The sequence below is a fragment of the Lissotriton vulgaris genome, chromosome 12, assembly GCF_964263255.1.
Source record: "Lissotriton vulgaris chromosome 12, aLisVul1.2, whole genome shotgun sequence".
Taxonomy (NCBI): domain Eukaryota; kingdom Metazoa; phylum Chordata; class Amphibia; order Caudata; family Salamandridae; genus Lissotriton; species Lissotriton vulgaris.
The window spans coordinates 570,839,975-570,972,459 of NC_141700.1; the positions used below are offsets into that span (position 1 = coordinate 570,839,975).

The window sequence follows — 132,485 nt, forward strand, 5'->3', positions numbered from 1 at the left end:
ACTTTGAACCAAAGCAAAAGAACAAAAGGTAGAAAAGGGAAAAAAGAGGAACACAGTGACAAAGGAGAAAAACAGGGATGAAAAAGAACCTGGAAACGTGGAAACGAGAATAGGCAGCTTCCGTATTCGCAACCCTGGCATTGGCAGTGTCAGAAGATGCTCCTATGGAAGGTTTTGCCACCTTGCACTGACTTCTTTCATAAATTAAGCCATACCTACTCTTCAGGAATGATCTGAAAACTTGGCTTTTTGACATGTCTTTGGTGTTTAGGCAGCCACAGCTGAACCCCTTGTCTCCACCAACTGAACAGGTTTAACCCGGTCACCCAACAGTGAGGGGTTTCACCCATAACAACAACGCTGACACAAGCAGGATTTCTCCAACCTTGCATGGAACGGTCCACTGGAACTCATACATTTATATTGCGTCTCGTGGGTTGAAGGCTGTCCAGCTCTGCAGTCCCAAGGTCTTTTATGATGTCTTCAAGCATCCAACCCAATTCATCCCAAAGGAGAAACACACCCCTGTCCAAACACAGTCTGGAGAACAGCTCAGAGCCCTGATCCCTACCTAAACATGCCCTAGAGATCTCCATGTTACTGGAGGACACAGACATTGAGGTTCTTTTCCTCACAGAGACGTGGACTAATGATGGGTCCGACCCTGATGTTGTTCGGGCCCTCCCCTCTACTTATGTCATGGTGAGGCAAGATCGGATGGATGGAAGAGGAGGAGGGATTGCCATTGCGCACAAAAAATCTATAAGTTGTAGAACAGAGAAAGTTTGTATCCCTGGGGCAGAGTGTATGATGTTCTCTGTCACCCTTTCCCCTACATGTACGCTTTCAGGCCTATTGGTGTACAGACCTCCAGGGGCGACAGGACAGTTCTGCGAAGATCTGTTAAGCTCAGTCATCAACCTATCCTGCAACTCCCCCAATTTTACGGTTTTGGGAGATTTCAACATCTAGTTAGATAAATCAGATACCCCTATCTGTCAGAATCTGCTGGCAGCATTAAACACAGTCCAACTTAGACAAATTATCCATGGCCCTACACACAAGGCAGGACATTTATTGGATCATTGTTACACTAATCTAAGCGCGCTCGAGTTTATAAAATCTACCTCAATTCCCTGGTCTGACCATTCACTCTTGTCCTTCTCCCTTACCCGCCAGGAACAGACAGGCCAGGCTTGTTTTGTAAAAAAAACTAGGCGACCCTGGTCTAAACTAGTCACTGAGAAATGGACACTCAACCTCTTAGAAACTGTACCTGAAATTCACAATGACCCCTCCGACGCTAACGACTGTTATAATCGTTGGCTAGAGGAATCCCTAGACCAGACCCTACCTAAGGTTGAGCTTTCTCATCGTATCGGAGCAAACAAAAAAGCCTGGTACACCCCAGAGCTTAGAACCCTTAAACAACTCTGTAAACAGAAAGAGAGGCTCTGGAGAAAAGACTTCCAAAAAACTAGTAAGGATATCTATAAGATTACTCTTCGCAACTATAAAAAACTGATTAAATCCACTCAATCCAAATATTACCAGGAAAAAATTACTTCTGCCTCCAGCTCCTCTAGGGAAATCTTTAAAATATTCAAGTCTTTAGCAACCCCATCTACTTCCACTGCTGACCCCAGTCTTGCATCTACTCGTTGCAGGGAACTGGCTAATTTCTTTGTATCAAAAATAACAGACATCTATTCTACTTTCCGTGAGACTCCATGTATATCAACCCCGCCCCCGAGTTTTGAGTTGAATCTCCTTGAGACATTTCCCCCTCTTGATTGCCCTAAGGTCCAATCACTTCTGAGTAACCTTTAATCAGGTTCACCGGTTGATGTGGCACCCCCCACCATGCTCAACTTGGTCTCTGATGTTGTGACCCCGGTGATTAAGGAGGTGATCAATACTTCACTCTCAGCGGGGGAAGTCCCCCTTCACTGGAAACATGCTAGAGTAAAGGCACTACTTAAAAAGCCCAACCTCAATCCTAACGACTGGGCTAACTATCGCCCTATCTCTCTGCTGCCCACAATTAGCAAACTTACAGAAAAATATGTCAATTCTCTGATTTCCAACCATCTAGAAACCCAGGATTTACTACATCCTACCCAGACCGGATTCAGGTGCAAACAAGGCACTGAAACGGCTCTGGTGGCAGTTATTGAGGAAGCAAGAAGGATTGTAGATGAAGGCAGTTGCGCAGCCATACTGTTATTAGATCTCAGCGCGGCCTTTGACACCGTTAATCACTCTATTCTGACTCAAATAATGGGTGATGTGGGTGTCACTGGTACCGCGCTGAAATGGCTGCAATCCTTCCTCTCAGACCGGACTTTCTCTGTATTTGAGGATGACATCTCTTCTCCACCTGTGCATCTTCACTGTGGCGTTCCCCAGGGGTCATCCCTCAGCCCGACCTTATTTAATATCTATATGAGGCCTTTGGCTGAGGTGGTGTTACCTTGGGGAGTGCAACTAGTGACGTATGCAGATGATACGCAGCTTATCATCACCCTCTCTGGCCAGATGTCATCCTATGATAAACTCTCTTCCTGCCTTAGTAGGGTTCGTGAGTGGATGGATGCATCCTTCTTGAAACTTAATGGAACAAAGACGGAGATCATGATGTTGGGACATGATGCTCCCTCCGCGGTCGACGGATGGTGGCCTACCACCTTGGGTCTCCCCCCTTCCCCCAAAAAGAAAATCAAAAGTCTAGGGGTTTGGCTAGACCCAGCACTTAATTTTTTGGTGCAAGCTCAGAAGTTTGCAGCGAACTGCTACGCCCTGATGAGGTCCCTTAGAAAAATTATTGAATTGCTTCCTTTTGAAGCAAGGCGGATATTAGTCCAGGCCCTGATTTTAACTCGCCTGGACTATGCTAACGCAATATATTTAGGAGCACCATTAGGGACACTCAGGGTTCTACAGACGGTACAGAATTGCGCAGCTCGGCTGCTTCTAAAGATACCGCGTAGAACTTCTGCCAAACCAGCACTCAGGCAACTCCATTGGCTGCCAATACAACAAAGGGTCGATTTTAAGGCTATGACTATTGTCCATAAAGCCTTGGCCAAGACAGGGCCTGCCCTAACTCAATCTCTGTTTTGTCCTTACCAAACCAATAGGACCCTTAGATCCAGTAGTAAGAACTTCCTGGCAGTCCCACGAATAAGGAGAACCCGCATGGGTGGCAGACGTTTTTCTGTCCAATCAGCTAAACTCTGGAACAACCTGCCGGACCCTATTCGGATGGAAGAGAACCACCTTAGGTTTAGAAAGATGCTAAAAACCTTCCTGTTTCTGTAATCTCTCGGGTGATGAATTGGTACACTGCAGCGCTGGGATGCCTCCGGGTAACCACGCGCTATATAAATGAGTATTCATTCATTCATTCATTCATTAGAAGGTCACAGGATGGTCCTCTCTAGAGTCTTTGGTGCTTTAGGTGAAAATGCTAAGTACACCCATTGGCACTTCCACCTCTGCAGCATGCATTCACACACACACAACATACACACAGGCAAATCTAATGCTATTTTATCTGTAGGCATCTATTTCACACTTATAGGATTAACTGAGTTTGGATTTCAAAAAACGAAAATATTTTCAAAGAAATGGCTAATTACTTTTGTTAGCAGATTAAAGCTGTGCTTTTCAATGGCACCGCTTAAATAACATGTGTTGCTTGTATTTTATTAAAGAGATAAGGACTCTGTGTGTATAAAGAGAGCACAAACCTATAATCTTTTTTTTTTTTAAGTAAAGGGGCTTCATACTTTTTCCTTAATAAACAAACACCCTGAAAATAAAGGAATGAAACTAGGATGAAATGGTTGTGTGGAAGAAGGGGTTTTGCCTTGTTTTCTCTCTTGTCACTCCTGGTACTGCCAGGTTACAGTGCTGATTTCAGTCTCCTGTCTCCTCCTGTGCTCTGTCTGCTTGCTATCTCTAACATTTCAAAGGATGATGCGCTGGATTTATTAAAAAGTGTCACAACGCAGCACAGCAACCACAGTTGCAGTGCTGTTTTGGCAAACAGGAACTCCAGTTGGGAGTCAGGTCTACAAAGATGTGCCCCTGCTGCTGTGATCCCATATTTATGGCAATCAAACAGGCGGCCTAGTGCCAAGCACAAATCTTAGCATCAGAGTAACAAAGTTGTGTGTGATGCCTGGCACAGGTTTTGAGCTGGAAAGGCACCCTTCCAGCTCAAAAGACCATGCTTGGACTAATATTTAGACTCCACTTTAAAACCCTTGCCACCTCGTGTTTGTGCTGTACAACATACAGTATAGAAAAAGTTTGGAGAACTTAAAAGATTTCTCCAACTTAAAACCTGCTTGAGAAGGCGTTATTTTTTTGGGCACAAAGCCTTGTATGCTATTGTTAGTAGACGGGGCTTTCATTAAAAACCATGAGCGGAACACCCACGTTCCACCCAAGGGACACCACCCCCGCCCCTGACGCAAAGTAGCGCAAAGTAGTACAAACCACTATTTGTGTTACTTAAAGGATAGTTTCCAGCACAAATAAAAGTTTGTGTTGGAAAGTAAATACTGTATCAGAGCTTTGCACCCCTTTGCATGACTTTTTGTGACTTTGCACCAGGTAATTCTGCCCAAATTGCTCTTTAAAAAACCCAAAGCGGTCACTATCCCCTCCCCCCTTAGTCAAAGTCATCTTACGCCCATCGCCTTTCAAACCCATGATGGAACCATTGTCTCTTTAAAGCATCCTGCCTCCTACCGGATCTATGACAGAATTTCGACTACAAAAATATCGACCTACAAGAATATCGAGTCAACAATATCGAGGGCAAAAATATCGACATCCTATCTACAACATGGTAAGTACAAAAATATCGAAAAAATAATATCGTTGTAAAAAATATCGATGTTAAAAATATCGATTTTTTTTTAATATATATAAATGTAAAAGTAAGTATATAACACTAATAAATAAAATATACATATTTAAAAGTATCTAATAATGTTTAAAATTAATAAATAAAACATATATATTAATAATACATTAATTAAATATATACAGTAAAGATATAATATATATGTACTGAACAATAAGTATTAATAATTAATTTACTAATTTATAAATTGATGAAATATATTCTAATTTACTAATACATGTACAAACATAAAACAATAACATACATAAAATGTAAGTAATATAAAAAATGAAATAAACATGTGATATTTTAACAATTAATTATATAAAACGTTGGATAGCGTAAGGGTAAAAATTACTATTCCTACTCCAGAGAGTGGAACAGTAGGGAAAGCGTTTGATAGCGTAGGGAAAAAATTACTATTCCCACTCCAGAGAGTGCAACAGTCGAGAAAACTGACCCTGAACCCAAAAACTACCCCTTTACCCACGAACTGAAAACTGACCCTGAACCCTAAAAATACCCCTTTACCCAAAAACTGAAAACTGGCCCTGAACCCTAAAAATACCCCTTTACCCAAGAACTGAAAACTGACCCTGAACCCTAAAAATACCCCTTTACCCAAGAACTGAAAACTGACCCTGAACCCTAAAAATACCCCTTTACCCAAAAACTGAAAACTGACCCTGAACCCTAAAAATACCCCTTTACCCAAGAACTGAAAACTGACCCTGAACACTAAAAATACCCCTTTACCCATGAACTGAAAATTGACCCTGAACCCTAAAAATACCCCTTTACCCAAAAACTGAAAACTGACCCTGAACCCTAAAAATACCCCTTTACCCAAAAACTGAAAACTGACCCTAAACACTCAAAATACCCCTTTACCCAAAAACCCAAAAATGACCCTGAACCCTAAAAATACTCCTTAACCCAAAGTTAAATAATATTATTTAATTAGCAATTAATAATTAATTAACAATAACAATAAAGTAAATATATTAGCACATAAGCTGTAATTAATATAATTTAATAATTAATATCATTTTTCCCCAATTAATTAATTAACAGTAACTAAAAATTATATATATAAATAAATTACTCTAATAATGTAATTAACTAACTAATATTATTTAATTACCAATTAATTACTAATTTAAAATATGTACAAAATTATATTAATTAATTAACTAATTAATATTAATTATTTGCCAATTAATTAGTTATAAATATTTAAAAACATATATTAATTAATTAATTATTATTAAATTACTCCCCACCCTATTCCCCTATAAACCCACATCCCGCTACAGAAAATATATATCAATTAATCAATTAATTATTTCCCAATTAATCAATATTAATTAGCAAATAATTATAATTAATTAATTAATCCTACTAATTATTAATCAACTTACCATAATTAAATTACTTCCCACCCTATTCCCCCATAAACCCACAACCCGCTCCGGTACTAAAACATCAAATTTCCTTATAAATTTCTATATTATTATAGAAAATGTATACACATATAATAGTAATTATTTTAAATACTTAAATTAAACATATAACACATACATAATAAAAAACTATAAAATAATACAAATATCGATATTAGTGTCATCGAAATTATTAACATCGATATATATGCTATCGATATTACTAACTTCGATATTACTTACATCGATATTAAGTATTTCGATATTACTTACCTTGGGTCGATATTCTGTCCTACGATATTCTTGCCTTCGATATTATGCTCCTTCGATATTTCAGACTCGATATTATGGTAGGTCGATATTTCCAACTCGATATTTTGACTGTCTACCCTCCTACCAAACCTTCATCACTGAACATCTAAAACATGGAGAGGATTTTGTTAGTTGTCTCTGTTGCTACTGGGATGTACATTTGCACACATTCCTCTAATACCATATCCGTACTTCAGTACATTTTCCATAAGACAGCAAAGCTGCTGAAGTACACATGTTGCCCTCATGGAGAGACCATTCCCCTAAACCTCAATCAAACGTAGGGGTGCACACGTTTATTTCAACCCTGTAGGCACTTTGCAGGAGTACATTTTCAGAATGGGAAACAACTTGAAAAATGTTGTAAAGACCTCCGAACACATGAGATTGTGATGTGTTCACTAACCCTTGGATTGTTGCCCCTTAAAAATACACCCCGTCCACCCCAGAAGCAATTGGGTTTCAGAAGACCACATGATATACAGTTGGAGAAGTGTGGCTCAATGGTTAGAGTAGGCAGACCATGAAGCAGAGGTCAGACCCGGGACCAGGGTTCAATTCCCGACGCGGCAGGGTCTTGAGCCCAAAAATGTCCACGGACTCGATAATTCTCGCTCCGGTGCCTGCTCGAATCACAGGTTCACACTCTGCAACTCCGGGCAATAGCTTGCTTAATCTCCACTATGTCCCCCTGCGGCGGGATGCCTGGCTTTCACCTTGGGGGTGCCCAGTACGGGTTATCTCACAGGGAAAAACCAGGACGGGTTCCCAAAGCAAGCGCTTAGAGACCGTTGGTGATAATGCGCTATATAAATATAAATTATATTGAAATCTGGACCTACATATTAAGGAATTGTGCATCAGGACGGTCGCAAGACTACTTGGAACCCCTTTGTGGGTAGGAAATATCACCACATATAAAGTAGATGATAATTTTCTCAATCTTGAGATGTTGTTTTTGTGAAAGTCGAGAGTAATAGGTCATTGAACTCGAATGGTCTGATATTTACTCACACGTATACTGGTTCCACCTTAATTGCAGATCCCAGCACCTGGAAAAGTATAGGTATTTATTTGGAATATACTACATGGTGATGGCACAGGGTTGAATTATGATTGGCTTAGACCCACTTGTTACTGGTTCATTTGATCTGATTCTTGAAACTTGCTCTATAATTCTAGACAGGTTTACTTGCAATTTTGGATTTATGGAGTTGCTGACAATTCGCGGCACTTGTTTCCTGACACTTGGGCAATAAGGTGGCGCGTAGAGTGTGTCTTATTCAGTGCACTAAGCCTTTTCTCTCCATTTAGTTTTGGTTATGGTACGCCTTTTTAGAGGCGCGTGTATACAGACATCTAAGAATTGGATGTTTTTGTGATGACACTTTGTGCTAAAATTAACAGTTATTATACGTTTTAAGAAAAGTTATGCTGACATATGTATAATGAATTCTGCAATATTGAATACAGAGGATTTCTGTATGTTTATGTTTGTACAGCCTTGAGGAAGTCACGGGATCACGCCCCAATTGCGACGAAACACGTGTTGGCTGTGGCTGAAATCAAAAGAATAAAACCTGAAAAAGAAAAAAAGAGCCAACAGAAATTGTGTACACTTTGTTTAAAATTACTGTGTCTGTAAACTAAACAGGGAAACCTTTTTCAAACATAACGTGTGCTTGGGAGTGAAATTCACCCCAGAAGCAAAACTACTCTAAAGGACCAGATGGATGCATTGTGCACTGCAGCATGTTTGATCAGGAGGCAAATTTGGTGATTGCCCTCAGATCAGTTGTTTGCACATATAGGCAGCTGCGGTCCGTGCAGGTAATAGCAGTGGCGCCGGGTTGGGTGGGAATTCGACAGATGAACACGAGGAAAAATAAAATAAATAATTCATTTTCCCTTGTGGTCGTCTGTCAAAATCCCCCCCCACCCATCCCCGCCCCCCCAAAACCTGGCCCCACCGCTCTTACCTGCACGGTCCGTGGCTGAATATAGGTAACCACTGGAATACCCCCAAATCTTGAGTTCCGGAGCAGGGTGGTTAACGGCATAATGCTCTTCAACGCCTTGTCATGGATAGCAGGCCCTTAGTTCATGCATTTACAATATAAAACAATAGGTTCCATAGCAACAACCATCACAAATCAGGCCCACAGAAGCTAGTAGTACCTATGATGCGTCTGTTCTTGTAATGCATCTGGGTTGAATGGTTGTTTTTAACCGCAGTACAGCCACACCCCGGTCATTGATCCTACGCAAGGCTTTAGGAAGCTTGCAGGAGAGGGTATCCAGATGTGTAATCCACTTTTGCTGTGGTGATGACTGCACCATCAACTCCACACCCGCGGCAACTGACACTCATGCAGGTTCCAAATGGATCTTTTCCAATTGAGCATGCATCCAGCCAAAAGTGTGTTTCAACTCAGGCAGTACTCATGCCAAGTTTTGTAGTAAGGGTAAGATTTTCACTCACACTGATTTCATGTCACATCCCATATCCCTCGTTGGAAAATACTAAATTTAGAATTATAAACCGAATAGAATGACACAAATTTCCACTTGAAAGTTTTTTATGTTATTTAACTTAAGGCATAGAATACTTTAAGTTATTTTGTTTTTTGAAATGCATGCACACTTTTAAAGTTGGCATCTGGATATCCACAGAAGACAGTTTTCAACACAAATCCGATTAACTGAAATCTGTATTCCAATAGAGGTTTACTCGAAGTAATAATAATAATAATAATAATAACAGAATTTATAAGAGCGTGAACAGCTACCTCAAGCAGAGGTGTCCCGGCGTTAAAAGCAGGACAGAAGTGCGTACAGCAAGACCGCCAAACGCTAGCCTAGCCCTATGGATCGAGACTAAAAAGCCAAGTTTTCAGAGATTTCCTAAAAATTGGTTCAGATTTTATCTGTCGCAAGAAGTTGGGCAAAGCGTTCCAAAGCTTAGTAGCCACAGCCGTGAAGGATCTCCCTCCAATTTGTGCTTTCTTGAAGTATGGTTCGTAATCTGATTATTAAATGCACCAAAGCATCTAAAATATTCAAAGACATTTTTAAAAACTATCTTTGAAGAGATTTTCTCAAAGTAGGTTTCCAAAATATATCGGAGCGAATCAGAAATAAAAATCTGAAGTTGGGAGACGTAAGATCGATAGCATGTTTTGAAGGGAAGACATGCCTTAAAATTCCTTTGTGAATCCCATCATTATGTTCTTTAACCAACCATCCTTAAATCTTCTTAAAGTTATTGTTCTCCTGTGTGCACTAAGGGCCTGAATGTGAAAAATTATTTTGCAGTCTCAAACTTACGATTCACAAAATCACCGGCTTTTTGTCCTCAAAATAGCTTTGGCCAATGTACAAAGGTAATTTGTGAGTAAGAATAGTCTTTGTGGACCACAAAGTACACTTTGTGACCATGCCAAGAAGCAACGGAGGGGACCTTGCAATGGTTGCTGTCTCCTTTGTGATTTGGTACACAATGTATTGATGGTTTGCAGCTGCAATTGTGGTTGTAAACTATTGATGTATTGCTGACACACAATGGGGTGGTAACACTTTTGCAAAAGGGACATCTTTTACCTTGTGACTAATGGCTGCTGTAACGCGTGTTCAATCAATCAATCAGTAGATTTGTAGAGCATTACTTGTCACCAGTTTGGGTATCCAGGCGCTGACAGTCGATTAGACAGTGGTCGATCGAACCACTGATTGCTCCTCCCAATGTCATTCATTGCTTGTCTGTATTTTTCTTTTAAAAGAATCCATTCTGTGAATACGCGAGTTCGGTCACCTACGCAATATAGAGCGCTCGTCATTCTTTTTGTGTTATTCACATATTGGCTGGGTGGAAACGGAGGAAGTATAAGCAATTGTTCACTCCTCCCACTCCTCTTGCTTGTATCTTGGGTGTCAATGACATCGCCAGCAATGTAGAATCAATCAGTTGCGCTTAGCCAACGGGGGGATCATGGTAGCATCTTTGGGTTGCTGTGTGGTCCTTCATTAAACTTATTAATGGATTTTTTTAAAAGAGCTAGTTTCTTAAATGTCTACAAGGCTAACATTTTCCAATCTCTCTTAGCCAACTCTGTTCTCTCCCTGACTCAATCTATACTACTATTATAAAGAGAGAACACAAACCTTTTGGCAAGGTAAACTCGGGAACCACAGCGCCAATCCACACACCCAATACATTGTTGTAATCCTCAGGGTGTGCAGATGGACATAGGCTATAGAAAATAAAAAAAAACGTACATTTAAAAATATAACTTTAAAAAAAAAAAAGTAGTACCCTGAAAGTAGCGCCGGCCGCAACGCTGCCGGCCACAACGTAGCGCTGGCCGCAACATACATGATGACGAGGAGGAGCAGCGGTGAAGTGAGGAGCTCGGGGAGGAGCGGCAGCTCAGGTAAGGCTCTGGGACACTCGACGGGAGGGAGCCGGTGCGAGAGGTTGGCCCGGAACAACTGCGGTAAGGCTCAGGGTCTGGGGGCAGCATTTCAGGCTTGCTTGCACTCCTGCCCCCACCCGCCACGACATTGTCCGGGAGACAGACAATGTTGTGGCGGGCGGGGGCTGGGGCGGGAGTGCACGCAAGCCTGAAATGCTGCCCCCAGCCCCCTTCTGCCCCGGGCAACGCTGGGGCGGGCTGCTAGTTTTCTATAAAGTTACACAACTGAATAATACAGCGACGATTTTTGTGCACTCTAATTATATGCGATAACCCGCAGACACTGCAGTCCAAGGGAGCAGTCTCCACATTGTAAGGGTACTATCAGGATGTGCACTCATCAGATCCAATTCATTGAGAAAGTAGTAAGCCAACACATGCAGATTTACACTCAGATGTGATATTGGATTTCCTAATTTCTAGAATTCACAAACATTCCCAGGAATCTGCACAGATATCTGCACCAGGCACAAATTTGAATGGGTATTGCGGTAGAGGCCATTGAAATTCCCATCTGGATTCTGTGGCTAGGTCTCCGTAGGGGAGAGATCCATGTGGGAACATAGAATCCACTTTGAAAATTCACATTTTTTTTTTTTTCACGAAGATGGAGGAAGAGGAAAGGAAAATCAGAATCAGAATGAAGCCCAAGGGGACACTTTGATCATATACACTATAGGTGACCTTTACACCTGTATGCGTTCATCTTGCATGGGATTTGCACTGCCAGTAATATGATTATCGTGATACTCTAACTGGTTTTAACTTCCATCTGTAAGAAGAGCTTCTTCTGGCCAACAATTACGCTCCCAAATATCCTTCTTGGATAAGTGTGTACTGCACCACTAGCCTTTTCTGCATTCTTCCTGGTACTATTCCTTGCTTCGCCAATAACAAGTAGTCCGGGAAAGAAACAGAGATTACAATGAGAGATTGCAATGGTTGGATTACTTAAAATAATCCGCTTCAGAAAGAGTGACCGAGATTACTATACATAATCCAATCCTTACATCCTCATCCATACTTCTTCTTTCAGTTTCTCTTCCATAAAGGTGAGGCGAGGAATAAATAAATGGATAAAGGGCAACTGGGATTATCATAAGTAATCCAAGCATGCCTAGGTCTTTAACCATTCAATCAAAGGCCCTTGTTCAATTTATTGTCCAATCGAAGAAGTTTAATGAGTGCTACAAAGATGGCGGGTCGTTGTCCTGTCCTTCCTGACACCTATCTGACAAGAGAAAAGCAGCAGTAAGGATCAAGTATAACATAATCACAATTTTTTCTACATCTCAAACAAGGGGAATCGCAAAATTGCAATCGAATAATCTGGGCAGGGTGTTATAACAGCAAGACTTATTACAAAAATGTGGTATTCTGAGAGGAGCAGGCATGATGATGCAAGTTATGATCTAAAGACACACTAGAAAGTAATCTAATTCCATTATAATGCCCATTTACTTTTTGTTATAAACCATTAGATTCCGTAAAGTTGGCACATTGCGGCCAATTGCGAAAAATATATTTTCAGCCTAAAAGGTTATTACTGAAGAAGGGCTCCTTAACATACTCATTAATGTGTTTATGAAGAGACCCTGAAAGGTCTAACTCTTGATAAGTAAAAGTGCAAAGAGGTTACAGTCTTTTCAAGTTGTACTGAGTTTGAGTGTTCCCTGAATATTCCCATGTTTTTGGTTTTAGTGCCAAATTCCTGAAGGCATTTATGAGTAGGTGGAATAATATTCCTGGAGGATTTGTTCACATACTCATAAATGCCTTTGTGTATTGGCCCCTTAGCTGTGTCTAGCAGGTTAGTGACTCAGCAACATTTAAGGGAAGGATATATTAGCTGTGGAAAAAGTATTCTTTAGGTGTTGAGTCAGGCATCTTGCACGTGGAAACTCTGAGTATGATTCACATCACAGCTAAGCTTTCAATACTGTTAAATTTGAGCATGTCACGTATGAAGGTCCAGTGGAAGGAAGGACAACCTTTATTAACTTGAACGTGGAACAAAATGGCTTCTTCGTAGAATTGTACCAGATAACTATTACGGGGCAACCGGGTATCCCTGGGAATCTGAGTGCATACTTGAAAACAACAATGGTTCCCATAGGAGAGGACTTGTACCTAGGTTTCTATGCAAAGCAGATCTACTAAACATCTGTGTGTGGTTAGACAGTGTTTAAATTGCCATATAATCATGCCAGGTAGACAATATATAAAATAGATGATCTAAAGAACTGCACGGAGAAAATTATGGGTGACGAGAGAGAATAAAGGTAGGCTGGTGTTTCCCTTAAAAGAGAAACCTATTAACAATGTTGACTGAGTAGAGTAACAATTTACATGAAAAAGACTCAAAATGTGAGTTCTATTTTGTGACTTCAATATAACTGGCAGGCACGCAAGTTAATAGAGTGATGTTTCGACCCTTTAGATATATCAAGATAGCATTTTCATCAGGACCATGGTGGAAGTAACTTCACCTCGAATGAAAAAGGAAGAAAGGAAAGGTAGAGGAGAGAGGGTTAGAGTGCTAGAGATGCAGACAGATGGAGGGAGAGAGAGGGAAGAGATCCGGGAGAAGAAGTGATGCAAGAGAGTGGAGAAAGGTGCAGAAATTGTTAAAGATAGAGAGAAAGCTTGAAAGCAAAAGAGGAGAAGAGGGAGACAGGAAAGTTGTAGAGGGTGTGGTGTAATGGCCAGAGCTGCCAACTTTGGAACATGGGAACCAGGTTTGAGTCTCAGTGTTGGCTGAACATCCTTTGATTCTAGGCAAATTACGCAATCTCCCTGTGCCTAAAAAAATGATGTGTCTATGCAATGTGCTCCAATACCTTTGGGTAGAGTTTGCTCTATATAAAACTACAAAAAAAGTAAATGACGAACAAAATGGTGGAGAAGAAGGCAGTAGAGGGTGTCAAACATTTCCTGGTCTGTGAGAAAAAAGATAGGATGGTTACTACCGCACGCGCTCCATCCTAATTCTCTCCCTCAGTCTAGGGCTTAGTTTAGAGGTTGTTGGCATTCCAGGTGGTGGTGCTAAATGTAGACTACAATCCACCAGTAGAATTTCCTTCATCAAAGGGATTGAATGGTGAAGGAAATTCTCCTGTGGATTCTCCTTTGGTTTAAAAGCTGCCTCCAGGCACAGGAGGACTTTCCATTATTGTCTGCAGCAAGGCAATAAAGAAGACACACAAGAATATAATATTAGGTGTAGTACAAAGAAAATTCAAGGGGCAGATGGACGTGAAAGAGGCTGACAGGAGAGGACAAGACACGAGAAAAAGGGAAGGTTTGCAAGACAGAGAAATACAATAAAACTTCAAGGAGAGATGCAAAATGACAGGAGGAATAAGGGCTTGCGAGATATACAAATAACTGAAGAAAGATGCCACAGGGGAGACGGGAGCGGGAGTGAGAGGGGGACTTTTAAACAGGGAGGAAGGATGGAAAAGAGATAAGGGAACTGTGAGAAACTGGGTGAAGCACATAGGTGCAATGAGAGACACATAGGAGAGGGAAAGAAGTAGAGTATGAGAGAAAAAGGAAGAACTAAATAGGGGCAAAAAGCGTTAGGGAGAATGAAAGAGGTGCACGCAGCAAGTGAGGAAGGGGTATAGAGACAGAGAGAAAGAAAGGCATTGGGAGCGAATTCCTGGAGCTTTTTCAGATTCAAATCAAGGCTGCATACACAATAAAAAAGACACAATAAAAAAGACATCAAGTACGAAGTTGTGTGTAATCCCCAGAGACATCGCTTGCAGAGAGGCTCCTGAGTGACAACCAAAAGACCCCTGGTTCCCTGAGGGTGAACGGAAGCCTCTAGACACAAGGATGCATATGGTTCCATGACTCATGGCCGGATATAATACAGAAAATTAAGGGAACTTTGGGGTGGCGGGCACAAACAAATGGACCACCGACACACTCAGACACCCAAATTACAGAAATGTATAGGCCTCAAGATCAGGCGGGAAGACCTGTGGGTGAGTTGCAAAGGGATAATGGTGTGTCTAGTGGTGAGTCTAGTCTTGGCCAATGCTACTGACCCACAGGTTAATCTATCGGGGATTTTACCGATACAAGGCAACGTTTCATGAAAGGTCATTATCCACAAATGAGGGCCACTTTTCTTTCAGTGCCCGGGCCTAATTTTGGGGCATATTAACAAGCTGAAGTATCGCCGCTTTCTCGACACAATTCGCCGAGAAAGCGGCAACACTTCCAGCGCCCTATTAACAAGGGCATTGCAACGCCTGCCTCAAGCCCACTTTGCATGTCAGCGAGAAACATCGCTAATGACATGCAAAGTGGGCGTTCCCACGTCCAACCACATGTAAAATGTGGTTGGAGTTAGGAACACCCTATCACCAAGGCAGGCGTTGGGGGGAAAAGACCTGCAATAAACTCGTTTATCGCAGGTCTCCCAACACCTGCTCTGACCAGGCGTTAGGCATTGATAACATGGGGGTGTGGATCATAAAGCTGAATCCACCCCCCATATTATCAAGTCACACATTAGTGCGTGAAAACAACGCTTGTTTTCACGCGCTAATGTTCACTATCGCAGGATTTACAATCGCCTACGTGTTGCGCGTTGATAATAACGCGCTAACACGGCGAAAAAATCCAGCGATAGCCGGCGATAGTGAAATGTGCGATGTGCGTTTTTTAACTTTAACCTACCGCACATCTTGTTAATATGTCCCTTTGTTCCCAGTCCGACCCTGCATACCTTTTGCAGGGCGAGTCTAAAGCCAGAAGGTATCATTGGCGGTTGAGTACCGGTAATTGATGTTAATATGTAACCAGGATCCGTGACACCATATAATAAATTAGTAGTGGTGCTCAATTATGTAAAACAGACACAAACCTGCCATTTTCAGCCTAATAGAAGTGCCCTGGACAGTAAAATACTTGTTGTTTTTTAGCATCCTATTTACTCGGATTGTTCCTGCATGGAACATGAGCAGCACAAATACATTTTGAGAAAGAGGCAGACTCAGAATTTCACCCTCCTTAGGACTAAAATAACTATTTGGCTTGTGGTATACAGCATATAAATTCGACTTATTAATATTTAGAGAGGATATAAGAATGGGTAACTGTTTATTAAGGTACACTAATGCATTTGAGAAGGTCTGATAATGTGGTAAACTACAAAACCAGATTTCATCCTAACCTAAGATGATGTAAGAATACCAGGCATGTTTTTCAGTCACATAATAGGTATCTTAAATGACAGGGTTGTTTGTACATAGCGTCGTACTGATAATTAACGAGTTTTAAAAGCAGTGCCTGAACTAAAAGACGAATACAACCTCAGATTTATATATATATTTTTAGCCTGGAACACTTAGCTCGCACCTTACATGGATCTTGGTAAGGCAAGACTCAGATACAAAGATACCAACAACGCAGCAAGTGCAGTGGCACCAGGTTCCATAAATGGAAAGGGCCCACTGCACCCCAAGCATATGTGTCTTTTCCTCCCCTCGTGGACTTTGGCACCCACTACTGCGACACTGACGCCACTTATTTTTCAGAAAATACTCACTGAACCTTATGTTTCTTTGCTAACCTTATCACCTGGAAGAAGAGACGAGTGAAAAACAAGAGGTGGGAGGGAGGGGAGGTTTTGGGAAGCTGGGAAACGAGACAGCGACCTCGCCGGGTGTAAATAGTGCGCCTTCCACCTTCCAGCCTGACTTGGACATCACATGGCGCGTCATTTAGCGTGAGGCCGGGCCTACGACGCCCCGTCTCGGGTGCCTACGGTGAGTAACAATAGTCTCAGAGCTTGTTTGTGTCTGGCTATGAAAGCACCAGCCTGACTCACGGCCGGTCACCTGTGCAATGCCTGCCAGGGAGCAGGTTTCTCAAAACAACACGTCGTCGCTGGAGCCCTCTGGTGAAAACCTCTGCATCCACATGTCCTGCTGAGACACATTCGGAGAGTGTCAGACTGCTGCGAAGTGCTGAGCAGGCATCCTCGGGGCTCCCTGTCGGGACTCAAAGTTTCTGTAAAAGAGCCAAAATACATTGAAGCTACCCGCATGGACCCGGTTGACCTGGAATAAATGCGATGGCATCGGTTTTGTGGAAAGCGTGACGTTTTTGAAGGTTTATAAATAGGGCTCCCGGTTTTATGGTTTTTATTTTTTAGATATTTCCGTCTGTATTTATCCATATTTATTTTTTGCTAATTTTATCTGTATTTATCCATATTTATGTTGGGGTTTGTGGAAAAATTAAGCTGAAATTAGTATATTTCCACATTTATTTAACCGATAAATATACACTCATGCTTGAATGCCTGCCAGGTTTGAGTGCTGTGAACACCCACACAAGATAAATCAGTGCACATAGATGAAAATATGCACATTTCCTTATCAACCTTGTAGGTATCTACTGCTGTTAAATCCTCTTTACTAAAATTACTTTCTTTTACCCCCTTATCTATCAATCCAGACACCTATTGGCCTGGCAGTCATGGTAGACAGTATTTAGAATTACTCAAAAATCAATCCCAATTTCCGTTTTTATCCACATTTAAAAATAAATACAGACAAGAAAATTAATGTTTTCTGTCTGTATTTATCTGTAAAAATCAGTAAAAACGGAAAACAGGGAGCCTTATTTATAAAACACGTGTGACTTAATTTACTGGCGATCCAGGCCAGTCAGCACTCAGCAAGGAGATAATTTAAGCTGATTGGCGCCATTCATTGATACCATGCAATAGGTATTTTTCTTCTACTGATTTCTTTTCGAGTTTGAACTGCATCTGGCAGGGGCGGACAGGCCATTTATTCCACCTTCATTTCCCCGGTGGCCTGGAGGCCTGCTTCATTTTCCAAAGCTCCCCGATCATGGGAACATTTAACATACAGTCAGGATTTTAAGTGGGATGAAAAAACTAGGGGGTCTCCCAACGGGGCGTGGTCAATGTAATTGAGGGCGTGCCTTAAAAACATGTATGCAAAAAATCTGTGCCTAGCATAGTGTGCCGCCCGACTTGTATTTTGCTGTTTCTGTCATTGCACCAGGTTATACTTTCAACAAGTCGGGACTATTGGCTTTGTCAATGGTTGTTAGTTGCATAAGATAAATAAGCAGCAACTATGGCTTGCATATAATATTAAAAAACCTTTCACTTAAAGCCCTGGTGTGATCAGGACAATGTTGCTGCTCCTGAGTTTCAAAAAGAGAAGGGAAATCCAGAGAGAAAATTACGCTCTTTAAAGGATTTCCCTTCCCCTACAACGCTCACCTGGCATGACGTCATGCCGTAACGTCTCCACTAGTGAGAAGTGAGCAGTGTGAGCAGCCCACATGATGTGCCTGCTGTCACTGCAGTCCAGAAAAAAATGCCAGGCTGTGCCAGGGCACAAAACAGAGCCCGATAGAGACCCGTTTCAAGGCCCCCTTTAAAAAACTGCTGGTGCTCAGCCCCGGTGAGACCCGGCCCACTTAAAGCCCTGCCAGCGAAGCATAGAGAAGGAGGGGGAAGGTAGAGAGGAGCGGATCACAGAGGGAGAAGAGAGCGAGAGAGGGGGGGTGGGTAGAGAGAACAGATTGATGCAGAGAGAGAGATTGTGCAGGAGACAGAGAGAGGGGCTTGTTTGAGCATCTTTACCTGGGTTGCTTTTGGGTCCCCAGTCCGGCCCTGGCACCTGGGCTTGTTACTCGAGTAAATTCACATTTATTTATGCATTTTTATACAGCATAAACTTTTACCAGAGGTGTCTGAGCGCTTTACAATAGAGTGAAGTAAATTTCATAAGGAATTAGAGTAGCATGGAAGTACGTAACACCACTAACAGGTAGAACAGTTACTGGTGGGAGTTACAGATTAACAAATTGCAGATTCCCTCAAGATTACATTATAAGAAAAGGTGGACCAATTAGGATTACACAAGTACAGAATACATATTTACAAAATTGAGCCGGAGGGTGGTAGTAGCAGATAAACAAGAAAGACTACTGATGAAGGGTACAAGGTAGTATTGGTTCCATCTGGAAAGCACAAGACAGACCTAATTTTTGTGGGATTGCTTTTAAGAACGCATTTAAGCCTATCCTGCTCCCCAAGTGGACCAAAAAGCTGGCTGTGGTCTGTCTTTGGAGTCTGCCAGTACCCGCTGAACTCCAACTAGATTGCCCTCGGTAAGGAGGTGGGGAGTCAGGCAGGGAAGGATTTTGCTGGCCCTGAACCAAAAGTATTTTGGGGGCTCCTTTTTGGAACAGCTTTGAGTTTAGGATCCACTTTCAACTCTTCATGCCGCCTTTTACCACGTCACTGACAGTGCATGTACACACTGGGCCACATTCTAAATGTGTTTACATCTCATAATCAGGGACAGTGACGTGTATTTTCAGTATTGTAACAGCAGCAGCTCAGTAATATTACTGCAAATAATCTCTGTGACGCCCACCCGCCCTGATTGGATTAATTGGTTCTGTATATTAGCATTCTGACTGTAACTCTATTTTTGTACCCTTACTGATCTATGTGATAAAATGATGTATATGTGATGTTGAAAGAAAACGCATAATAGACAAAAGATATAAATGAGAATAATTATCAAAAAGATAACAGAAATAGATGTATAATTTAAAAAAAGGAAGAAAATCCATACTAAAAAAGTATTGAATAAAAAGAATATTTTTTTGCATCTTTTTGTCCTATTGTATATATATAAGTGATTAACGTTTAGTTGGTCTATATATGTATGCACAAAACCTGGTGCTGTGTTCCTTTTTTTAAAAAAAACGACCACCCGCCCTCCCATTTCTCATATGTGAGGGCTTTTTTTGAGCTAAAGGAAACTTTTTTATGGCTGTTGCATGAAATATGAACACATTTTTCTGCAAAATATCTGTAAGAGACTCTCACACATCACCCACACTAGAACGCTATTTGCAACAATCAGTTTAACAATTATCCAAGGTCATCAGAGCAAGACTCTTTGCAGAACTGAGCTGGCTCTATCAAAGCCTGGGGCCCTGGGCCAGAGCCCACATTGCCCATACCTTAAAACGTCTCTGGAGTCAGGATGTCTAGTCTTCTGCATGTAACATGGACCCCTTTTATTAGGTCTCGCGACCTATCAATGAGCGCAAGCGCATTGAGCGGAGCGAGAATTCAAGTGCTCAAAATCCTCGTCAAACCAAGGGCTTCTTGCTGCGGTTTTCTTTAAATTCACGTGAATAACGTGACCAAACAAACACGCGCATCAGCCTCCCTCCCTCCTAATTGCATTTTTTAACGGCCTCACAGCACATCAAAGGGCTTCGCCCAGCGTGCGCTCTGCGGCTTCTCCACCCCTGATTAATCATGGCTGGCCGGCCGTACTTTCAGTTTCCCGGCCGCTCATCTTCTCTGCCATGTCTGAATTTTGCCCACTCCCTGTGTTGCTTTCTCCTTCGTGTACTTCTTCCTGTGTTGCTGTCTCCCTCGTGCTTTTCCCCCACCACTCGTGTTGCTCTCTCCCTTGTGAACCCAACCCACCCCCCGCTGCTTGCATTTCCCGTTCTTGTTTTCCTAACCACGTATAATGGGAGGAGTGTGTCATATAAGTGACTCGCGCTTTCAACAGATTTGCAAGTCTCAGATTACAGCGCAGCTCCCTGAACACAAGTGCCTCTGAGCGCTGCCACATCCGCGCTACGAAACAAGGCCAGCACTATGTGCGCTCTCACAAATGCCGGGTTTAAACTGAATCGGAGCTGCTGTTCAATATTCATGAGCTTCACTTCCCAGGAGGCAGAATGGCTTAACGAGCAAAAAAGTGGATGTCATGAAGTCAACAGTGACCTGTTACTTACACGTGCTGTCTCCCTCGTGCTTTTCCCCCACCACTCATGTTGCTCTCTCCCTTGTGAACCCAACCATCCCCCCGCTTCTTGCATTTCCCGAACTTGTTTTCCTAACCACGTATAATGGGGGGAGTGTGTCACATAAGTGACTCGCGCTTTCAACAGATTTGCAAGTCTCAGATTACAGCGCAGCTCCCTGAACACAAGTGCCTCTGAGCGCTGCCACGTCCGCGCTACGAAACACAGCCGGCACTATGTGCGCTCTCACAAATGCCGGGTTTAAACTGAATCGGAGCTGCTGTTCAATATTCATGAGCTTCACTTCCCAGGAGGCAGAATGGCTTAACGAGCAAAAAAGTGGATGTCATGAAGTCAACAGTGACCTAGTACTTACACGTGCTGTTTACCGCCTCCCGAAATACCTGCTCTCAAGGTGCCTCTGCGCCTCTCATATTTAAAGATTATTCCCCACCCAATGGAGCTCGCAACAGCCGTCACTTTCAAAGCAGGACTGCCAGTCTCCGAGTCACACTCCCGCGCAACTTTTAATTTCTCCTCCGTGGGACGCTTCTCTACGCCCCAAAAGTAAATCTGTTGGTCTTACCAAAGTTGAAGGTTCGCTCCCGTATGTTCATCTTACCCTCAAACAAAATGTGGAAAACAGAAACACCAGGAACTAAGTGTGCAAGTAACTATGCACACTTCTGTAAGAACCTCCAGTCCACACGCAAATGTAAAACAACTTCCGGGTCGTAAGGCAGGTCAGCCCCCAGCATGCCCGGTTCTGTAGTCCTAACAGTTTTATGTTACTACTGCACCCCTTTGTAGCATGCAGTTCATGCTGACTCTGTATCTGGTTACAATGGCGGCGCTGGGACGTGCTACTAACACACGAATATCTGTTAATAACTACTGTTAGTAGAATATGGTTCACAGAGCACTGACCAGTTTATGTTGCAAGTTCATTTGGTACAGTAACAGGCAATCCAAGGGCAGGCAGTAAACATTTGACCTCAGCTGGCTGCCTGCCCAGCCCATGATTAGCCAAACGAGGATCAGGCATACACAACATCCAGTAACCTTTTGGGGGTTCGCCGCCTCAATAACTGAGTACGTTAAACATATACTTTTAGTAAAATCAAAAGGTCTCAGCTAAGAGGCAGGGAGGCTCCCTACACTGTACAGCGATTATATAGTGAAAGCATAGAATCCTATTAGAGGCAGAGACACAGGCATGCATGCAAATGATCACGCAGTGAAGTTAGGCAGCTTTATTGTGAATTTTCTTACTCTAAAGGTCAAGTGCAGCTCTTCGGAGATAGGTGGCTGTCTAATCTTTTCCAAAGCCTCTTTCTTGAATATATCCACCATTTCCTGAAGGATTGTCAGGTTTCAAAACCAGAAATAGTGTTTTGTTGACAAAACCAAAAATTCCAGCTTTGTCCCAACAATAAAGCCCAGGAAATTGCATAAAACGGGATTGGGATTAAAACAAGCATTTGCAATGCAATAGGTCTCGCATTCACGAGAGTTTGAGCTATTACAATTGCAAATAACAATGCCTTTTATTTTTGTTTTCATTTTAAAAACATAAAGGGCTTTGTCATTTACAAAACCAATAGCTCCAACTTTCCTACTGCGAGACCTATTGGCAACGCCAGTGCTTGTTAGATGAGGGAAGGCAGCAGATTGCACCTGAAGGCACGAAATGTACGCCTCAAGCAGGAAAGAGGTGAGAGGTTTAAGCAAACATAGCCCAAGAAAGATGTATAGTATTGTAATTACATTTATATAGCGCTTACTACTCCTGACGAGGCATGTGTAAGAAGAAAGTAGAAAGGAAAGGCCTGGGAAAGTAAGAGAGAGACTAAGATTAGTTTTCAGTTAAAGGAATACACCAAGCAGGTGTAAATTTGATAACATTCAATAATTATGAATATATGATTTTACAATGCAAACAATTACAACGCATGCTTTTACAACGCAGTTTTTACATTGCAACAACTATTACATTGCATGATTTTACAACTCATGCCATTACAACACATTTTTTAAAACTACCATTACAACACGTTCTATTACAACGCATAATACTTTTAGGGCAACAGTAGGTTAAGTGTTCGCTAGTGTAGGGGTGAAAATGACTATCCCCACTCCAGTGATTGCAACAGTAAAGTGTTGGATAGTGTAGGGGTAAAAATTACTATTCCCACTCCAGTGAGTGCAACAGTAGGGAAAGTGTTGGATAGTGTAGGGGTAAAAATGACTATTCCCATCTACCCCAAAACCCATACCCACCCTAAAAATCTCCATTACTTACCTTATAATGGCATGCGTTGTAATGGTATGCGTTGTAGTGGCATGCATTGTAGTGACATGCGTTGTAATGGCATGCATTGTAATGGCATGTTTTGTAATGGCATGCCATGTAAAGGCAGTTGCGTTGTAACAGTTGTGTTGTGAAAACAGTATGATGTAATGACTGCGTTGTAATGGATGTTTCTCATTATTTACACACAGCCCTGGTTATGGTCTTTTCAGAAGGGTGAGGGAGAGGGGGGTCATAGGTAAAGTGGGGGTGGGGCACAAAACTAAAATAGGAAGGTGGTAGAAAATTGAATTAACATAGGGAATGGTGGACTCTGAGTAAAATATATCAGAAACGAACCAGAGACTAGAGGAGAGAGATCACACACAAGGACCGCAAACTTCAGATTGGAAAGAAAAAAACTTGGGTAAAGCGAAATCCCAGCCTCGCATTTCACCACCTGCACATGCAAGCGAGCTCAACCCTCTTCAAGATGATGCATTTTTGGGGAAGGGAGATCCCTAGTACAATTTTGGAAAAATACTGGACCAAATTTTGTATTTTTCAGTCTTCCAAATGCATTGCCTTAAAAACAGTACTGTTTTTACTCTACCATTTGTATCGCAAAAGTTCTTTCCTCCGCCATGTGACACTCTCTATTAGCCCTACACATTCTTTACTCCAGCCTTTTGACCTCTATTCCTATTGTGTGTGAGTCCTCTTTAAGCTACTCAACAAGGAAGGAGACTTATCAACCCAACCAACCCCTTCATAGGGGCTTTACCAAACCGTTCCTCTTAAATCCACCACAAGACACTCCCTGCCTCTTTATCTCACTCGTGCAGGTTCAATTTCCTCCATGCGTTCTTCCTCTCACTGTTTTTCTGTCTTTTTCTTTCTTTCCCCACTTTGTTTTGTTCTCACTTGCTTTGGATGAAATTCTTTTCAGGAAAAATAAGTGCTGCCCCCACCTGCAACCACCGGCTTAGATTAAACACTTTAGGATGCCCTGTCCTGTGAGTTGCTCTTCCGCCAATATTAACCCCTTAAGCGCTGCAGTCGGCCAAAGGTCGTAGCGAGCACTACCTTACCAGTGCTGCGCATGACCGTTGGCCGACGGGCCAGCGCTCGTTATTTGAACGTTCAGCACTGGGTGCTGAACGTTCGACGCAGCTAAGAGGTTAAGTGGACGTAAGTGATCATATACCTTAATTGAACTAACTGAATGTAGTTTATCCCCTGTAATGCCAACCAGGGCCGTACTGGTCGTGCTGGGCATCAGGTGTTTCCCCTGGAGGCTGGAAGAGTCAGGCCGGTTTTGCAGTGGTGGGGGCTAGTTTTGTAGTACAGCTGCAATATCTCCCCCGTGTAACAAAAGCAGCAAGTAAGTATTTCTAGCCTTCAGGGCCAGGCAGTGCTTCCCCAGGGACTGGTCCAAGAAAATTGCCAGCTTTGAGGTCCCAGTCTGGTCCTGATGTCAACTACTCTAGAGATGGTAGGTGTCCCCAGTTGCGGCAACGTTCACCATCACACTTCTTCTCCTGAACGCATCCGTATTTCTAGTTAGATGTTCATCATCACCCAACACATGCCAAACCAACCCTTCCCTCATAAGCAGGGCCACTGGTATACTACTTAAGGCGATGACCACATTTTGCATCAGGGTCGAAAAATTTAATGAGGAAAGAAAAGGCAAATTATGATGCGAAATACAGCACATTTTGTAGCGGTACGACTTAACAATGTTCTTCTTGTTTTCACGTTAACTATCTATGAACAAACTTTCACCTCAATAATATCGGTTCAACACCCAAATACAGCAACCAACCACTGAAAGGTGGCCTATCCCAGCGCCACAAAAGTCCATTGTAAACTATGCAAAGATGATGTGGCAAGTGCTGCAAATCCATACTTATGCAAACAACTTTACTGCCACAGAATGACACAATTCCAGTGGCCCTGTCCATTAGTCAAATTGCACTCATGCACTCTCTGTCCATCAATAATAATAATAATAATAATATTAATAATAATATTAATAATAATAATAATAATAATAATAATAATAATAATAATAATAATAATAATAATACCAGCATTTGTAAAACTGCACAGCTACTTTCGGAGAGGTGTCCCAGCACTGGGGACCGTCGGCAAATTAAGCCAGCTATTGCCCGGAGGCACAAGGTGCTGGGCTAACCTGCCGCGGCCAACGAACCGTGAGCCCCCCGTGTTCCGGAGACAGCCGCCCTGGCCGCTGCACCACACCTCTTCCCTGTATCGTGTTCCTGCCTCTTACCCTTTCTCACTTCAAAGCTCACCAAGGATCAGATAGAAAAGCACAATAAAAGCCCCACCGTGGTCCTCCTACTGGGCATCAAAACACATACTACACAGCCACAGATGTGCTATACCTCACCTGGGGTATGGAATACTGCATACATGCACTACAACACAATATCAGGCTTCAGCAGAATGCGAAAAAACATGAATAAAAAGAATGTGTTCAACAATATTTTTACCACAATGGGAAAATGGTTTTGTGGCCGGAAATCACATCTTCCAATGCTCAGCCAAAGTCTGTGCTCAGGGAATTCATCTCTATATGCCTCATATAATTAACTGACACCATTGAGAGCCAAACTAATTATTTCTACAACACGAGGAGCTAAAGCCTTGCTAAGATATGGGTCAGTGGACTAATATTGTTGTTTCATAAAAAAAATAATACTCATTTTTCCAGGGCGTATGACAGCTGAATTGACTTTCTCCTTGCAAGATGATTTTGGGATGTATTATTTAAATACAATTTCAATAATTGTGATTAGATCTTCATCAAGAGAATAAGATAAGCATATACAATTAATCAACCATGTTTCGTAACACTACACTACACAATATGTGGTTTACTATGGGGGTAGAGTGCATGCTCTGTGGTGGGAGTTGATACCCAGGGTGCATGGCGAAAGGGATGCCCGTTGACTTTACATAATGCACATAATGATGAGGCTCTCCACCAATTGGGATAAGTCAAAACCTTTGATTGTCAACACTTCCTCCTGATTGTTTCTCAAATGAGCATATTTGACCACATGTTTATTCTTTTTGTTTATTATGCCTCATTTTCTGTGGGTGGATCAGAATGGAGTTGCTCAAACGAAGACCATTGTTGAGGAGATATTTGTTAGAGGCAATTACTGAAGATAGGTGGGGCATTTATACCCTTAATGCTTGTGTAGGGTCATAGAATTTTGAATCAATTCATTGCTGTCTCCCTGTAATTCTGCTCATAAGTTTGGTAGTAGCTTACTAACGTTTGCGGCAGTCGTGTGAACGAAGTAGAATAAGAGCCTTGATGCGATCTTTGCAAGGATTCAATGGGGGTCGTGTGGGAATCTTCCTTAATTTGTATTCATGGGGCCTCATTTATGAGGCTGTGCGTCACTTTTACGCCGCTGGTGCGTCACTTTTTGTGACGCACCTAGGTAGATGCGTCACTTTGTAAACCCCTGCGCCACATTATACCTGCACCAGGTATAATGTATGCAAGGCGGTGTTTTGACGCAAGAAAGGGTCATGGAAGTGACAGAGTGAAATCTATAAGATTTCACTGCGCCATTTCTTGGCCGCTAATGCGTCAAAATCTTACGCCTGCTTCACGGCAGGCGTAAGACTGACGCAGGCACTAGCAACGCTGGACTTGCCCATGTGAAAGTACGCATTGCTGGAGTTGCGTCACTTTTGTGACACACTCCAACAATGCGTCACTTTTGCGCCTACAAATACGTCAGAAATACTGACGTATCTGTAACTACTTGGGACATGATGCGTCATATTATAAATATGACGCATCAATCATGACGCAAGGAGTGCGCACTGAGAAGTGACGCATCGCTGCTTTCACGCAGCGATGCGTCATTTCTCATAAATGAGGCCCATGGTACTTAGGTTCATTTAGGAGACTGTTACCTAGTATAATGAACCGGTGCTTGAATATGATGTTTCTACCTGCCCCTGTCCACCACCCTTTACAGAGGTTTTACCTTACCCGGTCTAGAGACTTGGCCTGCTGCCCAAGCTGACTTCCTGAACTCCAGATCCCTGTACCCTGAGTTGGCTTGGCATCTGCAGGCATCCCCGTCTCCTGGTGCACGCCCAAGCCAGTTGATGCGACTGACCCTCATCCACAGTACACTGAAACATTTAACTCGACCTGGCCACCCACCAGACTGTTGTTTACCGTGGGCGTTTAAGTGCTGGAGGAAGCTTTTCCTGGCTGGGTAACTCTGCTGCTATTTTCAGAAGATCTACCATACCTGCTCCATGGACCACCCACAGAACTGCAGCAAAGGACATTTGATGCAATCAATTTTCAATGTATGCCCTGCTGTATGATTGAATTTGAATTCAAGACTCCATATTAAGAGTTTCCATAAATGTGTTAATAAATGGCAAGGACTTTAGGGATTGATATATCTTTTGCCAATTATATATCTCCCATTGAGATAAATATGCACCAATAGTGTTATTGCATTTTTCAACAAAAAAAGTTCTTTGCGCTCATAATGTGGATCACATGAAGCGTTAAGTTCAGCATCATCAAATACAAAAAAATAAAAACAAACAGCAATACAGGTTCCTGTAATAAAGACAAATTTAGAATTCCGATACTTAGGGCGGATTGACTGGTCGAATAGTCATTGCATCCTGTGTGATATTTCAGTCAGTAAGTGCCGATGTGACAACAGGTAGGAGCGAAGCGGTTGCCAGACATTTTTGGGGCAGGAAGCAGGTGGAAGTAGGGACGAATATACATCAGTAGTCGTATCACAATACATCATATCCTTGAGCCATGCTCCTACCAAAGGCGATGCAGTTCCTCCCCAATTCAAAGAGACTTCTCTTTTGGCCAGTACTAGCGCAATGACGGTAATGCGCCTAATTCCTCGACTCACCTGGAGCACATATCCCAGTAGGGCAAGCAGGGCTGTGTGTGAGAGCTCGGTCTCAAACATCTGTTCAAGATGGCCAAACACTGCCTCCCAATAGGCCAGCACCCTAGGGCAGCTCCATGCCAGATGAAGCATCTCTGACATTGGTCTGGCTTCGAATGGTCCATCTTTGCAAGCATTACTGGGGTAACATAAACTCTATGTAAGTATTTAAAATGAAGAAGTTTGTGTTTATAGTTATTGGACACCAAACGTGTCTGCTCGTAACAATATGTCCACATCTTGTCAGTCATAGGGTGCACCAGATCCCTCGCCCACGCTGCTCAGGCCCCACCCCCATCATTGGCAATAGCGCTTATGCCTGTTGGTATAGTATGGAAATTAAATGCGTGCCATCTGCCGCCACAAAAATTGTAGTTAATGGGGTGAGGTCTGCAGGTTCCCCAGTCTGTCCCAATACTGAGCGAGAGAAACCTTGTTTATTTAGACCACAGCCTTTTAAACAGTACAAAACGCAAACAAGATCAAATAGTGTAAACAATCTAATTTCTACTACATAATAAATATTTAAAATACAGTACATATTAAAAGAAGGTAACACCCTTAGGACCTACAATTCATTAAACACAGTTTACAGAACACTCTGAGTTTCTAAAACAAGAAAAATTCACATTTTATGGGAGTCCTATAAACAATTAAAAATCATTGCCCCTTCTACAGTTTTTCCCTTACAAGTTATTTTATCGCCTTCTGGAATTTTCCCAATCCTATTGCAATTTCCAACGATGGCATATCTGTAAGTAAGCAAACCGCTTGGGCACGTGAATTTACCTTATGTGATAAAAATATTGGACATAAAAACTTTTTCCGTGTGGCAAGGACAAATGTGCAATCAAGCAATATGTGCAACATGTCAATTCTTAGACCTAGCCCACAGTTACATATACCATCTGGGCCAATCAATACAGACTTTATTTTACCGTCAATCTTCCAAGGATTAATCCCTACTCGGGTCCTTAAGATTTAATTTCTTAACCCTTTATTGGGCAATATATCCAAATGAAGAAACCAGGCTTCATTTTCCCATGAGTTCTTTAACCACTGGACCGATTTTTTCAATAACATATAGTCAAGGTCCTGGGCCCTTGAGGAAGCCTGACCTTGTTCCCTAAGCATTCTCTTTGTAAAATCGGCCACCATGGAGTGCTGGGAGAGTCTCACATTAAGGCTCCCTGCTACTTTCGGGAGGGTTATTCTCACATCATTTGACCAACCAAGACGACTTGATTGGATCTCCTCTCTGCACCATTGTGAGACCTTCTGTGCAGCACCAGGGTCCTGGCGCTTCCAAAACCTTAGCAATGCCATTTGAGCCTGCACTGTCCAGGAAGTTATCCCTAGTTCCATTCTGATTGCTTGAACCATTGTGCAGCTAGGTAGAGACATTAATATTTTTAAATTTTTTCCTTCTTCCTGATCCCACCCCTGCTTACCACTCAAGTATAATACCTCTGCCCCATACAATACATGCCGGGGGATCATCGATTCAAATGTCTGTGTGTCATATCGGTGTATTCTTTATTAAACTTTTTTAATCCACATATTGACGAAAAGGCTTTTGCTTTTTGTGCCTCCAAGTGGGTGCGCCATTTTAGCGCACTATCGAAGAAGAGGCATAAGTATTTATATTCTTTAACTGCCTCCAGTTTGTCGTGGCCTAAGCACCAATTAAAATTCTTTCTACTCTTCCCAAAACATAGAACCTTAGTTTTTTCCATATTTACAGTCAATAATTTCCTATTGCAGTAATGTTTGAAAACATTTAGTTTCCTTTGGAGACCTCCTTCTGTTTGGTCCAGGATCACTAAATCATCTGTGTATACGAGACAAGACACTTTGCGACCGCTCATTCTTGGGCTAGCACTTCTTTCGACTTCTAATGTCGCAGGGAGATCAGCCAAAAAAATTGAGAATAACAGGGGTGCCAAAACGCACCCCTGTCTTAGGCCATACCCGACTGTTATCTTATGAGTTAATGAGCCCTGGGTGTCTCTGATTATCTGGGCCCGGTTCCCACTATGTAAATCTTTTAAGATCATCAATAAGCCATCCGGGATTCTATATCATATCATGTCTTCCCAGAGTCTATTACGGTCCACAGAGTCAAATGCTGCCCGAAAATCGACAAAGCAACAGTGTAACTTCCCATTTTGCTCTATCGATTTCCGAGCTAGGGCCCATAGGGCAAAACAATGATCTATTGTGGAATGGCCTTCTTTAAATCCGCCTTGTTCAACTGGGATAATTGATCCCTCTTCTGCCCAAGTCTTTAACCTACCTAATATTATTTTAGCAAATATCTTTTCACCAATATCAAGTAGCTTAATTAATCTATTATTCCTGGGTGCATATATATCCCCTTTTTATGGATTGGCCTAATTATCGCACCCTTCCAATAGACTGGATCATCCCTGTGTCAAGGATTACTGTGAACATTAGAGAGAAAAATTCAGCCCACCATGATGTCCGTGCCTTTATTATTAAAGCTGGCAAGTTATCTGGTCACCTGACTACGCGGATGTCTGTACCCTGAAGTACGGATTCTTCCTGTTCCCGATCCACGAATAAGGAGTGGTCAAGAGTACATCTATAGAGACAACCCCGTCTTCATTAATTGGGCGAGCGTGTGGACTTTTGGAAGTGAGAGCGGATGCCCTCATTTAACGGAAGGCCCGCTTTGTGTACATTAGACAAGGAATCTTTCCCTGTCTCCAGGAATAGTTATCCTGTGTGGATTATATCATTCTTGCAAGTACCCTTGTGCTGATGAAGCCAAAAGAGACAACTGGTGGAAACGCGACTGCGACTGCGTCGACACCTGTGTGATACGGAGTCCCCATATATTTGGATTTTGTGTTTAATTTCTGGCGCCCTGATAAATATATATTTCTTTGTTAAAAAGAATTTACAACCTAGGTGCTGCAAGGACTTCCTCTGTTGTGATATATCACTCTAAACGTAGGAGTGGGTATTGTAAAAATTTAGTTTTTTTCTTTGTAGGGTACACTGTTGTATATGTAGTGTATATATTGTATATGTAGGCTATATATATAGTGAATTTTTGTAATATTCTGATTGCATTGTTGTTTTGTACCACTTTGTCTTGTGACACGTATACATGTCCTTACAAATTTTCTGTATAAATTTGATTCTGATACAAATAATCGTAGAAAACACAGGATAATTAAATATATCTTGTTGGAAAAATAAATGTTGAATTGATTCCTCAGTACCTTTCTTCTTTACTTCCTCATCCTTGTGATGCTCCTTGCCCAGGTATGGGAGGGTAATTTGGGCAGAACCCCTTCATAATTTTCAAGTAAGTTATCTGGTCCAGCAGCTCTTGTTAAGTTTAGGGTTTTTATCGTAATTAGAACATTTTCTACTTAAAAGTCTGGTTTTAGATCATCTACCAGACCGCTCCAGTCCCCTTATACTTTCTCTTCAATTTCTCTCCCCGGGCAATACAATTCCTTCAGGTAATCCTCTCAGGCACCCTCTTCTACTACACAATTCATGGAAGTGACAGGAAGCTCTGTTGCTGATTGTACTAGCTTCCAGAACAATCAAATGTTCTTTGATTCGATCGCCTCCAACAATTTCCCCCAGCAGGTTTTCTTACGGACTCTTTTTGTACTATAGAGAAGTGTAGTATATTCTTTCTTTAATTTGGCAAGCTTTTCTGACCTAGATTTATCAAATGTTTTATGCAGGCTGCGCTGTTCTCTCCTTAGTTCTCTTTTCTTGTTTAGACAGTCTATATTAAACCAGTCGCCTTGCTTGGCCTGTGTAATTTGTTTACTCTTGCTGGCCTTTTCGTCTATTCTAAGTTCTACCTTGATACTTTGTACCACTTGATTTATTTTTTCACTATACCAAGGCAGGTTTAATCCATCTACACTGCCTAGAATAATGTTTTGTTGCAACCTGGTTAACTTTTCTATATATTTTTCTGTTAACCGTGTTGAAATACGCCTTGGGTAATCCATCTGTTTCACAGGCAGACTGATGGAGGTATACCAGCTCCAACTCTAGAATATTATGGTCACTACCTTCTGTATGATTTACTCTAAAGCCCTTTATTAAGTTAAAATTCCATGGGGCATGAAAACATAATCTATGGGGCAATTTTGTGTCCCTTGTTTAAATGTTTTCTTTGCCGGGCAGTCTTGGGGAAGTCTCCTGTTCAAGCAGAAAAGACTTTTGGTTGCTAGATAATTTCCCAAACTTACATCATGCGTTGAGCAAAGACTTTCAGGAAACTTTGCTTGGTTTATACCATAGGACTCTAAAATTTTAAAAAACATAAGATCTTGCCGCTTTGGGTTTAGTTTATGGTTAAAATCCCCTGCCAACAGAATCAAATCAGAATCATACATTATACACAATAAATCTAAATCATTCTTAAAACATCCCATTTCTACACCATATTCCTCCTGAGTGCCCCATTGCATATATACATTTAGGATCAACACATTTTCTATCATATTACCAGCAGCAATTAGGGTTATTCTACAACAAAGATGCCATTTGCATGATACAGTAAGCTGGGATACCTTTTTCACTAGATTTGTAGATAGTAATATCAGTAAGCCACCTGCAGGGTGGCGGGCCCTAGATTTTACTGCCGGACGATAGACTTGGTGAAACCCATCCACTACTGGGGTCTCCCGGATACAAAGGATCTCGTTATTTTTCGCCAATTCTTTTATCCATTCAAGCTTTATTTGATTTTCTAATCCATTTATATTCCAGGAGGCCATTTTTAAGCCATGTGGCTGCCCATTACCTATTCTACATCACTAAGGGGCCCAAACCTATTGGATTCCTCAAGGTTGCAATGAGAAGGCCCTGGGAACTGGTACTAAGGCTCCAATTCTTCCAGGAATCATCAGGAGCAGAGTTATTTATCACTATATTAAGTTTTCCCAGGCCTGGACTTACATCTCTTTCTAGTAGTCTCACTTGCCTTTTTCCAAACCCTGCATGGTGCTTTAGAAAGGCTTTTTCTTGCTGGTTATTATATTCTACCCTTACTTCTTCAATGGGTACTAGCTGAATCCCTGCTTTTTATATCTCACCCTCTGCTTTCTCTATGGCAATTTTTACCAGATCTGAGTAGACTTGTACCCTTGCTAGCTCTTTTCCATCAAGGGTTGATTGAAAGCCCACCTGTCGGAGATCTTTTGAGACGATTCCTTTTAGGTTAGGGCAATGGGCGAATGAATTTAGGAGAAGTGATCTATTTAGATACGATCTCTTCTTCTTTTTTTTCCCGCCCCTTCCCATTTTCACTTGTTCGAAGTGCAGCTACTGGTCTCCTTTTACCTCCATATCTATTGATTTTGGCCCCCTTTGTGGCTGTTGTGTATTAGATCTGGCCCCATCCTCTGATATATTGCCCAAATGATGCCGCTCTTTAAAGGCAACAGTTGTAGCAGGTTTTCTAATTGTATTGCATGGAGCATATTTTATACATCTAGTCAGTTTCTCCTTGTAATTTTGTTTATTACTACAAGTACCTTTTTTAGCTTGGCACTTTACTAATTTCTCTGTGCTTCCTATATTTATTCTACTCACATTCTCTCTCATAATTTTTGGGGCCTTTAAATTTGGCACTTGTTCCACTGGGGATTTCTCCATCTCTCTCCCTTTGCCTACCCTCTACTTATTCCCTTTCTTTGCGCACCTTTTCTAACATATCTGATATAGCTGCCCCTTCTTTTAATCAACATTGGCCATTTTGAGATGTATACATTGTGGTTGGTTGATGGGAGTTCTGTGGTCCCGATCCCCTCCCCCCGCAGTTGGGGTTGTATGCTCGGGGTCTGGAACAGGTCTTAACATTAAAGGCATTTGACCCCTTATTCCTTGTAGTTCCCCCTGAATTTTAGAAAGGTACGAATTCTGTGTTTTTAAAATATCATGATTTAACATTGTAACTTCCAGGATCCCCTGGAGTCCTTTTTGCAACAATAGCATTAATTCCAACATTGAAGAGGCCGGAGTTGTATAAGATTCTGAGTCAGGCTGCAGTGATTGATTACAGTCATTAGTGCCCTTGGACCCTGTACTATGCTCATCAACCACTTCGTGTCCCTTCACGCTTCCGTCCATGGCAGAACTATCTTCCTCCTCTTGCCATAGGTCTTCACTATTTATTTCCTTAGGGCCATGAGGTAAGGACAGCCTTGGTGACGAGGATAGTCGAGGTGTCATTGCAGGACCATTAGAGGCTGTTAAAGACTGTATGGATTGGTTAATTAAGTTTGCAGAATCCATCATTTGTTCATCAAAAATAAGGGAGGAACCTCCCTTCCATGGTTCTTCCCCGGCTATTTCAGGGTCAGGAGCTGGGGGCTTGACTGGTGAGAAAACCCTTTTGAAGTGCTTTCCCACAAAGTCTTTCAGGGCGTTTGATGCTATACCCCCCTTTTCTCCCACTTGCGGTGGCTCCTTGGGTATTTTCTCTTTTTTCCTCTGTATACGTTTAGATTTTGTTTTTGTCCCTGGGCACACGGGGCTTCCTCCCGATGCATTTTGGTCCATTGGGGGGTCTTTTAATACCTTTGTCTGTCCTAGTGCGCTTTTGTTCTTCCTTGGAGCCATCAGTTACGCTCTTTAAACTTGCGGTTTAACAACTTCTCTATACCCCAACTGGTCCAACCCCTTAATTCCAAAACACAGTCCTCAGGACAGGAGTGGCCAGTTAAAGTATTAAAAATAAAACAAAAGAGATAAAAGAAAAGGGAGGAAAGGAGAAAACTCCCTTATTCCCACTTACCTCTGTTGTGCTTTGTGCGTGTGCATGTACCTGCCCCGTGACCGTGCTCTTCTCTATTTTGCACCTAGAGGAGGCTTCTAAAGGACAGACTTCCTCTTTGCAGCAAATTTTACCATTCAGCACATTTATTAGCAGTACTCCTGTCATATGCACACCCTTAGGCTTTGGGCGTCTCTCCCTGCCTCTCCACTTATAACTGGTGCAGGGAGTCACAGGCCAGGGGGGGACCGGGGGTCACGGTTTCCGGGTGGCGAGTCACTTCTCCCGTCTTTCTCTGCTGTTTACTTGCTGCTGGTGCCGGGTGCCGGCTATCGCGGCCAGGAGGGCCGGGGGCCGCCGACCGGGTGGCGAATCTTTCACCTTCAGGCTTCTTTTGTTTTCTCTGTTAGCCAGATTTCAAGGGGTTCACGGGCTGGAGGCCGAGGGTTTAGATGGCGAGTGGGGTCTCGGGACTCGCGTCTCTCGCGTTTGCGTCTCGCGTCTCTGCTCTGCTTCCTCGGTCACGTGAGGTCACGGGGTCACGCTTCGCACAGCACGCAGTACGCACAACAGAGGGAAGTGTTATGGACTTGCAATTCTGTGTTACTAGCTTTGTCACATTGCCCTATGGGCTCCCTTTCCCCATGGGTCCTCCATATGTATATGTTTTGCGGGGTGCGGTTCGCAAAAGACCAGTGGACTGATCGGGCTTGTTTTAAATGTTCTATATTTTTGTCATTATTGTGAGTTAGCAAGATGTCATTTATATATGTGTAGTCTATTGTCTATAGTAAAGCACGGCACACTATGCATACAATTCTCTGATGGAATAGAGGATTGAATTTGAGGTTCTTCATCTATTGTGACCCCAGGGATACTCATCTGGTACCCGAAAAATTATAATTAACAAGAAAAAGAAGATTTGATGTTTTTAAATCATACTGTCCTGAGGAAGGTGTTCTATTGAAACGAAGCATCGAAACGCGTTGACACACGGACTTTCTTATATGTATAAAAAATTCCTTTTTAGAATGATGTGTATTGTGAAATATGTATTGATGTTAACTGTATAAGAATTGAATATAATGTTGTCACTGTGAATAATATATGTAATTGATTTTAATGTATTGTGAACAAATATGCATCTATTTTAAACTTAAACTTCTTTTAATAAAAATTACAAAGATACATACATGTTCATGTTGTGATCAGAATGTTTATATAGGGCTATGTTTAGTTTGAAATTGGTCTAAACAAATGGTTTTCTGTAACTAATTTGTACATAAGAGTTTAAACACACAGAAAGGAATTTCTTTTTTTGATTATGCTCAGACGTGAGTCCCTTGCTCACTTTGCCACTGGATGCAAGCAAGCCGGGCTGAAGACGGCTGGAATGCCAGAAACCGATCCTCGGAAGCTTGTTTCCGGTCCAGGGAAGGCATGGTTTGGCAGTTCGGGCTGGACTGTTCCCATGAGGCACAGGGTCAGACTGATTTGCATATAGCCATGTCTGAACTGGGGTCGCAGAGTGGGCTAAAGAACAGTGATGGATTAAACCCAGATCTTTTGACTGGGTGTGAGTGTTTGATTGGTTCAGATGCTCCGTCCAGGACCACCCCCTTTTGTACCACTTTTGGCCGCCATAAGTGTGGCAGGGTATGCTCAGACATGAGTCCCTTGCTCACTTTGCCACTGGATTCAAGCAAGCCAGGCTGAAGGCGGCTGGAATGCCAGAAACCGGTCCTCGGAAGCTTGTTTCCGGTCCAGGGAAGGCATGGCTTGGCAGTTCGGGCTGGACTGTTCCCATGAGGCACAGGGTCAGACTGATTTGCATATAGCCATGTCTGAACTGGGGTGCCAGAGTGGGCTAAAGAACGGTAATGGATTAAACCCAGATCTTTTGACTGGGTGTGAGTGTTTGATTTGTTCAGATGCTCCGTCCATTACCACCCCCTTTTGTACATCATAAGACGTTAAGCAGAGGTAGGCTATCAACTAGCCAATCATGCTACAGGGACAAAGCAAGATAAAATGCTGAATGCTTCGAGGTGCAAACAACGCCCTAGATTCATAGAAGATTATCTGCTCGCAGTTAATGTTGTGTGAGATCTGCATTATTTGCTTTCGTGTAATTATGCCAAATTTTGGGAAAAGTACACAAAATTGCAACTAATTATGAAGAATAGCGAATCCATCTTTTAGCACTATATTTTATTGCAAAATGAGTCTCCATGTCAAATTTGACTCTGGGATGAATTTCACGATAAAAAGTTGCGCAAAAAACACAAGTGCCGCAAAAAATAGCTGCTTGTGTTCTTAATGTTCCCGCAGTTGCCACACAGTAGAAACTGAGGGGTCCCCTTCCAGTATGAGTAAGCCTGCAACTGCGGGGCCTTTGTTACGCCCCTGCTCCTGTGCTATCATTTTGCTGCGAACAGCAGAGTAATTGCCAGGTGTGGTATAAAGTGTGGCATTTGCCATAACAGGTGCATTGTAACATTTTTTAATTCACCCAAATTATGCAGCACAAGTCAAATGTTTCCTGGGCCTAGCAGCAGTGCAAAATGAAACTAGAGGCTACCAGGTGCCAATTACAAGGTCATCGGCCAAACACTGGATGCTGAAAGAGGTTGGAAGAGGCTGACCTTGAAAGTAGAGTCAAACAGGAAAGTCAGGTGTATGAACAGTAGCACAAAGATAAGAGATGAACTTTATTTATAGACAGCCCTAAATATGAGGAAGCAAAGGGGGCCTAATTAGTGCCCTCAAAATCAGTGCTATCACAAAGTTTGAAGACGAAAATAAAAAACATATTCTGTTGGTGGGAAAAGCTGTATTTTCAGCAGAGGCAACATCATATGTGTTTTACTTAAACTGAATTGAACAAGCATTGGCCAAGCCAATAGTTCTCGCCTGTGCAAGAGCTATTGACTTTGCCAATGTTTTTTAGGCATGCACAGCGGCCTGGCTGCTGTTCAACATGGCTAAAAGTTAGTGGCATAGAGGAGAGCGACATGGAGTGGAGTGTAATGGCGCAGAGTGGAGTAGAATGTTGTAGAGTGGAGTTGCGTAGAGTAACGTAGAGTAGAGTGGACTGGCATAGAGTGCATTGGCATAGAGTGTTGCAGAATCTAGTGGCATATAGTGCAGTGGTGTAGAATGCAGCGGCAGAGAATTTAGTGACGTACAATGCAACCCCATAGGATGCAGTGGCTTAGATTAGAGTGTTGCCTAGTAGAGTGCAGTGTCACAGAGTAGAGTAGAGTGGCATAGAGTGCAGTGGTGCAGAGTATTGTACAGTGGCATAGATTGCAGTGGTATAGAGTGGTGCAGAGTAGAGTGGCATCTAGTGATGCAGAGTTGAATATGGTGACATAGAGTGAACTGCTGCGGAGTGCAGTGGTGTAGAGTAGAGTGATGCAGAGTACAGTGCAGTCAAGTGCAGTGGCATAGAATATAGTAGTTCAAGCAGAGTGGCATAGAGTTTACTGGAGTAGAGTGCAGTGGTGTCGAGGGGCGTAGAGTGCATTGGCATGGAGTGCAGTGGCACTGAGTTCAGTAGTGCAGAATAGAGTGCAGTGATGTGGTGTACAGTAGTGCAGAGTAGAGTCCAGTGGCGAAGAGTGCAGAGGCGTAGAGTGCAGTGGCATGGATTGATTTGGTGTAGAGTGGTGTACAGTGGAGTGGCATAGAGTAGAGTGGACTGATGTAGAATGCAGCAGCATTGAATTCAGCAGCATACAAAGCAGAATGGTAGAATGCAGTGGCATAAATTGGAGTGGTGCATGGTAAAGTGCAGCGGTATTGAGTGCAGTGGTGCATAGTAGAGTGTCATAGAGTGCAGTGGCATAGAATACAGAAGAATAGAGTGCAGCGATGCAGCGAACAGTAGAGTGGCATAGAGTAGAGTGGCAAGGAGTGCAGTGGTTTAGAGTAGGCTGGCATTGAATGCAGTTGCATATAGTGGTCCATAGTAAAGTACAGAGGCGTGGAGTGGCGTAGAGTGCAGTGGCATAGAATACAGCATTGCAAGTAGAGTGGCGTGGAGTTCCGTGGAGTAGATTGCAGTGGTAGGGAGGGATGTAGAGTGAATTGGCATAGAGTGCAGTGGTGCTGTGTACAGTGGTGCAAAATAGAGTGCAGTGGCGAAGAGTGCAGACGTGTAGAGTGCAGTGGAATAGAGTGCAGTAGAGTAGAGAATGGTGCAGTTGTGTAGAGTGGTGTATAGTAGAGTGGAGTGGAGTAGAGTGGACTGGTGTAGAGTGCATTGGCATAGAGTGCAGTGGCATAGAATGCAGCTGCATACAATACAGCATTGTTGAATGCAGTGGCGTAAATTAGAGTGGTGCATAGTAGAGTGCAGTGGCGTTGAGTGCAGTGGTTCAGAGTAGAGTGCCATGGAGTGCAGTTGTGCAGACTACATTAGAGTGGCATAGAGTAGAGTGGTGTAGAATGCAGTGGCGTAGAGTGGTGCAGAGTAGACTGGCATACAGTGCAGTGGTGTATAGTGGCGTAGAGTAGAGTACAGTTGTGTGGAATAGCGTAGAGTGTAGTGGCATAGAGTGCTGCAGAGTGCAGTAGCATAGAGTTCAGTGGCGGAGAGTGCAGTGTTGCAAAGAAGAGCATCAGAGTGCAGTGGTGAAAAGTGGGGAAGGTTAATTGGCATAAAGTGCAGTACCCTAGAGTAAAGTGGCATAGAAAGCAGTGACATAGACTATATTGGTGCAGAGTAGGGTGCAGTGGTGTAGAGCCCAGTGATGTAGAGTGCAGTTACGTAGAGTGCATTGGTGTAGAGAGCAGTGGTTTAGAGTAGAGTGGCATAGAGTGCAGAACATATAGTTGTGTGGCACAGAGTGGCATAGAGTGTAGTGGCATATAGTGCAGTGGTGCAGAGTATATTGTTTCAAAATAGTGTGAAATGGCATTGGGTGGAGTGGTGCAGCGCAGAGTGCAGTGGTATAGAGTAGAGTGGTGTAGAGTAATGGCGTAAAGTGGTGTGTAGAGTGCAGTATCATAGAGTACAGTGGTGCAGAGTGACATGCAGTGAATTGGCATAGAGTGCAGGGTTGTAGAATGTAGTGTTGCAGAGTGGCATAGAGTGGAGACGGGGTAGAGTGGAGTGGAGTTATGCTGAGTGTAGTGGTCAAGACTGGAGTGGTGTAGAGTGCAGTTGCAAAGAGTGCAGTGGTGTAGAGTTGAGTGGTGTTGAGTGCATTGGCATTGAGTAGAGTGGTACAGAGTAGTGAGGGATAGAGTGAAGTGGGGAGAGTGGAATGGTGTAAAAATGGAGTGGTGCAGAGTAGAATGAAGTAGCATGGGGTGCTGCAGAGTAGAGTGCAGTGGCGTAAAGTGCACTGGAATAGAGTGCAGTAATGCAAAGTGGACTAGAGTGCAGTGGCGCAGAGTGCAGTGGTGTGGTGTAAAGTGGAGTGGTGCAGAGTACAGTGCAGTGACGTGGAGTGGCACACAGTAGAGTGGAGTGGCATAAAGTGGAGTATACATGGTGTGGTAGCAGACTGCCATTAGAGACAACACATTTTCAATTTAAATGACCATTACATTTGCAGACGTAAAGTTTTACTAATAAAAACTATACAGTGCACAAACAGTAATGTGCGGAAACGCCATCACCCAGTATATTGTTTTGTTGTGATCAAATTAAAGTATTTATTTCCAACAAACTTCAGAATTAACAAAAAATGTGCTTCATTTGAGTTTTGCTAATACTAGTCACATAAATCCTCTCTCTTTGAAGTCAGAGAAAGAAAACTAAACCCCAAGCTCCAAGTAGACAGAGCCTGACATTTGACCTCTGTCTTTGAATGCACAACAAATGTGACAAGATCAGTGCTTTAAATGGGCCGGTACTCACCGGTACTGAGTACCGGCACTTCTTCATTTTCTCCCCTTCGAGTGCCAGCACTTTTTCTAGAAGAAAGAGAGTACCGGAACTTATGGGGATCTGACTTTAATCGAGGCAGCGCGCTCCCTTTATCCCTCAAGTTATACTACGGCATCACCTTTCAAGCACTGCACGGAAACAATCAATGGAGCTCGTCACCAGGACCCACCGTGAGCTGCTTTGTAAATCAGAGCAGGGGTGTGTCTGCAGAGTCATTTGCTAATCCAAAGATCTTTCACAGTGGGCGCTAAGAGGGGGCTGTAAAATCTAATGGTTGGCAGTGGGAGGCACTATTCAGGACATAACAAAAGAACGTATGGGAAGGCTTTTACAGTCGCCACGCATCTGAATTGCTTTCTTGCACACTACCACTTCCACACTCGCTGATTCCTATTTCATCGACCTTGGACAGACCTTAAGACCAATCAAAAATGTGGAGGTTGGAACCTGGTTCCCCAGTACAGACGTTGTCAGCTCTGGCCCTAACTCCGGTTTACAAATGTTCCAGGAGAGACTTGTTTATTTATTTTATGCGTTTTTATATAGCGCGGACTTTATCCGAAGGTGTTAGAGCACTTCACAATAGGAATAGGAATGATACATGAGGAGAAAATTACAAGTAAACAAATTACAAAAGCAAACGTTAAGTTACATGAGGCAAAAGTGACAATTGTGAGCAAACAAAATACAAGAGGTAGAAAACGGTGCATTACAGGAGGAAAAAGTGACATGTGTGCAGGTTACAAAAGCGTACAAAGTACAAGTAGAGGTATAGTACTGCAGTATATGGCAGACTCTCAAACACAAGAACAAATGTTTCGTAGGCAATGGTGGCACTTGCGCAAGTATCTAAAGCAAACAAAATGTAAGAGGTAGCAAACAGTATGTTACAAGAGAAAAGTGACGTGTGCATGTTACAAAAGAGTACCAGTACTGGACAGATGGCTCAGTGGGCTGTAGGCCACCGGTTCGATTTAAGGCAGGCTGAAGCAGCATGTAATCCTTAGGCGGTTGATAAAATGCATGCAGATTTCGTGCATACAACCTTGGCACGGTCAAAAAGCTAACCCCGCCCCTTGTTCCCCCTTAGCCCCGCCCTAAACTCCGCCCACTGCTCCTTTTGGTGAGTACCTGCACTTATTTTTTCCCATTTAAAGCACTGGACAAGATAAGCACAAGATTTACAGGCCTGTTTACAGAAAGGTGCACTCCTGGTACAATACATGGAAAGGTAGTATGAAAAGGCTTTCCTCCTTTGGAGGGACAAACTGAAGCTGCACAGCCTACAGCAAATAACGCCAGCAAATGTTTGCTATAAACCGCAAAGCCAATGGTAAGCAACGGGCAGCATACATTCCCAGGAAAGCTTTCTGAATGCCCCCAAGATGTCGTTAGCAAACCAGACTACTGCATTGTCTGGTAGGATTCGACCTAAACAAAATGATGTTACTTTTACCTCATAAGTCTAAATCTGCAGAGTTTCTATTTTTTACGCCCACACAGCATGCAAATACAGCATTATAAACTGTAATAATATGAAAGGTAATTGTATTGATTTTAATTGAATGGAATTCGTAGAGGTGGCTAAATAAAGGAAAGAAAATGGATACTTTGAAATGAAAGAAAGAGGGAGGGGGAGCAAGCGAGGGTGAGAGAGAGAGCGAGAGAGAGAGAGAGAATATGAGATAGAGAGGGGCGTGATGCAAAGGGAACCCCGGTGAAATAGAGAGATACAGAAGGGAGGGAAAGAGTGAAAGAAAGAAAGCGCAACATAGAAAGAGGAAGAGGGAGAAAGGAGAGCGCAAGAGAGAGAGAGAGAGAGAGAAGAGAGCGAGACTGAATGTCGGAGAGAGAATTATCGAGCGACACCACCAGGATAAGCCGAAAAGACGGTGTCAACTGAGAGACAGGCATGACGAGCATAACGTCGGAGGAAATGAGCAGTGGGTGTATTCGGAAAGAGTAAATGAAAGAGGGAAAGGCAGGTCCTGCCAAGGGAGTGACCAGGGCACGTGGGAGACGTGAACAGGGAAGACATAATGGGAAGCGAGGCGAGGGAGAGTCATTGCCGCAGATATTATGCAAATAGCACGTCAGGGTTGGGTGGGGATTGATAACATATTGCCGGTCCCTGGGTGGTTCACACGCTCCCTGCCAATCCCGTGGCTTTTCCCACAGCGCTATCACCCCTCAGATAGAGAACAATGCGCCTGCTGTGGGCACACATCCGGGCGGCCCTGCTCACGCGCCAGCCGCCACCTTTCGCTTGCATTTTTCACATTTCGAACAGGCTTTCTCAGCCCCTCCGGCCCTGGGAGGCCTGCCTACCTGTCGCGGAGGTAGGCCAGGCCTGCTAGACCAGATCTGCCCAACAATGGAGAAGGAATCCTGGGGCCAGATGACCGTTGCAGCGCAATTTTACAACCACTGCTAAGAAAACATTTGCACTGACCGTCCGGTGCAAATATTCAATATTGTCTTTAGTATTTTCTGGTAAATGTTTTTTGTACCGGGAAGTCGGTGCAAATGTCAGTGTAAAATGCACCAAAACATAGTGACGGATGGAATGTTTGAATTAATCTCAGCCACTGACAAACACTGGGGCTGCATTCCAATCCATCGTTTTTCGCCCACCATGATGCCACCTTTGTTTGGACCCCTACCAGGGCTTTAAGCGGGCCGGGTCTCGCCGTGCTGAACACCGGGAGTTATTAAAAGGGGGCCTCGAAACGGGTCTCTATCGGACTCTGTTTCGTGCCCTGGCACAGGCGGTCCGTTTTTTTCCGGACTCCAGGGACAGCGCACATCATGTGCGCTGCTCACACTGCTCACTTCTCACTAGTGGAGACGTTACGGCGTGACGTCATGCCAGGTGAGCGTTGTAGGGGAAGGGAAAGTCATTTTCTCTGGATTTCTCTTCTCTTTTTGAAACTCAGGAGCAGAAACATTGTGGAGGTGTCATCAGGGCTGTAAGTGGAAGCTTTTCAATATTATATACAAACCATAGTTGCTGCTTATGTATCTTATGCAACTAACAAGCATTGACAAAGCCAATAGTCATGACTTGTTGTAGGTATGATGTTACTTGTTGTATCATATATCTGGATGCAATGACAGAAACAACAAAATACAAGTCTGCGGCACACTTTGCTAAGTACAGATTTTTAGCTTATGTGTTTTTAGCCACGCCCTTATTAAATTTGCCACGCCCCTTTGAGAGACCCCCCCCAGTTTTTTCATCCCACTTAAAGCCCCGACCCCTACCATATGCAAACTAACTGTGACCTTGTTCCTCATGGGAAGAGTCCAGCCCAAATGGACAGCCCAGATCCTCCATGAACCAGAACACAAGCAACCCAAGACGGTATCGCCCCAGTAGGGCTCAGCAGCCGGGAACAGCTTGCTTCCACTGTATACGTTAGTGTACAATGCAGAGCACTTGTGCAAAGTTTATGTAGTGTCAATTCAGCCTCCATTGGCAGAGATTTTTGCTGTCGAGATCATCTACTTTTTAAAACATTTAGGGGCATATTTACTAAAAGTTCATGCAACGCAGGGCAACAAGCAAAGGTGCTGCACTGCATTGCGTTAGCAGGAGAGAGTTGAACAGCGCCGATCGCCAACGCAGACAACCTTCCACCATGGTGCAAGGGAAGGCCAGGATTGCTTTTGTGCACAAAAGGACACCTTTCTGCACAAGAAAAATCCCAATAGACAATTTCCTCTTTCTATGTGTGATGCAGAATGCATCATGCATAGAAAGAGAAAGTAAGAAGGAAAAATAACCATGTTTCTCCTCGTTACACCGTGGTTGGGGTGTTGCCATTTTGCTGCAATCCTAGGTTGGCTGTTTTTCAGTAAATGTGGGATTGTGTCAAATTCCAAGGGTGGATGCATGGGAACGCCCATGCTCCACAGGAAACAGCGTTTACAACTCTGTTGTTACATCGACCACGTTGTTAGTGCACAATGCATTTACATCGCAAGTCATTACAACGACTAGCGCTAGTGGGTGCTGGGGTATTGAGAATGAATTATAACACCTTCCCTACTGTTGCACAAACTGGAGTAGGAATAGTAATTAATACTATTCCTAAGTCCACCGCGCCCCCTAGTGCAAGCCTTTGGAATGATTTGCGATGTAAATGCATCGCGTTCTAACAACACGGTTATTGTAATCACTGCGTTGTAAAAGCACGAGATGTAATACATCGCGTTGCAATGTACCATATTTTGCTCCAATCATGGGACGCCTATCACTGCAAAATGTAATAGAATGCAGCTCAAGATGCTGCGTTGCATTACAGTTCTTTACAAAGTTAAGCCAGGTGGTGTAAATAGTCCCCTCCCTGGCTTTCTAAGTCAACTTAAGCCATTGCATTGACTTGTGTTGCCTTGGATGAGACAAGAACCATGCAAAGGCTTAGTAAGCCTACACATTATGGCCTCATACTGAGTGTCTGGTATTTTGCAAAGTAACATCGCACCTGGTAAAGATCGCAGGGTGTGGTATTTACAACGTGAAGCATTACCTCTCCATTCCAAGTTCCACGTCTTGCATTAGGAGATGACGGGGTAAGGCCACATGGGTCATTGCTTTTACCCGTCCAGTGCCAAACGCTAAGCAGAACGCATCTGTGCGACAATAGCCCGCCAAGATCTGCAAATGATCACAATGATGTGAACTGAAGACAGAAGTATTTTAATGGCATCTCAGCTAAGGGTAGAAGAGAACATTCATACTACCTACAGTTATCTTACCATTCAGCACAGCCACAGAATATGTGATACTTGTACCCATTGCTAGAGGAATGAGGATTTACATAATTTCCCATATTTACAAATCCAAATTCTGGCTATTAATATAGCAAACCTTTCTCTCATGCTTATTGATACCACAAAAATAATCAAAGGTGATCTCCCTTCAAGTCTTCTCAACAGTAGCCTATGCTCCCCAATATCGCCTACTGTCCTCAGCACCCAAGAAACAATTGACCAGTTCTACTGAGTCGATGATAAAACAGAATCACAGAAGGCTTTCAAATGTAGGTAAAAGTACAAATTTTAATTTAAAAAACTACCCAAAAAAGAGAAAATCTTATACAAAAACATGTTACCATGTTGTCAAACGGCAAAGTCAGCACCAGTGGCGGCTGGTTACATTTGAAACAGGTGAGGTGTAAAACAATTGTCGTACTTCACTGCGGCAAGCTCGCGAGACTGAACCACCTATGGGAGGTACCCGGGAGATACCTCCTAAACACCCTAGCCCTTATGGTATATCACCTCTCAAACATATTCTCGACTGCCCAAAGCAAGTCCCTCACCAGCTGCCAGAAAGACCAACAAGAAAGATTCCAAACACAATTCTGGTGTTTAATGCTGTGTGGTATGCCCGTCGGAGGGTGGCTAGGCCCAGTTTTCAAAATTGGAAATATTTTTAAATCAGGAAAAGGCCAATTGAGGACGAGGTTAAGACCCTACACCACTAGTTCTCTAGGGAGGTCATGATACTCAAAGTACTTGGTTTAAGTGGGTCATCAAATGGAAAGCTGGATGGGTTGGACAACGCAATCGAGTGATTCGGGCTGGCAAATACTCATGGCTGGCTAAGATAATCGGTTGGTTCCAATAAAGATCCCCAAATATCATCTTTGCTGCCTTTTTATAGCTTTTAAAGGTCCAGCAGGGCAAGGAAGAAGGTTGTATTGAGCTAGGGATCTACTAAGTCAGCTCTTCCTGCAAAGGTGTATAGCGTTTGAGATCTTTAGTGGGAAAAGAAAAGATCCCAGTAGGACTAATGAATTCATGTAACTGAGGAGTTGATCCCTTGGCCAGGTGGCGTTTACGACAATATAGCTCTATATCCAACACAATTGCAACCTTCCCAATGTCATCGTAAATGCTGCATAGTATACAGGCATATGCTGCGGACGGCTACGGGAGAAAGTCAGGAGAAGATAGAGAAACACTGCTTCAATGGAGTCTCGTTCAATGTTGCTATGTTGAGACTTCTCTGCAGTGATTGCCATTCTGAAGGGACAGGTACTCCAGAATGTTCAAGGACCTCTCTCATGTACTGCACAGAAGTGATTCTTACTCACATAGGTAAATAATTATGGTAGCAACCCTCACCGTAAATCCCATAGTAAAGTAATACATCAAGGCAAAAGTCAGCTCTTAAATATATTAGCGTATCCTTTCCAGATTGAACCGTCTCTTACCCAGCCCTCGTACCTGGGATCTGATGATCATTGTGGGAAAGACCTGCATAAATTCTCAACAACTAGGCGAAGGTTGATCAGTAGGAGACAATACCTAAGCGTGAAGGAAGCACAACAAAAAACATGCAAGCAGCCTGCCTAACTAGCAAGGAAGATAAGGAATTCTTGACAGAGGATGGACAAAAAAAAGAAACGTGTTGGGCAAGTAGGCTTAGTGATGACAAGCTAAGCAGCAGTCCTATGACTTAGCGAAGCACACAAATGACATGCAAAAATTAGCTGTGTTTGGCGCCCTTTTGTCCAGGTGAGCACAACTTGGCCTGCGAGTGAAGATCATAAATGCAGAAACTTTTACCTATTGCACGAAGGTTTGACTGCTAACCTACGCCTACATTGCGATCTTACTGTATTCCACAGGTTACATATACTTTGGTGACGCACTAGAACTTTCTTTCTCTTGATCCCGACAGGCAAATGCTATTGCTTCACCTTGGTCAGCTGGACTCAGAAAGGATTGATTTTCTGTCATGCAAACTAAGCAAATATCCAACAACAGAAGGACTTCTGGCAATACTGATTTTTTCTAAGGGTTTTTACAATTTCTTTCTTCTGGACTGATTTCAGGGTATCAGTCCAGGACCGACCGAGATAACTAAAGACCATGGGGGTGAAATACAAATGTCTTGCCTCATCAACCAAGCAGAACTTCCATCATTTAATTTAAATCATGGTGGGTGGGCAACACTATTCTGTGGTCCTTTACTTCTGAGAATCAAGGGTAAGTTTCTTCTCTCATGATGGAAGCATTTCCAGTCCTTAGAATCAATCTCGCGCTCAAAGTCAAGATTTAGGTAGTGGTGGGAGTTGCCCTACTAGCGTCATCTTGTATGTAGCTGTTGATTTTTGTTGCACAATAGATAGAGAAGATTCCCTTCTTCTGCTTCCAGGCTTTTTCTCAAAATCCAATAGACCTATAACATTTTTGAAAAAGCAATCTGGTTTGTCATTGGTAGGTGATCTAAATCTCTAATCATAATCCCTAAAACTTTGACACACTCTACAATATTACTTTCACAACAGAGTGATGAAAATCCTGTTTTAGGATCAGGATCAGTGCATGTAAAACACTCTAAGCATTCCTTGCAGATGAAAATACAAAATGGATCAGAATGCTCTAGTAACTTTCCTTTTTTACTACCATTTCACCCACCTCAAACCAGTTCAGGCTACACAATTTCGACTTAATTTCAGCTCCTCATGCTGGCACCTTGTCAGGTTGACACAGAGGTTACAAAAGACATTTTATCATCTGAAATTAACTACTTTGAGGGAAGAGCTATGGGGCGAAAGGGCTGGTCACTAACTCTTCCAGTCAGCAGGTCTCTGTCACCTTCTCCCCTCATCTGCTAATACTGTATTGTGGTTTTATTGGGATTTGTGATGGCATTTGGCTTAGGCCATTGAGAATGTAAGGAGTTGTGAAAGAAGAGAGGCCTTCTGTCACTTGTCTGAACACCATCATCTCATAAATCCCAAAATTAAATTAAGTAACTAAAGTCTGAAAACAGACTTTATCTTTTCAGATCAATGTATGGTACAATGTGATTTTCATTACCATCATAACCATAATTCTTGAAATCAAAAAGAAGAATTCAATTATATTCAGCTCTATGAGCCACAGGTTATCCACAAAATCGGCTACAGTCAGTGAGACAGCAACAGGATAACAAAGACTCAATATTTCGGCACCGGCTCTTTGACAGCCTCAGGCCTCAAAGTAAAAAAATAGAGAAACAAATTATGCATCTGAAATTGCCTAGTCCCACTCCAAAAAATCATGGATTTAGGGTGTGCAAAAGGATGTGACCAAAGCCAAAATTCTTGTGTTCAATGAATGTGTCACAATTGGTGCCTGGAGATAATGAACATAACTTAAAAAAGACTAGTTACAGCTACAACCCGTCTCTTTAATAAAAACAAAAATCTTCAGGGCATTAAAAGTGTTGGAAATGGGCTGAAACTCATATTAGGCGCCCCTAGGGAATACCAAGCAGTAGAGTCCAATGCTTGTGAGCAGCTTTAGGTCAAACTTTTCTAGTGGCGATGTACCCGGTAGGAACGGGGGCTTCCACTGAGTCCTACAGCTACCCCAGCAATTTGGAAACTGGGGTAAAGGTTGAGGGGGGTGCCTTCAGTTTTTAAGTAGTAATTAGGGCAACACCTTAGAGGACAAAGCTTGTATGAACCCTTTCAGAAGATTTGGTATCAACGGTCTTTAATAACCACATTAAAAACAGCTCTTAAACCATTCAGGTATACACTGTCTTATAAAATAAACCTATATTGAAGCCTTAGTTAAGCCATCATTAGATGTTTTCTAAACTATAAAAAAGCCAAACACTTCCAGAACTATGATGCAAGAAATCACCATCTTCCATACATTTCATTATGTTTAATATGTAACATCTGGCTTTAGAGATAAGAAATATTCGTTCATTGACTGTCATCTTTGCTTTTCTTCCAAAATCTTACTGGATCCCTCCTTCTACCCCCTCCCTATAGACGAGACTCTTACAAAACCGATTGATTCTGCTGTTTTCTTCCTTGCCCTCAGAATTGAAAAACATAAGGCAACAAACATAGAGTCTATCATTTCACTTCAATAATGATTACCAATTGATTGTCATGGAAGTCATTTATTCAAAAATGTAATCATGTGGTATTTTTATTGAAAAGGGAAATAATTTTAGAAATTCACGAATTACGTTAGTAAATATTACTTTAAGAGTTGACATTTCTTCACCAAAAAAGGAATGAGTAATAATCAATTAATTTTACATTTTGATGTGTGCTCAACATCAAAACATATTTACTTTGAGTATGATTTAAGCCTCAGCAGAAAAAATTCAAGTAAAAAGGTACAAAACACCCCATAGTTAATACAATATAAGCAGTCTTCTTAGTCCAAAAATATTGTATCTGTAGAACCTGGCCCAGTGCTCAATTTGTAAAAAAAACATAAGTGCAAGGACTCTCATCAGGAGGCCACCGCAGCTTCCACCACCACTTGCCACTGTCAGTGCTGCCGATGACAGTACCTACACAAATTCTTAACGCCACACTGCTACAAGTGTTACATTTCAGACAACTCGAGCGCCCAAAGCTAAAAGAATAGCTTAGGTGGCTGCTATTAGTTGTTTTTAATATGTATTAAGTTGATAAACAACTGTTGCTCTGTTCATCTTTTAATTGTGGAAACAGCGCCACCATGTGGCAGCTGTCAGGGGTGCTGGTGTTGCCGTACCGAGCACTGGAAACCACCGGCTCAAATTAAACACTGACTTGACCAGAAAATGTTTCTTCTTCTTAGACAGAATTAGCGGCAAGTAAAGTTCACCATTACAATCCAGCAGCAGATGTGAAGTCTTCACCAATAGAGAAATTATTTTCATTCGTAGACCCATATACTAGTGTCCAACAAATAAAACATGCTTTCAAGTTTATATATCATCCTACCTAACAGGGGCCCTTATGCTATCTTGATTCGAAAGGGTTGAATGGAAGAATGTTGAACTTCAATTCTACTGATAGAACACATTCATTCGTAGGACAATGTCCTAAATTTATTCTTAATGTTCCTAGTAGGTTACAGTATCAAATATCTGGCTGTGATACTTTCGCTGATATTTCAAATCTCTTCAATAATGCTACAGAATAAATAACTTCTCCTACTCAACAATTAACAAATCAGAGATAGTTCTGGAAAATCAAAATACAGTGATAGGCCTTTAACGTGCAGGTTTTTTCTAAATTTATATGAACCATGGAATTTTAAAGACTATATGAGAACTCAATATATAGGCCAAAATGATCAAATCCAAACATCCGGCGGTTTAATATACGAGGGGTTTATAACAGTGAATCACAGCTAGGTGTCAAATCCACTTTCAAATGCACTTTTTTTGTTTGATTTTTATTCAGGATACATTTTATTGAGGTTTTACATGAGTAAAGTACAGATACAGTAAAGACATGCATTGTTGTAATGTAAGTTGGCCAAGGGATTTAGTTCTTTTCTCGTGCTGTAGAAATAACATTTCTTGTTCTAAATGCTCTGCAAACGGAGCCAAACAATAATTATTTATTCTTTAATATGCAATTTGCAATGTTTTACAGGATAATAGAAATGTTGTTTGCTTTTACAAAAATGAATATTTATTGGTGATTGCAGATGTCTATGCCAATTCATTGCTATAAGGATTTAGTTTCAGTAGTTTGCATTTGTTTCAGATTTCTTGATGTTCCTTATCTTTGTAGACCAATGGCCTTGACTAAATATTAATTCAATGTTAGGTCACACTTCAAGACGGGTGAATATACTGTAGTCCCCAGGTACTCTGAACAAATACAAATATTGGCCATTGATAGGGGCAGACCAGCACAAAGAATGTGCAAACCCAAAGCCCAAAACCTCCAAAATAAGAGATTTGTGAGCAGCAGTGAGGATCCTTTTTCATATAGTGCTAAGAATAAAATGAATTTCTCAGAAACAAATTAAACTGTCAAAAGTGTGAGGGGAGTTCAGGACCTACTAAATACAAACAGACTAGTATCAAGGGGATGGTTAAGGGGTTGAAGAACCAGTCTGAACAAAATGGCAATAGTCTTTGAATATATCGTACCCCTGACAGTGCTTAATTTGTAAAAAAGTAAGTGCCAGGGTTCAAAATGTTGCTATCTAATGCCTTGCCGCTGAATACGGAGGATGCGTACTCTTGATTCCAGCTCATGCCTCATTCATCCATCACCAGACACTTATTTCCCCTTTATTTCACTCTTGCAGGTTATCTTTATTATTTGTTTCTCTCGCTCTCAGTTTTGGCATCTTTCTCTTCCTCCTTCCTCCCCCTTTTGTAGTTTTCCTCTCTCTTGCTCCGCCTCAAAGTCTGAGGCGGAAAATTTGGTGCCAGACCCTAAAAGGAGTGCTGGTGGGGGGCAACTGCATCCACCTGCTCCACTTAAGCACTGGTACCCACATTTCTTCCAATGGTATTTTCATGTTTTGTTTCTTGATTTTCTTCTTGTTTTTTATTTGTGTTCAGGGCACCTAAATCATTATAATTACTCAGAAAACCAAGTTAAGAATCAAATGCCTCTATCCTGAAATCAGCTACTGATATGAAGATGATTCATCTTCTCAGCCCAATTCTCTGGTGGATCCCACAAAGGAAATGCACAACAGAACATATGTAGAAAAAATGCTACAGCGGTCATCAGTCCCACTTACTGGATCACTCATGAACAGGTTCGGCCATGTTTAGATTAACTATATCTACTCACTCTTCTCTTACGGCTCATCTTATATGCGATAGAGAACACAAGGGACAATATTCACAATGATGAGACCTTGAAGTTGGATTGATGAGTTTTATTGAGACATGTTGATCATGAACACACGGTTATACTCAGTACCACACATATCTTCATTCTAGACCCTCCCGGAAGAAGGGAGGAGGAAAAGGATGTTTGATGAAGGACTCAGCAGGTCCATACGGGGCTAGACAGGCATCTAGATTTGTGCACAGGATGAGCCATTATTTTATAAATATATAAGTTTTATATTTGGTCCCAAGTCCTTGATAAAGGATTTGGTGTTGGTCTATGCAAGAGATAGGCCACTGTACTTGCTCTCTGCGATAAGTCAATTTCCTTAGGTGTCTCGAATTTGGAGCCAGTGAAGTCCTCTTCTGCTGAAAATTAAAATTCTGATGAACCAAGCACAATAGCACATTCCTGGTGCCTGTAGCTGTTGATGCTTGCCTTGGCAAGGCATGGGAAGCCATGCTAAGATACCGGGTAGCCCTGATGTGGCCAATACAGAAATAGACTGTCTCTGAATTGGACCACAAAGCAGAGAAGATTTGGAGCTAAAGAGGCATCCTTTTATCCAGAGTCCAAATGTGACTGGCTGCTGGGTAGAGACTTTGGAATCTCTGGAACGTGGTTGGTCGCACGGCCTCACCCACTGACCGCATTTGCCGTGTCCTGGGATCCGTTCCTTATGTAGGCACAGATGTGGAAAACACCTGTAGGAAGGAAAAGAAAAGAAACAAGAATGAATGGATGGAGACTTGGTGTAAAGTTGCCCTTACACTGTAGAAAGACTAATGGACTTCTTTAGAGTAGGGCTGTGAGCACCAATTTGCGAAGACTATGGTAAGACTTCCCATTACGGACTTTCGCCAGTTTTCCTCAGTGATATAACCTTCCCCTTGCTTTCGAGGTAATTCTCCTGTAGGAACCTCCTCAACTCCAGAAAACTGTAACAAAGGACTTAACAACTTTTGGCACATAGCCGCGGATTTCCGGTTTCCAGCCATCTTGTTTCTGACCCTCACCTTTAACAATAAGTACCAGGGTTTGCTTCTTTTCTCATGCAAACTGTAGAAATAACATTTCCTAGCTGCATTGCTTGTTCTAAATGCTCTGCAAACGGAGCCCAACAATATGTATTTATTTTTTAATATGCAATTTGCAATATTTTACCAGATAATAGAATTGTTGTTTGCTTTTACAAAAATGCATATTTATTGGTGATTGCAGGTTTATAAGCCAAATCTCCTTGTCCTATTGGGCTAAACTCACCGACAAGCTACACAAATCTGCTCATGTCAACTGGTAGAACAGACACGAAAAGAGCAAAGGTGGAGTTCGAACTGAAAATCCATTGTATTTTTGGAGGGGGTGCCTTCTGCACGTGTGCATCAATTCATTCGTATTGCACATGTCTGGTTCTGCTTGAGGTGACGTATCGCTATATAGATATACTAAGAAGACTCCTGTAGATATGATATTGGACCTTGATGTGTGTCTCAATGTCTAGATAAATTATATTGCTCCACCCAAACACCACCTCTGAAATATCAACTACCACTAAATCGTGAAGGTACGTACATTTAGAGAAGTATGGATTTACAATTTTATTTAATATATATAAATATTTCTATTGCTTAAAAAAAGGGAAACATAAAGAAACATAACAAGCGGCAGGTTTCAAGACATCATACAGTGGTTACTAGAGGTGAAATGCACCCAAGACAATCAGTAGGAAACCTCTGGTAATGAACTTTGTGTACTGCCCTGTTAAGCTTTTCATCCGAATAGTGGGGCCCAGGTTCAGGGACCCTTCACATTAGTCTTCTAAACTCCCACCATGGGGACCAACTTTTCCCCCATTGTTGGGGCATCATCTGCTATGATAGATCGTTTCTTCCACCATCATGCACCAGTACATTTAGTTTTTCCATTCTGCCACCTCCAGGGCCTGACCCGGTCCCCATTTTCTGGCTATGTTCTTTTCGGCCACTCCCAGTAGAAGGAACAACCACAGTTTACACTGTATCTAGGTGGAGGATCATCTACCTAAATATTCAGCACTCAACATTTAGCCGTATCAGGTACTGTGTAGCCCATTACGTTTCTCATAATCTCCCTGAGTGCCATCTAGTATGGTCGTATCAGTGACGTAATGATAATTGAGGGGGCCGCCCTGCAAGGTACGTGGAGGGGCACCCTCCAGGAGTCTGAAGTGTTGGGGGCTGTGGGGCCTGTGTTACACCCCTGGGTCGTAGCCATGGGCAGGTCCACAGCACGCGGAGAAAGGTACCCACTCCCCGCACCCTCTAACACAGATGTTCATGGGACACTTGTCCAAGGAATGAAGGGCCGTACTGGAGTAGATGGGGCTTGCTCTAGCAATCCCAAGGTGCTCTTCTAGTTGGTAGTGTGGTTGAGCAGCATTAGGCTTATCAGAGAGGAGTGTTAGACATCTGCAAATACACACAGTTGTCAATAAATGTTGCACACAACTCAATAAGGAGATCCACACCAATTTCGAAAAATAACACATATTTTGATATATGTTTAGGCACTGGAATCAATACGATCAGTAAGTATGTTTGACAAGAGAACTACTTTATTTTTAAAAAGTCGACAGTGCATTTTTCAGAAGCTGCAATGTTATCCTATGGGAGGAAAAACAAGTACAGCTTTCAGGTAGAGTACAGCGACTTACTAGACCAATTTCTGGGACTTAAGATGAGTATTGGGTAAGGTCCAAGGCACACCAGCAGATCACCTCCAGCGGCCCTAAGGCGGCCGGCTGCAGTGGTGCAATTCAGCATTGGGTGCCCAATGTTAGTCAATGGGGATCGGTCTGCAGGAAAAGAGGCTGCAGGTTTGGACTGGGAGGCCAGTCAGGCTGAACTTACCTGAGGGTTCAATTCTTGCGATGCTAGGAGATGTGGGGACACCGGTGGTCCTCTTCTCCTCGGCTGGGGCAGACTGGTGCAGAGGATCTTAGAGGTGTCAGATTTCTTCGTCCGGAAGCACTCCCAGTTGAGGTGGACTGCAAACAGAGTCTGCAGATAACGTCGGAGAGTTCACATGGGGTGAAACCAAAGTGATCTCTGTCTCTTGAGGGCTTAGGGACCACGCTGACACTGTTGGCCACTTCGACTCTGGCTGGGGGGCTCGGGTGCAGTGGTGCTTGGTGGCGTCGGTTTTGGTGGTTCCGGTGTCCTCCCGATTCCTTTTAGGGTGCCTGCAGGATGCAGGAGAGTAGTTCTGCTGCTCAACGGGAGTCCCAGGGTCTTTGTTGAAGGCTGTCAGTCCTACCAGGCTTTGGGGGGCCAACAGCTTGCAGGACGAGACAAATTTGTGCAATTCGACAGGGAAGAGCAGACAGGCCGGCAGAACTGGTGCCAAGTCAGTTGCTCTTCTTCAGTCATTGCTTTTGCGGCTCTTCAGTGTCCGCCTTCTTCATATATCAGCAGGACCTGTTTTTCTGGTGCCAGGGGCTCCCCTAAATACTGAATATAGGGGAGTTAGAGGAGTGTAGGTTAGTAGCCAATTGGCTACCTATCCCTTGGGTCACTACACCCCCATAATACCATTTCAATCAATCAATCAGGGGTTTGTAAAGTGCGGCTATTCACCCATGAGGGTCTCAAGGCCCTGGAGGGCACTGCAGATCCATCTGAGTGCTGGGTTCATTCGAAGAGCCAGGTCTTGAGGTCCTTCCTGAATTGGGACAGTGATGGGGATGGCCTGAGGTGAAGAGGGCATGATGTTCCAGGTCTTGGTGGCAAAGTAGCAGAAGGATCTTAGTCCAGTTCTGCAGATCCGTGGGACAGTGGCCAGTGACAGTTGGGCAGAGCGGAGCAGTCTTTTGTGTGCATGTAATGAGAGGCAGAGGTTCAAGTATGCTGGTCCAGCGTTGTGTAGGGCCTTGAATGTGTGGGTGAGGAGCTTGAAGGTTATTCTACTGTTGACTGGGAGCCAGTGGAGTTCGCACAGGTTTTGTGTGATGTGGCTGTGGCCGAGGATGTTCAGGACTACTCTGGCTGTGGCATTTTGGATATTCTGGAGCTTCCGGAGGAGCTTCTGGGTAAAGAGGACTTAGGGTGCGTTGCCATAGTCGAGTCTGCTGCTGATGAGGGCGTGGGTGAATGTCTTCCTGGATTCGGTGGGTATCCATCTGAAGGTCTTTCGGAGCTGGCGGAATGTGTTGAAGCATAACAAGGAAACAGTGTTGATCTGGCGGTTCATTGTGAGCGAGGAGTCCAGTATGATGCCAAGGTTTTGTTCATGGTCTGTGGGTGTGGGTGGGTGTTCCCAGTGCAGCAGGTAACCAGGAGTTGTTTCAAGCAGGGGGTGTATCCCAGTATAAGGACTTAAGTGTTGTCTGAGTTGAGCTTCAAGCAGCTGTCTCTCATCCAGGTGGCAACAGCTTTCATATCTTCATGGAAGTTGTTCTTGGCGACTGTGTGTTCATTGGTGAGGGAGAGGATAAGCTGGATGTCGTCAGTGTAGGAGACAGTGTTGAGTCCATGGTTCCTGAAGAGGGCTGCAAATGGGGCCATGTAGATATTGCAGAGGGTGGGGCTCGGGGAGGAGCCCTGGGGCACTCCGCAGCTCTTTTCTGTAGAATCTGAGAGGTACGGTGTTAGTCTAACCCACTGTGTTCAGCCGATGAGGAAGGAGCAGATCCAGTCTTGGGCTTTATCATGGATGCTGGCATCGTGAAGACTTGTGCTTAGGGTACGATGGGAGATGGTGTCGAAGGCCACCGAGAGGTCCAGGAGGAGGAGGCCTACAGTTTTTCCCTGGTCGAGGAGGGAGCGGATGTCATCGGTGATGGCAAGGAGAGAGGTCTTGGTGCTGTGGTTGCTTCGGAAACCAGATTGGGAGATGTCCAGGACATGGTTGGCTTCAATGAAATCGCCAAGCTGTGCGATGATGGCTTTTTTGAGAATTTTGGCTGGGAAGGGGAGCAGGGATATGGGCCTCAAGTTCTTGAGTCCCGTCTGGTCAGCGGAAGGCTTCTTCAGCAGGGGGTTGATATTGGCATGCTTCCAGTCGTCGGGACAGGCGGCAGTCTCGATTAAGCAGTTGATGGTGCGGCATAGCTCGGGTGCGATGGCGGAGGCAGCTCTGTCAAAAATGTGGTGCAGGCAGGGATCTGATGGGCTCCGGAGTGGATGCACTTCATGTTCTTTAGGGTGTCATCCATGGTGAGCAGGGTCCAGTTGAGCAGGATCTGCTGGGGAGCTTTGGCATTGGTTGCGGTGGCAGCGGTGTGGTGGTCTTGGGCATTGAGGCTGTCATAGATCTGCTTGATCTTGTGGTGGAAGAGGGTGCCAAGTTTGTTGCATAGGTTTTGGGAGGTGGAATGTCTATGGTCTCACTGTTGGGCTTGGCAAACTCCTTGATGATGACAAAGAGTTTTTTGCTGTTGTGTATGCTGGCACTGATTCTGTCTTGGAGGGCCGTTTTGTTTGTGGTTTTGATGAGGTGTTGGTGTGCGGTGACAGCTGCTTGGAAGGCAGCATGGACTTCCATGGTTTTGTTGTTCCTCCATCATTTCTTGAGCCTTCTACAGGTGCTTCTTGACTCTTGAAGTGCGGGAGTGAACCAGCTTGCTTTCTTTATGTGTTGTTTGTCAGGGGCTTTCTTGAGGGGAGACAGATTTCGGAGCAGTTGGCGATCCACTGGTGCAGGTTGCATGCTGCAGTGTTAGTATCTGTGGATGTTGGTGGCAGGGTTCTGCTGAGGAAGGTGATGAGATGTTCTTCTGTGACTTTTTTCCAGCTTCTGTGGGGGAAGTGTTGGGCGTGGTGGTGTACGGTGGGTTTTGTGAATGAGAAGTGAATGCAGTGGTGGTCGGTCCGGAGGAATTCGGCTGTGTGGCTGATGGAGATTCTGTCACTGGCGTTGAAGACGGGGTCGAGCGTGTGTCCTACTGTGTGCATAGGCGAGGTAACTAGCTGCTTGAGTCCTTCCTTGGTGAGGTTCTCTAGGAGGATTGAGGTGTTCTGGTCTTTGGGGTTGTCCAAATAGAGTGTAGTTGGTGGATGCGAGGGCCTGGGGTGCGATGAAGTCAATGGTGGCATCGGTGAAGGGAGCCTAGGGGCCCAGTGGTCTGTAGACGAGGGCGCCACAGAGGGTTGTGATCAGGTTTGTCTGGATCTGGAAATGGAGGTGCTCTAAGCAGGTCATTTGGTAATCCAAGTGGGTGGTCAGGCGAAGGGTGTTTTGTGGACAATGGCAATACCTCCCCATGGTCGGATGATTCTGTCCTTGCGGATGATCTTGAAGCTATCGAGTATGATGTTGGTGATGTGGGGAGCTGAACTGGGGTTGGTCCAGGTTTACGTCAAGAAGGCGATGTCAGGCGAGGCGGAGTAGAGGAGGTCCCAGATCTCTGTGGCATGTCTGTGGAGGGAGCGAACGTTGAAGAGGATGCAGCTGAGGCTGTTGGGTGCAGTGAAGGTTGGTCGGGCAGCCGGAGGAGCTGGAGTGCAGAGGTGGGTGAGGGTCCAGCAGCAGTGGTGGTAGGAGAAGGGGTCGTGGGTGTCATTCGGTGTTGAGAGCTGGCAGGCGGTGTTGCGACCGAAGTTGAGTGTGTGGAGGGTGCTGAAGTCGTATCGGTGGTGGGCCCAAGGACCAGGGTCTGTGGCGCTGGGCGTGGTCCAGTGCAGACAGGCTTGCCTTTGGTGCGCCAGCGGCACGGCCGCATAGCGGACGCCTGTAAGTAGTGTTGGTGGGAGGGCTAGGCAGCTGGGAGGTGGGGAGTGGCAAACCCTGCGCTGGTTGGTGGTGGGCCACTGGGTTCCACAGTGGCGTGAAAAGGGTGAAGTGAAGTGAAAGTGGAAAAGAAAGAGAGAAAAAGTGGCAAAAGCAAATGAGCAGAAACAAAGGTGGGAAAAAAGGAGAAGGGAATAAATGGCCAAAAACATTGGGACAGACGGAAGAAACAGGAGCAGAGCAGAGATGCTCTACCACTGGATCAAAAGAGATGAGGTGAGGAGCGAGCCTGCGGGTGGAGGAGGGCCTCAAAATCACTACCCAGCAAGTGTCAGGGGGTCTGCAGGGCAGCAACTTCTTGATGGAGCTGCACAGAAGGAGAGCAGTTCACATCCCACAGCTCCTGTATGATGTGGGCATAACCCTGTCCCATAGTACCTATGTTTGCCATCACCGAGACTGCTAATTCAAAAAAGTTGCCTCCACTTCAGGTATCCCACCTTATGGGTGGTACAAGCCTGAGGGTGCCAAAGGGCTCTGGACAAAGGGGGTTGGCTTCCTCTCCTATGAGTGAAGCCATATTCACCTACCAAATGTGGTAGGCTCTTTGCAGCTCCCTTGCCTTGGGATGCTAATCTGCAGGTCCTCCTGTGGGAGGGGTGAAAACACACTCTGCCCAAGCAGGCTTTGTTTCTAACCTCCTGAGAGAAAAGGACCTCACCCTCGGGGACAGACACTTGTCTCTGGTGGCAGGCTGGTGTAAACCAGTTATTCATCACACCAGTAGTTGGTGGGTTCCTTGGGGCACCTCTAAGGTGCCCTATGTGTGCATGTAGTAAGAAATCCCACACTGGCATCAGTGTGGGTGTATTAATATGAGATGTTTGATACCAAACATCCCTATTTTCAGTGAAGCCATCATGTAGCTGGGGAACTCATTTTCACCTGTGTCCAGCACATGCACATACAATGGCTTCCCTGTTCACTTGCACTGGCAGTAATAGTGCTGACAAGCACATAGGCATAACTGCTCATGCAGACATGTTCTCATATGTAGTATAGTGCACCCTGCCTTAGTGCTGTAAGGCCTTCTGTAGGGGTGACTTACCTATACTGCGTGTAGTGTCTGTTGGCATGGCACACAGGGATGTGTGCTGTGTCATGTTTTCATTTTTGTCTGCACCAAGACACACACCCTGCAGTGGGATTCTGTATGTCCTTGGTGAGGGGTCTTTTAGGGTGGCAATATTCAAATTGCAGCCCTTAAGAACCCTCTTCGGCCTCCTTGCCATAGGTACCAGAGGTACCACTTACTAGGGACTTACAAGGAGTGCTGATGGTATTTTCGATTAAGGTATAATTGCATAGTTTTGGGAAAGAGATCTGGCACTGGTGACCTGGTTAGCAGACACCTAGTGCACTTCCAGTCGAAAATCACATCAAATACCAGGCACAAAGTGGGGGTAACCATGTCAAAAAGAGGCACTGTCCTACAGCAGTCTCATTAAATGCTCCAGTAGCCTCTTCCCACTCTCCATCGTCGAAGTCCCCACCTCAAAATCCCATTTAGCCCTAAGCTGCTGCATGGTATTATACTGTAGTGTAATTGTATTTATATAGTGCTTACCAGCCCGGACAAGGAGTCAAAGTGCTCTCTTATTGACCAGCATTTTATATATCTGTGATATTGCCCCCCTGCAGAGTGGATCCAACAATATGTGGTCTTCCAACGTTGAGGAGACTTCGAGTATAGTGTGTGTGGCAATATGCCCTGCTAGTGCGTATCTGAGATGAATGTATTTATACGCCTCTGAGTGACCCAGTTTATACTGACTCTGCTTGTTGGTGAATGTAAGCATTTCTCCCCCATGCCAAACGTCTCCTAGTTTAGAGATGCCAATAAGATCCCACTTTAAAAACCCTTGGAGTTTCCCTACTTTCACTAGGATGTCACTCACCCAGAGGGGCACCATTTCAGTTGGCTTTACATTCCACCCCAAATAAACAGTAGCCTCCCTCCAGGTGTGTACCACCGTTTTTGTGTGTTAGTAGTCAACGCATAATCTTAGCCCCATACAGTGGCCCCAAGTAGTCCTCCTGTCTCCATTCCAGTCTCTCCAGTTTGATCACCAGATCATTCTAGGCAGCAAATGACCAATCATTAATTAAAGCTAGTTACATTGTCCAGTAAAAGGTCAATACCACCATCATATATCCGCTACATGAATTTTTGGAAGGCCATGCGCAGTGGTCCAGTGTCCCAAAAAAGGAGTCTGAGCTAAGCCTCAGTTTTTAGGAAGAACTCCCCGGGAGCCTGAAAGGGGATATTCTGTAGGCCATAAATCATTCTAGATAGCTTCATCATATAGGAAGAGCAACATGGCTTACGTACGTTGGCAGAAAAGCGATTCAATATAGGGACAACGTTTTTGTGATAAAAGAGCTGGGGGGGGGGTGGTCTTTCATGACATATATCCCCAAGTACTTAAGGCCTTCCTCAATCACTGGCATGGTTGTAATCTGTTGCAGGTGGGGTCTGGGGCCTGTGATCAAGTGCATGAGGGATCATACCAATTTAAAAAGGATCTACATCAGTCAGGATATAGTCGGGGGTCAGTAACATAAAACAAAATATCATCTTGTGTAAAGAAATACACTCCTCCCAGGCCCCCCCGAGCTAATTCCCCATCCTAAGGTATCTCCTCTGACCCAAGCAGCGAGTGGCTCAAGGGCCAGGATGAAGATCAATGTGGATACAGGGCAGCCCTGTCTGGTCCCATGGTGTGGGGAACATTTTTGAGATACCACCCCAATCACGCTAACTTGGGCCGTAGGGCCCTGATAGAGGAGGCAAATCCATCCTTTGAAGTTGGGGCTGAACCCTAGTCTCTCAAGTACCCAAAACATGAAATCCCATTCAAGTGTGTCAAAGGCCATCGTAGCTTCCATTGCAAGTACCATTGGAGACACCCTGTCATATGCTGCCCCTGCCATCACCCCAAACAGTCATCGGAGGTTAAGCCTCATCACCCTATACTGCATGAACCCAGATTGGTCTAGGTGTATAAGGGATGTGATTACCTCCCGGTGTCTGTTACCCAACAGTTTGGGAAGGATATTGAACTTCACATTGAGGAGTGACATCTGTCTCTAGGAGCTATATTTGTCAAGAGGTTTTACTTTCTTGTGGATGACTACCATCATGGCTTTCATCTGATTACCTGGGAGTTGACCAGATGATTTAGCTTTCAGCCACATCTTTTGCAGACGGGCTCTAATTTGCTTGCCAACCCCTTATAAAGTTCAGTGAGGATGCTGTTATGCACTAGGCTGGAGTTAACTGTCTAGCATCTGCCTATGCTCGTCTGATAGCTTAGGGATGTTAACATTGTCAAGGAAGGCTTTAATATTGTGTACCTTTCATTGTCCCTTGGTGGAGTAGAGAGCTGCGTAATGCCCAGCAAATTCCTCCGATATATATCATTTGGTTTGGTTTTTATCTGACCCCTATCATTAGGTATCCTTAGGGCCCAGTTGTCGGCTTAGTCGCGCCTTTCCAGCCATGCCAATAATTTCCCATCCTTATTGGCTACATCGCAAAGGCTTCTCTGGGACATTATGTTGGATGTCCTAGCGCTTCCGTTAGGTCCCTATACTTCTTAATTTTAGTCTAAGGGTATGCGCGGCATCTTCAGTCTTACTGTCAGATGCTCTTTTGTCTAGGTCTAAAATTTCCTCCTCCAGTCAGTCACTTTCCTGCCTTGCTACTTTCCCCGCGATTAGGCAATACACTTTGCCTCCGATTACAGTTTTATAAGCTTCCCACATTTCAGCTGCAAGTGGACAGTCCCCTTGTTCATTTCAAAATATGCATCAGTCGTTTGACCCAGTGCCTCCATAAGTTTCCGATCTGTCAGGTGCCAAGAGCTGATCGGCCGTGTCCCCACGTTCCCCCCAGAGTTTCCACAGAGCTACATAGTCCAGTAAAAGGTCAATACCACCATCATATATCCCCTGTATTGGGTGAAGTGGTCGAAGATGTCACTGGCTAAATGCTTAACCTCGGTGATTCTTGCCATGTCAGAGTGCCAGATGAATATGTGGTCAAGTCGCGGGAAACTGTTATGTTCCCCCAGACAGGGAGATGTATTTGCGTTCCCGCTGTCAGAGTCGCTATGTGTCTATGAGGCCAAAAACTGTCACAAAGGAGGCAAGAGTGGTATAATTCCTAGGCAATAGTGCACTCGAGTGTCTGTCCATGTAGTCAGCTATAACCGTGCTATAATCGCCTCCCATAATCAAGATACATATCAGCAGCTGTATCAAAAAGGAGCTTAACGTTGGGAATGTTAACTTCTGTGCCTCAGCAGAATGGATACCCAGCACATATGTTCATAGTCAGGCCATCCCACGTGCCCGTTTGTGCTACACATTTGCCCTTGGGAATCAGTCCAGGTCTGGTTTGGAGTGAATGGGGTGTTATTTTTAAGTAATGTCCGAACTCCTTGGGAGTCAGATGTGAAACCTGGACGGGTTGACACCTTATATCCACACCTGACCATGGCATTTCAGGAGTTACCCAGGAGATGAGTCTGATGTCGGGGTTCTGTTGCTTAAGGTATTGCATTACTGTCCCCTTCTTTAGCCTATCGCACAGCCCATTCACATTCCAGATTCCAGGACAGCATTTTTAAATGACTACTAGAGCGGTATTTCATTGAAGTCTCCTTATCTTCCCTTGTGAATAAACTCCAGTGCACTGATTAGGATATCTGTAAGATGAATCATACCTGCTCTTCAACATGAACATAGAACTTTTCCCCGTAACAAACGCACCCCACCCTGCATGGTAGCCCAGAACTGCCCACCTCCTAGCAACTTGGAGAGCTCCTGTTGCCCCTCTGAACATGGTGGTAAAACGTTTACCCGGGGAGAGCCTCACTAACCACGCAGAGTCATTTGTCTAACTCACCCAGCTGAATATGTGTTTGTGATTGCCTCCACTCAGGGCGAGTGTTATAGTCCTTGGCTTGACATAAGATGGCCAACTATTTCCCCCCTTGTTGTGATAAATCACTTTACAATCCAACATCTAAACTAGGTAAGTGTTCAGCCATCATTGGTTTCAGAGTTCGGCCTAGTGTGTCCCCTGTGCTTCCCCATATCACCTCTACTCGATGAACCATTTTGACTGCATGTTGTGTTGTGCTTGGTGCTCTCTGCAACAAAGGGGAAGCCGCTGCATTTTCTATGTGGGATGCCTGGTGCCAACCTTCCAGCCACTCCCAGGCTTCTTTGGGGTGACAAAGTGTCAGGTTTTGCCTTAAGTGACCATGTGCAGTTTGGCTGGCAAAAGCATCATGTACTTCAATTCTCTGGTTCAGAGAGTCTGCTTGACTTCAGTGAAGCTTTGTCTCCACTGTTGGACTTTGAATGTGAAGTCTGGATATAGTGTCACCGTAGTGTTTTCAAATTTCAAGTCTGGATTTTGCTGGGCCACCTGGAGTATAGAATCACGGTCGCTCTGATTAAAGATGTGGGCGATTATTGTTCTTGGTGGTGCCCCTGGTGTGGGCGGAGGCATGGGCAGCCCATTATCCCGTTTCACAGAGTAAAATATGGAAAGTCTTCGGGTTTTAGAGTATTGAGGATAAAATGCTCCACAATGAGGTCAAAACTGAAACCTACCAACCCATTCCGGCAATCCCACCAAGCAGATATTGTTGCATCTGAACCTTCCCTCCATGTCTTCCAGATTTTTTTGCATAAAGGCATTGTCTTTTTGCAGGTGGTGCACCTGCCGTCTGAAGGTGTCTGCCGATCCCCTGAATGAATCAAGTTTCATTTCAGTGTCCCTCAGATGGTCATTTATTTTTTTTAAATCGGGTTGTAGAAGGGACATCTCTATTACAAAGAAATCGATTTTGGGTTCTAGAGTTCCCTTTATCCCTTGAATGGCCTTCATGATTTCCTTGAGGGTTGACTCCTGCATTGCCGCAGCTGTATCCAGTGCTGGGACCGGGCCGGAATCTCCTTTTCTCGCAGGGACGCCACCGGGATTGCATATTTATCCATTTTGTTGTGTTGAGTAAGTTTACCCCAGCTGCCTACCATGATGAGAGCAAGTCTGAAGGCGGTTCTGCTCCACCGCAAGGTCCATGAGGGTTTTTGTGATGGAGCGCTATGCACCGTTGCCTGCTGTGGGGGGGGGGGGTTGATTTCCCCCAGGGGCTTCCACCCAATCCTGAAGCCTTTTAGTGTTCTCACCTCTGCCATCCCCAATAGTGTGGGCCCACCAAGATGTTCCGCATCTTCAGAAGGAGTGTGCTTCATTCTTTAGCAGGCAGGCCCATTGAGATGTTCCCCTGCACAGCAGTGTGTCCATCTGGCTCTCTCCCTCCTCACTGAGGATAGCATGCTCACTGATAGCACAGTGCTGCAGCATAAAGAGGGGGTACTTGCCAACTTCCAATTGCCTCATTCACCCATGGGCACCACTTGTAGTCCAGAAAGTCCCCACTCTTCAGGCTTCCTTCTGGGTGGGGGCAAAACACCTCATCACTCCCCTGAACAGCAATGTGTTCTTTGGTTCTCTCCCTCCTCATTGAGGCATGCAGGAGGCAGGTTGTGCTCACCCAAATGGATGGTGCTGCAGCGAACAGAGGTGGTCCCTTGTGGTCAATGCCACCCTCCAACTGCTGCATCCATTCAATGCCCCCTAGTCCTCCAGGTCGTCACAACACTTTAGACTTTCTGCGGGGGAGAGGGGGGATCAAAGTGTTTTTTCCAAACCCAGAGGAGCCGGCAGCCCTCCGGAGGCTATCACCTCGATGTACACTCCAGGCACGGTCCGGAACCTTCCACAACCTCACATGCCGCTCCGTGGCAGCAATAGTCTCCAATCCCTAACAGTCTCTGACCTCCAAAATCGTCACTGTGGCACCCAGTGCACCAGGCTCGATTAAGGCACTGCGGGTAGGCCTGCCTTCGACCTGGGGTCACCCGTGCCCAGCCGCTGTCCCTGTCAGGCATGCAGCGGCTGGTCGCCTCTTTCACCACCGCTGCTCTTGCCTCTCAGGCAGATTCTGATCCTTAGAATGGGTGTTGATGCCTCCCCGAGCACCGAGCTGGGCTTGACCAGGGCACCACGAGCAGGGCAACCCTTGTTCTGAGTGTCACCACTGCCCAGCTGCTGTCCCATCAGGTCTCTAGGAGCTGGCCACCTCTTTCGCCCAAACTGCTACTGTCTCTCAGTCTGGGGCCCCTATGCCGCCAAGCACACTGCACACCTGCAGGGCTCTGCGCTGTCTTGGGCTCCCTCGTTGTCACAGCATCCTCAGCCCGCAGCCTGGGCCTGCGCTGCTGATATTAGCAGCATGGGCAGCAAGGGGGCTATCGGTGCAAAGGTCATCTTGTCCTTTACCTGTTGCCGGCATTTGCGAGCGAGGGCTGCAGTGCATTAATAGCAGATTATCGGGTGAAGATGTTTAGGGAGCTGTAGCTTCCCTAGAGAGCATGCACCATGTTAGGCTGCAAGCTATGCCCTTCAGATTTTCCTTTTTGTTTTTAAAACATTCTTTATATTGAACAGTTGCTCATATACCTTTCAGTATAATACACCGACAGGGTGAGCATGGCGAGTAGTACTTCGGAGCAACCACACTTGGTCCATTTACAATATGATATAGAGCAATTAGGTGAGACTATCTGATCCTGCACATAACTACACCCCCCCCCCCTGATCCCACTAATTTCGATCCTACATGGATTAATTCCTGTACTGTACCCAATCAGCCTAGATATTTTCCCATTTTTAGGGGCAGACTCTACTTTAATAAATATTTTTTTCCACCTGTTGGCACCAGTCTGCGTCTCTTTTCCAGTCCCAATCTTTGTAGCATCAGCAGCTCCCCATGCGCGGGTAATATTCCTTTTGCCAATCCCGTCTGCAAGCCTAGGCCATATTTTAGTTCATTTCGGCCAGTCTCTCTAACCACTACTCCCAATATGTGCCACCGTGCCTTGACCGGAACTTGGAGACCCACTACAGCTGTCATCACTTGGGCAACACCCATCCAATATGACTGAATTTTGGGGCAGGTCCACAAAATGTGAAAGGAAGTTTCCATAGATTTCAATATTTTTAACCTGTAATGTTTATGTTATGTTATGTTATGTTTATGGATTTATAAAGCGCATGGTTGCCCAAAGGCTTCACAGCGCTGAGGAGGAGGTGCTGTAAGGAAAAGGGGAGTTATTGGGGGAAAAGCCATGTTTTTAATCTTTTCCTAAAAATGTGTTCATCTCTTAACAGGCGCATTTCTTTGGGTAAGGAGTTCCACACTCTTGGAACCAAATGTGAAAAATATCTTCCTCCCCATCTTGATCTCTTTATTCTTGTTGTCTTCATGAGTAGATCTGATGAGGATCTCAGGGACCTACCAGGAACATATGGAGTGACAAGAGTTCTCAGTAGGGCAGGACCCATGCTGTTCAAGGCTTTGTGGGCTATACATAAAGATTTTAATTTGATCCTGACTTGGATCAGTAGCCAGTGCAGTATTTCCAGTGAGACTTTCGCTGAATATTGTATGGGAATGCCACGGAGTATCATGGCCGTAGTCCAACGGGACACTACCAAGGACTGAACCACAGTTCTCCGGGTCTGTTCAGGTATAAAAGTTAAAATCTTCTGAATCATGCGGAGTATCCCAAAACAGGTGCCTGACATTTTTTGGCTTGTATTTCCATTGAAAGATTGCGATCCAGCCACATCCCCAGGTTTTTTATGCAACTTTTAGGAGTAGGGGGACTGCCTGTTCTGGTGGCCAGCTAATGGTGTCTCTGGGCACAGAATTATTTCCCAAGAACATTAGTTCTGTTTTGTCTCCATTCAATTTTAGGCTGCACCTCGTCATCCATTCTGCTACTTTTTTTCTTGCAGGGGGCCATTTGGCTGTGATTGGACCGAGGGCCCTCCATCACCGACAATACCAGCTGGGTATCATCTTCGTATGATACGAAGGCTAGACGGAATTTCTGTATATTTGCCCAAAGTTGCATGTATAGGATGAATAATGTGGGAATCAGGTCCCTGTGGGACTCCACATGATACCTGTAGGACTTCTGAAAGGTGTTCGCCTTCCATTATCTGGAAGGATCTATCTTCTAGAAATGAGGACAGCCAGTTTAGGGCACTGTTTCTAATGCCTGCATCCTTCAGCCTGAGGATCATGGTGTTACGATCAGCAGTGTCAAAAGCCGCATTAAGATCAAGTAACTGCATTGCGGCTACACCCCCCTGATCGAGGTTTCCCTTGAGTTCCGCCATGACCATCAGCAAGGCAGACTCTGTGCTATGTTGTCGTCTGAAGCCCATTTGGGTGTGGCGCGTGGTGCAACACCTAATTTTCTCCCAGAAACGGGGACAAGGTATGGTTGACATGCTTTTCCACTATTTTTCCTAACAGGGGTAGTAGTGAAAGTGGCTGGTAATTTCCCGGGTCTGAAGGGTCTAAATGAGGTTTCTTTAGTAGTGGTGGAACTATGGCGTGTTTCCAATGTGTGGGAATTATCCCTTGTGTGAGAGATAGCGAGAGAAGTTCAGATATAGTGGCCAGTGTTGTATTACCACCCTGTAGTGGAATGTGTGGGAGAACCGGGTCTTCGGGGGAGCCTGATTTAATACTCCGCAAGATCATGGTCATGGATTCCCAACTTAACACTGGCAAATGATCTAAGATTGGCCTTGTAGCCATTCCCAGAGGGTCATAGATTCCTAGTGGGCATCAGTGCTGTCTATATCAGTGCTCTCTTGCATGCAGTTGTAGAGCTTTCTCACCTTGTTTTTGAAAAAGGTAGTGAGCTCATCACGTCCCTCATTTTAGGATGGTTGAGAGGAAGTCTCCTGTTTTGTGGAAGTTAGGAATCGAACTACCTTAAAAAATTCCCTTAAAGAGTTGCGGGCTGAGTTAATTGTTTTCTCGAAGTACTTTGCTTGGGCTTGTTTGATTTCATTGTGGTAGTGTCTAACAGCCTTCTTATATTGACTATTGGTAGCAGGGTCATATGTTTTCCTCCAGTTTTGTTCGACTTTTTACATGTTTTTTTCAGGGAGGCTAAATGTGGGTTGAAGTGCCATGCAGATTTTTTCTTGCGTCTGTTGGTTCTTGGCCTGTCTTTCTGAATACACTGTTCTGCCACTAGGTTGAACCAACCAGATCATATCATATGTGCCTCCTCAAAGATGTCCTGTCAGACTCAAGAGCTGGGCTTCCAATGTGCTAACCATACCCTCTGGAATGATTCTTGGCCAATTTCTACCTGCCTTTATGGAGTTGTGGACTTGTGTACTGAGTTTAGATTTTGGCTAGTGTAAGAGGAATAAAAAAAAGTGGTCTGACCACGGAACTGGCAAAGGAGCCCCTACCTTTATTTTAGGTTCATTGAAGAAAATTGAATCTAAGTTGTGTCCTTTTTCATGAGTGACAGATCTCGCGAGCTGTCTAAGTTGCATGGCTTCCATATCTTGTGTGAATCTATTGGTGGAATCGTTACCATGTTCATCTAGGTGTAGGTTAAAGTCACCTAATACATTGCTGGATCCCTTACTAGCAATAGTAGTTGCTATGAGGTCAGGGAAAGTCTCTAAGAAGGTGTTGCAGAAACCAGGAGGCCTGTAAACAAGCGTGCCAGAGAAGGTAGAGGTGGGAGCTAATTTGTTGCTGAATTGTGTTATATCACAGATAATTATGGTCAGGGCTGAGCTCATACAGCTGCATTTATCTTTATATATAAAAGCCACCCCGCTTCTATCTGCCCACCCTCTCTTGTCTTCTAATTGTCTATCCCAGTGGAAGAGCTAGAACTAGGTCAGGTGTGGAGCAGCCTTTTAACCAGATCTCTGCTATGAAGAGTACTTCTAGAACCTCCTACTCAATTAGAAACTAACCTCTGTCTTGTAACCAGGGCGAGATCTGCTGTCTATAAGCCACATTTTCCACTGTGCATTATCTGCTGGCCCAGGTGATTGTGCATCATCTGCTTACCTCTATGAAATAGTGGTAGTCAATATTGTGGATGCAACATTGCCTCAGCCCGATATTTTGACCACAATATTGTGACTTCCTCCTCCTATTCTAAGATCAAACTCTGTGGTAAACCTAGGCTCGTGAGTCTGTACTAGAGATCGGGAGGAGGCAAGCCACTTTCTCAGAGTACAATGCTTTGGAAAATGAAAAAAGGATAGCTTGGCCATTTGGAGCCATTAGCACTAAAGACTATAATCAAGATCACCATGTCATGCCACAGTTATCTAAAGAGCCATTCAGTCGGCGGTTTATTTTTTGTATGCCTTCTTCAGGTCAAAAGTATTAAAGCACAAGAAAACATTTGACACTATTTTGATTTAAAAAATGAATGGCTATCTTACAAATACTGTGCAAATTTATGTTAATAATGCCCAATAACAAAGAGGTCTCATTCAGATGCTATAAGGGCAATAATGTACTGTATTAATCCTAACAAGGTAGTTTAATTTTCAAATGTTTAATTTGTAGATTTTCAGTCCAAATAAAGTTGTATTGTTACTGCAAAGACAGAAAACTTTTGTTTCTGCTTCCGGAAGAGCTGGATTGTTTTAGGAGGATAACAAAACACACAAGATGATGGACGGAATGTTGCACAATGGCAAAACATTCACCCCCAGTCACAGATCTGGGTTTAATCCATAGTTATTTTGCTCACCAAGTCACCCCAGTTCAGACATGGCCATATGCAAATCAGTCTTGACCCTGTGCCTCATGAGAACAGTCCAGCCCGAACTGCCAAGCCATGTCTTTCCTGGACCGGAATCAGGCATCCTAGGACCGGTTTCTGGCTATCAGCCGTATACAGCCAGGATAGCTTGACTCCAGTGGCTTAGTGAGCAAGGGACCCACGTCTGGGCATACCCTTCCCACAAAGGGTGAACAATAAAACACACAAGATTTGCTCAAACTCTCCGTCCATCATCCCCTTTGGTATCTCTTTGTTCGCCATAAGTTGGCAGGGTATGCTAAGACGTGAGTCCCTTGCTCACTTTGCCACTGGATTCAAGATAGCCTGGCTGAAGAGGGTTATGAACCCAAAACCGGTCCCAGGATGCTTGTTTCCGATCCAGGGAAGACATGGCTTGGCAGTTCGGGCTGGACTGTTCCCATGAGGCACAGGGTCAAACTGATTTGCATATGGCCATGTCTGAACTGGGGTGGCGGAGTGAGCTAAAGAATGGTGATGGATTAAACCCAGATCAGTTGACTGGGGGTGAGTGTTTGATTTGCTCAAACGCTCCGTCCATCATCCCCTTTGGTATCGATTTGTTCGCCATAAGTTGGCAGGGTATGCTCAGACATGAGTCCCTTGCACACTTTGCCACTGCATTCAATATAGCCTGGCTGAAGAGGGTTATGAACCCGAAACCGGTCCCAGGATGCTTGTTTACGGTCCAGGGAAGACATGGCTTGGCAGTTCGGGCAGGACTGTTCCCATGAGGCACAGGGTCAGACTGATTTGCATATGGTCATGTCTGAACTGGGGTGGCGGAGTGAGCTAAAGAATGATGATGGATTAAACCCAGATCATTTGACTGTGGGTGAGTGTTTGATTTGCTCAAACGCTCTGTCCATCACCCCCTTTGGTATTGCTTTGTTTGCCATAAGTTGGCAGGGTATGCTCAGGCGTGAGTCCCTTGCTCACTTTGCCACTGTATTCAAGATAGCCTGGCTGAAGAGAGTTATGAGCCCGAAACCGGTCCCATGATGCTTGTTTCCGGTCCAGAGAAGACATGGCTTGGCAGTTCTGGCTGGACTGTTCCCAAGAGGCATAGGGTCAGACTGATTTGCTTATGGCCATGTCTGCACTGGGGTGGCGGAGTGAGCTAAAGAATGGTGATGGATTAAACTCAGATCAGTTAACTGGGGGTGAGTGTTTGATTTGCTCAAACTCTCCGTCCATCATCCCCTTTGGTATCTCTTTGTTCGCCATAAATTGGCAGGGTTGTGGAAATTAGCAATATTAATGTACATAAGCGGCGTTCATTTGCCTTCTCCCATCCCCCTCCCTGTAGGCACCATGAATACCGTGAAACGTTGACCACATCATTCCGCCAGTAAAAGCCCGTGCCCATATGTACATGACAGCCATTTTAGGCCCCATGGCCTTTTTGCCCACTCATTGGAATCCCCGGCTTCCCTCCTGCGCACATTTGAACACCCCCCCCCCACTCTCACATGCATAGACCATAAAACCCTCTCCCTCTGCGCAACCCTGCTCTGAAAAGTAACCCTCCTGCTTGACCCACGCACCCCCCATTTCCTCTTGAAGAAGCATCCTTCGCCTCAGCTGACATAACCCCCCCCCAGCTGTACCTGACTGCCCCCGCTCTCTCCTGCACGGGTCATAAGACTTCTCTCTCTCTGTGCGACTCTGTCCCTTGGAATCACACCCTGTGCCTGACCATCACCTCCCTTCTTCCCATGAATACCCCTCCCTTGATGACCCCTCCACTGAGCCCGATTGTCCGCACGGACCACTGGTCATCTCCTTCGCCTGAGGATACAGTTTGTTGCCCACCAGTGTATGCACTCGCCCCTCTTCAAAAGAGCTACTATTGATCATGACCTCCCCACCCCTCCGAGAATCGATCAGGCGCACACATTCCAAAGGAATCAGCGGAGCACTCAGCTGAGTGATAGCCCCCTCCCATTGTATGGGGTGAGGACCTCTACTGTAGCCACGTGTTGGATTGCGCCAGAGCGGGGAGGGGTCGGGGATGTCTTTTCCTTGCTTCACAATGTCATTATTGTAATAAGGAATGTTTGTGATGTATAAAAGGCGATGTCTCAGAGAACTTGTTAGAGCACCTCCCGAAAGACACTGTGTTTCGTGTCCGAAATGACAGGCTCTCCTCATGAGAAATAAAACTCTGTTCTTGTGTTCCCGCTTCCAGCGCCCGTCTCTTTATTTGGTAACTATTCAGAATGGGAACTAAGAGGCGTCTTGCGCCAGCAGCCTGGGCATCGGTTGTAAATTGGGCTGACTTTCCACAATTGGCGTCCCAACGCGGGGCCCACCAGTGACATAGGGTCCAGTAAGAGAGGTCCAGACGATGGGGTGAACATCTAAAAAATTGGAGTATACCTGCCTTGAGAGGACCCTCGTCCGGCTGCCGATTGAATGAACTTCACCGATTCTGAACGGACCTCTCTCGAGTGACCTATTGTCCTGGCTGGAAGCCCACAGGAATGCTGCATGGAGTAAGAGAACGATCGGGCGCTGGAAAGGGAAGACGAAGAACTGTCCACATGGTCCGGTCCGGGTAAGATTAAGTAGGGCGTTTTTCACGCCTGATTGGTAGGATGGCTTTACCCATCTGATTGATTGATTGATTGATTGTATTGGAATCGGTATTTAAATACTGATATTGTTCGCTTATTGGTTCATTTAGCTTTGGTTGCTACTTGAAATATTGGTTCTCTTCTTGAGACGAGACATTCTCTGTTTGCAAACAGCGGCGAATAGGAACGTTCGTCTCTCTTTGCAGATAGAGAAGGGTAGGTAATGCAGACTTTTGTCCCCGTTGTAATCCGTCATGCCTACCTTTCTCCCCACTGATTGTTTGATATCGATTTATATCGATTGTTGCTCTTTGAGATCTTCCCTGTCTACAAACAGAGACGAATAGGAATATTCCGTCTCCCTTTGCAGAGAGCAAAGGACAGGTAATGGAGACGTTTTTCCCCGTTGTAATCCGTCATGCCTGTTTTTCTCCCCACTGATTGATTGATTGACTGGACATTTATTGTTCAAGGAATAGTTCGTTTGAGGTATTTTCTGTTTGCAAATAACGTGGAATAGAAATATTCTGTCTAGTCTTTGCAAGTAGTAATGGGTAGGTAATGCAGACTTTTGTCCCCGTTGTAATCCGTCATGCCTACCCACTCCCCACTGATTGATAATCTAGTTCCACCCGGACCATTTATTGGAGGTAGATCATCCGGCTCAACCGGAGGGTATCCCTGATAAAAGGACATATAAAATATGAAGTGATCGCCGAATCCTGTTAACAGAAACTTTAGCATGAAACACACACTAGAAAAGGAAGGAAAAAGAAGTCGAGCTAAGTCAGTAGCCCACTGATGAGTTTCCGACTTCACTAAAAATAAGAAACATTAGAAATAGTCCGTAATAAGAAATATAAAATGGCGAAAGAAGCCAAGCTTGACGCCAAGACAGCCACGAGGTAGCTAGGCCCCGCCGCCCCCTCGCTATCCAAAGCATGTCTGTCCCACCGCCCGCCACGCCCAAATAACGGTAACATGAAATAGATACAAATCAGCAGATACCTACCCCCATTCCGGAAGCTCCCGAAGTGCAACAGGTCCGCGGTTACGCCCATCCGGAAGGCGAGGCCTCAGCATGTGCAGAGCAGGGCCCGGCTGGCCGCCATCGGAAGAGGAGGCTGTGGGGCGGACGGCCCGAAAGTTGTAATGGTCTCCCCTTTCTCATCTTTTGGCTGCCCCGCGGGCCACGGGGGGGGGATGTCTTGCCTCTGCCACCGACCCCCCCCCCCTCTCTATCGCCTGCTCCGGCCATCAGAAAAACAAAACCGGAGCCGAGGTCAGCAGCGCCCTTCTGCGACAACACTGAAGGGTTGACAGGCAGCGCCCTGCTTCGACAACACTGGAGGGTTGCACGCGGCGGCACTACTTCTTTCTTTTATGATGGCCCTGACAACGGAGGGGGGGGGGATGTCTTGTACATGCCACCGACCCCCCCCCTCCCCCTCGCATCGCCTGGTCTGGCCGCTACGAAAATTCCAGAGAAAACGGTGCTCTGCAGGCCGCGGGGGGGGATGTCTTGCTGCCTCCGACCCCCCCCCCTCTCTTCATTGCCTGGTACGGCCATCCCAAAGTGCTGGAGCCGAGAAACGGCGTGGGGTCGCTGGAAGGGGGAAGCGGCGCGAACGAGCCCCCCCACCTCCCCAGGTGGAGGCTTCCAGCGACACCCCAACGCTTCGATCAACAGGGTCCCAATCGAAAAACGGCTTTTGGCCCAGGACTGGTGCGCGTCCTGTGCTCTTCTCCTCAACCTTGAAGATTCTAGAAGAGCCGGGGGGGGGGCGACCCCTCCACGGGCGCCCCCGCCCCCGTCCCCCGATGGAAACCACGAGACGTCGGCGCACTCCAGCCGGCGCCGGCCTCAGTTTTGAAATGACTAAAATCCTGCAAAAATACAGCTTTGTTCAGTTCCGGTGGAACACCAGAGTGACCCGGTAGGAGAGATTGTTGCCTCCCTCCCCACTTTTGACTGATGGTTCATATCGCCAGTCTCTTACCCTATTGCGAAAAACTCTTTGAACTGCCAAAAGAGGTTCTGGTCCAACCACGAGTCAGTGGAGACAATCTGACTGTACTGGGACCTGCCTGACCTCGCCCAAAATGGCGCCGATACAAATGAAACTTTCAGCTCTTTGTTGTACCCTGATTGCTCAAGCCTTGATGTTCTGAGATATGTATGTAGTTTTTGGACAATGAAAGTAGATAAGATGGATATTGGTAATGTGTTCAGAAAAGGAAGTGATATAGGATGGATATTGATTATGTATTGGGATAATGAACTGGTATAGGGTGGGTACCAATTATGTGTTAAAGCAATGAATTGATATGAAATAGGTACTAATTGAGCATTCGGACAATGAATTGATATTAAGTTTTAACGCACCATGGTTATTGAAAAGTTTGACTTTACGACATTTATGATGCTTACTCCCAATGAATTTCGATACGATGTTACTGCACTTGCCGCACTTTATATTATGAAATGAATGGCCACCGACTTCGTCCCCCTCACGCCCGGCTCCAGTCTGCTCTGTGGCCGGCCCACTGGGTTGTAGGCTCGTATTTGTGCGCCAATATTTTTTATTAAAGGTTTTTTGAAAAGGCAAGTACAACTGTAGCGATTGCATTAATGAGTTTCGAATGTGTTACTACTGTCTCCGATATAAGCAAAAGGTAAGCAGCTTTATTAAGGTTGAAGGTTAAAAAGCCCAATACTTAAGCCGTTACGTTGTATGCCACAGGCAGCAGGAAAAACGTTTTAGATGCCCTTAAGAAATACTGAAGAAACGCCACCACCACCACCCTCGCACATGATCTAAAAGACCATGCTCGAGTGATTCATGCGGATACGCAGAACACCAATGATCATGTTTCTAACACTACTGGTCCCTCTGGGCTTAAACACCGAGATGGTAGAGAATGCACCGTGTGGAGATAGGTCGAGTATGTGGTAAGTAAAAACATTTTCGGATTTGTGCGCGCTGATGTGTTTTGAATGTTGCCCCCACCCCCCTTCTTTCTCCTCCCATCTGCAGGTCACGTTGGAACATCGGCTGAAGTATGGAGGAGTGATGACCGAACGACCGACGGAAGGGGAAGTAGGGAATTGGAGCATAGTGCTTATACATGATGAGCTTTGTAAGATATAACACCCCCCTTACTTAGACATGACTGTTCCTCCCTCAGAACCTAGTGATTGGGAGGATGGACTGACGTAGATACTCGACGGGTTAGTACGATATGACAGACTGTGACTCGAACCAGCACGCCAGATAATGCAACTATGGCGTTTAACTAGATAGGGAAAGGACAAGGAAAGTTCCGGGGTAAGGTTTACCTAAGCACCGCCCGTCTGGAAGACTAGGAATGTTGGTAATGTTTAAAAAAAAACGTGTACCACCTCCTTCTCGCACCCTTAAAGATATAGCTAAGCTGTCCGACTGTTCTCCCGATTAATGCCCTCCGTTGCCTCAGCCTGGAGAACCTTTTCGCCAAAAGGGAGAAAAGGAAAAATGATTCAAAGATCCCACCGTGAGCAGTAACCCGACCAGGTTAATTCCTGACCAACTGACCGAGGTGTAAGTATTAGTAACCGAGAACACTCGCAAAGATGGCAAACGAGAGGAAAAGGAGGAAAAAGGTAAAAAGAGCTCAGAACGTAGATAAATAGGATACTAAAGATGCGCAGCATGCAGAAAGAGATCTTTTTGGCCAATAATTGTTCTATGTTTTGTCGTGAATTTTTTGTATGTAACACACGCACTGCCTTCCCTTGTCTGAGTTTGTGTGTATGTAATATATGGGTTTATGTCTTCCCTCTGTTTGCGTTTCCGTGTTACCTGACCCCCGCCGTTCTGTGTTGTGAGCGCACTAAATGACCTATTACCGTACACGTCTCTCTCTCTTTCTCTCTACCTCTCTATCTCTACCTTTCTACATGTCATACCTGTACCGAATGGCTCGTTTAGAATGCGGACGACTCTCACTCTCTATGAGAGCCCCCCCCCCCTATTGCCTCTTCCTTTTTGTGGTAAAATTGTGCCCTGCCGGCACCAGCCTAATTGGATACTTATTGAACGCGAAGGTGTTCAGCAAAATTGACAGAAACTAAAATGATTGTAACTCGCCATATTACTACCTCTCCTTTCTGCAAAATGAAAGAACTTGAATTGGCTAAAAAGGAAGGGACAGGTAAGACGGCTGATGCCCCCTAATCTGGCCCTTTTATAGGGGGACTATATGTCAATGGCATCCTATTTTCCAGTTCGTTAGAGATACAAGCCCCAATGTCCAGATTGATCCCCAATGCCCAGATTGCCCCACCCCTCTGCACTCAAGCGCGAATGTCCAAAGCGTCCCCGCCTCTCCCTGACCCCTGCTCCATATCAGCTGTCCTCGAAGTATAACTGATGACCTTGATTAACTGTCGCTCCTCGATGAAAGCCTGTTTTCCCTCCCCCTCTCTCGATGATAGCACCCCTGCCCTGTTTTTGAAAGGGTTAGCCGGAATGAACGATAAATAGACTTGGCACAACCACAGTAGGAATGCCGACATGTATACTTCATGGTGGTAGGGTTCTGACGGTGACTGATGAACGTAACCCCCCAAATGCGTAGGATTGAGGGCAGAATTCAAATGCATAAATGTCTTCTCCTGCCAGTTCTCTAAAACTTGTTTTGTACCCATTCAAAGATATACGATCATCGGAGGAGAAGGGTCGGACGTGACGTACAGCCTGGCTGCAGATCTTGAGACACATGTGACCTCGACCAAAGGTGGAGCTGCAGAGCAACAAGATACGGGACGAGACAGCAATCTCAAACGTGGAAAATGAAAGGTTGAAGGGCTGCCCTGAAGCCCTCTGTCTACTAACCCACGTGTGCCTGAAGTCTTCGCCCCCTTTTTTGGGCCCGATTGATGGGCCTGCCTGCTCGTTTTCCTTTGCTCCCTTGGTCCCTTGATGTGTCCAAGAAAAGACCTGACCCCACTCCGCCCTCTCTTCCCTCGACTATCCAACACCCCCTCTTTTCCACATGACTTTTTGACTCAGACAAGAAGAACAGCATTCAGATGGAAATGGGGTTTGCCACAGAAGGAAAAAGGAAATACAGGTGCCGAGCATAAGGCACCCTTAAAGAATTGGTTAGGGAACAGGACTGTGGTCTAACAGCAGAGGACTGACCGCACCCTGTAACGCGTAAGGTTAGATCCGAGCGGGACCTATAGCTCCACCGCCGGTGCTCAACAGCGCCAACGAAAGAAAACGGACTAGAGCCTACCAGTGATGGCTCACTGCTAAAAAGACACTGTGACGAAGACACCCATCAATTTGACTAAATTACTTGTGTCGAACTGAATTCCACCCTCAACCACTTTGTATTGCTTTCAAAATGTTTTTCGGTCACTTTTAAAAGCTGTACATTGATGCCACTGAAGAGAAAGTCAGGACATTTATACTATGTAGTGTGCTGAACTCTAGGCTTGTATAAGTAACCCAACAACTGTGAATTCATATGTGCTGCATTCCACCAACCGCGTCGATTGTGCCATGGTTATATGCAATTCGCTGGTATTTGACAAACGCCATCTCATCGACCACACATGTATTATATGTACGCCCATTAGTTAGGAAATGAACTCACTTATGTTAAAAGCCGCGACTGTGGAAATTAGCAATATTAATGTACATAAGCGGCGTTCATTTGCCTTCTCCCATCCCCCTCCCTGTAGGCACCATGAATACCGTGAAACGTTGACCACATCATTCCGCCAGTAAAAGCCCGTGCCCATATGTACATGACAGCCATTTTAGGCCCCATGGCCTTTTTGCCCGCTCATTGGAATCCCTGGCTTCCCTCCTGCGCACATTTGAACACCCCCCCCCACTCTCACATGCATAGACCATAAAACCCTCTCCCTCTGCGCAACCCTGCTCTGAAAAGTAACCCTCCTGCTTGACCCACGCACCCCCCCATTTCCTCTTGAAGAAGCATTCTTCGCCTCAGCTGACATAACCCCCCCCAGCTGTACCTGACTGCCCCCGCTCTCTCCTGCACGGGTCATAAGACTTCTCTCTCTCTGTGCGACTCTGTCCCTGGGAATCACACCCCGTGCCTGACCATCACCTCCCTTCTTCCCATGAATACCCCTCCCTTGATGACCCCTCCACTGAGCCCGATTTTCCGCACGGACCACTGGTCATCTCCTTCGCCTGAGGATACAGTTTGTTGCCCACCACTGTATGCACTCGCCCCTCTTCAAAAGAGCTACTATTGATCATGACCTCCCCACCCCTCCGAGAATCGATCAGGCGCACACATTCCAAAGGAATCAGCGGAGCACTCAGCTGAGTGATAGCCCCCTCCCATTGTATGGGGTGAGGACCTCTACTGTAGCCACGTGTTGGATTGCGCCAGAGCGGGGAGGGGTCGGGGATGTCTTTTCCTTGCTTCACAATGTCATTATTGTAATAAGGAATGTTTGTGATGTATAAAAGGCGATGTCTCAGAGAACTTGTTAGAGCACCTCCCGAAAGACACTGTGTTTCGTGTCCGAAATGACAGGCTCTCCTCATGAGAAATAAAACTCTGTTCTTGTGTTCCTGCTTCCAGCGCCCGTCTCTTTATTTGGTAACTATTCAGAATGGGAACTAAGAGGCGTCTTGCGCCAGCAGCCTGGGCATCGGTTGTAAATTGGGCTGACTTTCCACAGGGTATGCTCAGACGCGAGTCCCTTGCTCACTTTGCCACTGGATTCAAGATAGCCTGTCTGAAGAGGGTTATGAACCCGAAACCGGTCCCAGGATGCTTGTTCCCGGTCCAGGAAAGACATGGCTTGGCATTTCGGGCTGGACTGTTCTCATGAGGCACAGGGTCAGACTGATTTGCATATGGCCATGTCTGAACTGGGGTGGCAGAGTGAGCTAAAGAATGGTGATGGATTAAACCCAGATTAGTTGACTGGGGGTGAGTGTTTGATTTGCTCAAACGCTCCGTCCATCATCCCCTTTGGTATCGCTTTGTTTTAGGAGGATCCCGTCTTCACAATTGGATATTTCTTCCTGAAGTTTGACTTAAGACTGAGAGGTTTAAGGTAAGCAATAGGCCCAACGAAATTTAAATTACACCATCATAATATGCATAAAATTCCAGCATTTTGTGTCACACTTTTAAAGTGCAATTTTACACCATTATGCCACTTGACGTAATTGGGTGTCATTCCGTTTGAAATCTTATCACAGGAGCACTGGAACAATGTTAAAAGACAGAACGTGAGCAGCTCCTGTTTGTGGCACTTGTGTTTTTGCACTACTTTTTATCAGAGTGTATCCTTTGAGCCAAAAATATATGCATATCCCACTAAATTGTAGGCAAAATCTTCAGATTTTATGTTGCATCATTTAGCATTTTTTTAAGGAATTTTTACCCCATTACGCAAAAGGAAATGAAGTGAATTTTACAACCTTGTAGTGAGGAGTGAGTTTTTAATGATTCTGCATTGAGAGGACATGAACTTTCCTCTAAGCTGTTTGATCTTGTTTTAAATTTCAAATTAAGGATCTCTGATAGATTTGATGGTTTTGCACCTGACTCATAAACTATGGAACTGTATATTGAACTTATGCCTTGATTCTAGTATCTAATTACCTTGCCGATATAGTGGTAGGGATATGATGTATATTATATTGTTGCAGGTTGTAGGAAAGTGGCCCTTTTTGACATGGTCACCCCCACTTTTTGCCTGGTAACTGCCGTAATTTTGACTGGAAGTGCCACCGGTTCCTCCTAACCAGGTCCCAAGTGCCAGAGCTCTTTCCCAAAACTGTACAATTGTTTCCAAATTAGCAAAACCTTTAGAACCCTCTTGGGGTCCCTAGTAAATGATACCCCAAATACCTAGGGCCTGAGGTACTAAAGAGGGTCCCTAAGGGTAGCAGCATGAATTGTGCCACCCTTAGGGACCCCTAACCAAGCAAATGCGAGGCTGCTATTGCCAGTTGCATGTCTTGGTGCAGATAAAAGTGAAAACATGACATGCCACACATTCCTGTGTGCCATATCCCCTAACATTGCATGGGAGATTTGTAAGTCAACACTACAACAGGCCTGACAGCCTTAAGTCAGGGTGCTGAAAATTACACATGGGGGCATACCTGCATGAGCATATATGACCCTGTGTTAGCCAGTACAAGTGGACAAGGAAGCCATTTTAAAATCCGCTGGACACTGGTGAAAACGAGTTCCCCAGCTACATGATGTTTGGTATCAAACATCTCATATACGAAAACCAACACAGATTCCAATGATGGATTTACCTATACATGCACCCAGGTGGCACCTTAGAGGTGCCCTCTGAAAACCTACCAACTCTGGTGTGCTCCCTGAGTGATCTCTGCTAGCCTGCCACCGGAGACCTTCTTTTGACCTCTTATGGTAAGAGTCTCTGCTCTCAGGAGGCCCAGAACAAAATCCTGTTCAGGAAGTGGGAGTAACACCCCCCTCCCACAGGATGACCTGCTGATTATCCTCTCCAGACTGGGAAACTTCAAAGAGCTGTCGACTTTGGAATGAGAGGCTGGCTCCCCTCACAGGAGAGGAAGCGTCCCCCTTTCTCCAAGATGGAAAATAAGCTCGTCAGGTAAGCCTGCCACTTCCAGGCTAGTCTCACCCCTAAGTTGTGCTAGACTGAGGTGGACATGATTTTTCAGAAGTAGCCATCTTTGTGATGTCATACTCAGGAATTCTGGGACAGGGCTATGCCCAGTTCCAACATGAAGCAGTCATATAGAGGGCAAAGTGACCCCAAGGGCCAGTAGCCCATTGTCTACTACCTTACACTCTCCTAACGCCCCTAAACTCAGTATTTAGGGGAGACCCTGGCACCAGAAGAACAGATACTGATGACCTACCAAGATAAAGAACACGAAGAGCCACAAAAGCAGAAGACTTAAGAGAGCACCTGACTTGGCCCCAGTCAAGCTGACCTGCCTGCCGCTCTCTGTCTTAACTACGCCAAAGACATCTCGTCCTGCAGCTGTGTGCCTCCAAAAACCTGGGAGGACTGCCTACGTTCAATAAATACGAAGACCTCCCAAAGAACAGCAGAACTGTTCCCTTTATCCTGCTGACACACCAAAAGAAAAAACTAGGACGACTCAAGGGCCACCAACACCTGAAGCCACCACTGTACTTGTTGCTCCAAGCCTGAGTCAAAGTGGGCTAACTGTGCCGTCAAGGTACCCTCAGCCTCCAGATCCTGAGTCCATTGTGAGATAACAGTTTTATCAGGTATTGTATCACTTTCTGGGCAAATCACTTAATCTTCCTGTGCCTAAAAAATGAATGTGTCCATCTGTAATGCAACTGGTGCTTGTCTAAAGTGCTCTGATATCTTCGGGTCGAGTTTGCGCTATATAAAACTAAATTACAAATAAAAAAGTGGATTACATGAGGCCTATTGGGACGTGCATTGACCCCCCCCCCATTTTTCTGATACCAACTCCAGTTTTGTCTTCACTCTCCCACCAAGGGTATATATGAAGAACCACATAGAGAGGTGCATAAAGAAAATAAGCACTGGCAAAGTCAAAAGGTCTGGCATGGATGCTAACATTCTGGAGTTGCCAATGCTTTGCTTTTTTGTAATGATTTTGGTAAATCGTTTCTACACAAAACATTTTTGTCATATCAAAAAACACAGACTGGGTCAGTAGCCATTTCCTGTAAAGGAAACTACTTTTTCTGTTTAAGTGCACACTGTGCAAGAGCAGAATGCCTTCACTCAGGGAAGGCAGCCAATGGCTGAGAGGGCTGACTCATTTCCATATGCTCACTGCTGTAGTGGGTGGAAGAAAAATGTGAATGACAACACAAACCAATTAACAAAGAGATCTCGTTGAAAGACTCTAAAATCAAATATATTACTTACATAATTTTACTAAAATGGAAAGGTTAAGGTCAGACCTAACAAAGTTGATAGTTACTAAGAGGAAAAGTAAAGTATAAAGAGAAGACGAGCTAAGCTGAAAATTGGTGTGCATAGTGAGATAAGTTGAAAGTGGCATTAAATAAATCATATATTCAGAATAGGACAGAGAAGGAACCAACGATCAAACAAATGAAATTGGAGAAAACTACCTACATTAAACCATAGCTTAAAGAGGCATAGAATGATGCAATAAAGGACAGAAGGAGAGAGAAATGATGGAGTTAGGCTTCAAGGATGGAATAGAAAAATGGCGTGCAAATGAGGATGGGGGTTGGGGAGATAGGAAGGTGGGAGTGATTGAGGGTAGATAAGAGGGTATGAGTAAGGGGAGGAAGGGGGGGGCGTGGCTTGGGCGCCGATGGCGATGGTCGCCTGAGAGCTCGGCTCCGGGACTGAGCCCGGAATTATCCTGAACATCGGAGGCTGAGGGGCACCCCAGACCCCGCATTCGGTTGAGCGAGGCGACGACACCCTCCCGAAGGCCCTGGTGGAGTTTGGACGGAGGCGGCTTTGAAGAAATGCCGAAGTTTGCGAAGTGGCGGAGTGCGACCCAATATGGCGCCCGGACCCCTTTGTCCCCTTGATCGAACCTACGGAGTTGGGGAGGTCTCGCGGATGTCGCCCGGCACCCGGCTTCGCCAGCCTCAGTTGTTTTAGACATTGGACATTGGCTGGTTCGGACCCTCTACAGCGGGACCATACTTGTTTAGACGACCGGGCGGGTGCCCACGCGTTAGAGGGCACCGGGCACGGGTGCACTCAGTTCTAGGCAGTGGTCGGCACCGCGACTCCGCAACTAGCTGCGAGTTCCTGGCCACCCCAACTACATGGATGGCGCGACACTCGGGCGCCACAGGACAACCGGGGGAGTTGGTGGCCCTCCCCCCGGAGCTATAGTGGGTGAACGGGCTTGCCCGACTCGGAGACGGGTGTCTCCGCCCCCTTATCGGTGCCCTCGGACGCCGTGGCGGTGGCGTGAGCCGAGACGCCGGAGTCTCCACAGGCTCTGGAGAAGGAGATCGCCCATTCCGGACTGGAGGGCGAAACCCCGGGAAAGTCGTGCTGGACACTTGCACACGGAGGCGACTACTCCGGGACCTTTGCGGAGAGCCCCTGGCAGCATGGGGAAACCTAAAGGAGCCAAGGGATCCAGCCAGGCCACCTCGGACTCTGAAGCCCAGGACAAGGAAGAACATGGAGATCCTAAAAGACCTGGTGGCGCACCACTCCAGCAACAATTCGACCGTGTACTGGAAGCCATAGAGGCAACTCGGTCGGCCCTACAACAGGACATTGCCCAGGTGGCGACTGGCCTGGGCCTCCTTAGGGCAGACCACGGTAAACTCTCGGACCGGGTCAAGGAGGTGGAGAGCACGGTGAAGACTATCGAACCGGCGCAGAGAACCCTGGCTGCGACGATAAAGGATGCCATGTCCCGAATCGAGACCCTCGAACGGAGGGCGGAGGATGCGGAAGGCCGAAACAGGAGGAATAACATTCGGGTAGTGGGCCTGCCGGAAAAGGTTGAGGAAGGCGATATGGTGCGCTACCTGGAGACCTGGCTCCGAGACACGGTGGTCCCGGAGGGCCTGTCCTCCTTTTACACTCTAGAACGGGCCCACAGAGTTCCAGCGCGGCCCCCACAGCAGGGACGAGCCCCGAGGCCGGTGGTGGCGCGGTTGCTACATTTCCGGGACAGAGACCTGATCCTAAATGCCGCCAGACACAATGGCCCGTTCCAGGTTGCAAACAGCCAGGTGAATATCTTCCCTGACTATACCTACGAGACGCAGCGCAAGCGGTTCTCCTTCCTGGCGGTTAAGCGTGAACTCAGGAGTGAGGGCATCCAATATTCACTCCTATTTCCCGCGAGGCTCCGAGTCATTGTCGACGACAAAACCCAGTTCTTCGACACCCCGGAGGAGGCCTGTGACTGGCTCGAACTGTACCGAACAGGGAAGGATGGTTACAACGCCTCGACCCATCAGGCGGAGGAGCCGGAACAAAGGAGGCGATCTAAAAGGGTCAGGAACCGCCGCGGCCGCACGGGAGGACCCTCGACAGCGGAGACATCATCTGGGCGGAGGGGAGTGCTGGAAGTTCTGTCGGAACTGTCGGGAGCAAGGGGCGAAGACGTCGAAGAGGAGGAGGAAAACCCGGGTGCTCGGGGGGCACCATCGGACTCGGAAGACTCAGTGGCAGACAGTACCCACACACCGGTGATCACACCGAAATCGGTGGAGGACCTTTTGGACGGACAAGGGTAATGGGATAGGTTGCCTTGTTTTGGGTGGGGGCCCGGCAGGGGGGAGGCGGCTGCCGTTCTTTATTGCTGACAATGGAAGAGGGAGGGTTGGGAGGCTTCTACTCTTGCCCCGAAAGATTTTGACACGGGGGGGCTTATTATAGTCCTGGTAGCCTGGGCGACGAGGGCCCACTGCCTCCGCTCAGCCCGCACCTGGCCCATAAGGCCTTCCTACGGTGGCGACCGTAGGACTAGTGGGGTTTTTGGGGTTGTTCTCCGTAGAAGTTTGGATGGGATCTAGATGGTGCAGTTTGGGTCCTGTTCTGGGGTGGTTGGGAGGGGGTTTTGTTGGTTTTTGGGGGGTTTGGTTTTGGTTGGGGAAAATGGCCGCCGACAGCGCTGGGAGGATTGATGTTTTTTCTTTGTGGGGACCCGGACGGGGAGACTGTGCAAGAACACTTTGGGACAATGGCTGATGTTGCTAACTTGAAATGTATTACTTGGAACGTGAGGGGGCTTCACACTATGTCTAGGCGTCACAAGGTCCACGCTTATTTAGTGCGTAGGGGAGTGCAAATGGCGCTGCTGCAGGAAACGCATCTGAACAAGGCGGAAGGGGCGGCGCTTCAGCGTAGGTGGCGAGGGCAGGTCTTCTCCACGGCGTACTCTGCTTATGCCAGGGGGGCGCTAATATGGATCAGGGCAGGAGTCCCCTTCCAGGTCACGAGGACAGTGTTGGACCCAGAGGGGCGCTTCGTGGCCATATCAGGCACGCTAGGAGGGAGGGACTTGAATGTTTGCTGTGTGTATGCTCCTAATGTGGACCAGACTGCCTTCCTTTCCGGGTTGTCGGGCTCGTTGGCCCACTTTTTCACCGGTCCCCTCCTGCTGGGGGGAGACTTTAACTCCGTGGTAGATGTAGACATAGACCGCTCGCATCCCCCGCTCCCCGACTCCCCGGTCCGGCGGACGGCTAAGGGCCGTCAGGATTGGCAGACCCGCTGGGGTTTGACGGACATATGGAGGGCGCATCACCCCGCGTCTAGAGATTATTCGTACTTTTCGAGCCTTCATGAGCTGCATGTCAGACTGGATGGCTTTCTTGGTTCGTCCGAATTAGTCTCGGCAGCGGTCCGATCGGAGTATTTATCGCGGACCATTTCGGACCATAACCCCCTCCTGCTGGACATTCGCTGGTTCCCTGGGACGCCAGCGGTACCCACCTGGAAGATGCGCCCCGAGATCCTCGAGGACAGTGTCTTCAAGGCAGACCTAGGGGAGAGAATCACGGATTATTTTGCATCCAACGGCGGTTCCGCGAGTACTAGGGCGTTCGAATGGGACGCTTTCAAGGTGGTGGTGAGGGGGTACTGTATCTCTAAGAGGGTGGGCATGCGGCGTGTTATCCTGGCTGATTTAGACGCAGCGGACCGAACGCTCCGCGCGCTCGAAATTAGCCGACCCGGACGCCCGGAATTGCAAACACAAACGGTAGAGGCGAGGGAGAAGGTGGCGGTGGAGGTCGAACGGCTCCGCTGTTTCGATTATAAGGCCTACACGGTCCGATCTATAGCGGAGGGCGACAGGTCGAGCGCGTTACTGGCGTGGTTGGCCAACCCTGCGCGCCAGTCCCAAACGACGACTAGGATGCGTAGGGCGGATGGGACCGAGGTGTGCACCCAACCGGAGATTCTTGCTTGCTTCCGGCATTATTACGAATGTTTATACCGCAGTCGCTCCGCGCGTGACCCAGACCGGCTCGATAACTATCTTCGCCCGCTGGAACTCCGCACAGTGGAACAGGAAGTGGCAGACACCCTGGGATCTGACATAGACTTGGGGGAGATCCGCGGGGCCATCAAACGGATGGCGAGGAACAAGACCCCGGGCCTAGATGGCCTGCCGGTGGAGTTCTATGCAGCTTATGCTGACCTTCTGGCCCCTCGTTTATTGGTGGTCTACAGGGAGGCGAAGAGGCTGGGTCGCCTCCCCGGCTCGATGTGTGAGGCGTTGGTGGTTCCTCTCCTCAAGCCAGGCCGAGACTCGTCTGACCCGGGGTCCTACCGTCCCCTCTCAATGCTGACGGTGGATTACAAAATATTGAGCAGCATCTTGGCCTCGAGGCTGTTAGGACATATGGGCTCCCTAGTACACGAGGACCAAGCCGGTTTCATCCCACGGCGAAATACGACCATGAACATCCGAAGGTTGTTTCGCTTGCTTGGGGAAACATTCCTGGATGCCCCGTCCCCGGTAGTTTTGTCGGTGGACCTGGAGAAGGCGTTTGATAGCCTGGAGTGGGACTACTTAAGCGCGGTATTGCGGAAATTCGGCCTCGGGGAGGGATTTATCAAATGGACGGCAGTTCTTTACGCTTCCGCTTCAGCCAGGGTTAGATCGGGCCCTTTGATTTCATCGCGATATCCGGTGGAGCGTGGCACGAGGCAAGGGTGTTCCTTATCCCCGCTTCTTTTTGCACTAGTGGTGGAGCCACTAGCGATGCATCTTCGCTCGGGAGCCCACTATACGGGCTTATGGACAGCGGCGGGCCCGCATTACGTCTCGCTCTATGCGGACGACCTGTTGCTCTTCCTGGAGGACCCGGTCGACGCATTACGGGGAGCGGAATTAGCGCTAACGGAGTTCGGAGAAGTCTCAGGCCTACGAGTGAACTGGTCTAAGACCTGCCTCTTCCCGATGCGTAGGGGTGTCCCCGCTCCGGCGCTACGTAGGGAGATCAGATGGGAACCCGACTGCTTTAAATACCTTGGGGTATTTGTGTACCACGACCAGCCAGACCTCCTAGACGGAAACATTGCCCGTTGCATACGAGCACTCCGAGGCAGCATGGATTTTTGGGCCACGCTGCCGCTCTCCGTGGCAGGACGCATCGCCCTGCTCAAAATGGTGGCGCTCCCCCGACTATTGTATTACTTTCGGACTTTGCCGATATGGGTCCCTCCGGCTACGTTTCGCCGCTTGCGTTCTATGGTGGTCGGGTTCCTTTGGGGCACGGGCCGGCGGCGGGTGGCCCTCAATACCCTGATGAGGCCGAAGGACGAAGGGGGGCTCGCTGTGCCGGACTTTGAGAAGTACTACCTGGCGGCGCAGCTCCAGACATACACTCAGGAGATAGCCAGGGAGTTCAGAGGCCCGGAAGACGGTAGAGGGACGGGTATGGCCAGGCACGTCCTCTCCTTTATCGCGCTGCGACAGCGTTTAGTCCTTCGGGACCTGTCGATGGAGGAGCGGACTATCCGACTCTGTTGGAATCGGGCTCATAACAGAGGTCACCTGCGGACCCCATACGCACCTGAAATACCATTGGGGATGCTGACGGCCCTCCCCCACGGAGGAGACTGGTCGCGACTGGCGGACTGGGAGGATTCGGGTTTACAGCTCGTCGGGGACCTGTATGAGGACGGAGTGCTCCTGTCCTTCCAGGATCTCATTGACCGCTTTGGGATCCCCCGGGGCGACTTTCTGCTGCACTCGGCCATTGTGCGAGTGATCCAGGCGTACTGGCAAAACGGACTAGAGGAACCTCAGTTGTCTCAGGTGTGCCAGTATGTAATGGTGTCGGCGGGCACAGTGAAGGCGGTCACTTGCCTTTACGGCAGGTTGATTACTGAGGGGTTGGTCCCTCTCACCACACTGAAGTCCCGCTGGGAAGAGGACATCGGTAGGGAGATCCCGGAGACGACCTGGTCCCAGCTGGTGAGGCGAGCATGGCAGGGTACACGTAGCGCCCGTTTCCAACTGGTCCACTACTATGTTCTCCAGAGGGCGTACCTGACCCCGGTTAAGATCAGGCGTTATTTTGCCACAGCCTCGGCGGAATGCCCTAGGTGCCCGGCTCAGGAGGCGGACCTCCTACACATGCTATGGGCCTGTCCCGGATTGACGTCCTACTGGCAGGAGGTGGCGGCGACTTTAGAAGAGGTGACGGGGAGGCACTTATCGTTCGATGCGGCGGTAGGGCCACTGCACTGGTTCCCCCATACCCCCCGGAATAAAATCACCAGTAAATTTATAGACCTGGGGCTCCTACTGGCTAAGCGAGAGGTGACCAGGAACTGGAAGGCACGTGCTGGTCCAACGGGCAGCAGATGGCACGGTGAACTTTTGAAATGGGCGGCGGGTGAGAGCGCGCTGCGATATCAGTTGGCTTGGAGGCAAAGCAATGAGAAGGCGCAGGAGGCCGCGTTAGAATGGGAAACGTTGGTGCAGGCCCTCAGGGATTATTGTACCCCCAGCGACTCCGAAAGCGAAGAAGCAACTAGACCCGAGTCCCGTTAGTCACTAGCATTAACAGCACTATTACCTTCCCCGAGGGCCAAGCAGTGGATCCTACAGTGATAAAACTCCCTGGCGCTGATGGTGGGGGGGGGGGGGAGGGGGGAGTTTCATAATGACTGGTAGTTTGAGGGGGGGGGTATCTTTTTGGGGGTTGGGGTTTGTTTAGAAAAGCAGATGACGGACAGTGTGTTATCCGGACCAGCTCCAGCATCCTACTGACCCCAGCTACATTCGCCGTCCAACCCCAGGAATATGGGCCGCTTGGCTGTATAGCAATGCTGTGGAAGGGGGTCGGTGGGCTATATCTTGTAAGAGCTGGCTATAATATGATGCTGGTCGTTACTGTATTGTTGTACTGATTCCTGCAATAAAAATATATTTAAAAAAAAAAAAAAAAAATGAGTAAGGGGAGGAAAGTCTGACTGCGGGGTTCGGAAGGAAGAAAGGACTTAGAAAGGGAGAAAATGGGGGAAAGGACAATAAGAGAGAGGATTGATGGAAGGGAGTGAGGAAGCAAACAAAGAAGAAAGAAAGTAGGTACTCAATGAAAAGATGGAAGAAGCGAGTGGAGTGCCAGAGGAAATGACGAAGTAGTGTTGAAAAGAAGGGAGAGAGGAAACAGAAAGGGCAACAGTACCTGAAGAAAGGGTGAGAAGGACGGCAATCCATCCGAGAATATAGGACCAGGAGAAGCGCCAGTCTGCGTAGCGTTTACCGAAGAAATTCACTGTCACCCCGGTGTAGACGGACAGTGCGAGCAGCGCAAAGAAACCTAATGGGAGGAAAGAAAATGTAGTGTATCAATAAAGTATCACTCCCTCTTGGGCACTGATGGGCATGTGGGGCCTGAACATAACATCTTTCCAGGCTGCTGGGACTGAACATATCACCATCATGTTTGGTGGACTAACATCTGTTCAGGCTGCTGGGACCTGAACATAACATCTGTCCAGGCTGCTGGGACCGGAGCCTAGCACCATCATGTTTGGTGGACTAACATCTGTTCAGGCTGCTGGGACCTGAACATAACATCTTTCCAGGCTGCTGGGACCGGAGCCTAGCACCATCATGTTTGGTGGACTAACATCTGTCCAGGCTGCTGGGACCTGAACATAACATCTTTCCAGGCTGCTGGGACCTGAACATATCACCATCATGTTTGGTGGACTAATATCAGTCCAGGCTGCTGGGACCGGAACATAACATCAGTCCAGGCTGCTGGGACCGGAGCCTAGCACCATCATGTTTGGTGGACTAACATCTCTCCAGAATGGATGGGCCTGAACCTATCACCATCATATTTGATGAACTAACATCTGTCCAAGCTGTTGGGACCTGAGCCTAGCACCATCATGTTTGGTGGACTAACATCTGTTCAAGCTGCTTGGACCTGAGCCTAGCACCATCATGTTTGGTGGCCTAACATCTGTCCAGGCTGGTAGGACTGGGAAACATCCTTTACAACGCAACTTTTACCACGCAGTGCTTTTACATCGCAACTTTTACAACGCAAACCATTACAACGCATTGCGCTGGGGGGCGCACTAGGATAGGGAATAGATTTTACTATCCAACACCTTCCCTACTATCCACGGGAACTGGAGTTGGAATATTAAATTAAACTAATCACTATCCAACACCCCTCAACACTATACGTTGTAAAGGCATGCATTGTAAAGACTTGCGATGTAAAGGCATGCAATGTAAAAGCATGCGTTGTGATGTCATACATCCGGTAGGACCTAAAAAAAAGCACAGTTTTTAAATTAATTGCTCCTATTTTTGTTAATTGTATAAAATACATCACAATGGCAGATTTCAGAAGTGAGTTAAAATGGGCTTTTTTAAATCCACAAGAGCACTCCCACAGCCAACGTTATATATTACTCAAAAATATGTTGTTTTTGTAGAATAAAAAGCTGACGATATGTTCAGATTTACCTCTCAATTAGATTGCAAATATTTCTTGGGAAATCAGGTGCCCCAGTAATTGCAATAGTTTCTTTACATCTCTCTAAATTCCAACAGGGCTTGCACCTTATGTATTTCTTTGGGGGGCTTGGTGGAACGCTAGTTTGTGGAGGCTGGGGCAAGACTCAGTCACGGGTTTGTGGCCACCTCCTGAGTAGAGAGCGACGGAAGGCTCAATTGATGTCAACTGTAGATAATACTGCTTATACTCCCTGATGGATGGAACACTGTTTAGGCATGGTGGGTCACAGGATACTTGAAACTGGGCATAACTGGGGCTTTGTGGCCTTAAAGACACCATACACTGTATCTATGGGATTGAGGAATAACGTTTATCCATGGTGACTCTCAGGACTCTGTACACTGGGAATAATTAGGGGCACCTTACACTAAGTGAAATTTATGCATGGTGGGTCACTTTTCTTCCGGCTCCGGGTATACATGGGGTGTTGCTGGCGTTGTAGGCCTAGTTAACGCTGTAATCTATGTGTGTGGATAGTATGAATATTACTCATGCATTGGCCTTATTATGCCTGGCACAGGGTGTAGCGCTGCCTTTACAACCATAAAGCACCTTAGACTAATTTCATAGAATAGAGGAATCAAGTTTAAGATCAGTGGGTCACCACTGGATTTTATATACTGGCTATTGCCTGGGGTCTCTAGAGTTTTAGATAATGCTTAATTTGTAAAAAACAAATCAGTGCCAGGGCCCTCATCAGGAGGGTTGCTAATGGGTACAGCGGCGGCCGGCTCAGGTAAGCGTGGTGAGACGGGGCATGGCGCAGCGTGGGGGAAGTCGACAGACGACAGAATAGGTATTTTTTATCTATCTAATGATACCTATTCCGTCGTCTGTCAACTTCACCCCCTACCACCCCGCCCCACTGGCCAAACGCACTTACCTGTGCCGTCCGCCACTGAATGGGTATAGTTTGGGCTTTCTGGCATTGCAAACTCCTTTGCCACAGTTTATTATGTACAGGGATTGTGTTATGCCACAGGAAGTGCTGGGCTTTGCTGTGCCTAACGGGCTATGTAGAGACCTGAGCCTCAGCGCAGAGATTACTGTGCACGTGAGGACCATCTGAAGATACAGTGATGAATGAGTGATGTCTCCCACCTTCTAGGAGGGGACAGAAATTGGTGGATACGTGTCATTCACTAAGAAGTTCCTCAAAAGAATGCTTTCTAAACTAGGGGAACAAAAGATCCCTAAATCCTGGTATGCTTGAAAAAGCTGAGAGCGTTTCACCGGGGATGTCAGAGAAAACCAGTTGCAGGTGTCTGCAGACATACTGGTATTGCGCCTTAGGGAGAGTTGTGTGACAGGTTTAAGCAACACAGGTGTCGCGAACCTTGCGTGTGTGTGTGTGTGTGGGATTCTGCAGACGCGGTGAAGCATCTAAGAAACCTGTAGATCAGGTGAGGGCCGGAAGGTGCAGCCCTGCTCAGGCTTGTCTGAGGGGGTGGCCTGGTGACATTCCTGTAGACACTACCATTTACATTCAATTTCCTGTGTAAGGAGATATATTACAGAGGACAGGTGTTTATCACCTCTGGCAGATTACATCATGTCTTGTCTTTGGAAAAAGTTGGATTATCTGCTGGCCAGCTGGACAGCTGTTTCAAGATCCAGAAAAGAACTGAAGGTGAATAATTCCCAAGGAGTAAGATCTCAGGAGTAGGATTGTGCAGTAATTTCAGACAAAATCAAATTCGTAGACCACAAAGTATGTGAAACAATTTTCACCGAAACAGTCACTTACAGCTTTCAAGATGAATGGCGTCTACTCTTTGGTGGAAGCCAATTCACCAAATATCTTTTTTCGAAATTGCCTTTTACACTTGTTTTTACATACGTAAGTGTCATGTCATCATGAAAATGGGTTCTCTCTTTTGTTATTTTTCTACAGTGTTTTTGTTGGTCTCTTTCGAGTATCCTCTTATCTCTTTCCCACATCCAAGTAAAGGACACCATTTTGCTTTTTTCAAATAGCGATTTCCGGGGTTACCTCCCAACCTTCTTCCCTCTTTCTACTGCTTGTTTTTTGTTTCCCCTCATGCTTTCTTCATCAATCCCCCTTGTCCTTCATCACACCTTGGTTTTTTACAATAGCATCACCCAATACTCTGCGCTTCAACAATTTTTAAAAGTAGTCAAATTCCGCCCTATCAAATGCTCCTTTTTTTCTTTATGTTTTTTTGGGTCCCCTTTGCAATCGCTAATTTTTCAACGCAACATGTTCCCTACCCTGCCTCCTCCAGACTAGTTCTCCTTAGTTCCTATCTCTCATTCAATCTTATAATGTGTTACGTAACCGTAATTCTTTACGGAGTCACATTTTTTTTTTAAAGGGATTTTTGTGAAATAATATTAATTTGGGGAGGGTGTTTATTATTTTAAACCAAACTCCATTATTTCTTATTTTTTATTCTAAGTGGGATATCAATAATTTGGATGCTGAGAAATTGTATGCTATCATTTTGATTTTCTATGAATGAATGAATGATTTATAATGCGCCAGAATCACCCCCTGAGGGGTATCTCCGTCCTGTAGAAGTTGGGACACCGGACCAGTGGGATCAATTGCGGAGGAGTTCAGTTTTAAGAAGTTTCCTAAAAAGGAGGAGGTCTGCACACTTTTGAAGGTACAAAGGCAGGAGATTCCAATAGAGGGGAGCAAGGTAGAAACAGGCTTGACCCCCCTACACCACAGCATGGCTAGTTTATCCACTTACCATTGGGGGTCTATGAAATGACCAGGAAGATGGAGAAGGTGAGAGGTTGCATCTCTATACATTCTAAAGGAGGGGGTCTTGGGATTTGACACTTGTTTATGTTACGTTATGTCACGTTCCATTATGTTAGAGTCAATCGCATACCTTGCTTTTCACCTTTACTGTGGCCTTGCCGCTAAACTTATATGGCAGGGTGTGTCTAGCTCTGCAGAGATGGAGGGATGGCGTCACGGAGACCATGTCCCATTGAAAACAGGCTGGGTGTTGCATTAATACCATCACCTATCAGGTAAGAGCACACTAATACTTCAGTGAAAAAAATCACAATCATCGACAGAAACGGAATAAACGGAACGCCCTAGTAGGCACTTACTGACAAACATATTATTTAATGCCCTCAGTGGCGTAGGAAGGGGGGTGCGGTGAGTGCGTGCCGCCCCGGGTGTCATCACTGAGGGGGGTGACGAAATGGCCCCCCAAAATTTTTAAACACATATTTTTGCCATTTTGTCAAGCCGGGGGTGACAAGAAATTTTCCGCACCAGGCACCACCTGACCTTGCTACGCGGCTGATTTACCTCACTGGTAGTATGTCGGAGTGAGCTTCTTATATGGAGGTGGTGCTTGGTATTTCTTTAGTGTTGTGTTTACAGGACTCCCATGACAGATTGTGCACTAGGTACAATATTCGCCGCGCCTTGTACCCCACTTCTAGTTTGGATCTTCCAGTCTATGCTCCAAGTGCACAATGAGCAGCCCAGGGCGCAAGGGAACACGCATCACAGGTATGTTTACAGCGACTTTTCAATATCTGTCCCATTTCTGGGGCTCAACCAAACCCTGCTTTGTGCACGAGCAGTGCATGAAATGGGCAGGTGCTCACAGGGACTCGGCGCGTGCACATATTTAATTTGAAAGGAAGAGTACCTGCAGGTCTTGGCAGAGATGCACAACTTTCCATGCTCGTGCACCAGCACTTCGAAGCAGCAAACAGGCACTCTGAAATAGGGTACCTGCACTTTTGCATTTCCATTTCATCCACTGGGCATTAAAGTGAGTCTGCACTACAATCAAGGATTCAGGGTGCAAACGTGCAAAGCAGTGACACAAAAGGGAGAGAGCAGAAGAGCACCATATTTATTAAGACAGCTCTCTCGCCCTCCGCTGGCGCACTATTTGCCGCCTTCTGTCACACACCCACCCTTGCACCATTGTGCAGGGAGGGGGGTGCATGGCGTCTAGGAGAGGTTTTATGCTGAAGCGCGCATTCAAAAGTTGGAAATTATTGGCGAAAAGAACATTTTTTCCAACATTATGCCTTCCTCAAGGAAGTGCCACTTTTTTATGCAAATTCCTTTCTGCCACTCCTAATAAATAGGGATTTGCATCAAAACCATAGGGCATTGCATGAGATGCCCACATACCACCCATGGTACACCCATGAGAAGCAAAGTGATACAAAGAAGCTCATGGCCCAACTTTACACTACTTCTTGGGCTCAAAATAAGTGATGGTCTGGAAAGTAAATCCCAATTCAACACTTTGCCTTGGTTTGCATTGCTTTCGTGACACGAACTCTGCACAACGTGTTAGCAAATCTGGGCCAGAGTTGTGTGCAAATTAGTGCACCCTATGTGTATTTGCATACATGATTTGCACAGGTAACACCTGGAACAAACTGTGCGGGCTTAACAGGCGCATTATAAATTTACAGTTCTTGGGACGGAAAAAATCGGCCTATTAGTGCCTTGTTCGGGGAGAGGATGTGGGGTAATGGTCAGAGCTGCCAACATTGGAACTGGGGAACCAGGGGGCATATTAGCAAGAATATCGTTAAAATTATCGCTGTTTGAGCTGCAGTTTCCTGCAGCTAAAACGGCGATAATTTTAACAAGGTTCTTGCTAATATGCCCCCCCCCCCCCTTCGAGTCTTGAGGATGTGGCGTAGCGGTAAGAGCTTTCTACATTTGAACTGGGGAACCAGGTTCGAGTCTTGGCGTCATCTCACCATCCTGCGATTCTAGGTAAATCACTTAGGGGCATATTATCAAGAACGGCTTTCGCGGCGATAATGGGCTTGATAATATGCCCCTGTGAATTCCCATAGCAGCCCAGGTTCTGGTGTTAACCTGGGCTGCTATGGGAATTCACAAGGGCATATTAACCAGCCCATTATCGCCGCTTTACCGGCAGTTTCCTGCCGCTAAAGCGGCGATAATTTTATCGCCGTTCTTGCTAATTGCCCCTCACGGTGCCTACCAAAAAATGAACGCATCTGTGTGAATGCTCATGTAAAACCTTTGGCTCGAGTTCGTCGCGCTATGTAAAACTGAAGAAAAAAAAATCCCCACCAAGTCCGGAAGGAGGTATGCGGTGGTATTTGAGCACCCAGTAAATCGGCCACCAGCTTTTTCACCGGTGTGTAATCAGCCCCAGGGATTGCGTGGGATTGGGATTAAGCCCAAGAATTTTGCAGATCATCAGCATTTCTTTAGCCGTTTGTCACTTGCATACAGAAGAATCAAAGAGGGAAGAAGTTGCACGGCAAATCGTGAGCTCTGGCTCCACCGAGTGGACCATTACGGTATTACAGTTTTTATTCATTCAAAGTTAAATTTGGGTTAATTGAAAAATAATAAATAGTTCGAAAGCGGAGTGTCTTTGTAGTTCAAGATGAAAGGTATCAGCATATCAAGGACGAAATACTGACAGGCACAGGCACACTAACCATCATTTTGATTACCAAAATATTGTATATCTATGCATAGGTAGACTGTACCTGACGTAACATGTACCTCACTTAACAATGCCTAGATTATCAAGATACATAGATGGGGTGTTAATTATGTTAAAACGATACCTACCAATCAAGCCCTGCCCATGTTTCTGTTCCTCTATCTGCTTGTTTCACTATGACCCTCTCCATAGCAAAGTAAATCTGATTTTCTCTAGTATCCAATTCCATCCTCTCCCATTCTCGTCATCTCTGTCTCTTTCAATGCTTCACCCTTTTGCCCTCTCTCCATCACTCTCTTATCTTACTCTTTCTTCGTCAGTCTCTTTCTCCATCCATCGCCTTTTCATTCATTTTTTAAGACTTCGCCTTTGTCTCTTCCTCCTCAATTTTTCCATTTCTTTTTCTTTCTCTCTCAAGCTTCCTTTATCTTAATTTCTAACTTTAATCCACTATCAGTTACGTTTTGACTTGCCAACATTTCCTTTCTCTCACTCCCTCTTTTTTCCATTGTCTCCTTTCCCATTGCTCACTTTCTCGTTCTCCTTATCGCTGTCCCATCCCCATTTCTCTTTTTTCTCTAACTCTCTTTCAATTTTCCTATGTCTGTTCCTAGCTTCACTCCTCTCCTTCTCTCCCGGATGCTTGATATGTTTTTGTTTCCATCTCTAACTTTCTCCCCCACACTCTTGTGCTTTCCTTTTGACTGTAGTGCCATTACATCTTTCCTCCTTTTCTCAATCAGTCAATCAATCAATCAGGGATTTGAGAAGTGCACTACTCACCCGTGAGGGTCTCAAGGCGCGTAGGGTGGGGGGTGGGGGGGGGGGGGGGGGGGTAAATGCATCTCTGTCTCAACCGAAAAGACAGGTCTTAAGGCTCTTCCTGAAAGCTTGCAGAGTGGGGGTTCATCTGATGCTGAGGGAAGTTCATTCCAGGTCTTGGCCGCGATGTTAGAGAACGCTCTTCCTCCCATTTTGGCTCTTCGGATGTATGGGTTTTCGGCCAGGGCAAGGTAGGCGGAGCAGAGGTTTCTCTTGGGTACGTAGAGGGAGATTCTTTGGTTGAGGTATTGGGGTCCAGTGTTGTGGAGGGATTTGTAGGCGTAAATGAGCAGTTTGAAGGTCAGTTTCTTTTCGACGGGGAGCCAATGGAGGTCCTGCAGGTGCTGGGTGATGTGGGCCTGTCGTGGGATGCCCAGGACGAGTCTGGCTGCAGTGTTCTGGATGGTCTGTTGTCTGCGGAGCAGAGATTTGTGGATTCTGGCGTAGAGGGCGTTCCGGTAGTCCAGTCTGCTGGTTATGAGTGCATGGGTGACAGCCTTTCTGGATTCGGGGGGATCCATTTGAATGTCTTGTGGAGGATGCGGAGGGTATTGAAACACGTGGAAGAGACTGAGTTGATCTGTCAGTTCATGGTGAGGGAGGAGATGAGTATGATGCTGAGGTTATGGGCGTGGTCCGTGGGTTAGGGAGGGTTGCCGATGGCAGTGGGCCACCAGGTGTAGTCCCATGGGGAGGGGGTGGATCAGTAGTCAAGTACTTCCATTTTCTCTGAGTTGAGCTTCAGGCAGCTGCTGCTCATCCAGAATGCAACGTCTTTCATTCCTTTCTGGAAGTTGTGGCTGGTGGTGTTGGATTCCTTGGTGAGGGAGAGGATGAGCTGGGTGTCGTCAACGTAGGATAATATGCTGGGTCGGTGCTTTCTGACGGTGGTAGCGAGGGGGGCCATCTCGATGTTGATATGCGTGGGGATGAGTGAGGATCCTGTGGGCTCATAGAGGAAGGGCCGGAGTCTGATTCTTTGAGTTCGGCCGGTGATGAAGGAGTGGATCCAGTCTAGAGCAGTTCCTTGTATGCCGGCGTCGTGGAGTCTGGCGGTTAGGGTGCAGTGGGAGATGGTGTCGAAGGCTGCTGAGAGGTCTAGTAGGATGACGGTCGCCGTGTGGCCCTGGTCGAGAAGAGTGTGGATGTCCTCTGCGGTAGCCAGGAGGGCAGTCTCGTGCTGTGGTTGCTGAGGAATCTGGATTGGGAGGTGTTGAGGATCATTTGGATTCTATGAAAGTTCGTGAGCTGAATGTTGACAATCTTCTCTGTGACTTTGGCTGTGAATGGGAGGAGAGAGATGGGTCTGTAATTCTTGAGATCCGTCGGGTCTGCAGAGGGCTTCTTGAGGAGGGGCTTGACTTCTGTGCATTTCCAGTCATGGGGGAAGGTGCCGGTTTCGAGAGTGAGGTTGATCATGCATCGTAGTTCGGCTGCTATGGCGGCGGCAGCTCTGTGGAAGATGTGCGGCGGGCAGGGGTCAGTAGGAGCTCCTGAGTGTATGCTTCTCATGGTTTTGGCAGTGTCTTCTGTGTGACAGGGGCCGGACGGTGATGGAAGGCTAGGTGGTATTTCCAGTGGTAGGTGTAGTTTCAGTGCCTTGGTTCTGTTCGTTGAAGTTGTCATAGAGAGTTCTGTTCTTGTGATGGTAGTAGGAGCCGAGTTTGTTGCAGAGGAAGTGGTAGGGAGGGGTGCTGAGGTTTCGCTGGGGTGAATTCTTCTATGATGCTGAAGAGTTACTTGGAGTTGCGGGAGTTGGAGAAGATTCTGTCCTGGATGAAGTTCCTCTTTGTGGATCTGATGCGTTGGTTATGCTCTGACATGGTGGTTTTGGAAGGCGGTGCGTGCTTCCGAGGTTTTGCTGTGCCTCCATGTTTTTTCGAGTCGTCGGCACGTGCGCCTGGATTTTTGGAGGTCGATGGTAAACCAGGTGGCTTTCGTGAGGTATTGTCTGTCAGAATTCCATAGGGAGGCGAGCGTGTTTGCGCATTTGGTGATCCATCTGTGGAGTTTGTTGGCTGCAGAGTTGGCGTCGGTTGTGGTGGGTGGAGGGGCGTGGTTGAGGGCGGAGTTGAGGTGCTCTTTGGTGACCTTGTTCCAGTTCCTGCGCGGGGCGTGTGGTAGGCTTGTGTGGAGTGGCTTTAGAGAAGGAGAAATAGACACAGTGGTGGTCCATCCAGAGGGGTTGTGTGATGTGGCTAAAGCAGATGTTGTTTCCTCCAGCAAAGATGGGGTCCAGGGTGTGTCCTGCCTTGTGGGTGGGAGTGGTGATGAGCTGTTTCATCCAATGTTGGTAAAGTTGTCCTGAAGGGCTGTGGAGTTGGGGTTGCTGAGGTTGTCGTGGTGGAAATTCAGGTCTCCGATCAGTTTGTAGTCCATGGAGGTGAGGGGCTGAGCGCAATGAGGTCTGTGATGGTTGTGGTGAACGTGGTACGTGGTATGGGAGGTCTGTAGACGAGGGTGCTGCGTAGAGTCATTCTGTGGTTGGTCTGGATCTGGAAGTGGAGGTGTTCCATGGAGGACGAAGGGTCGTTCGTGCTGGCTGTAGTGAGACGGAGGGAGTTTTTGTGTTCGATGGCTAGTCTACCTCCAGGGTGGTTGATGCAGTCCTTCCTCTGGATCTTGCACCCGTCGGGAATGGCGGTTGCAATGTCGGGTGCAGAGCTGGCATTGGTCCAGGTCTCTGTGAGGACGGCGACATCGGGCGATAGGGTGTCAGGGAGGTCCCAGATTTCTACTGTGTCTATGTAGGGAGTGAACGTTGAGGAGGAGTCAGCTCAGGGGTTTGGGTTCTCTGGCGTCCGGAGGATTGGAGGTAGCAGTGGGCATCCAGAGGTGAGTGAAGGAGGTGCGTTGGCAGTGTCGGCAGGAGAACTGGCCCGGAGTGCTGTTCTGGATCGACTGCTGGCAGTTGTTGTTTCTTCCAGGGTTGAGTGCATGGAGGGCAGCTGAGTCGTAGTGGTGGGTGGTCAGAGGACCAGGGTTCCTTGCGCTGTTTGTGGTCGGGTCACGGACAGCTGCAAACGGGCTTGCCTTTGGTGCACCTTCAGTGCACCAGCGGCCGCACAGCAGCCACCATTAAGTAGGAGTTGGTGGAGAGAGAGCAGCAGGGAGAAGAAGCAGGAACAGACAGGGGGGTGGGGCCGCAGGAGCAGCAGAAAAGGGAGCAAAAACGGCAGCAGAAATAAAAACGGGCAAAGAGGCCGAAAGACGAGAAAAAGGCACAAGAGACAGAGGCACACAAAAAGACAAACAGAGCCAAAAAAAAAGGCTCCTGGTTTAAATAGCATATAACGATGGTTCCCCTGCACCGCCCCCCCGTCCGCTGCATTGCTGCCTTCCTTATCCCTACCTTCTCTTTTCTTCCTGGACACCTCTCTGTCTGTTCAACACTGCTCTCTTTCTGTGGGCCTCTTGCCTACACCCTTTGCTTTGCTCTCTGCTCTGTTCAGGGTCTTGAGAATCCCCGCGATTGTAATATACTGCTATGTCTAGTGTATCATGCGGCCGGCCCAACAAGGATTTTAGGTAACATGCTGTGTCTAAAATGTTCAATTAAGCCTTCCAGAAACTCCTGGAGGCTCTTTAAACCCACGTGGCCGGCCCTTTGCAGGGTTGTGGTCCTGACGCTGTGTACACCTTGACCCGCTCTTTGTTCCTTCTATAGAAAATAAAAACAGATTTAAACAAACCAACAAAAAAGGATAAACAGAGGCACAAAAAGACAATGGAGGCACAAAAAAGACAATGGCGGCACAAGGGACAGAGGCACAAAGAGAGACAGGCGCAAGGGACAAAGATGGATAGATTGCACAACGGTCAAATGGCAAAAGACAGACAAACATGGCACAGACAGACAAAAGCAGGAAGGACATCCAGAAAAGGCTGGCAGAGCGGACCACTGGACCACCAGGGATGAGGCACAGGTAGGAGCCTGCTGGTGGTGGAGGGCCTCAAACACCTACCTGCAAGCACAGAGGTGCGGCGGGCAGCGGCGCAAAGAAATAGCTGTGCAAGGGGAGAACAGTTTCCCTGTCTATCTATTTTTCCTTCTTATGTCCATTTCTAATCCTAGCTTTGTACCTCACTTCCTTGCTTTCCACCCATTGACTGGTTTTCAAATTTATCTGTATTTCTTTTTCTTTCCTTTTTTTCAATTGATCACTTTCTTTATTGTAAATGTAATGTCCTTCATGTTTGTCATGATTGCTGTTTCCCGGAAACGCAAAGACTATTACGGTGTGGGTAACACATCCCAATATTGTTCCCTTTATTTGTTTGAATGGAGGTGAAAGAATGTTGCTTATACTCCTAGTTTTCCAATCAAATTTAGAGAAATCCTGTTGTTGAAATAAATCTCAAGTAGATGTATGTGTAAATTTTGTTACACAAGAATAATGTTGCTTATATCCCAATTATTGGTCTAATCAAGATGTGTAAGTTCTTTTTTCCTTATGCCCATTTGCATTGCAATTGCATTTGAGTAGTGCCTCCTACCACTGACAAGGTATTGAAGCACTTTAGGATCAGTAGCACACTGCATGGCAACCAAAAGGTTAGAGGTTGTTTGTTAGTAAGTTAGTCATTGTTTTGTAAGTTAAGTGAGTTATGGTTGTGGTCCCTAAATGACATGCATTTACTACACTTTATAACACCAGTAGTTTAGAAGGTTATTGGACATTGAATTAATATAAAAAGAAGTGAGTTATAAGTCGCAATCGGTAAAGTGCCCATGTTAGTTGCACGAGTAGACAGCTTGTGAGAGATCTGAAATGTAGGCATGGGAGTCCAAGAAGTCTGAACGATATGAGTGGAGTCAGCAGGTGGGAGAACGCAGGAACTGGGTTAGGAAATGGGAGTGTATGCAAAGGATGAGTGTCAAGGTGGGGAATAGGGACATACTCCTATACGAACCAACAGGTACATTCTCATCCTGGGGCTTATTTGCAAGCCCCATTGCACCGCTAGGGCACAGACAGTGCAATGGGATTCCTCATATTCATAAGGCGATGTAAAGTCACCCTGTGTGACTTGTCATGGCTTTATAAATATGTTTCCATTTTACGGTATCTCTGTGTGAAAGGGGCATTCCATGGATGTTGCTGTGGGTGATCCCACGCAACACCCATGGAACTTGATTTACAACATTTTCTAAAACTGAGAATGTGTCAGAATCCTACGCCTCCCCAAGGGAAGCGTAAGGAGGCGCACCACGGAGAAATACTTTAATTTCTCCTCGTTTTTAACTCTTTCTATACATGCTGCAAAAGGAAAATGCCTTTAATAATTGTTTTGGTGCAGGAAGGTGTCCCTTCCTGCAAGAAAACAACCATCACCTCAGCACAGGTACCCTTGCAAAATGATGCAAGGGTGTCTGTGCTGGCGCCCGGCTGCTGTTTGTGCACCAGCGCAGGGGAGAAGGACAGGAATGTGCTGTATCTTGTAGATATGCTGTATTGCTACCCCTTTTATTTAGGCACGGCAGTGCAGCAGGAAGGCTTGCAGCGCTGCCGTCTGTCAAAATATTGTAAATTAGGCCCATAGTATTTACATACCTGGACATATCTATGAATGTGATGATGAGTAAGTATGTGCACTTACCATGTAGACAAACACAAAATATTTATTTACATATACACATATATTTTTGTGGGTGCAACAGTGTATGCTTTTTCAAGAAAATTGGTCCTATGGCGACCGAGTGGCTTTCTCTCGGGGGACAGTTGTCTTGGGCAGAAATATCTTGCAGGATCAGTGAAACTCTATGAGTGTCTTGTGAACTACACAAGCAATATTTAGCATTTGAGATACAGAAGCTGGGGAGTGGCCCAATGGAAAGCAAGAAAATGTATACCTGGAAACATCCTCACACATGTCAAAATTTTAGCAAAAACTAAGTGCATTGCAGAAAAAAAGCTATGCGAAAAAAATTGTCAGCCATTCATTTTCAGTTTGTGTCTTTTTTAACCCCTTAAGCGCTGCCGTCGGCCGTTGGACGACGGCACTGCTACCTCCCCAGTGCTGCCGTCGGCCATTGGCCGACGGCATTCCACCTGCGCATGGAAACGCCCGCACCGCGGCGGAATTACCGCCGCGGTTAACGGGTTAAAGCAGCGGTTCCCAAACTGTGTGCCGGGACGCCCCAGTGCGCCGTTAGAAGTTGCCAGGGGCGCCGCGCACGTCTTGGGAACGTGGAAAAGGCAATGTGCAAAGTGTGTAAATTAACTCTCTGCAGCTCCGAGAACCAGTGCAACATATGTGCGGAAGCCTGCTCCCTTCTCCCACTGGCTGAATACACTCACACTTGAACGGGACCAGAGGCGCTGCAGTGAGAATGGGCTTGGCTTGGGGCTTCAAAACTGTCCCGGCGCTGACTGGCGGAGGTTCATCAGCCTTATCTTTGCAGGACTTAGGATTGGCTGCAGAGAACGGCTCATGCCCCTGAGTGCCTCTGTGTAGGCTGTGCGCGAAGGGCATGTGAAGGAGCAAAGAAGGCTGCAACGTGGTACCGAGCACAGAAGAGGCACCCCTGAAATGTGAACCCCCCTCGAGCCAGCGACCTACCGACTATTTCTGCTTTTATGTGAATCCTAAATTCTTGTTCTGGTATCACATGCTTGCATACAGTGTGTGTGTATATGCAACAACTACTTGGTGCATGTTTGTTAGTGTGTGTATGGTGAGAATTTTGTACTGGGACCAGTGAGATCTACGTTGGATGGCATCTTGTTCAACACAGAACAAGATGGAGGGTTGATAATGCTTTTCCGGACAGTGGGATGTATTGATTGCCTTCCTGTGGCTGGAATGCAGAGACACAGACATTGATGTAAAGGAGAATGGAGATAGGGCACCCTTTTAGAAATTGAATGAAATCCCTGTTAGTAAAGTGATGCTGATAAGTTCTTCAGGAACACTGCTGTTCAGTGGATGGTAGGGGCGTAGGTGGAACTGCAGTTTATGTTGTTCAAGGTGAAGAAGTTTCTAGACTGGGCTTGTCCCTTTTCTGTCTCTAATCATTGCTACAGGAAGGCTAATAACTGCCAGGTGCACATAACTCACTTCTTTGTGCCAGTGTTTTATACTCCTGCTTAAACTCAGCATCGTTGCTAACTGCTTCTAGGTACTGAACCGAGGCTGGGCTTACATCCCCCATCCGAATAAAAAAGTAACATAATGGGGAGCCACGACCAAAAGCCAATGGGTCAAGGGAGCCGTGGGTCAAAAAAGTTTGGGAACCACTGGGTTAAAGTATGACCACTCCACTCAGTCAAGTATTTTCTCATATTCCACAACGATCAATTGGTGGTTTTATTTGATAAACACCTGTAAATCTTGTACTCTGAAAAGATCTGAAACTATAGAATTGCTCAACACAGAAGATTAGAAAATGTATATTTCTCATACAAAGAATGGTGTCAGGAGCCAAATGATAGGATATGACACACCTCACATAGGTTAGCTCTGCACAAATCCCACATCCTACATAGATGCATGTATATTGTCCTTCTTGATGATGTCTACTGAAAGATATAGTTTTTCAACCATTCCTCACATTCTTCTACAGACAATACTACTGCATTAATAGGTAGTATCTTCAGTGTCGCTCCTAGCATCATCTGAATACATACCTGCGACTAACAAGGTGATTCCAGCGGAACGGATGCGGGCAGCCTTGGCGTTACTGGAAAATGCTGTGAGCCCAAGAATGATCCCGGCAAAGCAAGACAGGATGGAGAGGAGCATGAATGCTCGGGTAGCATCCCAAAAAGCTGAACAAAAAAACATAAGAAAGTCAGAGATTAGAACAGAGGTGTAACTTAAACAATAAACAAGAGAATGATGAATACATGAAAAACACTGCATGTCTTTAGCCTTCACAACTCCCAACATGGACTATTGAGCCTAGACTAAGACCATCAGCAAGCCAAAGATAGAAGGCTCTGAGATCTCAACAGATGCACACAGACATTCAACAATCAACACAGACCCATCACTCACTGAAAAGAAATTCTCAGCGACATGGCGCCCTCTCATTCATTATATGTCTAGACTAGAATTCTCGTGTTTCACTCTAAGCAGACCTGAGGCCATGCAGTGTATCGATGAAAAGTGATGCAATACGCTGAGCGACCGCACTTCTGATAATCCAAGTACAAATCAAGAGGAAGGTATCAGCGCACCCTGATACCCACTGCTGGGTGACCCACCCCACACCCTCCACACCTCAGGACTCTTTCCTCTCTCTTTCCTGTTGGGAATTGGCTTGGATGGGGGGGTTAATCTGTTTTTTTATTATGGACTGTTCTGAGTGTATATTTTGTGGGAGATTTGTTACATCTTCGATGCCATACAAAAGGAGAAGTGATTCCAGCACAAATACGATCTCACTGGTTCATGACCTACTCGTCCACTTGGGTTTACCTCTGACCACTATTATGCATAACCACATGCATACGCATTGCCACCCAAACCTAATTGTAATGTCATAGATCTATTTTGGAATCAAAAAAAATTTTGAAGACAAAAAGAAAAATTGCTTAATAAAAATGTATATTAAATACAACAATTTTTGCTGATGGAGTGGCAAGGCAAAAAGCCAGCAGACCATCGGTCTAATAGTGCACCTGGCATGTTGTAACTCAGAGCTTCGTAGTATCAGGTAAGATGTCTCAATGCATTGAACATGCGCCACTGATGTCTACTATGATCTGCCAGAACTGGAAAAGACAGCTCTGGCTTCCATCTACTTCAGAATTTGGTAAACCTACTACCATTAAATCGGCTAATACCAGCTTCTCTTAGTCCAATTGTTTAGAAACAATGGAAGTGTGGATACTTAGCACCTTTTAAAAAAAATGTGTTCTTATCTCATGTTAGAGTAATTTGACACTAACGGATTGGCCCTCCACATTGGATTGCAGCACTTTGGTTCAGAAGTACAAATATTTCATTCGCTAAAAGGGGTCACAAATTGTAGGTCACGTTTTTGCAAATCCATTGAGATTCTGTGATCCAACATATGTACTATTAGGTTGCTTTTCAAAAGCAATTCTTAGTGGTTCACAATCCTTCCTATATCATTACTATTCATGAGGTAGGTCACAATTTGCGACCTGCTCTGTTTGGGTGCCATCACAAGAATGTGGGTCTGTTTGGCCCACAGACCACCATGTCTATGATCACAATTAAATAAGGAAAACCTTTTTTAATGCAGTCTGTTTTCCTTAACAGAACAGTGGAACTGGGGTTACTTAGCACCATTTATAAAAAAATAGTTTTTTTTCTCACATAATAGTAATATTAATACCAACTGATTAGCCCTCCACATCTCATTGCAGCACTTTGTGCCAGATGTACCAACATTTGATTCACTAAAAGTGGTTGCAAATTGTAAGCCAAGTTTTTGAAAATCCATTGAGATTCTGCAAACCAACATATGCACTATTAGGTTGCTTTGCAAAATCAATATTTCGTGGTTTGTCATTTTTTCCTACATCATTACTATTCGTGAGGCAGGTCACAAATTGAAACTTACACTGATTGGATGTCATCACAGGAACGGTGGCCTACTGGAGCCACAGACCACCATGTCTATGATCGCATTTAAATAAAAGATTTTTAATGCAGTCAGTTTTCCTTAACGTCAAAGTTACTGTATTTGGAAAATCAAAGATTATGTTGTTTAGAAAGTTTGTTTAAGAGTTGGCAGAGGTCTCCTACACCACGCCTACTCCTAAATAAAAAAATGTAAGCTTCAAAAAGGAGAAATAGTCCTTCTAGAAACTTTTCTCTTTACAGATGTATTACCACCTCCTTTGAAGAGTTGGTAAAATCAATAGTTTGCAACATGAATAGCAATCACAAACCATTGATACATTAGTCACCCTAAACTTGGCCCTTCTAATTTGTGATAAATTTCTCAACCCATTTGATGATTTTGTAACAATTTACCAAAAAACCATATGGGTTTTGTATAAAACCCAAAGGACATTTAGCGGTCGCTAATTGGTTTAATGTAGTTATTGCACCCTTGCATGCATTCTCTCTTCATGTGCTCTCCTGAGTGCTCCAACACCAGGAAATGGTAAGTCCGGCGGCACAAAATAATAAATAAATGAATATGGCCCATGTTATCTGATATTTCTTTTACATGACTCCAGAGGCGTAAAACAAAAATTATAGGTACCCTGAGTCTCCGTATCTCACAGATATTCATTGCCCTTGGGTTGTAAGGGGGCAGCCTGAAGGTTTTGGGCCCGATTACGTTTTGGGGGTAACCTTGCGACGCGTGGTCCTTCATTATGCCCCAGAAAAGTTGAGTGCATCACTATTTTTGCTCTGACTATTGTAATGGTTATAATGTTCTGGTTGTCACACTACTGTTCTTACAAGTATGCATGGTTTTGCTGGGGATTGCATTTGTGATTTGCTGGCAAACATTCATCTCTCAGCCGTGAGGAATCAACTGGTTGAGCTAGAAACCTTGAGGCCTGAAGGGTTAACAAACAGTTATACATTTTAGTGGTAGACTTCCCTTTAGACCAAATTACAACAATCAAAAATAACACACAGTCACCAAAACCTTAGTTGCAATTGAGACTTGTATAAACAGTTCTGAAACCAGACATACAATTTTCAAACATGTCTAAAACAGATCACTAATGAATACCACGACAGTGTCACGCTTTTTTTTTTCTTACCAATGGTGATGGTGTGGGCGTGACATTTTCCTGCAACACAAAACCGCCAAAGCCCCTGATTGCTCAAGCTACCCGAGTAGCGATATTGCATCCAAAAGTCTGTTGCCGTGGCAACAATAAGGAGGACCAGGCCTGAAACTGCACACAACAAGCCGCCTCCCATCAAGGTATACATTGCTAGTAACTTGGGGTTCCGCTCCACTCAGAATCCCCGCCTTCCGCTCTGCAACAAAAGGAAACACCTTAGGTGAATAAGAAATGGAAGGGGAATAAGCAAATCAATAAAGGGAACTCTTATTTATTTACAATGTGGGTTTGAAAAAAATGGCTTTGCAAAATTGTGTCATTTTTTTCTGCAAATCTATATAAAACGTAGAAAAATTACACACAATTACAAATAATCTACAAGAAATGCACTTTGTTTAATATCTCAAGTTAAGATTTAAAGTGAGGACATTCCTCGTGTTGAGATGTCGCTTGAGACACCAGTAAAGTGACAGGTTTGAGGGGAAAATGTCCCTTACGTTACATTTTCTATTTGAACTCTGTCCAACAAGACACCAGTCCTCTGCAACACATAAAGAGTGCGAAGTTTCGTGATAGTTTCATATAAGACCGTCTGCATAATTTGCACAAATTGCATGAGTTACGCAACTCACATGAAGTAAATGAAAATCTCGCCCAGACTTATTATAAAGTTAATCTTTTACTATTACACAAAGCTGTGCTTCTTGAGAGGGTCAAAAATCAATAATGAGAGCAGCAGTAGTTTGCGTCATTGTTTAAATGGGGTCCAACCACATATTTTATTTTAATTTTAAATGTATTGCTCTGTTGTTTTTGATAACGCGAGGCACACCAAGTTTTTGTCTGCTTCTAAAGGGTAATTTAGAGTCTAGTAAAAAACATTGTACACAAAATCTAAATTTTCCACACTTTTCTTTTGTTTAAGAAGGTTTCTCTTTTTTGCCTTGGATGAATATTTGGCATGGGGTGAATTTTAATTCTGCGAGCAGAATTGGAGAATTTTGGAGACTCTGTCGGTGGAGGCCGGTAATTTTGGCAGGGGCTTGGACAGGCCGCACATATATACTCACTCACTTACACCCATGCATTCACACACGTGCATACACACACACACACTCATTCACAAAACTCACTCACAAATCCATACATTTATACATATACTCACACACATACCAAACATTCGAAAAGATAAATCTTACCCGCCTGGCATCTCAAAGCCGTGAAGGTCCCACGAGGGTCGGGACTGCTGCCTCTTCTCATTGGCCGACTTGATGTCAGCCAAGGAGGGAAGGCAGCAGTCCCGCCCTCGTCACTGAGTGGAATGGGGTCAGTGAGACTGCTGACCCCACGCCTCTCTGTGATAAAGTGTCATTGATTGAAACTTGGGTTTGGGAGCTTCAGGGCTTAAAACTGAAGCACCGGGGTCTGAGGCAATCAGTGACGCTTGTCCTTATCAGAAGGGGGGGCCTTGAGGTGCTTTTGCTAGAATGAGGAAGTCACACCCACAGGGCGGTAAAATCATGAGGCTGAAAAAAGTTCCGCTCAGGCCGTGAGGAGCCTGCACATTTAGGACATGTATAGCTACTGGCTGCCTGACCTGAATAAGAAGAATGTCTGTTATTCTGATCTTTGAGAAGCTTGACAGGCACTCTTCTTCTCTGGAAGAAGGTAAGGGGGAGTGGCCCTTTCGCCCATATGAACAGACCGCGGCTGGACTCAGTGTTAGTCTTGTAATACAGAGTTCCCGCCAAATTCCACCACGTGCTGCATGGCAGAATTTATTCCTGTTTGAGCAATGCAATGAGAAAAGGAACAACGCAAGGATTCAGAATGTGATCTGGCGAGCAAGATTTGGTGTCCCCGAGCGTGATCTTTGGTTCCTAGGAGTTCCTCCTCCGAAATTTTACAAACTTGGGAGGACGCAGGCGGTTGCCGTGGGAAGGCTGCTTCCCGAGAAGATTTTCTACTTCAGCGGCAGCAAAATCAACTCAAAAATCGCATGGTGCCGTTCACGCTGATTTTTCACTTCGGACGTGCTACCAATGCTAAATCAGAGCACGAACAATGGGCCATGTATTTTCCGACCATTGGCGGACCTTCGCAGAATCTCTCTGAGTTTTTATGTAACTCTGTGTGATTTCGCAGAGTGAAATTCCACGAGTTCCCCCAGACCTTGTGAAAATAATGTATGAATCTTTCATGTACCACGGTTTGAAAAAATTCTCATGCTTTTTTGAATGTTGCATTAACTTTTCAGTATTTTTAATCTAAAAATGCATATAATATGTGGGTGCTTTTGAATACATTTGTGGGTTTATGCGGTGGTTTGCCACTGTCATAAAAAAGATATTATGGAGCTGCAATGTAATTTCTCCTCCCAGGTTAAGCAAACAAAGCATTGTCGAAGGCAGTAAGAAGAGGTTACCAAAAAGAAATTTGTGGAGGAAAGAAAGCTTATCCTGCTAAATACACTGATGAGGGTCCTAAGAGGATCAGATTAGTGTGTTGCATAGTAGTTCGTAGTGCCATAGAGTGTAGTGGTGAAAAGTGGAGTGGTGCTGAGTAGAGCAGCATGGAAGACAGTGGCACAGAATGCAGTATAATAGAGAGGTGCAGAGTAGAGTGGCAAAAACTGGTGAAGAATATAGAATATAGGGCCGTACAGTGCAGTGGCATAGAGTGGGGTGGCGTAGGGTGGACTGATGCCGACTAGAGTGGCAAAGAGTGCATTGGAGTAGAGTGCCATGTTGCAGGGTAGAGTGCTGCAGAGTGCAGTGGTGCAGAGAGGTGTTGAGTAGAGTGGCATAGAGTGCAATCACATTGAGTACAGTGGTGCAGAGTAGAGTGAAGTGGTACATAGTAGAGTACTGCAGAGTACAGCACAGTGCAGTGCCATTGAGTGGTGTACACTAAAGTGGACTGATGTAAGTGCATTGGCATAGAGTGTTGTAGAGTACAGTGACATAGAGTGCAGTAGCAGAGAGAGGTGCAGCATAGAATTCAGTGGCGTACAATGCTGCGCCACAGAATACAGTGGCTTACATTACAGTGGCATAGAGTGCAATGGAGTAGAATACTGTGGTGTAGAGTGCAGTGGTGTAGAGGGGCAGAGAGTGCAGTGGCATAGAGTGGTGCAGAATGGAGTGGTGTGCAGTGGAGTGATACAGAGTGGAGTGACAGAGAGTGCAGTGTTGCAGAGCAGTGCTGTAGAGTGGCATAGATTAGAGTGTTGTAAATAGCAGTGGTGAAGAGTACAGTGGGGCAGAGTAGAGTACAGTGGCGTAGAGTGCTGTGATGTAGAGATCAGTTGTGAAGAGTGCATTGTGTAGAGTTTAGTGCTTTAGAGCAGAGCGGCATGGAGTGCAGTGGCATAGAGTAGACTGTTTCAGAATAGAGTGAAGTAGCGTAGAGTGGAGTGATGCAGGGTAGAGTGCAGTGGCGTAGTGTAGAGTGACATAGAGTAAAGTGGTGTAGAGTAAATGTAAATGTAAATGTAAATGTAATATGCTTGTAAAGAGCACAGCTGCCCCAGCAACGGGGCGACCCGGCGTTGTATAACACTGTGGAACCCTTCCTGGCTCTCCCTGTGAGATGCCCCTCCTGGGCACCCCCCAAGGTGAAGCCAGGCATCCCAGCGTTGTAGGGGCCGTTGTGGAGATTAAGCAAGCTATTGCCCAGAGTTGCAGCGTGGGACCCATGATTATAGTAGACGCCGAGGCGAGAGAGAATTATCGAGTCCACGGACATCTAGCCCAAGACCCTGCCGCGTCGGGAATTGAACCCTGGTCCCGGACCTGATCTCTGCTTCAGGGTCTGCCGCTTCTAACCTGTGAGCCACACTTCTCCACGTGAGTGCAGTGGCATTGAGTGCAGTGGTGCAGAGTAGATTAGAGTGGTGTACAGTAGAGTGCAGGTGCATAGAGTTGAGTGTTACAGAGCAAAGTGCATTGGTGTAGAGTCTATTGGCAAAGACTGCAATGGCGTAGAGTGCAGTGTTGTAGAGTGACATAAAGTGGAATTGTGCAGAGCATATTGGAGTGGCCTAGACTGGAGTGATTTACATTGCAATGGTCTAGAGTAGAGTGTCATATAGTGCATTGGCATAGAGTAGGGTTGTGCAGAGTACAGAGGTGTAGAGTGAAATGGCATAGAGTGAAGTGGCACAGGGTGGAGTCGTGCAAAGTGGAGTACAGTGCAGTGGCGCAGTGTAGCGGTGTGGTGTAAAGTGGGGTGGTGCAGAGTAGAGTGCAGTGGTTCAGAGTGGAGTGGTGCAGAGCAGAGTGGAATGGCATGCGGTGGTGCATAGTACAGTGGTGTGGTGTAGAGTTGAGTATGCATGGAGTGGTAACACTCTGTCATTACAGACAACATATTTTCAATTGAAATGACCATTATATTTGATCAGACATACAGTTCTACTAAAAAAAACTATACAGCGCACAAACAATAATGTGTGAGAATTTCATCACCGAGTGTAATGATTTGTTTTGCTTATATTAAAGTATTTGTTTCCAGCACAGTTCACAATTAACAAAAAATGTGCTTCATTTGTGTCCTGACATATTCTGAAATACCTACTCAGTTCATTTAAATGTTGTGTGCTAGAAAAGAAAACGTTTCTATCCCAAATGTGTCCAGCAGGATTGTCACATAAATCTTCTCACTCAGAAGTCAGAGAAACAAAGTAAACACCAAGCTCCCTCAGAAGACAGAGCCTGACATTTGACTTTGGTCTTTGAATTCATAGCAAATGTGACAAGATAAGGACTATATTTATAGGCCTGTTTACAGAAAAGATGGTTGCAAAAACAGGGGCAGCCCTATAACCCAAACCTGGGGCTAATAAATAATATAAACGCACCAATGGTTCAGGTACCCATTTACAAGAAAAATATTGAAGTTTTTGCAATTGCCGCCCTAAGTGCGCTGGGGATGCCCAGACGTGGGTCCCAGGCACTCCACACCACTTGGAGTCAAGCTAGCCGGGCTGATGAGAGGTGTTACCTCGAAACCGGTCCGGTCTTCGGATGCTTGATTCCGTTCTGGGAAGGACATGGCTTTTGTAGTTCGGACTGGACTGTTCCCATGGGGCAACAGGGTCAGAGCTGATTTGCATATCGCCATCGTCTAACCCAGGGTGGTGTGGAGTGCAAAAAAACGATGGATTTGGGCCCAGATCTTTTGACTGGGGGAGTGTGTGACATTGATCCACATTCAGTCCATCACTTGTTGTTTTTGCAATTGCCGCCCTAAGTGCGCTGGGGATGCCCAGACGTGGGTCCCAGGCACTCCACACCACTTGGAGTCAAGCTAGCCGGGCTGATGAGAGGTGTTACCTCGAAACCGGTCCGGTCTTCGGATGCTTGATTCCGTTCTGGGAAGGACATGGCTTTTGTAGTTCGGACTGGACTGTTCCCATGGGGCAACAGGGTCAGAGCTGATTTGCATATCGCCATTGTCTAACCCAGGGTGGTGTGGAGTGCAAAAAAACGATGGATTTGGGCCCAGATCTTTTGACTGGGGGAGTGTGTGACATTGATCCACATTCAGTCCATCACTTGTTGTTTTTGCAATTGCCGCCCTAAGTGCGCTGGGGATGCCCAGACGTGGGTCCCAGGCACTCCACACCACTTGGAGTCAAGCTAGCCGGGCTGATGAGAGGTGTTACCTCGAAACCGGTCCGGTCTTCGGATGCTTGATTCCGTTCTGGGAAGGACATGGCTTTTGTAGTTCGGACTGGACTGTTCCCATGGGGCAACAGGGTCAGAGCTGATTTGCATATCGCCATTGTCTAACCCAGGGTGGTGTGGAGTGCAAAAAAACGATGGATTTGGGCCCAGATCTTTTGACTGGGGGAGTGTGTGACATTGATCCACATTCAGTCCATCACTTGTTGTTTTTGCAATTGCCGCCCTAAGTGCGCTGGGGATGCCCAGACGTGGGTCCCAGGCACTCCACACCACTTGGAGTCAAGCTAGCCGGGCTGATGAGAGGTGTTACCTCGAAACCGGTCCGGTCTTCGGATGCTTGATTCCGTTCTGGGAAGGACATGGCTTTTGTAGTTCGGACTGGACTGTTCCCATGGGGCAACAGGGTCAGAGCTGATTTGCATATCGCCATTGTCTAACCCAGGGTGGTGTGGAGTGCAAAAAAACGATGGATTTGGGCCCAGATCTTTTGACTGGGGGAGTGTGTGACATTGATCCACATTCAGTCCATCACTTGTTGTTTTTGCAATTGCCGCCCTAAGTGCGCTGGGGATGCCCAGACGTGGGTCCCAGGCACTCCACACCACTTGGAGTCAAGCTAGCCGGGCTGATGAGAGGTGTTACCTCGAAACCGGTCCGGTCTTCGGATGCTTGATTCCGTTCTGGGAAGGACATGGCTTTTGTAGTTCGGACTGGACTGTTCCCATGGGGCAACAGGGTCAGAGCTGATTTGCATATCGCCATTGTCTAACCCAGGGTGGTGTGGAGTGCAAAAAAACGATGGATTTGGGCCCAGATCTTTTGACTGGGGGAGTGTGTGACATTGATCCACATTCAGTCCATCACTTGTTGTTTTTGCAATTGCCGCCCTAAGTGCGCTGGGGATGCCCAGACGTGGGTCCCAGGCACTCCACACCACTTGGAGTCAAGCTAGCCGGGCTGATGAGAGGTGTTACCTCGAAACCGGTCCGGTCTTCGGATGCTTGATTCCGTTCTGGGAAGGACATGGCTTTTGTAGTTCGGACTGGACTGTTCCCATGGGGCAACAGGGTCAGAGCTGATTTGCATATCGCCATTGTCTAACCCAGGGTGGTGTGGAGTGCAAAAAAACGATGGATTTGGGCCCAGATCTTTTGACTGGGGGAGTGTGTGACATTGATCCACATTCAGTCCATCACTTGTTGTTTTTGCAATTGCCGCCCTAAGTGCGCTGGGGATGCCCAGACGTGGGTCCCAGGCACTCCACACCACTTGGAGTCAAGCTAGCCGGGCTGATGAGAGGTGTTACCTCGAAACCGGTCCGGTCTTCGGATGCTTGATTCCGTTCTGGGAAGGACATGGCTTTTGTAGTTCGGACTGGACTGTTCCCATGGGGCAACAGGGTCAGAGCTGATTTGCATATCGCCATTGTCTAACCCAGGGTGGTGTGGAGTGCAAAAAAACGATGGATTTGGGCCCAGATCTTTTGACTGGGGGAGTGTGTGATATTGATCCACATTCAGTCCATCACTTGTTGTTTTTGCAATTGCCGCCCTAAGTGCGCTGGGGATGCCCAGACGTGGGTCCCAGGCACTCCACACCACTTGGAGTCAAGCTAGCCGGGCTGATGAGAGGTGTTACCTCGAAACCGGTCCGGTCTTCGGATGCTTGATTCCGTTCTGGGAAGGACATGGCTTTTGTAGTTCGGACTGGACTGTTCCCATGGGGCAACAGGGTCAGAGCTGATTTGCATATCGCCATTGTCTAACCCAGGGTGGTGTGGAGTGCAAAAAAACGATGGATTTGGGCCCAGATCTTTTGACTGGGGGAGTGTGTGACATTGATCCACATTCAGTCCATCACTTGTTGTTTTTGCTTCTAACCTGTGAGCCACACTTCTCCACGTGAGTGCAGTGGCATTGAGTGCAGTGGTGCAGAGTAGATTAGAGTGGTGTACAGTAGAGTGCAGGTGCATAGAGTTGAGTGTTACAGAGCAAAGTGCATTGGTGTAGAGTCTATTGGCAAAGACTGCAATGGCGTAGAGTGCAGTGTTGTAGAGTGACATAAAGTGGAATTGTGCAGAGCATATTGGAGTGGCCTAGACTGGAGTGATTTACATTGCAATGGTCTAGAGTAGAGTGTCATATAGTGCATTGGCATAGAGTAGGGTTGTGCAGAGTACAGAGGTGTAGAGTGAAATGGCATAGAGTGAAGTGGCACAGGGTGGAGTCGTGCAAAGTGGAGTACAGTGCAGTGGCGCAGTGTAGCGGTGTGGTGTAAAGTGGGGTGGTGCAGAGTAGAGTGCAGTGGTTCAGAGTGGAGTGGTGCAGAGCAGAGTGGAATGGCATGCGGTGGTGCATAGTACAGTGGTGTGGTGTAGAGTTGAGTATGCATGGAGTGGTAACACTCTGTCATTACAGACAACATATTTTCAATTGAAATGACCATTATATTTGATCAGACATACAGTTCTACTAAAAAAAACTATACAGCGCACAAACAATAATGTGTGAGAATTTCATCACCGAGTGTAATGATTTGTTTTGCTTATATTAAAGTATTTGTTTCCAGCACAGTTCACAATTAACAAAAAATGTGCTTCATTTGTGTCCTGACATATTCTGAAATACCTACTCAGTTCATTTAAATGTTGTGTGCTAGAAAAGAAAACGTTTCTATCCCAAATGTGTCCAGCAGGATTGTCACATAAATCTTCTCACTCAGAAGTCAGAGAAACAAAGTAAACACCAAGCTCCCTCAGAAGACAGAGCCTGACATTTGACTTTGGTCTTTGAATTCATAGCAAATGTGACAAGATAAGGACTATATTTATAGGCCTGTTTACAGAAAAGATGGTTGCAAAAACAGGGGCAGCCCTATAACCCAAACCTGGGGCTAATAAATAATATAAACGCACCAATGGTTCAGGTACCCATTTACAAGAAAAATACCAATTATAACTTTGGGCGGTCCATTCAAGGAATCACACGGATGAGTAATAAAGTACCCTCAGACAAATATCAAGAAAATGTACTTGTTATTGAATAATTATTAAAAAAAATACAAGTATACAGTAATATATCTGAGGACAGGCATTGTGGTGGAAATCATAAGTGCATTAGAAACATTAAGAAACAGCAGAAATTGTCACATTGCGTTTGCTTGATCGATAATGATCACATCAGTGGAAGTGTTAAGCAGGCCTTCATTGCCAGTCAGTGAGAAGACTGGCCAGCACCGTCAGAACATTCCAGAACACAGTCAAACGTTCTACAGTTGCATCATCTATTGCACCTGCCCTTTTCATTTAGCATTTGTTCTCATTTTGTTTAATCTCGAGGGCCATGATTGTTTTAAGAATGTCTCCCTTTTTCGTTTCTAGTTCAGTTTCAGGTGTTAAAAAGCAGTACCAGCGAGGCCACTTACCTCCAATGTTCAACAGTCCATGGTGAGGGGATGGCGCACGAGAGGTGACTGACAGCTGTCAATATTCCTGTGGGTTCTGCATCGGTTTCAGGGCGCGAGAGAATGGCAGAGCTCGGGGCGCCGCGAGGCTTTTATAGCGTGGTCCCGGCCCTCCCTCCTCGCCGCCATTGTCCTCCGGGTGACAAAGGTTGCAATGCGGCAGCGCCCCGTGGAAACCTCTCGCAGCCCCTGGCTCCCGGCGGGCCCAGCTGATGTGCTGATGCACGTGCACGGTGCCGGGGAGGCCTTTTCAAGCGCCCTTTGTGTGTGGAATAAGCAAGCTGGCAGATATTACAGTGCCCTGGGATTAGCTGACCTTTTGTCCCCGAGGAGGTAAGGTTTTCAATCGGGAAACAAACCAGAAACCCAGAGGGAGAGGTGTTGGGAAGAGGCATGGAAAGGACAAGGGTTTGGGAGAAGTTGAAAGCTCCAGGCCTTTGACCTGACAGTGACACTAGAAACAGGAAGTATGTAAACAGGAAGTTGAGGGGCGGGCAGATAGCTTTGCTGCCCCATAGCATGGAGTCACCTCATATCTTTAAGTCTGTAGGGTGACAAATCCTCTCCTGGGAGTCTAGGTGCATTTTTAAGATACTTCTACGGCCTCCAGTGCAGACGGGCACCTTCTCACCCTGAAAGGTTCCACTCATAATACACCTTCCAGCTCTTCCATAGGATTCGAGTGCCAATCAATCAATCAGAGCATTTTTAAAGCGCACTACTTACCCGTGAGGGTCTCAAGGTGCGGGGGGGCTGCTACAGCTCGAATAGCCAGGTCTTGAGGAGTCTTCTGAAGGTAAGCAGGTCCTGGGTCTGCCGTAGGAGGATGAGGAGGGTGTTCCATGTCTTGGTGGCGAGGTGGGAGAATGATCTGCCGCCGGTGGTCGCTCTTCGTATGCGGGGGACTGTGGCGAGGGCGAGGTCGTCAGAGCGGAGCTGGCGGATGGGAGTGTGGAAGCCGAGTCGACTATTGAGGTATGCGGGTCCGGTGTTGTAGAGTGCCTTGTGTACGTGGGTGAGGATCTTGAAGGTGATCCTTTTGTTGACGGAAAGCCAGTGCAGGTCTCTCAGGTGGGGGGTGATGTGGCTGCGGCGAGGGATATCGGGGATCAGGCATGCTGAGGCATGTTTGGATGTGTTGAAGTCGTTTCAGGAGTTTGGCTGAGGCTCCTGCGTAGAGGGCATTTCTGTAGTCTAACCTGCTGCTGACGATGGCTTGGGTGACCGTTCTTCTTGTGTCGGTGGAGATCCACCTGTAAATCTTGCGGAGCATGCGGAGGGTGTTGAAGCAGGAGGATAAGATGGCGTTGACCTGCTTTGTCATAGAGGGAGTAGAGTCGAGGATGAACCCCAGGTTGCGTGCGTGGTCGGTGGGTGTTGGTGCTGCTCCCAGGGCGGTCGGCCACCAGGAGTCGTACCAGGCTGAGGGGGTAGAGCCTAGGATGAGGACTTCCGTCTTGTCCGAGTTTAGCTTCAGTCAGCTGTTCTTCATCCACTCGGCGACAGCTTTCATTTCTTCGTAGAGGTTGGTTTTGGCAGTGTGGGGTCCTTGGTGAGGGAGAGGATCAGCGGGATGTCGTCGGCATAGGAGATGATGTTGAGGTCGTGCAGTCGGGCGAGGTGAGCAAGCGGTGCCATGTAGATGTTGAATAAAGTTGGACTGAGGGATGAGCCCTGGGGTACGCAGCAGATGATCTTGGTGGCTTTGGAGCGGGAAGAGGGGAGGCGGACGCTCTGGGTTATGCCGTAGAGGAAGGAGGTGGTCCAGTCCAGAGCCTTGTCTTGGATTCCAGCATCGTGGAGGCATGTGCGTAGGGTGCGGTGGCAGACAGTGTCGAAGGCGGCTGACAGGTCCAGGAGGATGAGGTTTCTCCGTTGTCCAGCAGGGCCCTGATGTCATCGGTGGCGGCGATGAGGGCAGTTTCAGTGCTGTGGTTGCTGCAGAATCCGGCCTGGGACGGGTCCAGGATGCTGTTCTCCTCGAGGTAGCGGGTGAATTGTCTGTTGAAGGTCTTCTCAATGACCTTTGCCGGGAACGGGAGCAGGGAGATGGGCCGGAAGTTCTTGAGGTCCTTGTGGTCATCCTTGGGTTTTTTGAGTAAGGCGTTGATCTCGGCATGCTTCCAGCTCTCCAGTTAGGTTACTTTCTCGAAGGAGATGTTGATGGCTTCCCGGAGATGGGGTGCGATGGTGGTGCTGGCTTTGTTCAAGATGTGGTGTGGGCATGGGTCTGATGGAGATCTGGAGTGGATGGTGTTCATGATTTTGATGGTGTCCTCGTTGTTTATGTTGGTCCAGGAGAGCAGGTGGTCGGTGCTGATGGTGGCCGTGGGGACGGAGGTCTCAGTGGTTGTCGGGATGGTTGTGGCGTTGAAGCTGTCGTGGATGTCTGCGATCTTGCGACAGAAGAAGATGGTGATGTTGAAGAGCTCCTTGCTGTTGTGTGCATTGTTGTCTAGGCGGTCTTTGAAGGAGGCCCTTTTGGCGGATTTGATGAGGTGATGGTGTCTGCGGAAGGCATTATTATGGGCTGTGTAGCTGTCCGGTGTCTGTTCACGGTGCCATTTCTATTTTAGCTTTCAGCAGGTTTGCTTGGAGGCCTGGAGGTCTTCAGTGAACCAGCTGGCTTTCTTGCTGGTGTGTCTTTTGGAGGGTTTCTTGATCGGGGCGAGGGTGTTGGCGCAGTCGTCTATCCATTGTCTGAGGTTGCGGACGGAGGAGTCAGGGTCGGTGGGGTCGGCGGGTGGGCTCCCGGCGAGGGTTGTGGTTGACTGGTCTTCGGTGACCTTGCTCCAGCAGCGGCAAGAGATCTGTTGGGTGCGGTGGTGCGTGGTGGGTTTCCGGAAGGTGAAGTTGATGCAGCGATGTCGGTCCAGTGGAGTTCGGTGGTGTGGTTGAAGGAGATGTGGGAGCTTGCGGAGAAGATGGGGTCAAGCGTGTGGCCGGCGGAGTGGGTAGGTGTGGTGACGAGTTGTCTGAGTCCGAGGTTGGTGAGGTTGGCGGAGTTGCGGTCGTTGTTGTTCTCCAGGTGGAAGTTCAGGTCCCTGAGGAAGGCTCTCGTAACATGGGTTTACTCCTGTGAACTTGGGCAGGTGGGGAGGCCCCCAAAAATACAAACAATCAGCAAAAAAACAGGGTTCACAAAGAACTCATTTATAAAGATGATGCAATCTCTGCCAGAAAGTGTAACTTGCTTAAACAAGTCAGAATACAGAAAGACAATTCTACGTTAAGACCTTTATTAAATCCAGTCAACCAAATTGTTGTAGAATCGATTTCAGAGAACCCAAACGACAATGTCTCAAAGCCGAGCCAAGTAAACAATGTCCCACATAGTATAAACACAATCAACAAATGACAAATTGACATTTTAGCCCTTGCGTGGACCAATAATACACCACCCTGGATAGGAACAGCCTTTGTTGCAAAACGCAGCACCCCGTCTACCTGCAGAGATGGGACAACAGAGAGCCCTGGGAAGCTCAACCAACAGCATAGACATGGCACTGCAGCTGAGGAACACATTTATCTGATTTTATTTCACACCGGCCAGGGTATGGTGGTATCCAGTCACCCATTCTAAACCACTGTGAAGATGAACAAGACGGTCAGTCTTAGTTAATGAGTAATGTTGCTTCATAATTATTGCTATATAATGATCTATGCTGGTGCTTCCATGAGGTGAGGTAATGCTGTAGCTCTCGGCCATGAACTAGTGGTGGTTCCAAATTTACTTAATAAGGGAAAAAATAGCACCATTCGAGATAACAAGCACCCATATGCAGTGCTTAGTTTGTAAAAGAATACTTGCCTAGGCCTAAAGTTTTGCTCTCAAGACCACAGCCGTTGCTATCAAAGGTCGTGGTGCAGAATACCGAGGCTGTGTAGTCTTCAATTCACCTTATGCCAGCTTTATGCACTACCAGAAACTCCCTTCCGTTCATTTCACTCTTGCAGGGTCTTTTTCATTCCTACATTCTCCCTTTGTTACTGTCTTTACATCTTTCTCTCCCTCCTTCTTTCCTCCCTTTGTGTTTTTCTCTCTCTTGCTCTGGATCAAAATCTGTTGAGAAAAAAATGAATGCTGGACCCTAAAAATGAGTACCGGTGGGTCACACCTGCAACCATCGGCTCAAAATTACCACTGCCCTTATGTCTCCAGTGCCACAGATTGTTGCATGTTAATCGCAAGATTTTTATCAATTCCTGATAGCGCCTAAACCCTTTTTGCACGCCTAGCCGGAGCGGGCACATCCAGTCGCTCGCGTTTACTGGGCCAGTTCAAGAGGACCAAAACACTAATGCCCAGCCATGCAAACCTTGACAAAGGGGGGTGATATCCACCCTCATCACACATCAGCAAGACATGTCACCCTACCAGGACGTAACCGTCTGATGACTATAGAATTTGGAAACATGTCAAGGATTATCAAGCAATAGGCTGCAAGCTACTACTTGTCTACAGTAAATAAAGATTGTTTGTAACTACATGTACCATCATGCATTTGGGGAGAACCTGGCCATATTTGCAAGTCAGTGCGCAACCCCATCAACTGTGGTGCCCACCTTGTCATGGTGTGCACATTTTCTACCACACCACCAAGTCCCTTTTTTTAAGGGCACACATAGTTGTCTGTTACCCACCGGCATCGCGGAGAAGAGGTAAGCACCCCATAAGGTGTGGTGATGTATGTAACCGCAAACTTAAGAGCTGGTTCCATTAATGGTCCCATGAACTATCTTGGCCCCATCACAAAACTGAATAACCCCAAAATAAAGCACGTTATTCATTTTTGTGAAGTGTACACCAGATGAAAGCACTTCAAAAACACCAAAATGTATTAATTGCAGAAAATACCACAACTATTGACCTTAGCGAAGGGTGTGTTTTTTTCTTCCAATGCCACAGGATTTTAGTTCACATCACTTTATATTCTAGAACTTCGAATCATGCTTTTAAAATGGCGGATCAAAACGGCAAGTACCAGGATGCAGAACTGTGTTCGCTGGCCACTCAATTCTTATTACAATATTTCTACGATAAGTTCGAACTTAAAAATAAAGTGGCGGTTCAATCAAAAGTAAAAAACGGGTCATGCCCCAATGATATCATCAACGGTGGGTAAACACTGTGTGACTATTCAAAACAAATTGGAGGTTCCCCTGTAATTTGTAGCAGGGAGGGGGATTGTAACAACAGAAAAATTGAAAGTCCCTGTTTATCCAAGCAACAGGTAGAGAGTTCCTGTATCCTCACTTATGGAAATGGTCTGGTTTAAAGGATAGATTTCTATACTATCCTGGAATTTGCACAAAAAACTCACTAGGTAGAGGAAGTCAATGAACCACAGTTGTAACAAACTTCTAAACACCTTTAAATGTGACAGACAAACACTATAGATAGAGTTAAAAAAAGATTGGAATTTATTATTTTCCTCCCAACCGGGTTACAATCTAAAATATTATCACAAATTCATTAAAAAACCACATGACGTGGTGATACAAACAATTTATTACACACAAGACGATAATAAAAGCAGTCAAAAAACAGTCAGAACAGTCGACGCAGCGTTTCGGTGCTTTCTTTCTTTTTACACCTTCTTCAGGACCTTAGGACTTTTGACTCCATACAATTCTAAAAATAGATAAAGACGTTTTTAGTGTTTATCCTTAAATATCTAGGTTCATTCTCCTCGTGTTGTATCTGCTACCTATCATTATACAAATGCTAATAATTCCAGACCACTTTTTAAAAAAAACAGAAATTTCATCTATATGAATTACGTAGGGGATCTCACATGGTGAGCCCCCTGTGAGTTTTTTGTTTAACTTGATACACTGCACTTAGAAATGGGCACAGTACTTTATACAAATTGCATACAGGTTATGCATCATACCTGTGTAGCGACACAGACGCGTTTCAGAGAGATTTCTCACGGTTTACAGACTGCTCAGGTTTCTCAATTCCCTTGAGCTATATTGGTTGTGAAAAAACCGGAATTAATCATCCTTCTAAATTCATTCAAAACTTTCATATTACTTAATGCAGTAAGTTTTACCTTTCTAAATCAGAACCGTGACCTTATCTTTGCACGGAGGAGCCACCGTCAATTAGGGAGTTCATGTGGTCTTTTGACCTAATTGTGTATATAAAACAGAAATGCATAATGACATTTCTCTCCATGTTATCTAGAACGTATCAGTCTGATAAAATATGCAATTCTACAACTAGAGTATCTGTTGATCTCCGGGCAAACTATTCTTTTATTTTTTTATGAATTGTAGGCTCGTGCATAAAGAAAATACTCTTAAAAGTCCGAGCTATCAAGCGTTCGGAACGCATCTTAGAAAATCACGGATACATCCCCAACAGGTTAGTATACAGTGCCCACAATATTATTGTAGCTCAATTTTGCTCCAATAAAAATTAGTAAAAACTGATACGTTCTAGATAACATGGAGAGAAATGTCATTATGCATTTCTGTTTTATATACACATTTAGGTCAAAAGACCACATGAACTCCCTAATTGACGGTGGCTCCTCCGTGCAAAGATAAGGTCACGGTTCTGATTTAGAAAGGTAAAACTTACTGCATTAAGTAATATGAAAGTTTTGAATGAATTTAGAAGGATGATTAATTCCGGTTTTTTCACAACCAATATAGCTCAAGGGAATTGAGAAACCTGAGCAGTCTGTAAACCGTGAGAAATCTCTCTGAAACGCATCTGTGTCGCTACACAGGTATGATGCATAACCTGTATGCAATTTGTATAAAGTACTGTGCCCATTTCTAAGTGCAGTGTATCAAGTTAAACAAAAAACTCACAGGGGGCTCACCATGTGAGATCCCCTACGTAATTCATATAGATGAAATTTCTGGTTTTTTTAAAAAGTGGTCTGGAATTATTAGCATTTGTATAATGATAGGTAGCAGATACAACACGAGGAGAATGAACCTAGATATTTAAGGATAAACACTAAAAACGTCTTAATCTATTTTTAGAATTGTATGGAGTCAAAAGTCCTAAGGTCCTGAAGAAGGTGTAAAAAGAAAGAAAGCACCGAAACGCTGTGTCGACTGTTCTGACTGTTTTTTGACTGCTTTTATTATCGTCTTGTGTGTAATAAATTGTTTGTATCACCACGTCATGTGGTTTTTTTATGAATTTGTGATAATATTTTAGATTGTAACCCGGTTGGGAGGAAAATAATAAATTCCAATCTTTTTTTAACTCTATCTATAGTGTTTGTCTGTCACATTTAAAGGTGTTTAGAAGTTTGTTACAACTGTGGTTCATTGACTTCCTCTACCTAGTGAGTTTTTTGTGCAAATTCCAGGATAGTATAGAAATCTATCCTTTAAACAAACCAGACCATTTCCATAAGTGAGGATACAGGAACTCTCTACCTGTTGCTTGGATAAACAGGGACTTTCAATTTTTCTGTTGCAAATAAACACTGTGTGACTACATTTTTTTTTTTTAAATTAAGGGATCAGTCAACATACAACTACAATGAACATAGCATCGCATACAATTCAAGAATATGGCATATGCAGGTTACAATGATTCTTTTCGGTCACAATGAATTGTTTCACCACAGAAGCACAAGTGGTTGTAAGTTACAGCCCATTTGAAGCCCCGTGGGGCGGTCTTATACCCCCGCATGGCATTCATGCCACTGTGGTCTGGCTCTATACTCTTTGTCCCCCATCTGTGCCCGCCTGCCCTTAAGGCAGCCTTAATCCCCCAGCTTCCAGCAAGTAAGTTTGTAGGGGGGCCCATAGGTCATTGGTCTGCCAGCATGTGGTAATGCAGAATAGGATGTTTCTAGCTGGACCTGACCGTTCCCATATCTAGCAGTCACTGCCTGGTGGAGGAGGGTTTAACGCTGCCCCAGGTGCACGCCACTCTCCTTTTAGCTATCAGCAATGCTATAGTAACAAATCCTCGTGTACCACTAGGAACACCTCCAGTGTAACCATGAAAAACCAAGTTAAGGGAGGGATACAGAAAAACGGGGTGAGCGATAGAGGCTTGCAGGGCCAGATGAACAACCCTTTTTTGCGCTTGCAAATGGGAGAGCGGCCCGTTTGCGACTGCAAAAAAGGGTAATGGGATGTACAAATGCTATATTGAGAGTCACTGACTCGCAAAATAGCGTTTGCGACTCTCTCCAATAGGAAGGGGCGTCCCTTCCTAATAGCGAGACTCAATGCCATGTACTATTGTTTTGGGACCGCATTTGCGGCCGCAAAAAACTCGCACTTTACCACCTACTTCAAGTAGTTTGTAAACCACTCGTAAATAGGGGAGGGGTCCCCAGGGGACCCCTCCCCCTTTGTGAGTGTGTGAAAAAATATTTTTTGAGAGCAGGCAGTGGTCCCAGGGACAACCGCATGCCCTTAAAAAATAAAACTGAAAAGTTTAATTTTTCTTTTTTAAATGCATCGCTATTTTCCTTTAAGGAAAATGGGCTGCATTAAAAAAAAACTGATTTATGTAAAAAGCAGTCTCAGACATGGTGGTCTGCTGACCCCAGCAGTCCACCATCCCTGGGAGTGCCTGCCATTCCCAATGGGGTCGCAAATTGCACTTGTCTCATGAATATTGATGAGTCATGCAATTTGCGACCCCATTGGGAATCGCTAACAGTTTCTGTGCCACTGTTCTACATTGCATTTAGTGAGTCGCAAATTGCGAGTCGCAAAGCGACGTAATTTGCGAGTCGTAAAATATAAGGGTCCTACATCTGGCCCGAAATGTATTAAGCATAACCTGCCTTTGGGTGCTAGCTTGCCAGTTTGTTTGCAGCCGTATCTCCATCCTTCTTAGTGACAGGGCCTCCAATGTCTTCCTCCCAACCGAGCCTAGCTCGACGAGCAATCTCAGGGGCCAAAGCTTGCGCTGTACTATACAGGACAGTCACCAGGTGCTTGACGGAGGAGCTTGTGAGCAACGCATCTAGTGCACCGCACGTTGGGGGTGCATGCGGAAATGGGTCAGTTGTTGTGTTGGGGTCAGGCGCATAGGGAGGTGAAGTCTATTGCAAATGGTGATACAGGCATCTGCATACTGGCTGCCGGTCGATCATTGTTGCCAGATGCTGGAGCTGTGCAGCCTTATGCTCAACCACTGCATGTCCCATATGGGGTGAGGGGTGCATCCAGTAGTGGGCTTAGTGAGCCTGAGTGCAGGCATAGTAGAGCTCAAAATCTGTCGCCATGAGGCCACCATATGCGGAGGGTAGTACCTCCCATTTATTCCTTGGTTGCTTACCTGCCCATGCCAATGATATGTTATGGGAGCTGTAAGGAAATGCTTCTTTTTGCATGACCACCCACAAATCTTTGGACTGATGCTGCTGGTTTTTCAAATCTGAGAGAACACCGAGGCCCTGTAACCAGACCTCAGTCCCAGTGTTCTAACCCTTTACAGAGTATATGTTGAATTGGATACCCCCAACTGCCATACATTAACTTACTTATTACTCCCTAATCTGTTGTACCAGGGGTACCCAGGGCATGTAAATTAAAGTGTCAACCAGAGCTGCAGAATTAATTGTCCCACGATGAGTATGACGAAGCACAACATGACTCCCAACGTGCCACTGTAGACTGGAAGAGCTGTTTTAAAACTGCTCATTCAGCTTTGCCATTTAAACCTAGGGCAAAGCCCAGACCTCCCATAATGATATATATGTCACCCCTATGGAAGGCCTAACGAGGCCTAGAGAGAGTGCTGTACATTATTAAGTAAGACATGCATTTTCATGTTTCTTAACAGTGAAAACCCTATATTGGCATTTTAACTGTAGAGAGGCTAGTAGCTTCATTGGCAAACACAGAGTGACAGACTGATATCTCAGTCCTGGTAACTTCTGAATGGACTACTAAAGTTGGTACTTCAAGGTATCAAATTAATCATGGCATCAAACCCGACTTGATGCCCAAGTCAGATTTAATGTCACTTTTGAGGAAAGGCAACTTTTAAGATACTGCCACTCTATTGCCCCAGTAATTCCAAAGGCCATTTTCAGATGCTAGTCTCCAGGCAGCCTTCTGCCCTCCAGAGGTGGAGTATGAAAGACCTGCAGCACAGGAACAATAGAGGCTTCCACAGAGTGAGATCTTACCTCCCCGAAGCAGGAAATCATATAAGGAGTTGGTCTAAAAGGCGAGCTTCAATGGAGAAGCTGCCTTTGATGGGCAAGGTGCTGCTCCTTTGTTCAGGTAGAAGGGCTGGAGGCGGGAACAGAGAGGGGATGGCAATGGCCAAACCAATATTTCGGTTGGCATGTATCCAACAGGTAGCCACACCTCTAGGGTGGGCTACCAAGCTTCCCACACCAAGCAAAGCATTCAGCTATATTGGGAGTGAGCAGAATAGTGCACTCTGTGATAGCTAACATGTCAGATATAGTCAGAAGGCGTCAAAAGGTGGGAGGGGACCTGGTAGCCCATTGGCCAGTGACCCCTTCATCCACTGAGAGGCACTTCTTGGGCATAAATATGAAACCCAGAACCTCAGATCGCATCTGGACTGGAGAGAGGTCTAAAGAAGGACTGCCCTGCTGACCCTTGGACCTGGTAAGAGAGGCTGCACCAACCACTGGACTGCACCTGTAGCACCTTGAGCTACAAAAGAGAGGACTGTGCCTGTGGCATATGGCTCGTAGAAAAGTCACTCTAGAGCTCCAGACAAAAAAAGGTGAATTCCAAATGTCAGCAGCTGACTGACCCAAGACCAGAGCCATAACAGCGGAAGGAGCCTGTTCTGCTAAATCATTAGCAACTTTCACAGATATGCAGCCAAGAAGACCAATCATTAGTGCTCAAAGTTTCACTGAGGCTGTCAGACCCAGAAGAGTTGTCAAAGTGCAGATTGATTACCAAAAACAGACACTAGCCCTCACCACAGGAAACTGCTTGACCTGTTTTGACTGGAGATCAGTAGCCCAGTTACAAATGGACTTTTGTTGGATCAAAGAGGATTTCAAGGGACATCGACCCCTGTGGCCAAAGTTTCCCCACCTCAATCATGGACCGAGGTATAACCTGAGAAAGACCCCCGTCTTCTGCACAGCATCCAGAGCATCCTACAGGATCCTAAGTATCCTGTCTCCTCAGCATCAGGACCACTCTATGGAAGTCTAAGGCGGTCCTTGCATAAAGATTGGACCTGGACTTGAGATTGGTTTGGTGCCCATGTAACTGTCCAAATACTCCATATTGCCTCCCGCCCCCTGCCCCTTTTCCCTGTCAAAATTGGTTGCTAGTCTGACCCGGAGTAGTCAAACACAACTCTTTAAACGTTTTTGAAAGTTTCCAAGTTTTAAATTTACCAGTGCTTGTTTGTGCGTTGGGCTAAAAAACAGAGATTTACATTTTACTAAAAATGTATATCTCCATAATCCTCTGGTGAAATTTACTTATCTTTGTGTCTAAAGATTCATAAAAATATAACCCATTTTTTTTATTGGTTTTGGAATTCCTTTGTGTGGTGTGACTTTCTTATTCTGTTGTTTGGTGCATCTAGATGCTTTCCACTGGTTCCTTTGTTTGAACCTTGCTGTTCGAAACCACAGCTACCGAGGGTTGAGCTAGAGCTTTTAAAAATGAGTCTCACTTGACCCAAGATGGTTTAGTGAGTATATTATACAGCGAGATCACCAAACCACACCATATAATACACCACAATTCTTACAGGGGCATAATATTTAAAATAATTGTTTGTTCAGGTGAATGGGGATATTATAGAATAGGTACAATAGCTGAGGCAGAATGACCATTTTCATTAGTGCCAGTCACCCCATCAGAGCGAGAGGTAGGCATCGCCATCTCTCAACCTGCTCCTCTTTTTTAGACATGACTGCCCTGTAGATTTCAGCTATGGTTGTATTTGTGTATAAAGTGACCCAGACACTCAGATATTTCACTGTCATCATGCACCAAGAAATAGGAAATTCCAGTATAAAGATCATTAATTTATTCCAGTTTATAGCAATGTCAAAGAGCGCGTTAAATATTGTGCATCCCTAATAACTGGACTTAGATTGTGGGTTGGGTGATATTGTCTGCATATAATGCTATGAGAATCTTACAGGGGGTGAAATTTAGGTCTTGTCGTGCATGCAGTTATCTCACCAGACATGCCAGGGGTTCAGAGGCAATGACACAGAGTAGTGGGGAGAGAGGCAGTCAAGTCGAGTGCCCGTGCTCAGTGGTATGGTATCAGAGATGAGGCCGTTCAACCAGCCATGGGTGCAATTCAAAAAGCTGATTGTTATGTTTCATTCATAAGGTCTAGTTATAAGGTCGTGGTAGGTGTATTTCAGTACTGGCATTCGTTCTGTTCTTTAGTTCAACCAGCCGCGGCCCGTGGAGGGAGTTCCGGTGGGGCAGACAGGCGGGGCGGGGAAGGGGCAGGGTGGGGGGTGGTAAACACTGGAATATGGATGATTGCAGGTAAGTAAACAATTAAATTAATAAAACGAATTTCGTAGAGCGCCCTGCATCGCAGTTTGCAATGCAGGGCGTGCAGCGAAATTCGTTTATTTAACCCCTCCCATGCTCATGACGAGCTCAGCTAGTCATGAGCCACGGTTCCCGTGTGCTCATGACGAGCTGAGCTCGTCATGCCCGTTGGAACGCTCGCACGCGGGGCTAATTCCCCTGCTGTGCTGAGTGTTCCATGGAAATGGGTGTGGCCATGACAAGCTGAGCTCGTCATGAGCACACCGGAACCGTGGCTCATGACGAGCTGAGCTCGTCATGAGCACTGGGGTGCTGTGCGCCCCCCCCCTTCCCCCAGCACAGCGGGGGGGAATGTGCCCCGCAGCCAAGGGGTTAATTTAATTGTTTGCTTACCGGCAATCATCCATATTCTGGTGTTTACCACCCCCCACCCTGCCCCTCCCCCGCCCCTCCTGCCTGCCCCACGGAACTCCCTCCACGGACCGTGGCTGCGTTCAACTACACTCTAGTTATTGAGGTATGTATAGTAACTTTATCCAGAGGATGTACTTGTGTGGAGAGACCATTCTCTTAAGAACAGCAAGCACCTTTGTGGCATTCTGAAAGAGGTCCACAGTCTTTAGTTGCGGGTTTAGCTGAATCATAAGGGGGAATGGTGTATTCAGGCTATGAGTGATGGACCTGCTATGGATAAACCTTGCCTATAATGGACAAGGTTCAGAAGCAGGAGCATCGGTTTATTTGCCAAGACTTAGCTAAAATCTAAGCATCTACATTTGTTATAGGCAAGTGACAGTAGGAATCACATTTTTCGGCAGGTTTGCTGGGCTTTAATAATGTTCTAAGTGTTTTGGAGGGAAGGGTGAAGGATACCCTTCTCTGGTGCCTCTTTGTAAACTCTCAAAAGTCTGGCCGCGCGTAGGGGTGGGTAAACTATATAGAATTCCACTGGGAATCCATCTCTGTCAGCAGCCTTGCTGTTCGGGAGGCCTGAGATCACAGAAGTGATCTTGTCCAAGGTTAAGGGTGCATCCAAGAATTGTCTTCTTGGGTCTTTGAGCCATGCCTGGATAATGTGAACGAAGTAGGTCAGATATTTGCAGCTGGTGTTATGCATTCTCAAGGCATATAAGATGGAGAGGTAGGTCACAAGTTCTGCCAGGACATCCTCTGGCTTATACAGGGTCTGCCCACATTCACCCTGTAGCTGGGTGAATGTTGGGGTTGTACAAGGGCCACGCAGGAGCGCCGCCAGTGTCCTGCCCGGTCGCTCTGCTTCGCCATGCGCTCTGGTTTTGGATTATTTATGCTCATGTTTCTCTTCTTGATCGGCTAGTGTTAAAAGTTCATACAGTTTGTTGCATAGTCTCGCAAGTCTTTTTGCATAGAAGATTTGTGTTAGGTGCTCTTCTAGAGACTTTAACTATTTTTCTAATTTGGCTACTTGATCACTTAGGGCTTTGCGGACCCCATGTTGCTTGGCAATACAAATGGCGCATGTAGTAACCGCTAAGTCAAGCGAGTCGTCATTGGATTTCAGGAAATGTAAGATTTTGGTCAGAATTTCACCTTTAAGGCTTTGTCCAGGAGTCCCATCAGGCAGACGCAGCAGGTGAATGCCCAATGTACCAGTTTTGGTAAATCCAGAACAAGTCTAACTGGGGCATAATCCGA

At 45.7% G+C, this 132,485-nt stretch overlaps 1 protein-coding gene across 1 annotated transcript; it reads right to left on the minus strand.

Annotated features, from left to right (window-relative positions):
• Positions 1 to 52,597: 52,597 nt before the first annotated feature.
• On the minus strand, positions 52,598 to 118,428 carry LOC147677767 (lens fiber membrane intrinsic protein-like). The gene is made up of 5 exons (XM_086946499.1): positions 118,296 to 118,428; positions 109,156 to 109,378; positions 106,084 to 106,224; positions 90,819 to 90,953; positions 52,598 to 53,270 (listed from the first exon to the last, which is right to left on the minus strand). The coding sequence occupies exons 2-5, from the start codon at positions 109,328 to 109,330 to the stop codon at positions 53,203 to 53,205; spliced, it is 519 nt and encodes a 172-aa protein (XP_086802625.1). The 5' UTR covers positions 109,331 to 109,378; positions 118,296 to 118,428; the 3' UTR covers positions 52,598 to 53,202.
• Between the last annotated feature and the right edge of the window lie 14,057 nt (positions 118,429 to 132,485).

Excerpts from the sequence above, each read along its gene's own strand:
- LOC147677767 (XM_086946499.1), bottom strand. The coding sequence starts at position 109,330 with ATGTATACCTTGATGGGAGGCGGCTTGTTGTGTGCAGTTTCAGGCCTG. Across the intron at positions 106,225-109,155 it reads CGCCCACACCATCACCATTG|CTTTTTGGGATGCTACCCGA; the intron begins GTAAGAAAAAAA and ends TTTTTTGTTCAG. Across the intron at positions 90,954-106,083 it reads AATCACCTTGTTAGTCGCAG|GTTTCTTTGCGCTGCTCGCA; the intron begins GTATGTATTCAG and ends TCCTCCCATTAG.